Genomic DNA, 141207 nt, shown 5'->3' on the forward strand with positions numbered 1-141207 from the left:
AGGTGAACCTGCTGGATGTGGAGGTCCTGGGCTGGTGTGGTTACACGTGGTCTGCGGTTGTGAGGCCGGTTGGATGTACTGCCATATTCTCTGAAACGCCTTTGGAGACGGCTTATGGTGGAGAAATGAACATTCAATGCCCGAGCAACAGATCTGGTTGACATTCCTGCTGTCAGCATGCCAATTGCACGCTCCCTCAATGCTTGCGCCATCTGTGGCATTTTGCTGTGAGACAAAACTGCACATTTCAGAGTGGCCTTTTATTGTGGGCAGTATAAGGTACACCTGTGCACTAATCATGGTGTCTGATGAGCATCTTGATGTGGCACACCTGTGAGGTGGGATGGATTATCTCAGCAAAGCAAAAGTGCTCACTATCACACATTTAGACAGATTTGTGAACAATGTTTGAGAGAAATGGTAATATTGTGTATCTGGAATGAATTTTAGATCTTTGAGTCCATCTCATGACAAATGGGAGCAAAAACAAAAGTGTTGCGTTTATATTTTTGTTGAGTATATATATCACATCTTACATATAGGCATCATATGTTAGCTTAAAATTCCGGTATTGTGACGAATCTCAAATATATATATATATATATATATATATATATATATATATATATATATATATATATATAAAAAGAGATGTTCCTGGTGAAAATACAAACCCTGACTACAAGACATCTTCAGGACTAACACGAGCTCAAATATACAGAATGATTTTGTCTCTCTGCTGCCTTTAGTCTCTCCAACTTCTTAACCTGACTAAAAATACTCGCCATCATTAAAAGTCACTTCCAGTCGTCTCCGAGCTCCAGTCGACAAGCAGTCTCATAAACACATCGGTGTCAAAGCAGAAGACTTATTGGACCAAGGCCATCAAGTCCACATGTGGCGTTTTGGAGATTCAGACAACGTTTGGGATCTTGACCCTGTATGGATTCAGCAGGATCTGCTGTTATTTACTCAGTGTATTGTATTACTGCATCCATGCCAGTGGTGTTGTTCTGTTGGCGTCATCAGGCTCTCTGACCTGCAGCTCACGCCGGAGTGCCTGAAGGTCAGGAGCTCCCTGGTCACAACATACGACCTAAAACAATCGATTAGCCATGAGTTGCCTCCTACTGAGTTCTGTTCATCCAGAGGACCTGGCTGAAATGTGAGGGTGACATGTGGTCCGATTGATTGGCCGGGAGTCCGTCTGGGGATGCTGTATCAGTATTGTTGTGGTGAAAGGAAAGCTGAGTGTGAAGGTGAAGCTCAGAGTTTAGCGTGATGATCTCTATTCTTACAGAGAAATTAAAAAAACAGGACACGACGGCCGAACTGGATTTTTATATTGTTTGTGTTTGTGTGAGGTGCAGGCATCGTGCCAAGTAAAGCATGCTGATGTATTGTGTGCACCGATGTGGCGATTCTAGAGTCTGGTGGGGCCCGAGGCGAAAATTCTTTGGGGGCCCCTCCTACCAGTGTTCATGCAATGTCTGCCAGTTCCCCTCTCCTTTCTCCTGTTCCTTTTTTCCCTATAAAGACAGATTACTCGTTATAATCTTCATTTGTTGACTTTCATTGACATTCTTTGCTTTTCAAAGTAAAAATGCGTGCAAAGCTCAGTAAGACAACGAGAGTGAATGCTGTCAGATGGGGCCCCCTAAGGGAGGTTTCCGACTGTCGCTGCAAAATTTGCACATTTTGGGCCATGGCTTTGGTTTGAGTTCATCAGCCCTCAGGGGCCCCCCTAATGGTCTGGGACCCCAAGCAGTTGGCTGCCTTGCCTGGTCACTCATAGATCAATGATTAGATTTGATCTATAGTCAATACTTTATACATGCTTAGTGTTGTTGTTTTTTATGGGCTCAACAGAAACATTATTTTCTAGAATGATTGACTGAAAAAGGTTGGAGTTTTTGAAAAATGGAACAAACTCAGACAAACTCGACTGAATTGAATTTGGCTGCCAGGCGTTGGAGATCGATCAGCTCATTTGAATATTTAGCTAACGATGTAATCTCCTTTTGTAATTGTGAGCAGAAAGAAATGCTCGAAAGAAGGCCAAAAACATGGAAGTGTTTGTTTGTTGTGACGTGAGCCAAATAAATGAGCGAAATCAAGTCGGACATGAATTTCGAAGACTCACGAAGACGATGAGTTTGTGTTATTTTGCAGAATAAATGTATGGCCATTTTCTCTTCTGCGTGAACTGTGTTGATTCTATTAGGGGAGTTGCTCTTGCTTTGTGTCGTCAACATTTTCAGCCAAAATCTGTCTTCCACATATTTTTTTACTAGCACACCTTAAATGTGACAAGAGTCGCCTTTCTGGGAAGAAAATGTTATACACACTTAGACAAAAATACAAAACAATCCTGAGTTCATTGAACACACGTTGGCAGAACTTCCTCCCGGGGAAGAGTTCAGCGTTCCCGTGGGCTTCTCTCTTTGAAAAGTACAGGTTTGAGGTTTACTGCTTTTCTCTCAGTGGAACTATTTTTCACAGGGACCTCTCTTCTGGGTCAGGAGAGGAGGAAAGAAGGAATAAATGACCCAAGACTTCCCTAAAGCTATTATGGTACCGTGGACCAAACAGGGAGAAGGAACTGTGGGGGTTTGACACAAACGTGTGAGATTTCTCTTACAGTGCCCCCTGTGAAGCTCGCACATTTACAACCATGCAAAGTAGAATAACAGAGGGTCACTTCTCAAAAAAAAACAAGGTCTGTTTTGGTTGAACCAAACCACCCAGTATTTGTGATTGCTTCAAGAAACAGAAGGGTTTAGTGCACAGACAAACTGAAGTAGAGCCGCTGATGAAGGCTACAAATGTGAGCGCTACATCAAACACAAAGTCATCTTATTTTTACCTGGACTTCTTTTAAAAATACGCAGCATGAATTTATGATCCACGGTGCAAGAACTCCATCAAACAATTAACATGTACTCGATGTGTTTCCATGCAGCAAGAAAAAAAAAAGAAAAAAAGGGACAAAATGGAGAAATATGAGATTTAGTGAATGTGGGTCACGATGAAGATCCTTCAAAGTCAAATCACCATGTTGATCCGCGCTCGCTGATCCTCGGGGTCGTGGATCAGATAAAAACACGCGTTTCAAAGCGAGTTCTTTGGCAGACGTTCTCAAGTACTGAAATCTTGGTGATGTGAACTAAACTCTTCTGTGTGTGTGTGTGTGTGTGTGTGTGTGTGTGTGTGTGTGTCCGTGCGAGAGGGCGGGGCTGTGTAATTCATCAAACTTTCAGAATTGTTGCAAAACTCTGAATTTATTGCAATAAAAAAAAAAAACAACCTATAAGAGATAAGAACTAAATAACAGGCCGCTCTCACAACACTGAACAATGTTATCACACACTGCGTCTGTGTGTCGATAGCGTGGAGCACAACTTGCATCAAACATGGCCGAATTAAATGTGTTTTACCTGTCATGGGTTCGCATGAAGTCCCAGGATTTCTTTGTGCCATTCTGTGAAGGAAGAACACAAAAAAGAAGCCGATGAGTGAACACAGAAACACGGACATCGTTCGAAGCCTGAACACTCTGCAGTCACACGAATCTTCGTGCGCCGTAGGTGTGAATACGGCGTGTGCGTTTAAAGGGGTCGCTGCTCGTTCCCTTTTTACTGTGAAACTTGTACTGTACGACTCGCTTTTGACTTATTTCATCTCGCCACCGCAAAGAACATGAACTGCTCCTTCCGCCGATGCCTGCTGGAGCACGCAGCAGCACGCAACCCCGCCCGCCGAAAACATCCACGAACTGCACGAAACGTGACGAAGCAGCAGTTCATGAAATATATATATATATATATATATATATATATATACATGACAAAAGTGTTCTGTGGGCATGACAAATAGTGTGTGTGTGTGTGTGTGTGTGTGTGTGTGTGTGTGTGTGTGTGTGTGTGTGTGGGGTTCCCTATCAAATATACAACCTCTAATAACATGTCTGATTAGATCAGGTGAGCGTCTTGTAAATGGAAACAGAAGAATTTATTATCATGAGTTTATTGCCCCGTAAATATTCCGCTTTTTTTTTTGTTTTTTTGACCAGCTTGTCGTCGTTCATCATTGGCTACTTTATGGGTGCTTGGGTGATATTTGAACGTGTTGAGCAGCGGAGCAGCGGTCCAGTCGACGTACTGGTGGAGTGAAAACAGACCAGTTGTGGCTTTCACAGATTCCTGATGACTAAACCATCAAACACGTCCTGATGTTTGTTGGACTGGAAAGCGAGTGAAGCGGTGGTTGTGTTTACGTGCCCTGCGGCCACATCCTAACCATCCTCACCATCGCATCAACAAGATCTGCAGCTGAACACTCCCTCAGTAAATTTCCAGCAGAGAATTTGCATAAGAAAGTGGCAAGGCTGGCGTGTGTGTGTGTGTGTGTGTGTGTGTGTGTGTGTGTTTCTACAAGTTTGTAAAGAGGTGGCTAGAAATATGTTGGCATGCAGTGATTATTAATGTGTGGGCAGTGACACACACACACACACACACACACACACAGTCGGATTGTTGGCTCAGCACTTTGTAAAGGTAGAATGAGACAACCATCCTGATCGTCTAGTTTCAGGTTATTTCATTCACGGCAGGTGAAGCGAGAAAACCTTTGTAAGGTCAGGATGCCAAACTTTTGTGAGTGAAATTCAAACCGCAGGAGCTGCAGAAATGTTTATTTTCACCTCCGTTGCTCTCTCTCTCTCTCGCTTGCAGAGGTCTGCTTGATGACACACACTTCAGGGATATAAAAGAACACTTCATGCGGGAGAATGGCGGACGCGTACTGCCATACGTTGCTTTGTCGATTTCTTTTGCCCGGCCCGAGACGGCTGCGTTGTGAAGATGCGGGGGAAAAAAAAAACAACTTCCCGGTGATGTTTTGAAAGTGATAAAACGCTGCTCAGTTTGACATCATGTCTGTCTGGCTTCAGCGAGAACACAAAAGAACAACTCACCAGCAGAGGTGGTGTAATAGCCCGGGGTGATTCCCTGGTTTACGAACGAGCAGCATGCTGCACAGCGCAGCGCCTCAGGCCAATCACACACCAGCGACTCCTCGACGACATGCTCGGTCAGCTCACTTAAAGAGCGTGACACGGAGAGCGACATCCTTGGAGAACGTGGGAGCTCACAGCTGAGGGAGAGCGGTGAGATTGCACGAGGCTCACAGACGGTTGGGCAGACTGTGATCACAACATAGGCCGTTTCATATTTGTTTAATTTTATTTCACCGATTGAAGAAAAAAGCCGACGCTGCCTTACACGCGGCTGATTCTCATCCTCACTGAGAAAAGATCGGCTTATTCAAATCGGTGCCAGGATCAGTATCAGGACTGTAAAAGTTGACTCCTGCTGGAGTCACATCGTGTACAAACCACAAACCAGCCCAGATGTCTGCACGCAGCTGAACCCTCACCTGATCGTGTGCAGTAATTCTCTCCACATTACGAGCTGTAGAAATATGGTAAAGTTGGCCTACATTCGCTGTGCCTGAGGAAACATGGCCTTGATTCAAATTTAGGCTACACCTCCTCTCCACCCACAAGCTCTCAGTGATGCAGCGATGACAGCGCTACCAGAACAGTCTTATTGCAGCTCCAATCGATGTGCCTTCTTCCTGTGCAGATGCAGAAGTGCAGCTTTAGCGCCCACCGAAGAAAATGGGCGGAGATTTGATCGCGCAGACAGAACGAGACATAATAAAAACCACTGTTGTGGCAACGCGGACCTCAGAGTGAGGATGTGCTTTCTGTGCCAGAGAGGAAGATTTCTATCTGAAGAGAGCTCCCTCATAAACATGACAGATTTAAGAGTGTTGTGGGAGGAAGATTTACCTTTTTTTTTTTTTTTTTCTCTTAAAGACTCGAAATAAAATAGTCAAAGTCGAAGAGAAATGTTTAAATGTCCAGCGTGTAAAGCCGAGGCGTGCTGATGCAGATCTGTTTTATTACAAAGTTAAAGACATTTCTTGCTAACGTGTGTGTGCTGTGTTGGGAAAAATGGATCACAGCTGACTAAAAGGGATTCTTCATCTAGACGCAAAAACACATCTTGACCTTGAAAAACGCTGACGTTAGCACGCAGATGACCCAACGGTTAGCTCGCGCCCAATGCACGGGGGATAAAGTGGGCCGCAGAGTCCGACCTGCGGCCTTCTTTCAAACATGTCCTTCCTGATTCTCTCTCACTGGTCTCCTGCTAAAACCAGACCAGTCTGCCATCCAATCAGATAACTGATCTATCGGAGTCTAATTAATACCTACATACTCTCATATTAAAGAACAACCACTAAGCCTTTATTCACGGCCTCGTTCACTCATGAAGACGTCTCTGAATCGTACTAAGAGAGCAGCTCCTAAAGAGGAACGTTTGTGTAGATAGAATAATCTAAAAATATACATCCAGCTTACACAGTCCCTTAGATCATCTCAACAAACAGTCAAGCGACGGGTGCATGACCTAACAAGTCAGGGCCACAGGGCCTCAATGTGAAGCCAAGCTAGCATAATGCTGTTCATGCATCATTAACTATCATGTTGTGGTGTGAAATGAGAGCATGGAGATAGAGTTTGGGCTGGTTTAGTGATGGTGGTGATGTGAAGACTGAGGAAAAGGATACTCGCTTACATCAGTCCTCGTTTGTCTGTGCAGGAAGCACAAAACCAGCGTGCATGAATTCAACTATCACAACGGATCTGTTCATAATGAGTACACTGATTTTAATGTTTGTATCAATGCACAATCAAATACATGTTAAATAGTGCTGCAGACTGATTCAACACCAACAGGTCTCATTAACAATCTTTGGTTAAAGCTAACCGGCTAGCTTAAAAACAAAATAAAGTTTCAGCTTTTCCAAAGTGACAATGCGCCGCTTGTCTCTTTATTCTCGTTCAACAAATATTTCCATTTGAAGTTTAAAAGGTCTATAAATCTCACACCGCAGGCTTCAAATGGCGCCCTTTATACACTAAGCCATTAAGACCTGAAGACAGAAGCGATACCACCAGTCGTCCTTTTCCATCAGTCAGGCGTTGACATCATCCGAACCCCTCACGGTGGAGTCACGTCGACAAAGACGCGCTCGCTCAGATGATCTACGAGTGTAATTGCTCGCACGAAAACCTGACATGTCAACAAAACGTGTAAGTGTCTAACACGCCGTCATTCCTGCTCGAGGCCAAGCCTTACCGCGCCCTGCTCGCTGTTGTGTGTGTGTGTGTGTGTGTGATAAATCTCTTGTCCTGACTGAGCAGGAGAAGCTCTTTAGCTACGTTTGTTCAAGGTGCTTATTGAAAAATTTATGATTCAGGCCTCAGGTCATTTTCATCGTCAATGAACATATAGCAGCTAAATTGTTGGGCATTAACACAGATGTGGATGATTTAAACACAGTACACAGAAGCTGTCCTGCCCATGAACCAAACCCAAATGATACCATACTTCGTATGTTTTGTTAAACATTTACTTTGTTATTGATTTAAGACTAAAATGGTCAAATAGAGGCGGAAAAACAAAGAAAGCCTTTTTCAAACACTCCAGTGAAAACGTGAACATTTACAGACAGACCCTAAAACTCTTCCTTGTGTAAAAGTGACTTTTACACAAATGCACCTCAAAGCAGGAGACTATCCCATTTGGATTGGGGGGCGGGGGGCGGGGGGGGGGGGGGGGGGCGGGGGGTCAGGACTTTTGTGCATGAGAGGATAAGGCTCAATCATCTCCATCTTAAAATGTTGGGGTTTGAAAAGTAAGGTCAGGTAAGTCATCTTCATAAAAGGTAAACAGCACAAATGATGACTACTTATTCAAAAGCCTATTGAATCCTGCCAGACCACATCTAATATTTGACACCATATTGTGTGGAGGCATTTTGTGACCACCAAAAGCTTCAGCTCCAGTATCGATGCAGCAGCGCTTCAGAGCCGAGACAACCTGAAAAAACAACAACTTCTGTGTATCCAGAACCATAACAAGCTTCACAGAGAGACTTACATGCTGCGTTCACACGTCAGCTCACCTTTACATCACCTGGACGTATTACTATATTAGTCTGAGTGAACGTGAACGGTCTGAGTGAACAGAATCTGCCGTGTCCATGTCCTGTATCACACGTGTGAAAGAGTACAGTGAGTCCATGCAGGGAAAAGAAGTCACAACAATGGATTTCCAACAGGAAGCGGCGCATTGAGGAAATGTGGCCTTTATTTTGAAAAGCACCAGGACAAACAATACTACTGATAGTTTTCTTTTCTTTTTTTCAAGGTAATCATATACAGTATATATGGCAATGCAATTGCTAAAATATAGCAGGTTTCTTTTCAGTAATCACATACTGTACAAGGTGAAACTACTAAGCATGAATGTATCATCACACACACACACACACACACACACACACTCCCTCTTCAGTGTCCTGTCTCCACTCACAGATGGTGGGGTTCCCCTCATTACTCGGGCCACTTGCTGAGAGAAGGGGGGGGCGGGGACAGCATGAATGGCCCAGGGGAGACGGAAAATCATGGCCGACATGGATTACGACAGAGAGATTAGCCCAAGGGGAGAGAGAGCGAGGGACATGGACAGAAAGAGAGAGAGAGAGAGAGAGAGAGAGAGAGAGAGAGGAAAGGCAGCAGGAACAGACTACACAGAACCTTGAAATTAATGTGGTCCCTCTGGCTTTGGGCATCAAAAGTGACAGACTCCTGCGTGAATGGCTATTGTAGGGAGCCATGTATGGTCTTGATCTTTCTGGTGCTTAAAATCTAATAACCATCACACACACATACACTCCCACTGTGCTCACCACACATGAAATCCAGCAGCTGCAGTAGAAAGAAAGAAATCAAATACCACCCTCAAGTACAAAAGCACTACTTGAATCTCAACGTGTGCTCTCCAGCTTTTTTTTTTTTTTCCAGGTTTTCTTTAGTCTTCAAATCAAAATTATAACGAGTGAACTAATTATGAGCAGAGTTTAAAAGAAGACAGTGATAAAAAAGAGTCTGCACCTGCATGAAGCCATGGACCCGTAATGATGACATTACGGATCTGCCGCATTAAAACCTGCTCTGTGGCTCCTTTAGCCTCGACAGCCAAACGCAGCGTCAAGGACGAACTGTCTTCAAGAACCTACCCATGTGACCGTGCCCTCGAGCGTACGCCACAGAAAACATGTGAGCCTCAAATCAAGTCACTTTACATGTAACTGTATCTTAATCTGTGTTTTTTAACTGTGGTTAAATAAAGATGCCAAAAAAAAAACCTGTGGTAGAATTCAGTCATGTAGCATGCTGTATAGAGATGCTCCTTGAGGCTAATTTAATTTTTTTTATTCTTAATTCTCAGACTTCATGACTTAACACGGATAACATTTGACTTGCCAAGTGTTAGCATGAAAGTTAGCATGCTAGCACGGCCAGCATTCAGTACTCCTTGCATCTTGACACCCACAGGCCTTGTGCTGACTTTCACATACTTCTCAGGTATGATACGTACCAGAAGTTTCACCTGAGACAGCTTGTAAACAACTGAATGACAAACTGCATGGCTCCTGTATATTTATTGAGCTTGTTTACATCAGGAGGAGAAATCCCACGACTGTGCTGTGGAGGACTTGCAGTGTATAAAAATCTCACGTTAGCTTAGCGTGTTAGCATCCTTACATTTGCTCATAAGCAACGAACACTGAGTACAGATTATGAAGATGGCTTTAATCACCTCTTAATACGTTTAACTCTGGTTCTTAAGAGGCAGAGAAGCTTAAACCAGACTTTTATGTTTTAACTTTATGTTTTTATTTTTTTCACTGTTTTCATGACTTGAGACTAAATCTGAAAAGACGCCACTTATCAGATTACGCCTGCATAGCCTCTGGGAGTGACGGCCGCATTTTCAGGGCTTCTGGTGGTGCCAGCTGTTGGTGCTTCAGGACTTCCTTTTCCTTTCATGTCATTGATTGCAGCTCGGTTGGGACGTCAATTTTCCATTTGCAACACGGGAGAGAAGAGAATGGAGTTGGAGTTGAGAGTCGGTGTCGACGCCCTTTTTTGTAATTCAGTCCTCGCATATCAGTTCATAGAGACTGATCAAAGCGGTGGTCCGATTACGGCATATGCAATCCACCTCATTTGTTTGACTGCCCTCCCGGATACAGCCAATGGTTCACTGAGACGCTAGTGGATGATACCACGCGGACGACTAAATGGAGTCATGAACACTTCCCTCACCATGAACAGAGTCGTGTGGCATCACATTCTTGTACCAAAGATCACACAAGACTGACTTGTTTACAGAGTTAACCTTTAGTGACAAACCGTGGCCTTGCCCTGCATCACTAGTGAGCAGACAATCCAACTTCTATTCATTCAATTCAAAATATTGGTGTCATTTTACTCCCATTATTCAAGCTCAGGGCCGAAAAATCAACTATTCATGTGAGAAAATGAGTCTAAAGATTATAATGGGTTTCATATTCAGTGAAACTCTAGCTGCAGACACCAGGGCTGTAAGCTACACCAGATAAATAATTCTAGATGAATAATTCAAAATCATCATAATGAATAAATGGGAGGTAATTATCCTACTCATGATTCAACAGAAGCACGCGGCCACAGAGATGAGAGGGCTTTCCCAGAGTCAACGAGGGACAATCACCTGCTCTGTGGAGAGCGAGGTGAGGAAGACGAGACCAAACACTACTGATGAAGAGAGCCTCTCACTCGTGACATGATCCACTTTCAGAGCGTGTGTGTCGGTGTGTGTGAATGGGTAAAGTGACCAGTGGCTGGGCTGCAGATGTACTGAGGGAGATAAAAGGTTTTTTTGGGGAGTGATGCTCCCTGAGTGTGACTGAAAAGGCTTTTGTGTGTGTGGGGGGGGGGGGGTGCACGGGAGAGACGGTGAGTATGGCGGGGGGGGGGGACACGACTAAGAGAGGCAGTCCACCATCTTCTCTTTTGTTGTCCATCTGCTGTCTTAGCCGTTCCGCCGTTCTCTTGACAAGCTTAGCCCCCCTCCTCTCTGCTGTCACAGGTGTGAACTCAAACTAAGAAAAAAAGAAATCTCCTCACTGAGCTCGCCTTTACATTAGGGCTTTTTTGCTATCTGATTAAATTGAATGAAAAACTACAAAAGAGCCCATTTCATGTACATTAAGTGCTGGAGGTTTTTTTTTTTAATGTTTTGTCACACTTTACATTTTCCATATGTTCCACCTGTCAGCTGCACATTAGGCGGTTTCCATCAGACTACTTTCTCATCCTTTCATGAGGCCCTGGGAAAACCTGGACCCCCAAACTTTTAGTCATGTTCGACATTAAAATGAATATCTTGATAAATATTTTATCATGCTCATAACGAGGCCAGTATGAGGATTTTTCATGTTGTCTCAACACCTGAAGGTGAAGGTTTGGCAAATGTTTAAGGTCTTGTTAAAAGTTTGAGGCAACTTTTAAAGACAGTTTATAAAAACTGGTGATTTCTGTGATGTTCTCTGTCAAACACAGGACGTCTGGATCGGGCCGCTCATCTAATTCTGCATCAGATGACAGAATCTGTAGGTCTGGGATGGGTTTTAGTACCTGGTGGCTTATATAAAGGATCTTTATTCATCATCATCTTATAGGTGTCATGATGTCAAGCATCCAAGATGAGCACGAAGCTCTGCACGTGCACTTTCACTCTGTCTTTGTCTCGCTGTCAGACCGGATGACCCCACTTTTTAAAATCAACACCAGTCCATCAATCAATCAATCAATTCATCAATCTTTATTTCTACAGCACATTTAAAACAACCTTGGTTGACCAAAGTGCTGTACAAGCACAAAACAAACACACCGTGAAGACAAGAGCGAAACACACATGAAGAGTGAAACACAATAAAAAATACAATAAAATGGAGCGTGAATAAAAAATGTAAAATGTCAATCTCAGCTTGTATTAAAAGCCAGAGCAAAGAGGTTTGAAGCAGACCAGCTCGGACTATTCTTCCACGTCTCTGCTGTGCTCAGAAGAAAAAAACAAATAACTTCAATTCATTTAGAATTAGATTTTTATTCCCTGACTGCACACAAAATGATGATTTTCATTGATATTTATGGTCTTGACACGTAAAACATTCACAGGTGACAAGACGGTCATGTCTGTCAAATGAAATTGAATGGCTTCTTTTTCCCTTATTTGTTCTCCAGCTCTTTAGTTATGAAAATCAAATGTACACACTAAAAAATAAACGTTTTTTCTTCAACATCATTTTAGTCTGATTCTGTGAAACTGACAGTAAATGGCAGCAAATAAACACATGACCTTCATGGGGGCGTGTTACATCCTACCTGTGATATCCTGGTGTATCATTTTATAATTGTCCTGCAATACTCTTTACAAGTTATGGCAGAATTGCTGTGATGTTATCATTTTCACGAGCCACCATGTTGTCACCTATCACACTGTATCATATCATGAGTTAGCCTGCGACTCCCACCTCCAATCAACAGGCTGTAGAGAAGGGGGACAGTCCACGCAGAGGGCAGAAACAACCAGGTTAACTATCCTCTATTCTCACTGTTTACAGTGTAGTTCATGCAGGTGTCTATACATATTTTATATTTGAAAAAAATCTGAGGCTCACCTTGATAGCTCCTTTAGCATCACTGTCACTACGCAGATTTCACACAACAAACGGCAGGAATATTTAGAAACCTAAAAATAAAAGCATGCTGGACTGCAGCCTATGTTTGGGTGAGAAAGCGTTTCTCACTTTGAAAGAGACCATCAGGAGACACAGTCATCACACTTTTCTTTGTAGCAGGGAGACAAACAAGCTGTAAATCAGCCAAGAAATAGTGAAGAAGTCATGCTTCAGGATCACAATCTCCTGACTTCTGTTTTCTTGTAGCAGCGACACTATTCAGCATTCAATGCAAAGCACGGGGGCATTTGTTATAAAATATGACAACCTCAGAGATCCTGATATATAGTGAATGGCTAACGAGCGGTCGGACAGAAACTCAGTTTCCAATCAGCACCTAATTTGTTAGAATAAAAGGTGCAGGCAGCTATGGATGGATGGATGGATGGATGGCTGGGTGGATGGATGACAGGTGGATGGATGGATGGATGGAGGTTGATGGATCAGTGACTATACCTATACCAGCAAGCAGACAGAACTTGCCGGAGTGTGTACAGGCCTATTGTGTAGAAGACACAATCCAAATGCATATAAGAGGGAAGATGTACATTTCAGGCTTTAATATGAAGCTCTAGTTATTAAACAGAGTTTAATTACTGTGTCAATATCAAAGACTGTGAGTAGATTAATGGAAACAAAACTTTGCCCTAACCAATAAACATTTCCGTCGAGGTACAATTGCAAACCGGTGACTTTTTTTGGCTTGTGACACAAGGCCAAAAACTGCTACGCCGTTACTGCGCTCACTATAAACAAAAAAGCACATCGGACAGTGGAGACATTACATTTCACAACGACATCAGCGAGTGTTAGCATTGCGATGCATGCGTTTACAGCACCGCCTTTAAAGAGAACGAGACACGGTGCAGAAATCAAACGTGGTTCTCGCAGGACAAAGGACAGTAGTATAACACTGACACGTGAAGTCGTCAATGACCAAATTAAAGACAAGATTTAAGATTGATGACGAACAGACGCACTTTAAATGTCCTTTCATATAAAACACTGCAGCATGGCTGATCGGTATGCATGTCCCTGTATTGTTTCATGTTGTATCCTGGAAGTGTACTTTCCCTGTAGTGGTGGTTAAACAAACATTTAGAGTATGAATCAATATAAATCTATAAATTTACTTTTTGATTTAAAGATGCAACGATCTACAGCGTTAGTGCTACACTTTAAAAAAACAAACAAGCAAATGAGGTCAATGTAAACCTGAACTGAGAAGACCCCTGACACTGCAGCAAACAAACAAAACACACACACACACACACACACACACACACACACACACAGGAGTCACTTTGACAGCTAAGATCAACAAGTCTCACCTGACCCTCGACACACACAGAGAAAACAACAGCCCTCCTTCTGTCAAACCATGTTAGCATCTACACCTCTTAATGTAAAGCATGTGCTAACGTGATGCTCAATCAAGACAGCCTCCACAGCAGGCTAGCGTTAGCATGCCAGCTAATAACTCTGTTGCTATCTGCTTCGGGTTCTTGTCCAATAAAAGGAGCAGCATCCCAGCACCACGCGTGAAAACACGGCGAACACACTGCTCTGTTTATTCAAGTTGAAGACACGTGATTATCTCCCCCACTGTTTGTGTTTAAGGTCAGTTTAGCCTTCATGTTGTGCTAGCATGCTAGCTGCGAAATGAATGGGGAGGGGGGGTTGGGTTAGCCTACAGCATCCAGCAGCCTATACCCATCACCCCGGTCCGTCACGCGCACATCACTCACCTGGTTGTAGTGCACGCGGAAAGGTTTGAGATAATCGGACTCTGTGCACGGAACAACTTCAATGTTATTTATCTCTTCCATGGTTGTTCTCACTCGGAGCTGGATTGGTGGCTCGCCGATAGATGTCTGTCACCGCACACTCACTGACAGCGGAGGAAAGTCTACGGAAGCCGGGAGAGGACATGTACGAGCTGAGAGGAGAGCGAGGATGATACCTGGATGATACACTAGAGAGTATCAAAGGTGGAAAAAAAGACGTCATATTTTGTCTAGACACTTTTATATTAGTTTGAATGGATAAAGGCAGAATTTACAAATCTGAAACTAATAATTCTAATTCTAATTCTAATTATATAATTAAGATTTTAAAAATGTCGGAGAAAAAAAACCTGAACTTAAGTTGAATTACAAACAAAAAACAGAAATTAATCATATCAGACTTCTTTGGGAAAGGGGTCACTCACATACTGGCTGCATACACATATTTTACTTTATTTACTTTATTGTCTAATTATGTTATCTCTGTAGCTTTAACCTGATGACCACATGAGTCTCGTGCAGAAACACTTGCAGAAATAAAACGTTTTATTAGAAATCCTCTTTATTTAAATTAAACTGAAAGACATTACATATTACAAGGTAAATTTCAGGTGGACATTGCCCAAAATCACATGGACTATAAAACACGTATTGTAAAGTGACTCACCGTTCTCTGTAAAAAGAGATGCACACATTAACGACATTATAAAATTCAGGCAACATATTGCACATTTAATTATATCTAGCTTTCTTAAAAGTTGAGTTAATATAACTCAAATCAGTTGCTAAAGACTAACTTGTTTAAATTGAGTAGATTCTAATAAAGCACACAAATACATTTAAACAAACATTAAGTAGATATCAATAAGGGAAAATGTCTAAATTAGCAAAAGGTGCTGATATAAATAATTAAATCCAATATATAAATGATATATAATTGAATGATGCTAATCTTTAAATATTTCTTAATAAAATTAATTAAAGTGAAACAACAAATAAACCAACTGTAATGTGACCAAGGGGTACCAGCTCAAAAGGTTTTTAGTAAGAAACAGACATAAGCCCAGTTTCCACCGAGCGGTTCACATCGGTTCGTTTCGGCATGGCATGCATTTTGCGGCGTTTCCATACACTAATTCCCGGGAAAGACTCCCAAATAACCGACCTAAACCGTCCTACTTTTTGGGACCCTTCCGTTGGGGTTGTGATCTTCTTCATGAACCATTGATTTTATGACTGAACAAACAAAACAATGAATCACAATTACAAAGTTTTTAAAAATATGCATCAAAACATTTAGGTAAGAAAATGTGTAGTAGGTCCGTTGTCACTGCGAGCTAAGCTTTATTAGACCTTTTAAAAAAGTCCTTTGACCAGATAGTCATGTGTTTAACTTCAGGAAAAAGGAAGGACTCTGTTTTTAGTTCTTAGCTCCTGTGTGAACTGCTTGAGTCTGGGTGTGTGGAGAGGAGAGATGACTGTCGTTTGGCTTGTCACTGTTACTCTCTGCAGCATTTTTCCAGTGTCGTTCTGTCAAACAACAAAAAACGACATCTTCATAATCAATCAGAAATAAACAATGTACACTCAAAAGCAATGCTTATAACGATAATAATACCAATTCTTGTGACTTAATGGAGCACGACAATCGAAACAACACATGGAGAGAGAAATGAAAGAGCGCAGACTGACCTGTATGAAGTCCCATTCAGAGTCAGGGGGTTTCTTCAGTCGCATGGAGACATGTGGACTGCAGGAGACTTCTTCTGGACGATTACATCTGTCTTCTTGGAAAACCTTTGAACCGAATCAACAAGACGTTAGTTCAGATACAACAGCCAAAGTGGTCAAACTACACTTTGAGAGGACAAGGATGACACTTGTTAAACGTTTGTAAAACTCCAACAGCAATCTGGCAAAACATAGTAACATTTAAATAAAGGGGAACATTGTAATTGTTGGATTTAAAAAAAAAAAGGAGAGAAATACAGTGTCTGTATCTTACCCCTATGTAGCCTGCATACACATTACATATAAACACACACTCATACGTATGTACAAGCATACAAATGGATACATACCTAAAATACAATAAAAAATAAAAATATGGGGCCTGTTTCAACTGGTTTCAAAGGCCAGGGGAAAAAAGGTACATTTTAAGTTTTGATTTGAATTAATTGAATGAAGGTGACCCTTTGGTGCCCTGGTATTGTTCAGCGCAGTTTCAAGTTAGTAATATCATGATCTGAAGTCAAGCATCCTCAGCGTGCTGAGTAATGAATAAGAAATGGGTGGGGAAGCTCTTTCTCACCAACGCTGCCTTGAAGGGTGAGGCTGCATGATCTCACCCCCCCTCACATCAATAACAGCCTTATAATGGAAAACAATCTCTGCAGCTCCAATCTCGACGGGGCTGACTTCCTCAACCAAATGAGCCTCAGTCCAACGCCCACTACACAAGGACAGGACGTAACACTCTCCCAGAGCTGATTTACATCTAAATAAATACAGGCCTAGACGAAACAATGCGCTGACCCGAAAGAGGAACCGGCGTCTCTCCTCTGGGTAAGTCCAATTTATATTGCCCGATCGAAGCAAGCTGCAGGGCACGATAAGACGGAGGCCGTCTGCAGAGTGGAAACATTTTACGGGAGTCACCCTGCTCTGGTTAGCTGCCATATTTCTAAAAAACAATGGCGGAAAGTGGCGAATAAGTACATCACCTTTATTAAAAAAAAAAGTGTTCGTCTCAAGTCAGTTTAATTGGTTTGTGAAGGATGATAGTGCGTACTACAGGTCTTTGCATCAAACATGCTGCACCTGTCTGTCTGTCTTTAGCTGTTTAAAAAACACACCTATCTGAATCATAAATAATCAGGCTTAGTCTGCACATAATCAACCAATCATAGTGCTGCTTTACATACTAGCATCCTGCAGTTTCTATTTAACTTGATTTGGGAGCTCTCCTACTCTCTCCTTACCTCGGTGGTACTGAAAGCACAGCTGCATTTTTTTTCTTCTGAAATGTTCATGTTGATTGTGCCGCTTTCGCGATATTGCTTTGAACTTGCTGGTTTATTTATTAGGGGGTTTCGTGGTCAGTTGGATTCAGACCTCCAGCAACAATGTTTCCCCTGATTTTGAATAAAACATGGTGGGCAAGGGTGCTCTTACAGAGGACATAACATGATGCAGTGCCCTACATGTAAAGAGATGGGGGACCCCCCCCCCCCCCCCTGGCATCATTGGTGGTCCTGGAGGTTATCATTCAGTTAATTTACACAGAAAATGAACTTTTGAGAACGTCAGAGAATATGACATGCTCTCTATTTTTCTTTCTCCATTTTGAACTTTCCTTCCACTGCTTCCTCTTCAGGGCCTCATCTGAGCATCACCCATAAAAAGGCCTCCCAAAATCTTATCTGCCCCTCAGCTGGCTCCTGAGGCACCCGTAACGTGTTAATCCCATCCTTCCACCAACATGTGGGCGCAGGGTTCCTCGAAGTCACGACCAATTACCGCCTGCAGCCGGCTGATGCAGGCCAGACTCCAAAAGGCTTAACTCGACGTCAAACCTGGAGCCTTCCACCTTACCCTCATGTCTGCTATTTCCTCTACATTTGATAATTTACAGTCTTCTACTGTACTAAATGTGACATGGTTTACTCTCAGTTTCTGCTTGTGTTTTTCATTAAATCACATGAGTATATACACAGTTACTGAACCCATCTGTTGGCAACTAGGTTGAATTTTTATGTCATGAACTTTATTTTAAGACTGTCAATGTTGGTTTACGAGGGAGTATCACAAAGCATACCTTTAAGTAGATAAGATCAAAATATATGATGTTGTTACCTGATTTATTTTGGAGGTGGGGGGTGTATAAAAGGCCTACATTAGAAGGTTTTGAAAACAATCTTATGGCCACAGATTTGGAGCTCAATAACCAATCGAACTATTTCTTGTTGTGGAAACTCTGGACTAAGCCCTATTTTAAAAGGAAAAATCTCCAGTGGTCTATCCATAGCATAGTTTATCAGCCAGGGTCAAGCAGGGATTTTGGTCAGCGACTCTGGGAATGCACTTAGCCAAGGTGGCTGCAGTAGCTCTGTTAGCGGACTCAAGGTGTGGGTCAAGATGGCCGCGAGCCACCCGTCCAACAGTCTGGACGTTCAGCCGCCATCTCATCAAGAAGCTGCTCCTGTATCCTTTCCTGTGGGCTTGGGTTTCAAAATAGCGCCTTGTGAAGGAATGGCACTCGATAACACAGCGCACAGTGTGTTTGAGGAGTGTGAGGAGTTGATGGACGCTGAACACAGGGAGACATGAAGGTGACTTGAGTTATCACGTTCCACATGAACAGATCAGGAAGGACTTCAGTGTCACATGGAGTAACCAATATTGAAACTTTTACTATCACTAAAATGGATAAAATCTAAATTTCTATACATTTCTATAAATTGATTGAAATTGGGACTATGATTATGACTTTACACTGTCGGCTGGGATGAATGGCGTAGTAGTGATCATCTAAGCACTTGATAAAACAAAAACACGAAACGACAAGAAGAGCTCACATGGCCAGAGAAAAAGATTATTTATGCATAAACATTCAAAATGGACTAGTGTCAGCCTTATGTATGTAAAATTACATAATAATAATAAAAGGAAAAAAATATCATGTCACACACAAGCAGCAACTTCCTGTGTTGGAAAATTAAACCAATCCAAGTATAATTTACAAAATGATTTTTATCACAGCAGCAGTACGGCAGCTTTCAGCTCCCGCTTCCTTATCAGTGATCTTTTGGCGCAACATCCGCTGTTTCCTTGGCATCGATAAACATTTTGTGGCTGTCATGGTGGCTCATCATGGCGGCTGTATATTTCTATATATTAAAAATATCGGAGGTAATGTAAGTACTCAACAAAAAATATATTTGAATGTAAATATTGTCATATTGTCTACAAACTATAGGCTGCCTTAAAGTATAATTATAGCAATAATATGTCCACTTGTTCTTGCATATGGCTGCACCTGGATAAAAATGGCTTCTGGTGAGCTTTAATTGTGCTTCTCTTTCAGGCTGCTCCTTCAACATGTGACTCTGATCTGTGTTAGACGTTTTTTCTCATGAAGGGAAAACCCCTCCTCCTACGCATCCTGCGCTGGTCTTAAAGCTCAATGCCATTGTAATGGAAGCCCTCCTCCAGTCAGACCCTCATATTTTTAGGACAGCTATTATTGTTCTGCTCCCTTGTTGCTTGCGTGCCCTAGGATGTGTTGCCCCCAACAAGGTCAGAATTCCTGTTTTGGGATCATTATTCCGCCAAAGAATGGGCATCTCACCCACAATGCTCTCTGTGAGCAGGGATTCTGAGTACTTGTTTGTCATCCATGGATACAAATAGACCTGAAATGGAATTCTGTGGATCTATTGTGGAGAAAAAAAGTTTGGAGTCAGTTGAACTTAGCTGGAAGTTACACAGGGGCCATTTATTTAATGTATTCATTTAATCCCTCAGTGCATCATTTAAAGGCTCCTTAAATCATTATGAATAAAAGTATTGCTGCTTTAAAGTTTTTTTTAGACAGAAGAATGAGTTAGCTTCAAATAAAACATCACTTTCAAGGAGCTAACTCAAGATGTTAAACTACGTTCGTTTTTTTCAGAAGCAGAAAGTTCTGGGGGAAAAAATCGAATAGTTGAGCTGTACTGCAACAGGCTGCTTGTAACTTTCTTTTCACTTCAACCCGACATTTCCTTTTGTTTGTACTTTAAAATTTGAACACATATTTTTTTTGAGAGATTTAAAAAAAATTAGAAACATTCAAGTTTTATAAGTGATGTTCATTTGTGTGTGAGTGTGCACAGACATCTTGACACTCTGCATAAATAAATGACCCAGTTAAATCCTGGATTCGCCAAACTGGTGTAATTTGGCTCTCGCATAACCCAACGTGTGCTAATGGAGATAATTCATTATGTTGCAAAAGGCCACTACATTTACTACGGACAAGCAGATCACATCATTGTCTTCTTGACGTCTATGACTTTGATTAGAGGGTGCAGTCGAATTGTCTTTTTTGCTTAGGAAGATTCCTAACTGAGTGGAATGACCCGGAAGCGTCGAAGTGGCGGCCAAGATAAGCGCCGTTCAAAGTCTCTAAAAGCTAAGGAATGGTGCGTCAATGCTTCCTTTATAACCTCTAGGAATAGGAAAACACTGGACCATCCTTTACGGAAGAGTGAGATAATGCTGTCCCACAATTTCCTTGCGGACGCAATATTTAATGCGGCTCCATTTGTGAATTGATCAGACAGATTGAGTTTTCAATGATGCGCTGCATGTATGAAAGTCCATAGAAATGTATGATTAATTTTTTCAAGTATTTAACATTGTCCTGCTTTTAGAATATGAATATTTCTCTCCAAAAAAAAATAGATCAAGTTGATTATTACAATTAGAAGTAGAACGTATTAGATTCACACAACAGTTATTAAAAAAAAACCTGGTCTGGATATTTTGTGAGGCTGCTGGGACCATTGGAGTTTGATGCTATAGGACAGCTGCTGCGGCTCCTGTGTCCTCCTGCTGAGAGAGAGCCTATTTTAACAACCAGACCTATTGTCTTTTCCTAAGAATGAGCAGAGAATGTGGCAACTCATAGGGTCACAAAGCCTTTACTTTTGTGTGTATATAAGTCTGTGTGTGTGTGTGTGTGTGTGTGTGTGTGTGTTACTGGGGTGAGGGGTGGGAGTTGGTTGTGTCTCCGTCATTCGCATCACTATGGGAGCACATGCCATCCGAGCTAATTACCTGCCTGGAAGGACCAATTAAGACGTCCTTTGATGCCCCCTCACAAGAGGACTTACAGTGGGGTGGGACTAATGCGTGCAGGACAGCAGCATGAACACTTATATTTGAAGTCAGCTGTGTCGACACATGGCTCCCTGTGTCTAATGGAAGTGCAAAAACACAAACGTATAATCACGGCAGCTGTTTTCACTGATGCACTCCTGAACATTTCTGGAGAATTTTAGCAGGAATGCCCCTGAAATCCTCCTGAGTTGGTTGTTCACACACACACCTCTCAGCAGAAGACTGTTGGACCAGGGGGTGGTGGGGGGGGGGGTCTCCTGAGGCATAATATGTAACATAAGGAAGCAGTTTCATTACATAAACAGAAATCACACCGGCGTCATCACCTGTTTTATGAATATTTCGTGCTACATTCACACATTGGCTCACTTTGAAATCTTGCAGAAATTCTTCTGGGAAGCTGGTGAATTTCTGGAAATGTTCAGGAGAGCAGTGCATGTGTGAAATGCGATGGGAATCTGTCTGAACAAGATGTGGACCAGATGCATTTGTAAAACATGAGCTTGTAGATTTGTCTGGATCCCAGGATACATATGAAGAACTGAGCTTCTACACATTCAATCAACTTGAAGTTTGCATCCTTTCGTCACGTCTTTTTGAAATAAATACAAACAGGCATATCTAATGTAGTAACAGATTTAATGAACAGGAGTCTTTAAACAGCACCAGCACAATCAGGCTTTTCTCATCCTCAGACTAAAACCTTGTGGTTTTAGAGTTTTGGCTTAAATACAACCATTTCCTCAGGACCGGCTGTAAAAATCCCAACACTTTGTTTCAACTGTGCTGCCCTTATCTTTTTGTGACTCTACGAATGAAGCTGTCGCAACACTGTGAGATAATCGCGATAAGAAATGTCTGAGAAGTGCTCTCAATAATCATGGCCACCAAGAGGAAGGGGTCAGAACAATAGAGGCTAATAAGTCCAGACAGGTTTCAGTCTGTCATTATTTTAACAAAAATCAAGCTCACTGTTGACCGCTGATTCAGGGAGGACTTTTTTTTTTTTTTTTTAGACCTTTAGACAACTCAAGCTGTGGCTCCCTCAATGCAAATACGACCACTTCTCCCCACTGAAATAGGGATTGTTGTTCACACAAAAAGAAATGATGTAGCGGTGAACACTGGAGTTAAAGGAAAACAATGAAGCAAATTCCTTCATGTCCTTTTGAGGCTCACTCCAAAAACTACACAGGGAATCCATCAGAGCACCTTTTAAAATGTACACTTCATATTAGCATGCTTACAGCCTCCTACATAAACATAAACAACAAAATGTGACAACATGCTATCCCTTTCTTTTGTGTCTCTAGTTTGAAGATAAAAACCATGCATAAAGAAAGATAGATTTGTTTTATCAAAAACACTTTTCTCTTTGAAAGGCACAATCACCGGCAGATGTTTCTGGCCACATTTCCTAGAACGAGAAATAAAAAAAGAAGTCTTTTCCACTGGAATAAAATGCGTGTGGCTTCATTCTCCTTACATTTTCATTCCTAGACAAAGAGGCTTTGTGTCGCGTCAGGTTGCGTCTGACTTCAATTTTGACAATCATTTTGAAAAACTAATTCTTCCACCTTAAATGTCCCTCCCTGTTGATGTCAGGACATGTGGAAGACAGTGATGAGGTTACTGAGCTGAAATACCGCTCCTGGATGTGTGGATAACCAGATTTTAAGCAGGTTGCTCCAGGCCAAATGTTCCCCTTTACACAGTTATACATTTGGAGTGTTGACAATATGCTGCCCTCTAACTCTAACTAAATCCCAATTACTGTGGTACATTTGTCACTTAGACAAGAGATTTATGGCTCTTCATATATTTAATGATGCCTTTATGGTCAAGTAAAAAAAAGAACCATAGCATTTTTGAACTCTGTTTTATGTTGTACCGTTGTATATTTCATATATTTAATGCAATACAATAAAATATTTTTGGGTTTGGGCTCTGAATTTGTGTCAGATTGGATTCAACTTCTCCTTCAAAAAAGACCAATGCAAAACACATTTTGAAACATTGTATTATTTCCCTACTACTCGCTAAGCAATTAGTGCAAAAAAAATAAAGAGCTTTTGATTTTTATTCACAGTAGCAGCTGGATGGTTTGACACATAAACACGGATCTCTTTGGTCCTGACTGAAACACAGACCATCGATAAACCAGACATTTATTTTGCCTAAGACATTAGACGGACATGTTTCACCTTGTGGCCTTCATCAGGGTCATCCATGTTGGATCATTATCATTTGGATGACCCTGATAAAGGCCACAAGCCGAAACGCCTCGCTGTAATTTGTTAATAAAAGGTCATCTTCATACTACAATTGTTGCTTGAGCTTATTGACCTCTACTAGCCCTTCACTCTTCATTCATCTTATTAGTTTCCCTACAGGATGAATAATGCTTCCTTTGGTTATGCCCCTGACATTTTCCAGCTCCACAATGAGAAACATTTGTGATGTTTTAGTGTCGTGATAACTAGCCTATTGGATTGACCGCCACAGATTCACATTTGTGAAAACTGGATACAAAAGAAACCGTTTAAAACTCCCTCATTTTCATCCAGATGTATCGTCAACTCCAATGTTTGTTAAATTTGGTCTTAAAAATGCATAATACTATCAAATATATTGTGACATTCACATGTTTAGCTTCAATCAGCAAATGCTAGCTTCTAAAATGGTGAATACGGCAAAGGTAAACATCATGAACTCTTTTTTTGCAGCCAACAAAACAGCAAATATTTTTGGCCTCTTCCAAGACGAGTCCTCACAAGTGACATTTTCTGGTTTATTTCCCTTCTTGTAAATTCAAGTGTTTCATTGTGCTGTTAAAGTCATCTATTGAAAAGTGTTTTAGGCATCAACTTTTAGATTCTATGTATCACGTTTAAGCTGTTTGTAAGTCTCAGTGCTTTTTAGAAGACTGCTCTGAATGATTCCCTCTAGCAGGGTAAATAAAGATAAATCAAAGTGAGCATTTAGCTAACATTCCTGCACTTTAATAGAGTGGCTAGAAAGGCTAGCGCAACTGCTGTCTGGTGTACTTGTTTAAAATGTGCAGTTGCATAACAAAGACAACACCCACTGATTTGGCAATTTTCCGTGGTTTAATCAACATTAAATTGCTCTTCAGTCCAATTAGCCAAAATGCTAGTTTGACATTTTCTTCTCTGGGGAGTCGACTCTTAAATTATAGTGATTAAAGATTTTAAAAATTGCCACCGTCATCAACAAAGCTCACTTTACAAGTCTCAAAAAATATTACCTGGGTCAGTCTACATAAATTTAGCATGAAATCTTGTTGTCTGCACACTCTACAGAGGTTACAAACCAAACCAAAACAATTAACAACATTAGGAGCTGGCTTTTTTCAGACACATGATAAAGTGTTTCTTAAATGGGGGAGGTAATTGATCAGCCATGTTTTAGGCTATTTGCACAGAAACATGAATTTAATCAGAAACGGAAAACGAGACAGAAAATGACTTTATATTTACTTAACTGGAGTAAAAAACCTAATAGATATTTGTCTTGTGGTATTATGTTCTAATGAGAGATTCAGTTTCCCATGTGAGAATAATGAAAAACCCTTCAATAGATCGATTGAAATGAAATTGAGTTGACCTCACGGCTGAGGTCAGCAGACCCAAATGTGGCTTCGGCCAAACTTAACCCCTGCCTGGACCTCTGGGTGTCCTCTATCTGCTTTGACAGCAGCCGTTGTTTCTGGGGGAGGGATGGAGGAACTCGTGTCCCCCGACGGCTCACTCGAGGGTGACGGTTTGGAAAGTCCACTTTGACCTTTGACGTCAGGGGCTTCAGGAGCGGACAGTCGGTGCCTCCCCCTCTCCGCCACTCTCTCAGAGACTTGTCTCTGGTTGTTTGACCCTTCAGATGACCTCTGGACACTGTCCATGTCAGTCATGTCCTGGCTGTTGGCAGTGGGCTTCAAAGAGCAAACACTAACACGCCGGCTTCAACAAAAGACGCAGAGCCTCAGAGTTTCTTTGTTTATTATTGTGATGTAGCTGCTTTATGGTCATCGCTGAATATGGCTGTCAACATTTTTGATACTTTTGAAATGTTGTTTTCATTTGTTAAACTTTTCTTGCCAAGCTTTTCATAATTTCAAAACATTTTGTCTTACATTATGCTCTTTAACAATCCAGTGGTTCCCAACCTCAGGATCCAGGAAAGGGTCCCAAATTAATCTGAGATGTCACTAGAATATTAAAAGATCTGGTTTTGTCACATTAAGTCATGTTTATATATATATTTTTAACTGTTAACTTTTCTTTTTCCTGTAAATAAAACCTGTTTCAAAGTTACCACAGATTTGAACGCACTAATAAAATCTGAAAGGATCAGATCAATACATAAATTGTCAGGAAAAAAAACTGATTTAGTTTTTCCTATATTGAAAGTAACACCATAGTAATACACTGTGATGAAACAAGGCTGCACTAAAAGGCTTATAGCGCCCTCTGAAGTTTTAACATGGCATGAACACTGATGTTTGATTTATTAGGACTCCCTTAAATACGTCGTCACAAATACTCATGTTTGGGTTTAATCATGTTTTTGCAGGACCATGTGTCAAACCGTTTGGTTTCATTTTTTGTAGGATAAAGAGTCATAAACAGAAACTACCAAAGTAATGAAGTCAAAAGCTTTCCGTTGGATTGGTTATCTCAGGAAAGAGTAGCAGAAAACTAATGACAAGAAAAAAATTAAACCAAAATCATTTGTTTTGAAGGAGTTGGGAGTGACGTGTTTAACATCCCAGCTGTTCAATTTTTCTTCTCAACACAAACACACCAATGTATGGAAGTCCTAAGCAGACATGCATGCATGCATTTGATTTACTCCAATTTGGGACAAACTGGGAAAGATTTTTTTTTAGTAATGCCTTGTCAAGTAAACATTAAATCAAATAGTCCTGTAGATCCCCTTTACACTTTTTTTTTTTTTTTTTTTTAATAAGCACAAAAAGTAGAACGAAGTCAAGCCATGCTCGCCACCTGGAGGAGACTTTAGGAAATACAGAAATCACTTCACTCCATACAAATATAAATCATTACAAAGCTAATATAATCTAAAATAGAAATTTTAAAAGTATGTTTTGTATATGGTTTTACTCTTCCGAGGAGAAGAGGGCTGCTGCAGTCCAGACTGATCCGTTTTCCTGTCTTCAGCAGTTTGAACATTGATGTTTCTTTTCTTAGTGTATTGCCAAAGTTGAAACACAAAACATACGCAACAACTGTTATACCACCATTGTTTATTTGTTTACAGTACGAAGAGAAGAAACAACTATTTACATACAAAGTGAGAAAAAAATAATCTGTACACTACTTTTTTTTTTTCACCAAAAGAAAAGCCAGTTAATATATTTAGTTTTTTTCTCAACAAAAGTTTTACATCCTGGTTTCAGCAGAGAAGTGTTTCGTGAATCTTTTTGACAATCTTTGTCAACAGTTTCCTGGATGGACTGATCGATGCTACGATCTCTTTAATCTCTTCAATCCTGCAAAATAAAGAAAAAAAATGTCATTTGATTATTTTGAAGGAGTGTCTGAAAACGAATGAATGAGAATATAAATGAGCTACTTTTACTAAATATCTTCTCATTCATTATGAAGTTTCATGTCACTATACCAACAGCTCAAAACAAACAAGAGAGCGCCATCTGTAGAGGAACTTACGTTGCGCTTCCGATCAGCTTTTTAAAGCTCTGCACTCCCAGGACATAGAGATGCTTATTCAGGCTGACGGAGAAGATCACCTCGAACTTGGAAAACCTTTTGAGACTGCTGAAGACAATGCGCACTCTAGAAGATGGAGAAAAGCAATGTTTATTCTGTAATGTAGCTGAAAAGAAGAAGATGCTCTTCACAGTACTGGTTTGTCTTTCTTATAGCAGCGTAATGTTGAGCGACAGATCGTTGCTTTGCATTACCAGCCAATCAGAATCAAGTATTTAACACAGTGGGGAAACAAGTGTTGTTAGGGAGGACTTACTGAGTGTCCACACAGCTGATGTCGAGCACATCAAGCTTCAGACCCCCCCACATTCTGAGCAGACGCACCTCCTCCCCCAGCAGGCGACAGTGACCCACGACCAGACTCACATCGTGGAGCAGCTAGACACAAGAGGAGATGCAAAACATTGGTTTCATAAGTTCAGCACAAAGGTTATTTCAAACAAAGAACAGAGTGTCATTTTCACGACAGAATATTCTCACACACACAAAAGAACAGCCAACCAACCTCTGGAACGTGTCTGCTCGTCGGGTACTTCTCCACCCAGGACGTTTGTCCTTCGATGTGCTGAGAGAGCAGTGTGTGAACGAGCCGAGCGTGGTCATGGGACTTCTCATCTAGTTGGAGGACAAAAAAAAAAAAGGAAAGTGTTTGTTTTTGTCGTTTAGAAAAGATTGATGTCCCTCACGCTGACAGATATCAGAACTCACTCGCAGCGACATAGAAAGCTCCATAGATTTCAGCTAAATTCATTTCACATGTGCAAATATAATGAGGTGAAACATCACCATGCCATCGTCCCGCGTTCGCTTACCATCGAGTTGAAGCTTGAACCCGATGTGGGATATTTTCCTCTCCGATTGAGTTTGAGCTTCATCGTCTTCGAAAACAACAGAAAAGAAAATTCATTACTTCCAACAAAACAGGAGCGTGAGCTGTGCTCTTTAATAAATCAGATAAGAGGAGTAAGCAAATACACTTTGGCCCACTGACTGACAGGCACACAGACAAAAAAAAAAAAAAAAAAACCTCTGCAAAGATCAGGTGTCGCTTGGTTTTTAATGCAAAACAGATTCTAACATCACTGAAGCCAGAAGTGTCAAATGTGAGCTGTGAAAGTAGATGTCGACACAGAGAATACAGTAGAAGGTAGAGAGCTGTCAACAATGTAAAGCATTAATAGTGAATGACAGTCTTACCGTTGGATTTGTCAAAGAGCAGCTCGAGATGGAAGGTGCCATGAAGAAACGTGAAGACTGTACAGTCGTCGCTCCGCTCTCCAAACCTCCATTCAGTCAACCTGAACAAACGATGATAAATGCACTTTAATACTCACTGCCAAGACTAATTCAAAAAAAAAAGAAAAGAAAAAAAAAAGACTTCACTTATGGACAGCAGTGAATAAAAATAACACCTACATACAGTAAAAAGTAAGAGTGCAGGACTTTCTGGTGTCAGGGAACATAACTGAGCAGAAGAAGTGAAAAGACATGAAATGATATACTGACATCTTCAGAACGTCCACATGGCTCTGGAGGTTCTTCGTCTCATCTCTCAGCCTGTTCAGTTTACTTGAATTCTGCGTGTTCTGCATCTCCAGCTCTGTGATTTGTCTGCGGCAGAAAGAAAGACGACGGGTCAGAAACTAGGATGGTTTGGTTTGAATCACTCAGGCCATCATCAAACTCCAGCCCGAGGCCTTTCTCCTCTTCACGACTGATGACTATTTTCTGCTTTCACTTGATGCTCCTTTGAGGAGTTTTAAGCTGGTTACTGACTGATATTAATATTTCTACATGACACACCAAAACAGACTAAACCATCAGCAATAAGATTCGGATTTCTATTTTGTTTTTATTGCTGCCTAGAACCGCTGACTCAGGGTGTGTGTCATTAGAAGCAATGAACAGCATGCTGCTGAAGAAGCAGAGGAGAGTCCTGATGGGTGATACACACTGACTGTTAAAACAAAGCAGAAACAGAAAACACTTATTGCACATGTACAAGACAAGGAGTGTTTTTGAAAGAGCTTATCTACACTTAGCGTCATAAAAAACACTGTTTTATTGTCATGACTTGGAGAATCAAGGAGATAGTTGGTATCTTTGTGTGGGTTGGTGATTATTTCCCTCTTCTTCCCTGTCCGTCATTTCGACCTCTGATCTGTAGCATTGAATTGTGGGAAACAGTCCGTGAGGAGGACTGGTCTGATGTGTACTGTGGACTTTTTCCTGAATCAGTAACAGCATCCGGGTATTTTCTTACATTAGTTTGGATACTGCATACAGCCAAATCACTGCGGACGAGCGGTAAAGCAGGCAGTTAAGGAAAAACAGCAATGAGATGGGCAGAGCTTTGCCCCCCAGGGGGCGCCAACATCAATACAAACTGAAGGTTCCTCACAGGAGCTGGAATGAATCCAGTATTTATTTGAACGTTCTTCTGTAGCTGACCCAGGGTCTGTGTGCCTTTTTGGTTTTCTGTTTTTACCTGACTGCAAAACACATTTCCTTCATTGACAGATCAAAATAGAAAGCTGAAGAAAAGCCTGAACGTGAAAACCGTGTCTGTTCTGTTTGCATGTATATTCATATTCTAGACCCACCTGTTCTTATCTGCCAGAGTATCATTGACAGCCTGCAGCTCTGTAAAAAATAAATAAATAAAAATAAATAAATCATTTAATTTAAAAACAATTAAATTCTTAAGCGGTATAAGAACTGACCTTCCTGGATTGACCTCAAACTTGGTGTGTTGTCTGTTCCTTTTTCTTCGACTGCAGACATTTCTAAAGGAGGGACACAGAAGATGAGTATCCTTCTCGTATTGCCATTGCTCTCAGTTTGTTTGATCAGAGACGGTGTCCCCTCATAATGCTCAGCCAGCAGCAGCACTTACCCGTCTCTAACTCATGAATGCACTCATCCAAACTTTCTATCATCTCGTCTGCTTCCTCGATTCTCCCTCTCAACTTCTGCTGCTCCTCCTGAAAACAAGAACCCTGTTGTTAGCCCTCCGTGACCTTGAGTTGTGATTCAGAGTGTATCTCGGTGAAAGCTCTTACCAGATTCGCCTGCACGAGCTGCGAGTACAAGGCCTCCTTCATTTCGTGCGACCTGACTTTGCTCGTCTTTCTGAACAGGTTGTTTCTCTCTTTCAGTTTGGCACCAAAAGATTTGAGCTGTGAATCAGAAGAAGGCACAACGGTGAGGATTCCTTCACGAGGCCGCTACAACTCCACACCAGTTAACAAAACCTAATAACAGTCAGATCCATCCTTTTATGAAACGGATCATTCTAATATAAAGGATTGGTTATGGGTCAGTCAGAAAGAGATTTCTGCATTTTCCTCAATTCACTCTGCCCGTGTGACTTGGAAAGGTTGTAAACACCATAAAATCAAAGGTTTCCAGTCATACCTCCTTCTCTGAAAGGCGTCTCATTTCTTCCCATAAAGCTCTATTCACGAGCTGCAGCGGTTTGTCAAGGTCCCGCTTTCGCCCCTTCAACCTGGAGACAAGACAAAAGTTGGATCCTCAGAGTTGTTTAAAGACATTTATTAAAGTATCCATCTTTGTCAACTGCTTCTGTAATTCAGTGGATCTCAGCTCGTCCATCCTCAGGACCCAGCACCAACTACTGAAAAATTGACACCCAAACATCTCATCATTTTAAACTGGTCCGATTTATTTTGAGGAAAAATTGTGACGTTCTCGGCTTCTGCTAGATGTGCACCTCAGACGGTCCAAAACATCTGACGGAAAGTTAACAAAACTAGTGCGATTAAAAAAAATTGCTCGACAGTTTTTTTTTTATTACCGTAAATTCCGTACTATTGAGCGCACCTGGATATAAGCCGCACCGGCTAAAAATAAGTAAATAAATGTATTTGTACATATATAAGCCTCACTTGATTATAAGCCGCAGGTGTCCACGCTATAACAAGAGCTATTTACACAGACGTAGGCTACCGGTAACATCCGCAAATACTGTAGCGTCCGTACGGACGTTAAAGGACGACGAGAGCGTTCAAATAATAACTTTTAATAACCCGATCACTGTCGGCCGTGACCACGCCGTTTACAGCGGAGGACAAAACCATAACTTGCCGTAACAATCCAACTCTCTCCCCCAGCGTTCTCTCATACAGCCACTCAACACGTTCTCGCTGGTGCATTCACTGACTCTCCACATAATCGGAATTATGAACACATTATCAACTACTGACTTTACAACATGAACCGTTACAATACGAAGCCTAGCCGACGGTGTCTCTAACACGGCTGATGAAAAAGATGACCGTAATATATTTCACAAGAAAAAGTCCATCCATTCACTGCCTCAGAATGACTTCATTACTCACTTCCTCAGTCTCTGTTGTCGCTGTCAGTGTCATCTTAACGTGCAGCAGCTCTGTTAGCTTCTTTGACAGCCAGGTCGATCGCCTTTAACTTGAAAGCTACATCATATGTATTTCTCCGTGTGTTTTCCATGATGAGGGTGCGTGCATGAAGCGCAAAATGACTGATATTAAGATCCGACGTGACGAAGTGAAATGTTTTTGCGGCAGAAGCTCATTGTCCCCCATAAAAAATCCATGCATTAACCGCACCGGAGTAGAAGCCGCAGTGCTCGAAGTGTGAGAAAAAAGTAGCGGCTTATAGTCCGGAATTTACGGTATTTCAGGCACATGCTCTGGTAACACTTCCCCCGACCCACCAGTTGAGAATCGCTGCTTTAATTCATGACGACTTTCAAACAAATGCAGCTTTTGCACACCGCCTTGTGGACCTTTTTGAAAACGTTTCTGGCTTTACAACTTTAAATGATGCTGTAAACTTGGCCGGTTAAACACTACACGTATACATTCCCCTCATAAACATCTGTTTTAACAGCATTCATTGTACTTACTCTTCCACTTTATCTGTGAGGTCACGGACGTTGGCCTCGTACACCATCTGTTTAGGACGGTTGATATGCCTGTCTTTGAGTAAATCCATGGGTGTGCGATCCGTGTCTGACAAATGCTGACAAACAAAAGGAAAAGTCACATCACTCTCTCTCTCCGTAGATTTGGATCTCAAACCTGTTGATGAGGGTCAACCTACCCTGCCAGGAAGGACACTTTGCCGAGGATTATGGATGACAAAGTCGAAGTTGAAGAGTTTGAAGAACTCTAACAACGTTATGGAGCCGTCATCGAACTTCTGTGAACAGAGAATTAAAATCAGTACAACTGACTTCAAGATATTTGGATGGTGTATCACGTATGTACAAAAATAAAAAAAAAGGTGATACCCTCTGTAAATCGTTGGAGTATTCTTCGAGCTGTGATTCAAACAGGCTGTGTTTGAAAGCTGAAAAAAAAATAATACAAAAAGAGTTTATGTGCAGAATGAAGAGAAAGCCAGGAAATCAAAGTAAAACTAAAAACAGGGATCTTCACGGCACACAGCCACACTATGGTGTGGAAACCCCCCGTACTTGATTCAAAAGTCGCTTCACATCTAGCCGTGTGACTGCTGCTGGACAAATCTGTGCTCTGTGTTGTTGTGCTCGGCGCTGCAGTCATGTTACCGTCACTCTCTGCAGCTACGTCGACATGAGACTGAAAGCCCTGGAAATAAAGAAAGAAAAGATCAACAAACAAGAACAAAGGAAAACTGGAAGAACCAAAACGGGATACCGATATCTCACTTTAGAAATCAGATCATAGAGAAGGATCAAATACTGGTGGATGTGTGACTCAGTGGTCAAGTTAAGTCACTATGTTCCTATGTTCATTCTTTTATATTGATGGTTATTTGACGTCAGTGTTTCGCCCCGTTTCCACCAAGTGGCCTGTTTCTGTTGGTTCCCCATTTATTGTTGTTTACACGGTCAAACTTTGTGAATGGTACCAAATATGGGATCCGTACTGTCCGACATTTTTGATACCCTTCTGTTGACGTGCCAATGGTTTATTCCAAACATGCAACACAAGACAAAGGTGAACTTTAAAAAAAGCAAAACATCACCAGCTTGGTGGACACAGGGCTTTTGAATTTGTTTGTGAATTAGTGAATGTGACATTTTTTTGATTGATGATTTGACGATTTAGAAGACTTGAAAAGTGTTCCACGAGAACAGTCAATTAACTATTTTACCAGTCATATATACAGAACGTATTCAATTATAAATGAAGGCAGTTTTACCTAAATATTCTAATAATGTATTTCCAAAATCATCAAACTGCTGCAATGCGTTTCACTTTTAATATAAATACTTTTTAATTTAGTCAATCGTTTATATTTCGTCTAACCGGTCAATTCTTCTAAACTAAACTCAACACTCGTGCAGATGTAACAAATTAAAATCGGTCCGTTATTTGAGAATTTGCAGTATTCACCTACCTCTACAACATCAGTGAGCGTCTCAGTGGAGGCCTTCATCCTCTTCTCATCCTCCTCCACATTACTGTCATCTACTGGCAAAGGGCGCTTGTTTCCACCACCGGTACTAATAAAGTCGGACATATCATTTTCTAAAGGTTCCTCCATGTTTGACTTCTGAGAGAAATGGCCCTTTTCAATGACTTTCTGCGGAGTCCTTGTGTCGATCATTTCTGACATGTCTTCAAAGCTGCCAAGTTCTTCATCGTTGATGTCGCTCACGTCGGCGTCGAAGTTGCTCAGTTGAGTAGTGACATTTACAGTCGCTGTCCTCGTACGTTCAACAGAAACGACCTTCTTCGAATCCTCAGGTTTGGCTCTTTGGGGGAGTTTTGCCTTAAAGCCTCCAACTGAGAGTCTTGACATGAGTTGTTTAGTCTTCAGGTTGAATGGAGTTGCAGGAGTATAAGCGGGTTGCTCTCCTTGCAGAAGACATTGAGCTTGTGTATTTTCATTTATCTGCTCACATTCGAGTTCAGGCTCCATAACGGGCAGGGATTTCGTTTCGTCTTTCGGGCTTTTTTCCACGCTGTGATCTGGCATAGGCAAGGGCGCAGTACAGCTTTCCATGGTAACGGCATCAGGAGCTGTATTTATCAAATTGCTCAAACGTCGCAGTTTTGACTGAAGATCGGCTATACTCCTTCTTCGAGACTTTCGTGAAGGCGCTGCATCAACATCGTGGTGAACGGCAGCAGGTGAACTTTCAATCTTCTCCGACAAAGGGCACGTTTCATTTCTTGGTTCGTGTTCTTTCCATACGTCACTTTCATTGGAGTCAAGAGATTCCGGACGGTTTGTGAAGTTCACACCGTCGGGGTTAGATGGTGCTTCATTGTTCATTTCAGAGTCAGGGTCCACATCCTGAGTGGACAAAAAGCCTCGAGGGGATTCATCGGTACAGGTTTGTCTTAAAATGTTGCCTGTTTGAGCTTCAGTCATATCCATGTTGACATCATCTTCTGTCATGGTTTCATTTACTTGCCTCTCCATTACAGCTGAATCCAAAGCCACTCTTTCTGTATCCACATCATTTGTCTGTGTTTTAAGTTGCTCTGGGACCTCAGCTTCTTGATAGGTCCCTTCGGTTATGCCAGTATAAGCCAAGGAGCTCCTTGTTTTGGGCAGGGAGTTTTTAAGACCTGGATCCACAGTGTGTGTTGTTCGAGATCTCTTTCTACTCTTAAAGTCGTTGTTCACCTGAGTGGATAAAATGTTGGATTCTTTGTTGAAAAGAACTGGATCTGGGTTGCTTGCAATATTTCCAGTGACGCACTGGGTTACATCCATGGCTGCATCGTCTGCGGTAAACGTCAGTGTTTTCTCTCCAAAATCTGGCAAAACATCCACATATTGGTGGGACTGTGGTTCAAAACTGCGGACAATATTTGCTGTGTGACATTGTGTGACATCCATGGTTGCATCAGTTTCAAACCTCAATGTCTTCTCTCCGGACGTCGGTAAGAAGTCCACGTTTTGTTGCAGCTGTGGTTCCACATTGGAGGAAATATTGACAGTGAGGCACTGCGTTACATCCATGGCTGCATCATTCGAAGAGAACCTCAATGTCTTCTCATCAGAAGGTAAGAGCTCCACTTTTTGTGGGAGTTCTACTTCCGAATTGGCGGCAATATGGACTGTGCGGCTTCTTCTTACATTCATGGCAGCTTCATTTGCAGGCAACCTCAGTGTGTTCTTTCCAGAAGGTAAGAGGTCAACTTTTTGTTGAAGGTACGGTTCCAGTTTGGCGGCGATATTTACAGTGTGACTTTTTGTCACATCCATGGCTGCATCGTCTGCAGTGAACCTCACCGTCTTCTCCCCAGAAGTAGGAAAGAAGTCTACTTTTTGATTTTGTTCTGGCTTCAGATTAGCTGCAATATTTACAGTGTGGCTTTTTGTCACATCCATGGCTGCATCGTCTGCAGTGAACCTCACCGTTTTCTCTCCCAAAGTAGGTAAGGAGTCCACCGTTTTGTGCGGTTCCAAATTAGCTGCAATATTTACAGTGTGGCTCCTCGTCTCATCCATGGCGGCATCATTCGCAGTGAACCTCACCGTTTTCTCTCCACAGGCGGGTAAGTAGTCCACATGTTGGTGTGGCTGCTGGATGACACCAGTGGCAATGTTTACTGTGTGACCTCCTGTCATATCCATCGCTGCATCATCGGCAGTAAACCTCACTGAGTCTACTCTGATCTGTGGGAGGGGAAAAGCTCAGAAAGTTAAACTTGCATTACAATGACTATGACACTATTTAACCACTTTCAGGGGCATCTTATAAAGAATGTATGTTACACATTTGTCAGAAATAGATATGTTACATCATGGCAGTACAGAGCAAACACAGCTCTTAAAACTCAAACTTCATTTGTATTGTCATTTGTCGCGCCAGAAAGAGAAACATTTGTTGTGGGAAAAGAAATGTGAATCTTCAAATATTAATTGCAATCATTTTTGTGCTTACCTGATTTCTTTGACCCTTTGTCTTTAAAGATGGCTTCAATGAAGCACCCATACCTAATGTGTAGAGAGGGAATAACATATGGAAGTCATCAGCAAAAGTATACAGATCCACATTTCTCCCATTTAAAACTCCATTACCGGTAATTTAAAGAAACCTGAGGTCTGTATTGGTGTTTAACATGCTCATACACAATATGTTTTTTATTCAAAAGTCTTATTTTGGGAGAAGTTAGTGTTTGCCATACCTGCATGATTAGACGATCCTTGTACTTTACTGCTCCTCTGTCCTGAGGCCTTCTTTGTACTACGCAGACTGTCACTGTTCAAGTGCAAGTCTTTAGTAGGTAAAAGAAATTGGAAAGGGTCATCTGAGCACGCCGGCCCCATGATGTGGCTGGAGGGAACTTCCACACGGACATCACTTTCTGGACGGATTGCATCTCCCTGAAATGTTTCTCCGAAGCGCTTGGAGGCTGCTGCTGCAGCAGGAGGAACCATTGTGGCGTTCATGGGGTTGGCACTGGGGCCGCTTGATTTGAAGAGACTTGCTTGGAAACTTTTAAACCCTACATCCGCACCATTGGTTGATAAAGATTGGTCTATTTTTCGACCAGTCTGAAGGATGTCCACATTTTTATTCAGCGGAGGAAATGAACCGCTGGCGATGTTTGCAGTGTGACTCTGAGTCATGTCCATAAAGTCATCACCTGCAGTGAACACAATGGTTTTCTCTCTGTGTTCATCTTTTGAGTCAAGGTTGACCTGAAGAAGACAAAACAGTGAGTTATGATAGTCTAAAAAAAAAAAAAAAGGTAACAAGCATTTTAGGTCAACATTTTGAAATAGTGACGCCTACTATTTTCAAGCATACGATGTAGCATACATCTCATTCTCTTCATGCTGTTATTAGTTCACTTGTTAACATAATAAACTGGGTTATTAGAGTTAGGAAAACATTTTAAAAAGTTTATTAGAAAACTCACCTGTTGACCTGGAAGAGAAGCACGTAGAGAGGAATTCCTCAGGGATGTCATCTCTTAATTTGGAAAATAAATGCAATAAAATTGACTGAAAACAGTAATCAATCTGAAGTTGTAAAATAAGACCATCTTCATAAAACACTAGTAACTACGCATCAGGACAAAGTCAAAGATGTAGTCTAAAAATGGAAAGGTTTGCTGTCCCTACCTGTAGAGTTGGACGATGGCGATGGTGGTTTCCTGCTCTGCTGTTGTTTCGTCTTCACTGCTGCCTCTGACGCTCTCTTGTCAAGGCGGGAGTACATTTCTTGTGAAGGAAAAAGGCACTGAAATGGATCATCATCATCATCATCAGTGAGAGCCTGAATCCGGCCTGTCTGAGCTTCCGTCATATCCATGCTCACGTCATCCTCTGGATAGAGTACGCTGGGCATATTTAACGTCTTCTCCATAACCGCTGAAACAGAAGAAGGAACTTGGTTCTCTTTATCCACATCAGCTGGTTGTGTTTTTATCCGGGCGAGGGAGCTGATCGACTGTCCAGACGATGCTCCAGCTGGAGACGCTGTTCTGGTGACGGCAGGGTTTTCGATGGGGCGACCGGGTTTGGAGAGATTTGCAAGGAAGATTTCAAAATCAGGATCCAAAGAAGACAGAGCTGACGATGTGTTTTTCTTCTCTACTCTTAAATCCACGTTTCTGCTGGGGGGTAGAGTCGCCGAGCCACTCAGGATGTTTACGGCCATATCCATGGATCCGCCAATCGCCGGTATCCCCGTTTTCTCTCCTCCGGTTGGTAAAATATGGTAGTTTTGCAGGGGGATATTTCCAAGAAAGTCCTCATCCCTGGCTATGTTGATAGTGTGACTTTGGGTCATGTCCATGAGTGCATCATCCGTAGAAAACAACAGTGTTTTCTCCCCAGCGTCAAAGTTGACCTAGTCACAATAAGTGGCTTCACATTAGAGGATGCTTAATATGGTCTTTTTAAATATGTATTCTTCTACTACTACAACTATTACTACTAATAATAATACATTTTATTTGAGGGCGCCTTTCAAAAAACCCAAGGCCACCTTACATACAAGGGAAAGATTATTCAGAAGCATAAAATAATTATATAGTAAATACAATTATATCAAATACATTGAATGACGGTTTACTGTGACAGTATTTAGAATAGAAAACATTCATATAACATGAATGAAGAGCAAAGTCCCTCTTGGCTCACCGTGTCCCTTTGTCGAGTAGTATGTAGAGGAGCGTTCAGCAGGGTGTCCATTCCTATAAGTGAAGACTTTCATTACATCTCTTATCTTATAACAGACAATGAAAGCACTTTTCTAAAAGGGGGCTGAAGTTAGAAAATATTTGACCTCTACCTGTAATTTGTTGAATCCCATCTTCTGTGAGAACTAACTGGACCCTTTGAAAGAAAAACAACTCTTGTATGAAGACAAACAAAACTGCTGGTGTGGTGAGTAGTGAGGCTTCATCTGAAATACAGGAAAATGGGCGGAGCTTGAGGGTCACCTTACCTATTTTGTGCGTCTGCCGCTGCTGTTGGAGGGACACAGAACACAAAGTGACTTCACGTGTGTGTGAAAAAGCATCAATATTTACACATCATTCAATACGAACCTGCTGTCATTAAGTCTTGTAAAGGGCTTCGAGCAGGAGAGACATTTTTTACATCCCTGTAAAATAAAACAATTTTTTTTTAGTTAAGTTGAAACGTCAGCATCATTGTGGATAAAGAAGCCTGGTTGGCCTTGATTGTAGTTTCTCACTTTGAAAACAGAAGAACATCGTTCGCAGGGGCAAAACTGACTCTTCTTGAGTTTCTCTTCTCCACAGGTTTGGCACACTCCACCTTTGTTAAATAAAGTAAGTCAAATATAAAACACATTTTACACCTATTACTGGTATTCCTGCAATAGTGGGATTGCACACTACACTTGTGTCAATTGTTTTTGGCTTTAGTGCCAAATAATAAAATCAAGATATTTTTAAAACACTTTTTTTTTTTTACCACTTTTTCCTGTTTCTCTGGTTCAGGTAACACGATCGATTTACGTGGCACTTTTAAAATCTGAAAACGATAAAACAGCAGACAATACAATTCAGTCAATAATTTACCCACAAAAAAAAAAGGAAATCATAACATCAACTTCTTTCATAAAACATAATAAAGTACTGACTGAGGAAATGCGCCGCCTGGAAAATCCACTGCTCCCCCTGAAACAGAACAGACACAGTGCAGTGTGCAGATGGTTATTATGTGTGAATAAATCTGCTGTCAGATGTTTATCTGACCTTTGGGTAATGTGTCGATGTGTGTTGGGTGCACACATTACTGGTTTGATTAAAATAAAAGTATTCACTCACTCATTATTGGCAGGATCTGAAGGCTCCATTTTGTACTAAAAAAAAAAAGTGAAAACAGAAAAAGCTTAATACATATATATTAATAAGACATTACCTTTTAGTGCCCTGCTGCATTTACCTGAGATGTTATAAGTTACACAAATATTGACAAGGTCAGGCTCCTCTGGTTATTTGTGACCCTTAGATCCTCAACCAGAAATATGACAGCAGGAAACTGTAAAGTATAGAGCTGCAGCTATCGAATATTCTATCGAACATCCCGATTGATTAATCAAGTAATCAAAAAAATCATACTTTTGCTTAATTAAGGTTTAACTTCTTGGGTTGTCCCTACAAACCTGCTCCTTTGCAGTTACCATGGTAATGCCTGCTTGTTACAACCAACCACCTGTGCTCTACAGCGGCTGACACTCACCATATTACCGACAGGGTCCCAAAAATATATAATAAAAATACAGGCCAAACATATTTTAATGGCTGAAATAACAAATAGTGTTTTGTGTAGCCTGCACATCTGTTACATGACATTTAATTGAGAAAGCCGACGGTTTGACCGGATCACGTGTTCCCGACTCGGTAGTATGGATCAACTGTGCTTACAAAAAGTTAAAAGGGGCGCGCCGCGCTCGTGAGCGCGCGCGTGCGTGTCAGCGAGAGGAGCAGGTAGCTGCAGCTACATTAAACGTGTTTTATACTCATACCAAAGTTTTGATGACGCAACAACAACAACAACAAAAACTTAACGAAGCCTCGAGGCAGCGAAAATTCCTCGATGAATTTTTGTAATCGAATTATTCGAGGAATCGTTTCAGCTCTAGTAAAGTACCATGCTAAAGTACCTCCTGCCATAAAGTGAGATTACTTGTAGCAGGGGTAGCCAACCCTGGTCCTCGAGGGCCACTATCCTGCATGTTTTAGATGTCTCCCTCTTCCAACACACCTGATTCAAATGATTATCTCATCAAGCTCTGCAGAAGCCTGATAACAATCCTGATCATTTGAATCTAAAACATGCAGGATAGTGGCCCTCGAGGACCAGGGTTGGCTACCCCTGACTTATAGCATATACTTCCTACTTAAGACAAACCACAGGAGCTGCCAACATAAAAATGAAACAGTAACATTGACAGACAGACAGATGATAGATAGATCCCCCTCCCTTCCATAGAAGGCCCCCTATATGACTAAGACTAAACAAATTACTAATTAACCCTGTGAAATTAAAAATAACTCATACTAATATAAAGAAATATACATGTATGCATACATATTGTACGTGTGTGGGTGTGTAGATCAGCTCCATCTGTAAGCATGTTCTCCATATATGTTATGTATTTTATATTAAAGGCGTTTTCGGTGCATTGTAAAATTGTTGTTCAGTTCTCTATGTATACTTGATCTGTCACTGCCAAATAAACCAAAAGAAAGAAAAGGCAATTGGAGGAACATAAAATAACAAAACATGCAATTTGTACAATACTCTCATCATGTGGAGATATTGAATGAACTGACATGAAGTTATTAAAGGTATTATCATGATGTGGATTTCCTTTGTCAACAAATGCTTCCTCTATTGACTACAGGACAAATTTCCCTCATTTAATTATGATAAAAATGCAGAAAACAGAGGAGGGTTCTGGCTGATAATAAATTGGTAATGATAAAGCTGTTTTAATAAAGAACTGTTTAAGTAGTTACGTTGCCATGCTATTCAAAAGATGAAAAGAAAAGCCGAAGAGACAGAGCAGCGCATACCTTGGAGTTGTGACGAGCGAATTACCCACGTTTTCAAAAGTAATGTTTAATTAACAACTGCACACTGAATTAGTTTTCATCTCGCTTTTTTTGTCTTGATCGATGTGAACTGCGAAAAACTGCAAACCACAGCTAACGTCAACGAGCCCCGACGCTAACGTCTTCAGTTTTGAATTTAGCCGCCCACGCGCATGCGCAGTGGAGTCTCGCCTTTTTTTCTTCTTCTTCTTTTAGTTTAATGGCGGGTTACAAACATATCTTAAAGAGGTGTATACCGCCACCTACTGTACCGGAGTATGTAGCTTGAGTTTATACTTCTCTATTTAATATCAAGTAAATGAAATAAATAAATAAAAAATAAAAAAAATAAAAAAATAAAATAAAACAAAAAAAATAAATGTAAAAAAATTAATTAAAATAAAATTACAATTAAAATTAAAAAACATTAATAAATAAATAAGTAATGACCTAAATCCGATTATATATCTCTATATCTTTCAAAAATTGTATCACAGCTTTCTGTGTTTTCTTGATTCCTTCTCCTGTAGTTCCAAGTAATCCCTCAATACTCCATTTCCTTCCTACCTCTCTTATCTTTTGATTTAGTCTTATCCTCATTCTTATATATTTTTTGCAATGGAACAATATGTGTTCAACGTTTTCTTTGACTCCACATTCCTCACATTCATCTCTTTCTCTTTTACCTGACAAAAACATTGTGTTATTCAACCCTGTATGGTCAAATCTCATTTTAGTTAAAATTGTCTCCTCTCTTCTATTTTTGTGTGTGTATTTATAGATTTCTGTAAATTGTAATCATTCCTCCCATTTTTATTCCTGTCCCATCTGACTTGCCATTTCTTTGTCATTTCTTTTTTGATCAATGTCTTAATTTCGCCTTTACCAAAAGGTACATCTATAAATTCTCAGATTTTAGTAGAAATTTTAGCTATTTTATCTGCTTTTTCATTTCCTTTAACTCCTACATGTGCAGGTACCCAACAGAATCTCACATCTATAAGAAGTTTATGTAGTCTAAACAAACTTTGATGAATTTCTAACATTAAATCTTCTCTATCCGATTTCATATTCTGGATACTATAGAGGGCGGATAAGGAATCAACACAACATACTACTCTATCTGGTTTCACTTCCTCCACCCATTGAAGTCTTATAATAATAGCCATAATTTCTGCCGTATATACTGACAACTGATCAGGTAATCTTTTACTAATATTTATTTTTATTGATGGTATGCTTATTCCTATACCTACCCTATCCTCTTCGTCTTTAGATCCGTCTGTATACATTACCGTTAAAAGAATGATATTCCCAACAATCTTTTATTACACTTTTAGCAGGATCACTACCATGTAACCGACTCCAATATGATAGCATGAGTTTATCACTTCTTAGGTCTGAGGGGGCTTCTCATAACTCCACCTGTAATGCCTGAATTGGAGTTGATCTCACTGCACCAGCACATATCCTCAGTGCTTAAACTGATCTACTCTTTCCATGTCCTGTCCATATAGCTTAAATGTATTTTTGTTCCCTTTTTTTCTGGTGAATAACATATGACAGGATTTACTTGCTGAAAGCTTAAAGCCCCATTTATAAGACCTGTTGTTCAACTTTTCTTATTGATTCTTCAACTTTATCTGTCACATTTTTGGGATCTAGCTTGGGATCTCTCCATTTGCATTGTTGAGCTATGTGTCCTATTCTCTGGCATTTGAAACACCTTAGAGGTTGAGGAATATATTCCCTAACTTTATAGTTGAACCATCCTATTTTGACTTCCAAAGGTATTATCATTGGCATTGTCTCAAAAACAAGCAGCACAGACAAACTATCCTTCTTGACACCACCTTTATTTGTTTGGAGTCTTTTAGCTTCGAGTACTTTACTGCCTTGCAACTCTTTCTTCACTTCTTCCATTGTCATCTCTAGAGGTACATTTGATATCACTCCTCTTGTTTTCTCAACCATTCCTGGTGAATGTACTTTAATCTGACTTCCATCAAGATGATTCATTTTCATGATCTTCTCTTGTTGTTTCTTGTTCACTGCTGATATGAGAGTTACCCAACAGTTTAGCATACTTGATCTTCCCTATTTCTTTCTCTATTGCTTTCGTCACCTTGACTGGATGAAAATGTCCTTCATCATTACTGAATGTAATGATAACTTTGAAATCCTCCTGCTTGTCACTTTGGGGTTTATTGTTCCCATTAGTTCTAGCTTTCAGTTTTTTGGAAACTTGTGTTGATGAGCCTTCTTCTCCACTACTTGCTACAGACCATGATTTTGTCCTTGCAGCTTTCCGTTGACTAATCTCCATTTCTGAAGTCCATCCACCACCATCACCATCCGAAGTGTCACCCATAGCTACATGAAGTGTCACCCATAGCTACACGAAGTGTCACCCATAGCTACACTCATGGTACAGTTTGTTTGTAACCCGCTTTGTCCAAGTTTTCGTAACTGCTGCCAACGACGCTCCGTGCTTCCACTGTTTTTCTTCTTCCGTCCAGATCTCCGCTCAATAACTTCGTCTCGCCTTATTTCGTGATCATACTCGATTTCTCCTGTTTTTTTTGTTTTTTTTCATAAACTCAACAAAAAAGCTTGTTAAATCCCACCGCATTTATATGTGATACATAGCGAAATATAATCAGTTTGACTGGACAGAAATGTAAAAATGCAGTTTTTTTAAAGGAAATTACGCAAACAAACCGGAAGGGATCCTACAACAAATCTGCAAGTAGATTTAGTTGTTAATATTAGCAGAACAGAGGTGAAGAGCATTATTAAACAGAGACTGAGGGAAAGGTGGCAAAAGAAGTGGGAGGAAGGAAGGAAAGGACGGTGGTTTTATAGAATCCAAAGGAAGGTTGGGGAGATGAGAAGTGCAGGTACCAATAGGAGAAATGAAAGAGTAATATCTAGAATAAGATTTGGACACACTGGATTAAACAGTACACTGTTTAAAATAGGAAAAACATAACACAGGAAGATGCGATTACTGTGGGCAAGAGGAGACAGTGGAACATGTTATAATGAACTGCCAGAAATATGATTTAAAAAGAAGACAAATGGTAGAAAAATTGAAAGAAATTAAAGTACAATTGAACGTCAAAGATATCTTCCAAAAGCACTCAGAAAAAGAAGGAGTTAGGATTTTATTAGATTTTCTGGTGAAAACTAAGTGAAGTGATAGGATATAGTTTTTTTGGATTTTTTTTAGTTTTTTTTTACATTTTATATTGTTTACAGAGAATAGAATTACGTTAGCTAATTTGAGCCACAATCCATACCAGTAGGTGGCGGAAATGCACCAATTCATTGTTTGCCAACCGCCATAAAACTTCAAAGAAGAAGAAGAAGAAGAAGAAGAAGAAGAAGAAGAAGAACCGGAAGTGATCACAGAGGGCGGGACGTTTTTGAATTTCTGTGGTTTGTTTAGGATTTGGATTGTTGACTGATTCTGATAGCTATCGTGTCTAAAAGGTAGGATTAAATGTCATGTTTCTTCAATATGTGGTAAACGTTGTTATGTTTCGGTAATGTTGAACGCTCAACCTTATCTTCATTCAAGTGTTTGTTATGCCGCCGTTTTTATCTCCCTAAAACTCGTTAATTTCAAAAAATGACACTAACAGCTATACTCAATTATTTGATTATTAGTTTTATGTTAGCAACTATTTTGTAAATGGTAACATTTTCTTTATATTTAATATTGGGAAGAAACTCTCTAGATAGAACATAAGCTACTTGAAAATTGGCTTTTTAGGTAAATTGTAGCTGTACTGTCACCATGACATGTTCATGCAGTTACTAATCACATCTTTACAAATCCATACAGGTGCCTCTGTTGTTCAGACAATCTATTGCAGGTGTAACTATGTCTTCCAAAATACCAAGAGGTAAGCAGTAGATTTTTCGAGTTGGTTGTTGACCTCAAAAAGGTATAATCCCATCTTTATTATCTGAAGAATAAATGATTGTCCTGATGTATTTGATATTTGCCTTCTGTCCCTTGTTCTTGAAGAGCACCGGATTCCTCTTCCTTTTCTTTTTTTGTGTTGTTTTTTTTAACCCAGTGCGGCAATTACGTGAGTCTTTTTTTCTATTATCTCTTATTGTTTATAGGAACACAAGTACCAGCTGAAATGAAGAAGCCTGGTCATAAAGTTGATACTGCAACAACAAATGCCAACCATAAATCAGATGGTGTCCTTAAGGCTCAGAAAGAAAACCTGCTAAGGTAAAAATGATAATTCTTACTTTCTATAAACATGGAGAAGAAGAATAAGGTCAACTGTCGGAGAGACTCTGAATAAGGGGGAAATTGAAGTAAGGAGGCTACAAATCAATGTCAAAGCTTTCTCACCTACCTTCATGCCTACCTATACAGTATATAAACATACCAAGTTTTATATATTTGCTCCACAGACGCTGAATTCAGTTTTCTTCACTCTTGTCTTACAGGAAAAACGTTGCTTCTAAAGTTCATAAAGGGTAGGTCACACGTCATGTTGCATACTCAGGACACTGGGATTCTGCCTTTTTTTTTTATCCCCTTAATTTCTTGGTGTTCCTTTCCATAGGGTTTCCACCAGGTATGGCCAAGAGGCAGAACTCAAGGAGCAAAATCAGCGTTTGATCGGGATCAATGAAGAGCTGCAGAAAAACCTTGTAGAGACACGGGTACAGAAGAAAAAGTAGCAGGCGTACATTAATAAGGCTCCTGGTGGAACACATATTGTTTTCTTATACCGCTAAGATTGTCCTTGTCCTTTTTTGCAGCAAAGAGTCGCTGAGTTAGAGCTGCAGTTCAGTGACCTTGAAAAGGAAAATTCAGAAGGACGGAGAAACCTGAAGGACTGTCACGTGCTCCTTGTTGCTGCTAAAATAGATCCAGGTAACTTTACTTCATTTTTAAAATGTCTTTTTCAACCTCTTTTCTGTTGCTTGGTATAAACAACAAACTTTGCTTTTTAGTTTTAGGAGAAAGAGTTGGAGAAGCTGCACAACAAAATGAAGCTCAAAGGAAAGAAGTGATGGTAAATATTTTATTTGAGTATGTTTAATGTACAGTTACGTTTTATCTGCAACATGTTTGATAAGAGCAAGCGCATACATCATACCTTGCCCCGTTTCCTCTTCTGAATTTTCTGTACATTTTCAGGAGTGCATGTGAAAACAGCTTTAACACAAGTAACCACAAACTGGAAATTTAGTAAAGAATAAATAGAAACATATTTTAAACATAAGGAAAAAAATACACCTGTTTTTATATACTTAAGTCTTAAACCACACTTATACAGTAAACTTCAAAAAACATCTACGTTTCCTGCATTCCAGAGCGTCTCAGCTGATCTGCTGCATGAATTAAAAGCATTTGGAGACATCGCATCCCAGCAACACACTCGACTAGAGGTGAGTAAAACTCATTGAGTCCTATTGATCTTTTTCTAATATTGTTATAGTTGAACTAAGGGCTCACTAACGTTTGCTGAAAATCTTCCATGTTTTTAACGCATGTAGGATATCCAAACGACTGTGAATGAACTGGCTGAAACACGCGAACATATGAGGCAGGAGAGGGAAAACTTCTCCCTGGAGGCGGCTGAAATAGAGCAAGCTCTTAAGGAAGCGGAAGGTCTCCTGATGGAATAGTGTCAAAGAATTGAAAGTGTTTTAAAGTGTGACTGAAACTCATTAAAAAATTCCTATTTCCTCATTTTTTCATCTCTTTCAGTATTTGAATATTACAACATATTTTGACACTTTATCCACAGACAGGACATTTTATCTGTGGCCATATGTTGCGAGTGAGTTTTATTTGTGAGTTTTGTCATCAAAAATCAAATAAGATTTTCATAGTTCAATATAAGTCACTAACTGCAGGATTCATTCACCTTCTCTGATTCTAAATAAACTAAGTTGTGCAAACCAAAATAACAAAGTTATTATTGACACATTGTTTTAAATATTTTTCGGGCCTGATATCCTTATTGGGGAGAGGAAATAATCCAATACCAATGTTCAGTATTGACTGATATCTTACTTAGATCTATGTTCCATCTGTAGAGATAAATATAGATAAACACATCTATTATGTTGATCCCTTGAATATTATTAAACCCTTAATGAAAAGATGAGTATGCATGTTTCAAGCAAATCTGTGATTAAAGTAGTTAATATGATAGTCACTGGATATGCTAGTATCGGCTGATGTTATCAACTGGCCAATTAATTGATTGGGCTTTACATTATTGTTCACAACAAAATCTGTTTTGAAAATGCTTCTAATATTACACTCATTTACACTGTTCTGTTGTTAGTCTGCACTGTGATGTCAACTTCATACTTTCATCTTTTTCAATCTTCTGAGGATTTTGTCTTTTGGGCCATCTTAACGTTGTAGGGGTTCACACTGTAGCCCAGTGTGTCTAGAGTGCTCTTGCTGTCGGTGACACTGCTTGAGTCAGCGTTTGTGCCTCTTAAGTTGCTGGTCTTGGTGTAGTAGATGAACAGGAAAAAACCTGCAAGACAAAGAGACAGAGCCTGTGAATGTCATGTCTTTTAGTTTTTTTTAGTTTTTTTAACTCAGTCCTTGTCATACATAAGATAAGGTCACATAATTAAAGGAGAAAGAGTTGGAGACAAAAAGGAATGTAAATATTGTAATAATCACTAAAAGAAAAGCATAAAAATTTTACAAGTACTGTAAGAGGTAGGAACCAACAATTATTTTATGATCAATTATTGCTAGCACGATGACAAAAAATTACTTGTATTGTTGTTTATAATGAAGCAATTAATTCTCTTTGAATTATAAAATAACAAAAGTTTTATTTATATTATTTTAAGCATTTGTCCGAATGGTCCATCGACTGTATAAAGCATGGCCGTAGGCTTCGTGAATAACCTATTGGTTTCTGAAAATCACAGCACAGCGGGAGCTCAACACACAGCAGACATGCACGCTGATACCATCCCGCCTCTGTGACTACCTGCGAAGACGGTACAGAGGGGGGTGATCATGTCGTCCCCTCAACACAATTCCACAAAATTCAGATAGAAAGCAAAAATCACAGGGACGTAAATGAGGCTTGCTTGAAACTGCAATCTGAATAGTGCTAAGTGTTAAGGGAGCGTCTTAATTTTTAGCAGCGAGCCTCAAGTGAACGCTTGAGGAACTGCAGTTCTGTGGGCTCTTGAATTGGCTTTTTTAGTTGATGGACCTATTTTTTCCAACTATGTTTTTACCACATGGTTAAATTAAGAAAAATAAACAGCTGAGTAATTAATAATCAATAATGGGAATAACAACCCAAGCCTTGACCCCTATTGAATTAAACATAGGTTGTTAATCACGTTTTTTTGCATCAAATTAGTCTTTATAAGGATATCAGCTGAAAAAGTATGAAAAGGATATATTATTTTAAAAGTCACAAAGGGATACATTGAACAAAATGTATATATTTCAACAGCCCAGATCATATCCAGGATACCTTGAAAAGAATTGAGGACTGTGAAGATGTAGTAAGAGGGGATGAGGAGGGCACCATAGGCGAAGAACGCAAACCCCCATGTGATTCCCAGCATGGAGCACAGTCCCAGGACGGCTACAATACTGCTGCCACTTGTTCCAGTTTGGCTGTTTCCTGATTTGGTCCTCTTGAGACAGATAAGCCAGGACAGTATGATGACGAAGGTGGCGAAGGTGAAGAGGAAGACCAACGCGTAGTAGCCTATGTTGACGATGTAGTGGGCGTCACTGTCTGTTATCCAGCATCTGGGAACATAAAGACAGTATCAGTAAAGTGAAGAAAGACTGACTCCATCGTGCTTTTCTGCAACCTTGTTTAAAGCTGTAAGATCTTTGTTCTACTCTCTTTTGCACCACTCCTGGAGTAGGAACAGATAACCTCAGGGCCTCCATAGAACTGTTCTTTTGTTGCAGATTGTGAATGGTGACTGATAATCTCTCTCCAGGTTATTTAAAGTAGATGTAAATATCATAGCATAGCATGAAAGGAACTCCCATTTTGCATCTCTTTGCTTATCTCACCCTGGTAATGCAAATGTATGTTTTCTTTGACGAGAAAGCTCAACATGCTTTCTTTTTTAGGTTGAAAAATATCCTCCTTATAATAAAACAAATACTATTTTGGCATGCTGTAAACTGTTGTATCTGACACAGACTCCAGGTGTACAGATATGACATAGTCAATTTATGCAGCAAAATATCATGGCCATGGACCCTGAACATCGCCATTGTAGTACTCTACCTATCCTGAATACTCCTATGTCTGTTCTAGATGTATATGATAAAAATAATTAATAAGAGCCCACTCCATTTTAAAACCCCCCACAAGTCCCTTACATGCACATGCCTGGTGTTGCTGTTATTTTGGCAAAAAAAAGAGGCCCCAATAAAGGTCTCGCTTAGAGGCTCCTACAGTATTTAACGTTGATTAGTTTGTGGATCAAAAAATAAGGAGAGAAAGCCGGAGAAACATAAAATAACAGACTTCAACATCTGTATAAAATAGATTTATATATCAAAATAATCAATTTACATACGTTCAAATGAAGAAAGAAACAAGGGGATTTACTTGTATTGTATATTAATACTATTAATGTTATTATATTACATTATATACAAACATTTAAAGAAAAGCTTGAGATCATTGCTTTGAATCTTTAATCAATTTTTTTTACTTTTATCATCTTCAAAACTGATGAGTAAACTCACATGGCCACGTTTTCTTGAGGGTTGTTTGTGTGGATGACTTGTTCACCATACTTTCCTTTGACGAGCAGGACAATCCCAGGGACAATTGGTAGAACTGGAAATAGAGAAAGAACACCACTGTGACATGAACCAGTCCAGTCCACAGTCAGGTCACACAGCAGGATATAAAGACGCTTACCCCAGCTGATGATAGTGACTTTGAGTATGTAGTGACTGATGACTATTTTGCCCCCCTTGTACAGCTGCAAACACAGATGGAAGGCGTTCGCAGCAAACCATGTGAAGGTAGCTAACATGAAGTAGTGCATGACAGCTGCCATGATCACACAACCCGATGAGCTTTTGAGGTTAGCTACATGGTGGTTGATCAGAAACGTGAGGTTCAGCATGAAGATGGCCGACACGAGGTGGATGAGAATTCTTGTGGCTGTGCTGGGCTGTGTTTTCCTGTGATGAGACATGAACAGAGCAAATATACAAGTTGGTTTTTTTTCTGTTTCCTATTACTTTTTGATTTTAAACATTGTGAAAAAATGAGAGTTCATTGGAATATTACCGAAGCTCTGGGTAGACGTGCATCCATACATTTAAATGACTCACTACCTTGTGTTAAGGTAGTGAGATCTCAAAATCTTGACTTATTCATCTTATATCCCCAACAAGTACAAAAACAAGCTTACCCTACCTTATAAGTGTTAGCATGCTATGGTCTGGTCAAACACAGCGACCAGATTTTCCAGAAAATTGCCAGAAAATCATTTGGTTATCATGAGAAAAAACTTTTGTCTTTGAATAATGAGATAAATAAATCAGATAAAAACTGGAAAATGGGCTTTTTTTTATCGTGTGATAAGTTCAGATTTCAAGAAAATGAATAACTACATGTGATTTGTTATTAAAAGAAATTGCGGTTAATCAACTATCCTGTATGGATGAATGTCCCCTCAGGGCCTCCATAGAAAATTCTGGCAATGAAGACTATTTGAAATATGAATTATATCAGTGCTTCATATCTTCATTTTATTTAACTTGGAATTATTTTCTCTTCTGTTGGTTGTAAATTGTGTTTAAATGAAGACAAAAAAGGTCCAGCACATTACTCTCACCAAGCATCACCAGTTTATAAGAAGATATCAAAACATTTTGGTCCATCTGAACCTTTGTCAAGTGTGTTCTTGACCCAAACGTTGTGTTGCTTGGTGATGCTTAGCAAGAGTCGTGTCCAAGTGATAATTTGTTGTTGTATGTATCTACTTCATGAGAAAGTTGGATGTGTGACGACTTCTTTAAAAACTGTTTGATTCAAATGTTTCATCATCACCTAAGGGAGGAAATGGAAAACATTTGGCAGGTATCCCAGTTGTTTCCACAGCACTACCCACAGTGACACTTCTTTTCAACTGTCTCATTTCCCTACTGCAAAATACAGCGTTGAGGTTTCCAGAAAAGCTGGACATATTTGCATCAACGTTCACCACAGCATCACAGCTATCAGGGTTTCTTTTATGTATTCATGCTTTCCTCGCATGCACTCTCTTATGCTTGTTTTTCTCACCAAAGGATTAATGATAAAGAATTAGGCACCTGTGTCCGGGGTTTTGAACGTTTACTGACTTTGAATTGAGAAAATGCAAAGCAGTGATGTGCTAATATTTCTCCATGACCTCAGGAGGTTTTTTTATTTTTTTAAAGAATTGGAAAAGGTTATATTTTTCAGTAACATACAGACATTTAACATATCATTTGGTAAACTTTTTTAGGATTGGACTACCTCGGAAACAGAAACATTTTTGAAAAACGTTTAACAATTAAAAACTCGTAAAAGACAGTTGATGATTAAAGTATTTTTTGCGAAGATTTACAAAAGGTCACATCTCCATCTTCCTTCTTTGGTGAGGGCTTTTGAATAGACCTTTATTTCACAAGGTAATTTTTTTGTAATACTATCTTGCTATAAATGTGTGACAGAATACTGGAAGATTGTATTCAAAAACTGAATAAGTTTAGAGACAAGTCTTGTGATAATTACCTGATGAGGAAGTGCATGAATAGGATTATGCACATGAAAAAAATGGACACGCTACACCCAACCTGTGTGATGATGGTGAGATTGTTCAGGTCAGCGCTAGAGATGGTCACATTAGGAGGAGTCTGCAAAGAGCAAAAGATGGACATGTTAAGTAGATGTCACAGGTGGCATTGATTATCACAATGGTTTATAATGAATTGTAAGTGTATTTCTGTGGACAATATTTAAACAAGGCAGCTTTACAGGGCAATGAGATGTATGATTTAGGGTCAGTCGAGCTCTGGTTCTCAACTGAAGGGTCGCAAATTTGTGACTGGATTTTTTTTTTGTCAAAGTCTATTAAAAAGGAAAATCCTGCACATTACTCTTGCCAAGCATTACCAATTTATTAGAAAAAAAATCACAACATTTCACACACTTGACAAAGGTTCAGAGGGACTGAAATGTTACATTTTCTTTTTAACAAAATGGTGACGCTGGTGAAGCAAGAGTAGTGTGCAGGATTTGTTTATTGTCATTGTTCGGTCTAATGTCTCGCACACATGTTGCTGAGATTAAAACTGCACCATTTGTCATTGTATTAATCTCTTTAGTTAAACATTTTCTGAAAATTGAGGTTGCAATTTCGTATCAAGGAGTTGGTGGTGGTTCCTGAGGCTAGACTACTTCAGAACGTATAGCATTAACATATTTTACGCACCAATAATATGGCAAAGAATGTCAAGTGGGAACACTCGCAGGTGATGTCGTCTCCATTTAGTACAGTGAAACATCCATCAGTGGTCCAGTTTGGTCGGCTTCCTGACAGAAAACAAAAACATTCAAATAATGAAGATCTGGAAAGGGCAGGTTAATAAGAGCATTTACTGTGAGGGACAAACCGCTGATGACAGCCTCATTGCTATTAGGTCCACAATAAATACTGTTGTGTGGCATAGATACTGCTGTTGGAGCATAAGTGAGTATACCTCGTTTGTACATTTGATCAATTTCAACATTTAATTGTCATTTTACTCAAGTGTTGTTTACATCGTGAGGCAATACTACTAACTTACTAATGATTCTCATAATAATTAGACTGCTGAATTTCCTTTGGAATCGTTAAACCATCCATCCACATTCATTCGTCCATCAAACCATCTATATGTTGTCTCATCCATCCATCCAACCTCCCCACAATCAATCAATCAACATCCATCCATCAATATGTATTTTCTATAAATCCATCCATAAACATCCGTCCATCAGACCATCCATACCTCGCTATCCAACCAAACCAATAATCTAATATCCAATTGTCCATTAATCCATCCATCTACCAATTTATTCATCCATTATTGTTCAGCGTTTTATTGCATTTTGTGTCCCTTTTGTCCCTCCATTAATTGGGTTGGATGGGTCAATGGATATGTGTTTTCCAATACCTCTAATGTTTATTTACAAGCAGAAATGTAGAAATATCTACAAGACACAGTCAACTCCCCTGAAAAACACACAAGTTAGACTCGCTTGTAGCTAATCCATCCATCCATCCAATCTAAGTCTAAACTAATGCAAGTCTAAACTAATGCAACAACTTTTGTGTACAAAACATTATTAATAAAAAATGAATGATCGGTCTAAAACCAAAGCAAATTATAAGAATGCATTTACTTTAACTTTGAAATAAGTGATGGAGAAATAAAATTACCTTCACCATCCCATGACTGACAACTTGCATTTCCTTCCTGTAATCAAAACAACATCACCGAATTTTAAAACTTCTCTTGGGTTGTAAACAAACTTTGACAGAAAATTATACATTTTTGATGCAGTTTTTTTTCACTTACATATGTCACATTCAGAAAATTTAGGGCTATTTTGGATGTGAGATTGTAGATATGTTCTCCCATTTCGACTGCTAAAACCTCATTACCTAAAAGGGTGCTGTTCAACTCATCCTTAAACAAAACAAGACAACCAGATTAGAGGATTTTATATTTAAGGTGTGTCTTCTTAGAGATCAAAAGTGAAAGAGAGGATTCATACCTTAGACAGATTGGGGAATCTCAAGATTGAAACAAAAGGTACACTGATGTTCAAACTAATAGCTTGATCAAACGCTTCTTTTGGCACCGTAACAGATCTGGGAAACAGAGCAAGAGTCTCTGCGTTGTCTATGATCTGCAGAAAAGAGCACATGTGAGTGTCAGGGTCATGCACACAACAGTTTTACATCCTCAGACTTATCACACTTTTTACTTTAACTTTGTTTTCTACAGTCCAGTCAGCAACTTAATATTGGGTAAATTAATGTTGTTTTTAATGAAACTGAATTTGTGGTTTATTTGGATTTTTAAAAAAAACCTTAGGGATTTTTTTATTTTTCTCTACTGATCCCCAAGTCCAAATGGACTGAGCTACTGCCGCCCCCTGTGGCGTCGAAGAGGGCAACAAAGAGTGTATGTTGCAGACTGTTTGCCATTTTCCATTTTTCCTGCAGACATATCTCAAAACTGATGATATAATGGATTACTACCAGTCCTAGCCACTGACAAACTTTAAACCCCAGCATTGCCTCAAATGTGTACATTTCATAACGACATCAGGAAACCTCCCTAAAGGGGCCCCATCTGACAGCACTTATTCTAAATGCTTTTTGAATTCTTCATTAATTGAAATATGTCTACATTTCATAAAATAATATGTGATTTTATTGGGAGATAAATATACAGACAAGACAAGTAGCTTGCTTTACTGATTAAATTGATCACAAACTATTTGATGGGCTGTCACTAACCTTCACCTATCAATGATCCCCACAGGATAATCTGATTTTGGGTATCTTCTGGGCCTTGGTCTATTTGATTGTGTTGCCAATATTCCCATAAAACATGTTTTTTTTATGAAATAACTTCCCTTTTATTGGGTCTTAATATCACATATAGCTCTAACACACTGAAAAGTGTAGAGATGACAAAAATCTATTCCCATCCACCTCAGCTTCCACATCAACTAGCAAACACAACGCTTACAAAGTACAGAGGGCTGAGGGTAAACTTGTGTAAAACTGGTTTTAAATGACACATCAACAGAAATGTTTCCTGTGTTTACAGTCTTTGTGCTATACTTGGCTGAACACTTTGTGACTCTCAGAGTAAAAAACAGATTATGCTCCCCAACAAATATCATGAAATAAACCTCTTATTTTACATAAGTCAAGATGAAGCAGTGTACTAACATTTATGTCATCCTTTAGAGACGCATATGCAAAGGAGACTTTGTCCACGTTGTCCTCCTCAGTTTCTCTCATTATGATCCCTGTGACTCCTCCTCCCACATCCAGTGCTGCTGACGACGTGTTGATAGAGGCCGCCAGTTGTCCCATTTTCTTCATGACATTACTGTTGACGTAAAAACATTTTATGACATGTAGATATGAGATAGACTTTTATATATGTTACTTTGTAACAGTAAATGGACCTGAGCTTATACTGCAGAGTGCTTTTCTAGTCTTCTGATTACTCAAAGCACTTTTACACCACATGTCACACACATTCACACACTGATCGTTAGACCATCAAACGCATCCAGAAGCTACCCAAAAAGCACAAGAGCAAAAGTGTCTTGCCCAAGGACACATCAGACATGATGCTGCAGGGGATCGAACCCTCGACCATCTGGTTGAGAGACAACAACTCTACCACCCGAGCCACAGCCGCTACATAAATAGATCAAGTTCAGAGTTACAACTTGTGGTTTTCAGAGTATGATGAAGTTGATTAGCATAGCTTAGTTCTAAGGGGGACATTTTTTCTCTAATAAATGAATGTAGCATGTCTTACCTAGCTTGAACAGGGTCCAGACCTTCTTCTGAAAGCTGAATTGTTACATTTAATTTTTCCCTGAGATCCTCAGGGTGGAGGATCGTCTCTGGACGTTTCACTGGATTATTACAGTTGACACAACTTGTTTTTGTTCCATTTATGTTGATGATGAACTTGTCGTTGGCCCGTTTAGCTGTGAGGATGAGACATCTCGTTTTATTTGTAGTTATATTGTTTTTTTGTTTTTTTTTAACAACTTTGAAAAATGTAATTTCTGTAAGTTTCACTTTTCCACATGTTTTTCTTTTATAAATTCTCTGAACAAGCTGTGATGGTGAGGTTTGTAATTAACGCTTTCATCTCCAGTCCTACAATTTCATAGCTTCAATTTCATGTTGTAAAAAATGTCTTCTGTACAATCCATCCATCAAGCCATCCACCATCAACATCCATCCATCAATCAAATGTTCATCCATTTATTGTCTAATCCCCCCTAAACAAACATCTAACATGATGTTTGTATAGCTGCAGAAACAACATTCATAAGTTCATTATACGTGTATGGAGGAAACTAACCTGCTTTATTGCAGAAGTTTTCATCGAATGATTTTTTATCACAAACCTTGGCTGTTTGTACACATGTAACCTCACATTGTCCTCCTGGTGCAACTGGTGCACCTTAAAGATTCAGAGTAAAAGAAGAGATGTAAGTCCTTTGCAACAGAGCTTAAGGGTGTAAAGAGCTACAGTATGTGAACAATTTCTGTGAAACTCTCTATGTTAGAGTGCAATAAAGGTAGATTTATTAAATAGGGTTAAAACATGAACAGTAGATTTATTTGTTTGAAATATAAATGCTTTGTACATGGATCAAAGACAAAAAATGTTTGTTTTGTCATTTCATTTCATTGTCATGAGATGTTGAAAAAAGAAAGAGATCGGCTTGCCTTGTGTTGAGCTCTCTTGGTTGCACACCCACTCTGGATTGTGAGAGAAATCAATATCAGCAAATGTCAAACTTTTGTACATGTATATTTTATACTTATATTGTTAAAGACAAATGTTTTTGAAACATTTTAAAGAACCTGTCATATACGCTACAAGACACATACCAACCAAGAATATATATATGAAGAATATATACACACACACACACACACACACACACACACACACACACACACACATATATATTCTTCATATATATATATGTATATATATGAAGAATGGGAATCACAGTATTTTGAAAGCACCTGGGTAGTCGGACAGTGTGTTCTTGCATTCCTTCCCCGGCAGGAAAGTGAAAGAAAGTTTCCACTTGATGTGCCATTTCCTGATGTGTAATAGTGTAGCACCGTTCTTTGTCTCTATTTGAGGCCACCTATTAGGCCACCTTTCTGTTTGTTCAGAACAGCAAAACCATTCGACTGTTATGTTGCATCGACCATGTAAAACAAATCGAGTTTACTGTGCTAAAATATTGTACTTACCTGCACTGTGTCTTGTAGCGTTTTTCTGCAGAAATATTATGCAGCGTTGTCCCGCTGAGAGATAAAGAATGCAGTGTTGTGGTAATGTCATACAATTTGATATATTTGACATATTTCTGCAGCAGGTTTTGTTAAATGCAGAATTACTTACAAACCAAAATGAAACATCTTCTGTGACTTGTGAAAGTAAAGTACCTTTGCACAATGTTCCCATCAAATTGAATAATCATTTTGGATTGAAATACACTTATTGGATGCACAAGTAAACATGAATACTGAAGGTTTCAGAGGAAACAGACTTGTCTCCATTATATTTGGGAATAATTAAAGAAACATGATATTCGCCTCCAAATAGATTTGGAGATAGATAGATAGGGTTAGATTCTTGCAAAGAGCATGTGCAGTTTGAGAAAAATAAAGAATAAATTGGGAATATTTAAAGTTTACATAGTTCAAGGTGGATTTGAACAGGTTGTTTTTATTGGTTTAAGGGGTTAAGAGCCTCAATCCCAACATGCACTGGGAGACTGGTACACCAAACACTTGAAACAAAATCCTGCTTCCTGAAAAAGTATTCTCTCAATCAATCAACTGAAGCAATAATTGTTGGCTTATTTCTTTGATGACAACCTTGAATTTATAAAGCATGAATTTCATACATGATGATACCAATAAAAGGCTTCCTGTTTACCTGTAAACAAGCAAATACATAAGGGGATGCAGAGAAATTTGAACCTAACTTTGTGAGCAATGAAAAGTACACAATTTGTTTGTTTGTTTTTATAGATTTGACTCACCTTCCTTCCAGTCGTGTTGACCTTTGATGACGCCGTTGAAGTTGTCAGCAACAACATATACTTTCTCGCTGTCTTTCAAACAATTCTTGAGTTTCTTACATGTTTTATCCTTATTGCAGCGAGCGCTCTCTCCTGGGGCTGAAATATAAAAAATAGATTTAAATAGATTACAAAAACATGAACGAAAGAAGCCATAAAACAAAAAAAATTAATCTCAGTTATAAATTATGAAGGATGTGGAGACTCAACAGTTTCTGGTTTTGTAAAGAAAAAAACAATTTTAGGGCCCAGAAATGTTCTTGTTCTTAAGAGACTGTGTTTACTTACAAATCCACCAAAGAGCCGCAAAAACCAGAAGCGTCCAATTCATGTTGAGTTGATGGCATCAGTCAAGTCTCAGTCAGGATGACACAATAATTTTACTTATTGGAACGATTGCCGTAAAGGATAATCAGACAAGAAAAACCCCTGAATTGAGCTCTAACTCTTCTGTGGGTGAAGTCTTATCACATCTCTGAGGAGCAGCACGCCACGAAAGCAAATGAACTGCTTTTTTTTCTGTCAGAGTTTGCATAGCCGCTCCCTGCATACATTTTGACACAGATGTTAAGTCCACTATGCAAAGTGAAACATAAACAATTTTAATAACCATATTCTCACATGAACGCGTGCCAGAATGAATAGTTGGTTATGTGCAAAATAACATCATTTGTTTGGATTCAAATTCAAAACTCAATATGTAAGCCATCTTTGTGGAGTGAAGCACAATATCTATGAGAGACAACAAACTAAAAAATATTGGATCATATGGCTCATGTCTTTAAATTATTATAGTTCAGTATTTAGAAAAGATTGTTGCACCTGAAAGTGTTCAACAGGATTCATATTTATTATCTTCATTTCAGGCTGCAGTAGCTCAGGCTGTAGGGACTTGGTTTAGGATCATCTGGTTCAGTATTTCAGGGACCTTCTTTAGAAAAAAAACAAAAAACACTTCTTAATTGCTGGTTTCAGCCTTAAGACAAAAGTTACGGAGATTTCATATTCATGGAAAAAAAAATCCTTATTTATTTTCTTAACATTCTTGTTATGTGTTTTCCAAACAAAAGAGAAATTAGATTCTTGACAAAATTCTTAAATTTCTTTTTAATTTTCTTAACTTTGAGATCACATAATACTTGTCCCTAAAATTGTTAAAGTCAAAATATTAGCCTATTATTCACGCTTTACTTAACTTGTCTTAACTTCTAGTTTCAATTTTAGCCACTCTTGTTTTTGGTGTAAGTCTCATGTTGACAAAGTATTGAAATAACATTTCAGTCCTTCAGTCAATGATTTCACAACACTATATGTAAGCATATACATGGGTCTTCTATATAGGGATATAAGCCTGCCATACAGCAGCATTCTTAAGAAATGACAACCCTAACCCAACATAAAAAAAAAAACAGGAACAAAGAAAGACAAATTACTTTCAGTGTAATGTTGTATCTTTCATCAGATTCAAAAAGTCAAAAAGTAGTTGGTGGTTTGTGGTGACTCGATCCTGAAGTTAGAGCAGTAAAAACAAACAAACACTGCTCTCTCACCATCACCGATATCGACATGCTTTTCCTGCAGTGTCCAGAAGGGGGCAGCATCGTAGTTTCAGTCGCGTCAATTCTCACCCAGAAGAAGAGTAAGACGGAAGAAGAAGAAGAAGAAGACTGCATTCACCCTGAGACAACAGAGAGAGCATGAGTGCACGACATTGAAGTAAAGTGAGTAAATGGCTCCAAAACATGAGACAGATTTGGGGAATTTTTGAACAGGAGAGATGCATTGTTTTGTTTTTGATGTAGCCGCCTGTGACTCTGCACTGCGAGCTTTGACTTCTACAGGACAACATGTACAACCTGTACACGTTTTAAATGCAGCTTACATTTTATATCCATGAACATTCAATTCACCTGATGTTTCTCCACCGTATTAAAGTTGACAGTGATCAGCTCCAGACTCCAGTCTAAAATATACAGATGAAGTGTTGATGGCATGATGCTCCTACTGAAATAATGTCATCAATGAGGAAGGTTTGCATCAATTCGGCACAGTAACTTATTAATTCTACCTTTCCTGACAGCTTTTACAATAGTGGGAAAATTCCTCCTCATATCATAGTTGCAAACTTTTGTAAAGAGCAACAGTGCTGAAATTAAAATCATAAAGTCAGCATAGAAGTTAGTGTGGTGCAGCAATGACAAAGAGGATCCTTATAGGTTGAGATTTTTTTTTTTTTAAATCTTGATACTTGAAATGTGTGCAGTGACAAGGAAGCTGAAATGAACTTTGATTTTCAGCTGTGTTTAAGTGGAGCCTGGTCCTGGAGAGCTGCTGAAGAAGCTGGAAACTTTGATTTAAAAGGTGCTGCAGCTTCCAATAAAGCCAGGATGAATGTTTGTGGCTTACAGTCTGCCTTATAGAGTAAGATTCAAGTAAGTGAAGGAAAATAAAATCTTGATGGTGAACGTTTCACACAAACTTAAAACTACTATCAAAAACCTGGTATTTGATTATGTTGTGTAATCTGCATTACAGATGCTTATATTTTCAAAAGAGTCAAGTGTGTCTCTACATGAAATGAATTTTGGTCGAGTGGAGTTAAACGCTGCCTGTAAAGCTCTGTCCCCTCTGTTTTTTGTGCAGGACATGTCTGCAGGTTGTGTGAGGTGGGTGCTGAGCCGCACAGTGAGAGCTGTGTGTGGCCAACACCCTGCCTACGGGACACCAGCATCAACATTCACAATATGCAGCGGAAGATGTAACATCACTGCTTCTCCATGGATTTGTTCTCCATTCTCCACTGCTGTAGACGACGCAGATCAGACCCCTGCGCCAAAGACAAAAAAACAGAAAAAAAATGCCACAATGACCTCAGTTGGACGCAAGATCCCTCATCGAGAGATTCAGTTGATCAGTGAGACGGGCGAGAATCGAGGCGTCATGCACCGGGCAGATGTGATCAGAGTGATGGACCAGCAGGGCCTCAAACTGGTGCTGCTCAGTGACACGAAAGATCCTCCCGTTTACAGACTGATGAGCGGCAAGCAGATCCACGAAGAGCAGCTGAAACTGCGGGAGAAGCAGAAAGCAAAAGCAGGTTTGTGGCGCTCCGTCAGGGACCATCTTTTCTTCTTCATACACTTCTTTCAAACAGTGGTTCCCAAGCTGTGCCGGTGAGGTCACAAGATGATGCTGGAACGTGTTCGGACGAAAAGAAAACCGAGGGCCTTTTCACAAATGCACTCCTGAAATGTCTAGGAAATGAACCCAGTGAGACTACGTTTCTTGGGTTCTACACAAAATAAGAGGACAAAAGAAATTGCTCCACATGGGGAGCTGTTTAAACATTCTTCTCTGTCAAAAACAAAAAATCCGCTGTGGCTCTTGGCTCTTTAAAATGGCGCTGACTCTCGTTGTCTCCGCAGCTCCTGTGCAGTTGAAAGAGCTCACCTTTTCATCGGGCATCGCGGCTCATGACCTCACCACCAAGCTGAAACAAGTGGAGAGCCTCCTGGAGAAGAAGCACCATGTCAGGATCACTCTGCGGTCGGGACGCGGGCAACCTGCAGGCAACATGGTGAGGAAGGAGCAACACATGGATACTCACAGACAACCTGTGGAGTTATGTTTCATCTTTATTACAGAGATGTCAGGTGACGGGTCAGTATCTACTAAGGGTGATTAATCGCAAGAACACTCCAGATATGAGACTGTGTCATGTGATACTGATACAGTGATTCTGCAATCATTAAATATATTGCCAGACAGTCATAGAACAATATAGCAATATATCTGATTAGTTAGGAATATTAAATGTCCCTTAAAAGATCAATTGTTGGATTAACAAAGGTCTATTTGTTTGGAACGGACCTCTTATCATGCTTCTTCGCTCAACTTCCTTTCACTTCTCTCCGACTTGATCCTGCTGTCGTCTTAAGCAGATTAATCTCCTTCATATAACCTTCATCCATGTCGTTCATGGCCACCATGTGAGGAGTCAGGAAGTCATGACGCGCAATTTGTTCGATTCCTCAATATTTTGCACCAGTGATTCAACAGTCTTGTCACAGTGGTCTAGATGACGATATGTCGCTGCATCGAATTTTTTTTTTTTTTTTTGCACCAATGCTATTATTCACCATTTTAGTACACAAGCAAGTATAAAAGGGAAGGAGCTAACTTTTACTTTGTGTTTTCTTTTTTTTTTACCCGCAGGAGGACGCTCTGGAGCAAATGGTCCAACAAATAGAGGTGATGGTGGGATTTGTTTCGAAGCCGAAAGCCATACGAGACGGTAAAGCAGCCATGTGCGTCCTGCGACCGCCGTCAGCCAAAGAACTGTCCCAACATGGGAAAGATAAAGGTGCAGCCTTGGAGTCTGACGACTCGGGTTCGAAAGCTCCTCAGAGCGACACGGCGCCTGCGAACAACACAGAGGAATCTACACAGCAGTGAGCTCGTGTGACTCCAACGTTTTCACTTAAAACGAAGTGAAAACTGTGCGTCTGTCTCAGTTTGGTTAAAAATGGTCCTCGGCTGCTCACGGTGTATCGTGCGGATATATGACAAAGCACAATGATGCATCCAGCGTTAAGGGGAGATCCATCAGTCCTGAGGTACACTGGATAACTGCCCGTCTTTTGGATGAAAGGAGCCTCCTGTTTGAAGAGAGATCAGAGCCAATCATGAGCTAAATATCTGGCTAGCTACCTTTCAATAGGCTGGTACTTTAAATGAGTGTTTATTGTTGGCTAAAAACTAACTTTTTAATTTCATGTCACAACAACAACCTGAGTCTGTTAAGTTCCTGCCTGGGGCCTTTGCTGAATACTTCTTTCACTGTTAAGTCAGGGAACAAAGGCTCTTTCATTCATCCTTCAGAGGTGAACCTGCCCGTGTGTTTTATTACACGAGCATGGGCATCCATCCGAAGAAGGACCAAACAGGGCGGCAAAATATGGGCGTGACAAAAACTGCAGTTCCTCTAACGGCCACTTGAGGCTGGCTGTAAAAGTGAGGAAACCTGTGCTGAAATAAACTGTGCAACAGAAATGAAATAAATGGTTTAAAAGATGTTCTGAATCACTTTTTTGGTCTCTTTATCGCAGATGCCTCATGTTCTCCTGTATGACAGCTGTAGACTCGCGTGCTTATATTCTGTAGAGGCGTGAAGTTAGCCATAGTTAAAACCCTGCTCACCTTAAGTAATAAGTTGTGTCCGCTTGTTGTCTCCGAGGTGTCACATTAACTTCATCGACTGCTGGCACTTGAGCTTCTTTTTCTTATAAACCTGCCCAGATATGGTCACTTCTGGCTCCAAAAAAATCCTCAAAACAAGATGATAAATGGACTTGAGCACACAGTATGTAAGTAGCACTTTTCTAGTCTTCTGACTACTGTTGGATCAAACCATAAACTGTAAAAATCAAACCTTTGACCTTCCGGTTGAGCCACAGCTGCAGCAGCCAAAGCGGCTAATGTCAGTTATTCTCAGTCTTTGATCGTAACATGACCACAGCCTTAAAATTCAAATAAATATTTATGACCTTTAGAGTGTGACGGTAAGAAGAGTCGCTCCCCGAACAGAAGTGTACACATCCTTTAAGACTGAACAGACTTTGGTTTGTCCCCTTTCTGACCCGTCAGGACTCCCATGTTTGTGTCCCCACATCACAGCACAGAGGATTTCAGTTTTCTTGTATCTGAATACTTCAGAGCAGCTAATGGACGAGTGCGATGAAGTTATTAACACTTGTCCACTGATTAATAACCTTGTTTCACAATGTGTTGTGGAACGATGCTTCTTGACAAACAGTGTTTAAGATGAATGAAAACAAACTCTACTGCATATCTTTCTTTGCTTTATTCGAGAATCATCTTTATGTTTTTTTTTTTTTTTTGGTAAAAAATAAAAAAAATAAAAGCAAATTTGGCGTACGGATACATTCAATCGTCACAGATAAACGTGTTGGTTCGACATCACGTCACTTCCACACTTTATCAACACCTGTCTCTAACAGAAGAGATACTGTCTTGGAACTTTTTTTTTTTGTTTTTCATTTTTTAACTAGAATCATACTTTTCCTATACATAAAAAAAAAAAAAAAAAAAATCCAAAGAGTGAGAACTTGAAAACATAAAAGCACCTGAAGCCTCCCCCCCCCCCCAAAAAAAAAATTAAAATCTTTCCTAGATTGTGTTAGAAAACAAAATGGAACAAAAGCAGCTTACGGTAACTAGCACGCACGAGGAGCATTTGTCAATAAGCTTCGAGTACTTTGTAGGAGGAGAACGGTTTAACAAAGTGATAGTCCAGGTTGCCACAGTGAGGGCACTGCTGGACGTTGCTGTACTCTGAGAAATACTGCATCCCGACCCGGACGTCCACTACCGGCTTCCCGCAGTGCTTACAGTTGAGACGAGCCTGAAGAGACACAGGGAGGAGAAGAGAGGACGAGTGGTCAGTTAACAGGATGCTCAATAAAAAGATTACAAGACAAGGGAGAACCCATGTGAGGAAAATACATCAGCTACCCCTGACTTCTTAAGGACTTATTACTAGGAGGCTGGCAGAAAAAAAGTCTGTGTGTAAATGTGGTCATCCTCGATCAAACCTGCATTACACTCTGAAAATGTTGTGAATCTGTGAAAACACCAATACAGTTTCCAACCTTGTCCCTTCCCCGTTCTATCTTTTTGGCCACCTGATGAACTTTAGTCAAGTTGTCCCCCTCTGTGTGCTCTGTTTTTGTTCTCTAATTGCTACTCCCAAATACAATAATAAATACACTCTTTAAGTAAATATAACTTTCTATTAAACTGGTTATCAGTGTCAAAGTGTTTCTACCTGGCAGCAGGGTGAAGCAGCCAGTATATCGTAAGTGTACATGGTGCCCAGTTGATGCCAGCTGCCGTCCCAGCGTGACTTGCACTTGATGCAGACGATCTTGTGGACGCCTTCTAAACAGTCCACACAGATGGCGTACAGGTGCATTAACCTGCCTGTTGGGAAAAGAGAACATATATGATTATGTTTTAATATATTATAGTTATTGCAGGACAAATCATGGGGGTTGGTACAAGCAAATCAAAATCAAATCTCTCCGTGTCCAATCAGATCGGAGATAGTGGACAGGGTGCAAGCTTGTCTGCTAATAAAACTGTCACTGTTTACTATCATGACTATAACTGAGTTAGTTTCAGAAGAGTCTGGAAATAACAACAACAAAACTGTTAGAGCTCTGTATATCTTCTCTGTGGATGGTCATAGGCCTGTTCAATAACCTGTTTTTTTCAACATTATAATAACAATAAAAAAAAAATCACTATTTATACTCTCAAGTATGATTTTTCATGACTAATTCTATTCCACCCCCTTTAACAGTCAGCCATGCTAAATTAGAAAAATCACAACGTTTCGGTCTCTCTGACACTTTTATCAAGTTTCATCTCAAACGATTCCCCACCACGGTCTGAAGTAAACAACGCTCCACCCAATGTGTGTGCTCAGGTATCGGACATCTAGTCTGATGACAAACATCGCTCAATCAACAGCATGTATCACATACAGAGACAATACATCCATAATTGTGTTTTTAAGTCCGGCCCCCACAGTGTCTGTCGAGAAAAAAAGCTGGTCCAGCATCCAATTCTCTCCTTTTCCCACATTTATATTCTGGCCGTCACAAAAGCATGAGGAGGGAATAACTTATCCTTTCTCACTGATGCATATCGAGGAGCATACATATCGAAGCTCGTGGGGGCCACAACATCAAAGCAGCTTCATGCAGCCGCTGTGCTAATTCTCATTCATGTCGGACAGAGCCGTATCCAGCTCGAAACCTTTCATTATGTCCCCACACACAAAAACAACCAGGCTGATCGACGGATTTCTGATGAAGTTGTAAAAAAAAAAGCAAAGCTGGCGTCAAAAAACGGTTTGGATAGTCTAATGAACAGAAATGATGTGCTGTTGATTGGACTGAATTCAAACACTAATGTGTCATTTCTCCTCCTGGCAGCTGAGCCACCAAACAGCCTGAGTGTTTATCGGATTAACATTGTAAACAAATGACACGTGTGTTGAGTTGTCCAGCTTGTTTTCTTACAATTATAACACTTCATTGAAGTGCTCTGTGAGGCCAAACGTTGTCTCAGTGGCGCTTCAGGCTAAATGCTCACAACAGTGTGCTGAAATGCTCATCTTGACACTAATCTCTATTTACAGATTCTATATATATAAAAATGCAGAATCTGTGAGTGAGTGCATTGTTGATGTTTTTTGGTGACCATTAATGTCTGGAATAATTTCCTTGTTACACATCCAAAGAAACCCAAAGACAGAAGTGGAGGACATAGAACCAACAGACCCATACATGAATGCAAGACCCCGAACGAGAAAAGTGGTATGTATGGATGGATGGATGGATGGATGGATGGCTGTTTCTGGCAAAGCATTTGATGTCAAACTACGTTAAGTTGTGTAGCTGTTCTGCTAAGTCCACGCACATTTGTTCTTGCTGCTGTTGTTTTTTTGAAATGCACATCTTTGCAAAGTGTCTTGGAATTTGTAAATTTGTATTTTTAATTTTATTTCTAGACTTAATATTTTGAATATATTTTCTAAATTATATTTAAATTTTCTCCTGTTATTTTACACTGTGGGTCAGAGACAAACGTTTTTTTGGATTCTTCTGTATGTCCAGCACATGTTGAAAAATTGACAATAAAGATGACTTTGACTAAAGCATGAGTCGTTTTCCTTATTTGTCTTATCACTTACTTCAAATGAATGAATCAAATTCTGAACTTTTCAGGTGATCTTAACTCTGCATGTTAAGTATCAGTGTAATGTACTGTCAGCTCTTATGCTGCCATCATCAAACAGCTCTGACCTTGAAGGTGGCAGGGGACGTCGTACTCGATCTCGTCATGGCGTGAAGGGCTGAGAAACAAAGTCCCGTCCACCAGAGGAAACTGCTCAAACACGGGCAGCGTTCTGTGGCACAGCGCACAGTTCACCACGTTTCTCTGACTCGCACTGAGGGCTGACAGGATGAACCTACAGAAGAAAAAAAAACAAGAGCAGATAGTATTAAGGCTCCTTTGAGGAATGCTTCTTGTGGAAGGTAATACTTGTCTACAAACACCCAATGAAGTCCATCCTTTCCATCTTTTGCCTGCTCCACTTTTCAGAAGAAAATGTGCTCAAACATGACGTTTGGAGATGTACCCTTTGTGACATCACAAAGGGCAGTAAACCCCTACCATAGCTATGTGTTGTTCTCCCCTCTGAATCTGTCTTCTCACGACAAAAAAAGAGTGCAACATTTATTTTTTTCGTAGTGTGTTTTTTTGCTTGTACAGCACTTTGGTCAACTAAGGTTGTTTTAAATGAGAGAAATAAAGATTGATAGACTGATGACGTGTATAGGCTGAGGCTAAATGGCTACATGGGAGAGGGTAACTGATTCCATGCTCAGCTCTAAATAGGTTTGTAAGGGTTTCCAACTTTCTAGATGGATTAAGATATTTATTCAATCGGAGACATAACTTGGCCTAAATGAGTTTCTTCACCTGGTAAAGCTGCTATTGGTTGCCAAACATTTAACAGTGTACCTGCGCAGCTCTTCTCCCTGGCCTGCCTGTGCGTCGTCCTCCATGCGGACATGGTAGGTGTTGAGCTTGTGTCGGGGGATGTGGGTGAGGAGCTCTGAGAGGTCCAGCCTCCTCAGGAACTGCACTGGGTGGGAGTGGGTCCCGTCAGCCATACTGCCGGAAGTGAGGCGATGGTGGAACGGGAGAGTGAAGGAGAGAGGCAGGGGGAGAACAGACCCGTGGTCCAGGTGAGACGCGCCCCCCGAGGCTCCCATCGAGCAGCTGCCACCCCGACTGAGAGCTCCCCCGACCAGGAGGTGCTTCCTCTGCGGGTCCATGTGGACGGCTGATTTGAGGAACTCTCCCAGCGGACGGGAACCTCTCATTGCTGCTGCTGCTGCTGCTGCTGCTGCTCCGCCTCCCATTCCGAGGGGACCAGTGGGGGAGAAAGGGAAACCAGCTGGAGGAGACTGTCCTGGGGAGTTACAGGGAGACTTCTGAGGAGGTCCCAGACAAAAAGCTCCTCTCTCTGTGGAGTTCTGACGATCCACTGATTGTCTGCGAGGTAAATCCTGACTAGAAGCCCTGTGTGGAAGTTTACCTCCTCCTACCGCTCCTCCTGGTAATTTGCATTTCTTGGGCTCCTCAAACAACCCGTCCCCTGGCCCTGCCGCTCCTCCGCTGGCCCCGTTCTTCCCCACGCTCCTCTCTGATGGCTTCTTCTTGCGCTCGTCATGCATGCGTCTTACCTGGTACCAGTCCGTGTCTTTCTTCAGATGGCCCTGGCCGCAGCGGCACGAGCAGAACCGGAAGGCCAGGTCGTAGCCCTTCTTGGTCCACATGTTCTGCCGGCACTGCTTCTCGTTCCAGGAGCGAGCCCGGCCGATGCAGTTGAACTGGACCAGGATGGAGCTCTCCCACTCGTAGAAACACTGCAGATGCATCCAGTTGCCATATGGGCACAGCTCACTGTTGCAGAGAACCCGCTGGTAGTCGTCTTTGTCCAGGTTGATGGGACGTCCCAGGCTGCAGCCGAGAGGCGTCGCACACTGGACCTCTGGGTGAGTAAAACAAGAGGGGGGGGGGGAAGAGGGTGAATCTGTTGAGTCCGTGTTGAAAGTCTGATTTATTCACTTGATTTAGTTTATTGACATATTAATATCAATCTTTCACTCAGTTAACCGAGGCTGGATGATTTCCTAAATAACCAGAATGGAAGATAATCATTGGATTTCATCCCCTGGAACCACCATGTTTGACCCTTCTTTTAATCCACTGTCTGACACAAAGCTCATCATCATCACGCATCAACAACACAACCTGAGGTGAGAGTGTTTAAAGAGACACTTCAGAGTATACTTGCTGCCATCGGTTTAGGAAATTCAACCAGGCAACCGAAGCCTGAGAGCGACTCTATTCAAACCCTGCCAAGCAAATGTGGGCCTACAGTCTGTACCAGAGGAAGCTCATCATAAAACTCTGTGGGTGTAAGGGGGGGGGGGGGGGGGGGGGGGGGGCATCTTAGTAGACAACCGCACACTCAGACACAGAAATCAGAGAGAACACAAAAACTCCAGGAGGTCATTTTCTGTGCTGACTTTAGAAAACACTTTATTTTCTTGTAAACGTTTTCATTCTGGGCTACGATGCTGTAGTTGCTCATTGTTCACTGAATTAATCAAATCATTTTCATGAACATAAAGTTCAGACATACTGAAAACTTCAGGGCCTGCAAGATACACCGGTCTCCGACAGTATTGGCAGACTTGAGACCTGTCTGAGAATTGGTGTAAATCTATCCCTAAGGTGCCAAAATCAAAACCTAAAAACAAGTACAATGCTATAACATGTTTGCACTACTCACCACTGCATCATCTTATTTAGTCTTGTACATGTTGGTCTTTAAATACTTTATATTTGTATCCAATATTGAATGTTTACATTTAGAGAGAGCACAGTATACCTAAGTTAAATGCCTTGTGTGTTAAAAATATCTGGCTAATAAATCTGATTCTGTTTGTGAAGCTCGATCCATACACTGTGATGTTTCCTTCTGTTGTTAATGGTTTTCTTTCTATTCAGTCCACTATTAAATCATACACTATAAATAATAACAACAACTTTTCTGTTGGAAAAATGAACAAAATTAAAGTCATACCAATGTTATAAAATGAAGTGGACTGTACTAAACCACTAATATTTTTCCAAATCAAAGCTCTTCACACGCATTTGTTTCCTCCGCCTTTTTTTTTTTTTTTTTTAAGTACATGCAGCCAAACAGGGAGGCTTTTTTTCAAGCCACTCAAAGTCCGTGCGCACACAAGCGGTGAGGTTTCAGTACTACTCTTAGACGAAGGCCACATCCAAAAAACTGTGTGGACCTGAAGGTGCGCGTCAGGCAGAGACAGCTGAGGCCTGCATAGAAGCATTTACTGCATGCAACACCACCTATCATTCAAGTGAATGCAATAACACTGAAACAATTGCTGCATTGTTTCGTCGGGACAGGTTAACCTGGGGGCCGACAAATAACAAATAATACCACCGTAATAGTTCTAAATGGTTTTCCAGAGGACTTCTTTTTACCTGCCAAAATCCATTCATAAATCTGACAATTTAAGGATCTGTTGCCCATCGGCTCCTACTGAAATGTGTTCAAATATGACTGATGGCCATTTTTGAAAATTCAACAACCATTCTTCGGTTCTGCTACCATTTAAGCCACCAAGAAACACCTGTTTCATAAAAAAACCCCAACTTCTGTGCCTTCTCTGCCTCCAATCCTCGCACCAAAACAAAACGAAACATGCACCCCTGAATATCAGTGCAAAAAAAATAAAAACAAACCCTTATTCCAGCGCAGTTGAATACTAGCTACTTTGCTGGATCACATATAAAACATCAACACAAAAAAAACCTCACTCCATTCATGCAAGGCCTCACGTCGTGATCGCCCAGCGTCGCGTCTATTTACCGACATTCAGGGAACCGTCAAACTGATGCATTTTTAAATAGAAGTTTTGCAAGGCATGGGAAGAAGTGAAAGTGGTGGGTTAGAGACACTGGCAAACGTCGCAGTGCATGCATGTCACAGTCGCAGAGGCAAGACAGGGCTTCCCCTGGCAGGAAGACAGCATCACTAAACTTCTACATCTGTGTCCGTTTCCTCTCTTACCACTGGAGCGATCGTTTCTGGGTGCAGCAGCAGCCGCCGCGGCCGCGCCTCCTGTCGGGGCCGCACAGGCTCCATTTTCCTGCTCATCTCCGCTACTGTTGGTGCGTTTGCTTTTCTTTCCCTTGTTGTTCTTCTGGTTGGGCATTTTACGCAATTCGGCTGTCAAGTGTTTTTTACGACCTCTATCAGCGGCTGCTGTCACGGCCGTCTGACATTTCTGTGGACTCCATTCCTGCAGTGTTTTTCTCTCTTTGTTGTTGTTGTTGTTTTTTAGGGGGGGATCCTCGTGGACGGTAGGCGGGTTCGTGTGCAGCTCTGACAGCAGCAGCTATAAGGAATAAGCTTGCTATAACCTTTAAGAGGGAAGGCGTGTCCGTCTCTTGTTTTGATTCCTGCTCCACTGTTTTCTTCCACCCCCCTGACGTCACAGGACCCCGCCCCCCCCAAATTGTCAGTCAACGCTTTCGTGCTGCATTCAGGCTCCACTGGGAAAGCTCGTACTTCACAGCGTCACACACCATCAGGTTGCCCACAAACGATTAAAAGAGAATAATAATACAAGAACCGACTGGGTTTACTGGGAATCTTCAAAATAAACGTGACATAAAGCCAAACCGTTTAGCAAAATGTTCACTTTAAAAATACTAATATTTGTTTTTACCAGCACGCCAACAACGAACGATTTAGTAGTGGTAAATGTTGACATATATCTGGATTCTGTTTGCAGGATGTCTCCACTCTTACAAATGCAGAGAAAGCATTCATTTGTAAGTTTTGACATAGAACTTGATTATAAGTACACATTGAAATGATATCTGGTCCTTTGATTAGAAAAAAAAAACTGGACAACACAATAATAAACTACTTAAAGAACTGTCAAAGCAAAATATTTACTTTTAACAACTTTAACTTTTATAGCATTATCAATTATGCAATAAAAGGCAAACAGATTAATGCAGTAAAATTCTGTTTTGTAAAACGTATTTGTGAAATAAAAGCCATAATTAACACAGAGACCGAGAACAATACTATAAACTTATAAAGTGACAAGGAAAAAAAATGGACACTCTGGAAAAGTTCCGATGTGTCCAAAAAAAAGTACGCAGCAAAGCAGGTTCAAGGCTTCAAGTGTAAAGATTTTATTCCTTGGTGTATAACAGAAAACTGTGGTCTGTATTATTGCCAATACAAAAAGACAGTGATGACGCACTTGAACACATCATGCAGGCGTTCCACTGGGTCATAGAAATGGCTCGAGGTATTGGCACTGCTCCGATCATAACTTTCTCCTCTTGCTAAATGTTGACTTGTACTCTTCTGCCTGCATTTGTGTTCTTTGAGGCATTCTGAAAAAGATCCCTCCAGAGCGACGACAGCAGGATGATACAACATAACAGTGATGAAAACAGTGTGTTTCTCCCTCAAATAATAATGTACTCTTCCTATGTCCATAACATTTAGACTTTTGTTTGATTTGTTTTTTTTTATCTCATCTAGGCAGCACTTTAGTTGATTTCATGATTAGGATACCTTGACCTGGAAAAAAGTTTTGATCCGCCTTTGCAATCAGGTGTTCACAATCCAGTGAGAGTCAATAGTCATTGAGTTAGAAAACAAACATGACAAATAATTCAAGTCAAGCTGGAAAAAACTAAACAAAACCTGAACCTGTAAGATTTAGCTCGGGCGACAAAACAGCAGAGAATGTGAACTTGGTCTTTAAAACACTTGCAGATAAGGTGTGGAGACGCACGCTGATAACATGCCTCCTTTGGCCACGGTAGTCACATTTTGTGTGGGTGATATGGAGGGTGAATATGCAATAAGAAGTAGGACAAATAATTAAAAAAAAAAAAAAAGGCACAACAGTCGCCAAGGAGATGTTACATTCAAGAGGAACATTAAAGGATTGTTCCTTGTCCTAGTGTTTATCCATCACACATCTTTCCTCTCACCTTCAACATCATGCAACTCTCTAACCCAAACTACAGAGACTCAAAGATGTCAAATTTAATTTACAAAAAAATGCTAATTAGCAAAATGTTTGATTTTGCTTCTTTTTACATTAACAATGAGGGTTCTTTTATAAATGAACCAACATGTCTTTTTTCCCTCAAAAATGTTTAATTCCATAATGTTTCAGCTTCCTGTTTCATACCCAGGTAGAAACAAACACATGATCAGCTGTTGCTTTGGGCAGCCAATCACGAAGCTGTATCTGCCAGGCCAACTTGTTTTTGAGGATTAGTCATTGGCATTTTGAAATCAAATGGCCACTTGGAAGAAATACATTTGACATAAAATTAGACTAAAAAAAAATTGATTAAAGAAAAAATGAGCTACAATATTGTTGTGGAAAAAGCTATAAAATCTTTTGATCTGGGCCTGGTGTAATAAAATCATTGGACTGTTGTGCTACAATATATCTTTACTGTATTTTCACGTGGAATTATACATTTTGTAGTTTCTCTTTTGCCTTACTGTTTGACTCATTTTAGCCTCCATACAAGCCACACTGTGAGCTGTATGGAAGACAGAAGAAGTCCAATTTACATCAGCGATATTTAATCAATATTCAATCCCAAATTTGGACCCCTTCATGAACAAACGTAATAAATCACCCACACGTGTTGAGGAGGTCGATCACCCACACATTAAGAGTTCTGACTCGTCAGCCTTGTCTGATCTGCAAGTATCCGTGGACCTACAGTACAAAACAAAGACTGAAGAAATACAATTAAACTATAAACGCACATCTTCCAAGACACCTTACAGGACAATTATTAAACATAGTTTGGTAGATTTGGTCCTGAGAAACATTACAAATTCATCTTCTGCATTTGGCACCAATCACCCTGTAATTAAACACCAATAGAAATTGCACACAAAATACTTGAGGCATTCGATCACTAACAGTTTCTTATGAAAGGCAAATAGATTTGGAGATTTTTTTTGCAGAGAAAAAAGTCATTATTGACCACTTGTAAAAAAGATGGAATAAAAACTACGCAGTTTGCAGTCAGTACAAAAAGGTGCAAAAGTCTTTCTTGAACTGCACTTAGTCGTTGTAGTTTCTAAGAGGGAATTGTTCTTAGATTTACGACAGCATTGCTGCTATAATGTCTTTTTGCAAAGTCCACAAGAGGTAGTATTAATAGCTCATGTAAACAATAAATGGGACTGCCACTGGGTGGACACGCGCTCTAGTTGTTGTTTTAAAGCTGCACTTACATTTGCCATGTGCAGCTTTAAAATCAAATCTCCAGGACTAAAGGAGACAGTCGGATCTCCAATCTAGATATGTGGAAGTTGCTAAATCTAGCTAGCATTATTAGCACTGTGTCTTTTGTCCTGACACAGTAAAATCAAGAGAGGCATTTGGTGCCTAAAAATAATAATAATAATAATAATAATAATAATTGCATTAAACAAATGTTTACAATTCTGATTTGTGCGTTTGAAGTGTTGTAAGTAAATCAAAAAGAAATGTTTAATCCTTGTTTGATAAACCAGCGGCGCCTGAGAATGAGAGAACCGTCCCTCCTCATCTGAAACTATAAATGCAGGTGTTTTTCTGTCCATGGTAAAATTAAAAATATTCAACACCGTAGTGTGATTCTGTTTGCGACAGTAAGCCAGCTTGGTCCGTAAGTGTACTGTTTGATCTAATCGGTTTGGTCACTATGTTAAAATTAAACACTGAGTCTTGTGCATGGAGAGAAATTACTGGAAACAGAAGCTCAGGGATAAGCCGGTACACTGCAGAACCTCAGTATTTGGAGAAATTACCAACAGCAGCTAGAAGCCAATGAGGTCCGACATTTTATGAGGCTCATTCTTGGAGCAGGACGATGTCGACGTTATCGTGGACGCCCTGCAGAAGCAACTCGCCCTCGAACTTGACCACATTCTTCCTCTTGGCTGCCCTCAGGGTGCCCACCAACGCCTCGAAGATGTTGGCACACCTGTCGTCGTTAAACAACACTCCAAACTTCACAGTGGTTTGACCGTCAGCATCTGTTACAAGACAGTGGCACAGAGGAACACTTAGAATTCTTCATTTTGTTACATGGTACTATGTTTTTTTTAATTTTATTCTATATATTGGTAATTGCTTCTCATATTTTATGTAAGTACTTCTTATTTTAGCCTTGTTTTTTCTTTCACACCAAGAAAAATTCCTCGTATATGTAAATGTACTTGGCAATAAAAAAGGATTCTGATTTTGATTACAGCATGTTGTAGTCTGCAAACTTCACCAAACAAACTTTGTTACAGAGCGCTGTGTTTGGTCCAACATCTGAAGATATAGTTCCTATAGTTCCTCTCTACGTTTGTTGTCTGTCTGATGCACGCGGCACGCGCTGCGACAGCCAGAACAACTAAAAGTGAGTGTGTTTGTATTCCATTATACACACGTTTAGGCCTACTTATTTTTTAAAGCATATTTTATATAAAAGGATTTGGTTAAAATGTTAAGATGCACAGAGAAACGTTTTGATTAGTCGTTTTATTTAAAAATACAACGTTTGTATAATGGCTGTCTGAGGAGTAGGAAAATGAAATTATATATTATTTTTGTTTATCTGGCAGATTCAAGAAATGACAAAAATGTGATTTGATCTGAACTATGAGATGTGTGAAAGCTACATTGCACCACTAGACACAATGTCCTTCTACTATATGATGGCATGTTGGCAGAATGTAATGAATGATGAAAACCAGCTATTGTTCTGACCCAGGGAAACATTGTCCTAATGTGTTAGTCATGGAATTGCACCAGATATAATGGAAAACACTTAACTCATTTTAAACAACATCCTATAACACATAGTTTATGAATACATATTCGTGTTAATAATAGTGTATTTAAGTTCAATTTAATCACTAGCAATGGTGCCCCCCTGGTCTGCAAGGATAATACAAAACTAGACAATTCCAGCAGAAATTGTGAGGGTGGTTGCCGTCTGTGTATGTGTTTCTGAGTTATACTGCAGTAAAACTGTTTAACTGTAGTCAGCTAACAGCTAAGACAGAACTCTGTCCCACTGCTATGGTCCCACTCAAATGATGATGTCATCACTCTCTGAACACCTGCTGCTCACTGATTGGTAGAATGTTCTGGCAGTTTGGCAGATCAAAGCTGAATGTCAACCAAAGTCTTTGAATGGGCTTACCACTGCTCGCAAAACCTCAAATATCTTGAAAACTAAACATGGTATCACAGATCCGTTTGGACTGTGAGCGACAGAACAAATAGGCGCACGTTTTGATATATTTTATGTGTATTTAACATTCAGATTGGGACCACAGTGGCAATTTTAAAACATGAGTGAAAACTATGAAATTCTGGACATCAGCTAGAGTGAGAGCCCAATGTGTGTGTATGTGGTGCGTGACTGTCAAACAAATTCCTCCCCTGAGAGACTGAAACATTTTATGTTTTTACTTTTTGCTTTATGAGTGAGAGGACACTCAGAGCTTTATTTTGATGTATTTTGTTTATATATGTGAGCAACAATGACTTCAGGATGGCTATTTACAAATATGTCTCCAAAACTTAAGTTTTTGGCCGTTACACTCTAGGATTTGAATTTTTGCCATTCATTTTCAATGGGGCAAATTTTTGTCGTTTAAACTCGATTTGTGTCCACATCGTGTGACCGAAGTTTCCACAAAGTAATAGCACCCATGTCATGACCGAGCCGGTCGTTTTGATACCTTTTTTGTGTGTGTGGCGCAAACGCTGTGGGAGGAGTAGCGCGCGTAAATTTGAGGATATAATAATAATAATAAGAATATTTACAATAGTAGTAGTGTGGTTTGCCTTTCAGGCAACCACCCTAATGACATCGATGAAAGCAGAATATTTATATCACAGCATCTTTATCGATTCATTTGTACAAAACAAAACCTAAACAATATGAAGGAACTTACTTTTAGAGCCGAGTCGTTGAATCTCCTGCACCAGCAGACTGACTTCATGAGTCACATTCATTGTTGCTGTCAGGGTGACAAACACAAGTTGCAAGTTAAGTACGCTTTGTTGGCAGAAAGTATCTACTCTAATCTTTCTAATCTGCATTTTGGACAGACAACAAACTCTATTCAGAAGCGTTTCATTTTCATTTTTGTTATTTAGCTAAAAAAAAAAAAAAAAAAAAAAAAAAATAGATGTATTTCCTCTTCTTAGTTTGGGACCATATGGATAAAAGCCCCTCCCTTTTTTCCAGAATAACAATATATTTTAATTTAACACAACGATTGTATTTAATCCATAATAAAACATGTCAACATTGTCCGATTAGTGAACTGAGTCTGGGGTTGTAATTCTCACTTTTCAATAATAAAAAAAACATATATTATTTTGTTGTGGCTAGTGAATAAATGCAATCGCTTAAATTATTATTAATGCCCAAAAACAATGATAGATTAATAGGAAAGCATTGCATTAACTGTGCATTTCCTGCAACATGAACAGGGCGTATTATCATCAATGCGGAAATAGGGCGTTAGCACTGCCAGCTAACCATCACAGAGCTCACAAGACATGTCGTAACGCGTTCATTTTAGTGACACAAAGTCACTCGTGAATGCACATAATGATTCATTATAAGGACGTGTTTTAAATAACTTCGGGGACAATGTAGAGTGTCTGTATAGCAGCGGAAACGAGCTCGCCGGTAACGTTAGCTTCCACAAGTGATGCTCTGAAAGGAGCAGGGGGAGTTTCACACTGAAAAAAAACCCCAAACTGATTAAATATGAGAAGAAAATGATTTCTAAAAAGTCAGTGTCAATATTTACCGTCTGAATTTCCTCGAGACTTATCAGGTTGATGGACGACTTTCTGATGAATCAGCACCGGTGGATAATCTCGCTGCGTTCACGGTCTGCTCGGAAATGTCAGAAGGTTTTGGTGATCACGATCATCCAGCCAAATAAATCAAGCGGCAACATCCGGTGTTAAAAAATAAAGCCAAGAGAGAATTGCAAAAATCCTGCTGCAGTTCGTTGAGTGTCCGCTTGAGGCTGGCTGCAGAAGCACATGAGGTCACATACACACCCCATTAAAAAAAAAAAAGCTTCAGAAATGTGCATGTTTACAGCCTGGTTTAAAAAAAGGAAATTGGTTTGATTAGCTCATGTGTCGATTGGGGTTGAATTTAAATAATGTACAAAGATAAATCCACAACTAAACAAAATACCCAAAATGGATCCTACTAGAACAAATGCAACTTTAGTTTTATTTACAATAAGACACGTAGCTGACCTGTTGGACACGTTGGACCTGTTGGACAGATGGGTGTATGTTAAGTGGCTTTGAACCTGCCTCAACTCTAGCTCTCAGCCTGTCCTTAGGCTGACCGACAATTCGGGTTGGACAGCATTTCCACCGATGGGACTCCTAATACTCCTTAAGGGAACAGATGACTGACATCACTTAGGCATTCTCCATTCATATATACAGTCCATGGCATAAAGACAAGAATATTATTTTTCCATTTAGTTTTTGTGAAGATCAGTAGATGTATTTTACACGTGTTTTTTGCCTGACCACCTTGTATAATACTATGACAAAAAGTATTCAAAGATATATCTTCAGACTAAGATTCATGTTGCATAACACATTGTCATAGCTGCAATAATAAATTAAAACTGCATACTGTCTGATAAATTGCCAATCATTTGGTAATGTAATGACTGAGAAATTTTAAAAAGGAGAAGAAAAAAAACCTTTCATTGACAGGGAACAAAATATTTGACAAAGAGAGCTATTTTTAAAAACAAAAACAAAAAAACAATGTCAATCTTCTGGAAACCACTTTGAAAAAAAATTATTTTTGCCATTTAATTGAGGAGACAACATTATTAATGAACTCACAATAACCTGCTGGTTAACACTTAGTTGCAATCTTCAAATGGGCTTGTACACATACCTACACTCAAAACAAGGGATTTACCACATTTTTCACATAACACGTGATTGGTAAGTGAGTTACTGCTAGAGGTAATTTTAAACTGCTGCGAGATTCAGGAAATGTTTCATTAAATACATTCTTGGAAAAGTAATTTTACCAGAGGTATTCAAATTTCCGATTACCTCTGAAGGCACCATGAAAACTCATCTGACTTCATCGTGACACAATGCGATGCTTTTAGGACCACTGCTGCCCCATATAAGGAATGGTACAGTGATGTCTGAGTCTGTGATCTGCCTCCACAAGCATGAGGAGATTCAATTTCTAGTCCCTCATGTTCGGTTATCCACGTGTGCCATTGACAAATAGTCCACATCCAAATACAAAATAAAAACGGCTTTTCGTTCTGAAAGTCCCATTAAATAAAGAAAAAATGCCTTCGCCGAGAACATTTCCTTACATCACCAAAATGAGCAGAGAGATTCTTTCAAACATACAAGGGCCATTTTACACTAAGTTTATTAATTAAAAAAAAGCTAATGGATTTAAACCCGTTAAATTCTGTTCACCTAAAGCTTTTATGTTAGTGTGTTATTACGTGTTACTTAAATGTGTGTATTACTTTCACTCAGTTTATTTGGTTTCTCATGTCAATAAAGCCTTTGATAATTGAATGGAAGTGGTGGGCTTTTGTTGTTTATGAATGTGAAGAATATCGGGCATGATACACGATTTCTATGATTATTTATTCAGATTGACATTAAAATATAAAAATAAGACATTATAGAATGATCTTGTCCTGCTTAACGTGTTTGAGAGACAGCTAAAACACATCCCCATGTAACTCCTCTGATTCTGTCCACTGTAACTGTTCCGTCTCCATCACAAGTCTCTGTAGCGACTTTTATTTTGAAGTGGATTATCCAGGTCCCTGCAGACCAAGCCGTCTCGCGCTGACTCGGAGCTCGGACCGTAGCCTAGTTAGGTCTCGAGACATCAAGCTAGACATACAACAATAATATAACCGACCGGAAATCTGTTAAATCAGCCTTCGCAACAATGTATTTCTTTTTATACTTAATCCGGTTTATTCGATATATTTCACAATATTCAAGTTTTCATTTGTATAATTATGTTATCCTGCCTTTATATTGAACAGGAATTAACACAAGGCAATTAGTTGTTTTCAGACATATTCTAGTAATTAACCTTTATTTAATGAGGTTGATCCCGGAACCACATTTTCAAGGGAGACCTGCCCAAGACAGTCAGCTGCAAAAAATACAAAGTTACAGACAGAGAAACCATGGGAGACAATTTACGATTCACAAAGACTGGGTGTTTGTGAATGTACAGTAAATGTACAGTAAAAGAGAATATGAATGAAAAAATAACTTCCTGTAAGTCTTGTACATCCAGGCAAGCTTCAACACGTGTGCACTATGTAGATAGGAAATACTATAAAACTGTAAATTTACACCAGAAAAACTACTAAACTGTGTACAAAATTTAGATTTAGATTTAGTTCAACAAACTGAACTACAATAAAACCCATCAATCCCAATCTGCTGCACTGTGGAGGAGAGGGAGATGAGACGCTTGAATTTCCCTCGGGATCAATAAAGTATCCATCTATCTATCTATCTATCTATCTATCTATCTATCTATCTATCTATCTATCTATCTATCTATCTATCTATCTATCTATCTATCTATCTATCTATCTATCTATCTATCTATCTATCTATCTATCTATCTATCTACACACCCTTGTTAATATCTTTGATCCCAAACTAATATCTTTGATCCCAAACTAATAAACAATAAATGCATGGGGGCCTCAAATTTACACCTGCCTTTATTTGTCAAAACGTGAAGCAACACCAGACCATAGTAAAAAGAATTGGACCTTAAAGTGGGACAGGTTTATCAGATGTTAGTAATCCCACCATAGTCATGGAAGAATGCAATCTGGTTCATGTTACTTTATTTGAACCCAGAGGTAAATTTAGTTGCAGGTAGAGTCACTTAATACAACACATACAATGCAGAAGTGCAAATGCACGAAAGTGATGAGGTGCCAATGTGCCATGCATTTGCACTTTGTATATGTTATGTATTTTTTGTGTTGTATGAGCATTTAATTTAATTTCAAGGTGGCTGTGGCTCAGAGTTGGTAGAGTTGTCCTATCTTAATTGGAAGGTTGAGAGTTTGATCCCTAACAACAAGGTGAACAACTTATTTCTCTTCGGGGATCAATTTAATGATTTTTGTTTTCTTTAATTGCTTGCAGTTAATCAATCAATCAATGAAAAGGGTCCAGATAAGATAATGAAAGAGACATAAAATGCAAAGCATTATTAATGATTTACTTGCTGGTAAGCGCATGTTGTTTTATTGTGAAAATCTGACCGGATGTTTTGCTTTGACTCTGGTTGCATTGACGCTGAATGGCAGGAATGGCGGCTAAGATTACAAGAGGAAGGAGCCCAAAGACCATGAAACTTTACTTCTAAGCGGCCCGGCGGAGGAATTTATTCCCAGTGCAACACAAGGGTCGCCATCCCATCGCGGATTAAAAAGAAGAAGACGAAGAAGAAGAAGGAGTGTTATCCCGGCAGATGAAAGCGGCGCGTGCTCCGTCAGAGCCGCTGACTTTGATTCAAGGTAGCCGTTAGCTCGCTAACTGCCGCTGCACTTAGCCAGCTGTTGGCTACTTGGCTTGACTGGCCCAACAAGTTAACTAACTGTATGAGAGCATCCCATATTAGAATTTTTGAATGGTGATCAACTCTCGTTGTCAACAGGTAGCAATTAAGGACATTTACGCAGAGAGGGCGCGTTTTTTAAAACATTATTAATGCTAACTACAACGTTAGCTGAAGCAGTAAGCTAAGTTGGGATACTGAAGTCTCGCCCATTTTTTTTGGATCCTGCCCCCAGCCATTGGCTAAAGGCTAATCAACAGCCAAGTAGTGTGGGTTCTTTTTCGGGGACGATAGGTGCTACGATGGAAAGTCTAACGCTGACTGATATCGAGCAGAAATATTACTCGGATCTGTTCGTCTACTGCGACACGGACAACACCAAAAAAGTGGCTTCAAACGGGAGAGTTCTTGACCTCTTCCGGGCGGCCCAGCTACCCAGCGAAGTTGTCCTGCAGGTAAGCTAGCATTGGAAGTGTTTTTCACCAGGTTTTGGACTCTGGGTACGAAACTTAGAGAGGGGTATTTAGGTGTTTTTTGTTTTTTTTAACGAAGTTGCCTTTCTGTCAGAGCTGACCTGTTCATCCAGAGGAAGCTATGATGATGGTTAGCAACGCTGCGCAGACAGAGACACACCTTCTTCTGGCTAATGGTAGCTTTCACCTAAAGAGACAGGACAGCCACATATATATAACCCAAGTGGATATCCTGGTTCATGTCGACATCTTTAGCATATTACAGAAGCTCAGTGTTTTGCCCTTCAGTTCGACCAAATTTTCATAACAGCTCCTTTATTCCCTTTCTTTGCCTCGCTTGACTCTTTCCTGTATCGTCTCTCCATCCAAAGCTGTCATGTTGAGCTGACATGGTGGGAATGCAGAGCCAGGTAGAGAGTGTCACAAGATTTCACCTGTAACTGTCATTTATTATAGTTGCAATCAAGACTTTCTACAACTCAGCCGCTTTCACAGATCTTATAAAACACACTGGTGCCACCTTATTGCCACCAGGCCAACATGAGACGAGAATAAGCTAACTGTGTGCAATAATATTCTTACGTATTTTATTAATTACACTATTTGTGACTGATAAAAAAAAAACTGTAGACAGAGTTGTACTTTTAACCTATAGTTCTGGTGGTTGCAGCTCATATTTATTCAATACCTGTGTTTGTAAATGTCATGACTGGCTCAAGATATATAGATACTTTATTGATCCAAAGGGAAATTCAAGTAAAAATGCCATGGCATATACATGGGAGAGAGAGTCAAAAAGACTCGATTAATTTACTTTATTGACTAACAAATCTGAATTAAATTACAAAAGGAATGAAGTGTGGATGTCAGTAGTATGACTAGGGTAAGTGAGTGGGTGTGTGAAAGTGTATGGTGCATGTGTTGGCTGAAGATGCAAAAGAAAGAGTGAGAAAGCAGGTAGCATGCAGGGAGTCTCCTCCAGTAGACTGAGGTGACAGCTTTTATCATGACTGTGAGCACCGGGTCCAGACGCACCAATCACTCCAACCTGCAGCAGAAGAAGAGGAGAAGGCACAACCTAACAGGCCACAGGGCCGCCACATTAATATTTCTACTGAATTCAAAACATGTCCAAATGCCCAGCGTGCAGTCCTTTCCCTCCCTTAAGGTCTTCATCAACTATGTTTTTTCTGTACTCTCTCTCTGTCCTCAGCCATCATAACAGTCGACCTTGGCCTTGCGATCTGAGGGAAGCAAACAGCGAGCGAGGACGAACACAGTCATTCTCGATATATGGAGTGTTTTGCTGTGTTTGTGCACATGCTCACATCGAGATGACAATGCATTTGAGATTTATTGTGCAGCTCTAATAGTCACCCAGCCGTGCCTGTTCCCCCGTCGTCTGCTAACTGTGAGTTTTTTAGTCAAACTGCAGCAGTGATCTCCAGGTCCCTCAGCAGGCTAATATTTACAGTTTGTGAGTCAGAACCCCTTTCAAGGTCAACACGGGGGGAGCTGCTGTGTGTGGTGGGAGGATCAGGCATGTGTTGTCATCCTCTGCTTCCAAAATGTACACTGTGGAGATTGTAGCCCGTGAAAGGCATAGCAGCAGCCACAGTGTCGTGTTGTAACAGGCTGAGAAAAGTGACGGAGCTTTCTTTGTGTCCACACACACACACACTCAGAAGAAGTCCTTTGTCAGCAGGAGACGGCTCAGTCAGCTGTGGCGGCCTGATCGTCCTGGAGGAGTCATGCTCATAATGTTAAGTTTTGTAAAGAATGCATAATCTCCAGTGTGTGACTGTACATATTTGAAACCATCTGTAGCTTCAGCTTTTCCTCTCAGTCTCCCTCAGTTTGGTTAAAAAATCCAGCTCAGCATGACGTGAATAACCACCAAAGAAATATGAGTATAATCAGGCTGATTAGACGTCGGGACATGTTGAACGTCTGCCAATGAGCAGCGCTGGTAAAACGTTTCCTATGAAGGCTGTAGGAAACTATAAAAACACTCGAGCTTTGTGATTTTCTGTTTGTTAAACCAAAGAAAAAAAAAAGAAGATAAAGTGATGAAAAGTTTGTGTGATTCTACTGAAAAAGAAGATTTACATTCCTTGCTTTGCTCAGAGGGCGCAAAGAACACACTGCTGTAACGTTGAATGTTACAAGAACAGTGATCGAAACAAATGAAGACGTTATTGTTCTGACTGCATCCAAACAGAAAACTCCTGTTACCAGGGCTCTGAACCATGGTGCGACTCAGGACCAAACCATTCGTATCCATCTGCTTTCATCCCGATGTCAGCGTTTTTTTGGGGGGCCAGCTGACTTCTGTCCACCTCAACATTATCTGTGTTTTAAGAGCCACCATGAGCACGAGCAGTTAGGAAGTTTTGACGCAGTGAGAAGAATTGGTGGGGAAATGTTTTTTTTTTTTTTTTTTTCTTGTTTACTTTTCATTTAGAAAGGACAGAGTCAGAAATCCGAGAGTAGAGAAGAGAAGGGGAATGCATGACGAGCACGAACGGAGACCTGAACACGGGGCCGTCACTTTGAAGACTCAATCTTCTGTACATGGGGCTCAACCTAACCGCGTCCCCACCTTTTACTTTTCACACAGATTCTGTGTGTCTGCTCTACAAAAAATCCAATTCATCACCACATATCAGGCCACACATTCACAACACTTCAGATAAACGGCGACCTCGATACCGTTAATAATCGGTTGCCAGGTTCTCGTCGAGACTCGGCTCGAGTACTCAAAGTAGAAACTGCAGCACAATTAAGCAGCGAGTCTTTGTGTATTGTTGAAGACAGGGTTTTCTTTTTTCACAGTCGGTCTCATGACCACCGAGGGGAAAACAGTTCTAGCTCTTGTTGAAGCAAAACTCTAAATGTCACTTCTTAAATACTTGACTGTGTGGTCCAGCTCGCACAGGTTGAATTCTCTTATACATTACAAGAGGAAAGACCGACCTTCTGTTTTACTGTAATAGATCATATCAGACTGAATACAATGTCGTTTACTGTTCCTCTGTCTGTGTTTGTGTGTGTGTGTGTGTGTGTGTGTGTGTGTGTGTGTGTAGATCACAGAGCTGTGTGGAGCCACCAGGCTGGGTCACTTCGGGCGGAGCCAGTTCTACATCGCTCTGAAGCTCATCGCCATCGCCCAGTCAGGTCTGCCCCTGAGGGTGGAGAGCCTGAACTCGGGTGAGTTTGCTCTCCCTGTACGCCTCATGTGAAATATCTCCAGGAAATCCACGTTCTTATTAAAGTGAGAGCTCTTTGTGTTGAACGCTTTTCTTTTCTCTTTGTGTTAAAATGACAGGTAAGGCTTTTAAGGAGACACGATTATCGCTCTTTGAGATCTGTTACAGTGTTTACCGGATATTTGATTTTCTTCCCCAAATTGGAGGATCCTTGCCTCCCTCAGTGCTCGGCACACTGACCTCGGCCAGGACGGTGAACCCCAAAGTGCTCGGGAGTTTTGGTTCATGAGACATTCTACGACAGCTCAGCTTTTGTGACCCTGTTATTCAGAATAACAACAGTAACTTCCGTCTTTGTGTTTATCTTGACTGAGCTGCGTTCGCTCGAGGGTCGAACTGCATAATTGCATTTTTCTGTTTGTCTTTGGTGAGACTGCCATCTGTGAACTTACTCGTTCGACCTGAAACATTGCAACATGAAGCAGCTGCAAGGATTTCATAATTTTGATAGAAAATATCAGGAAGCATCGACGGCACTTCCTCATCATGAGATGGAAAACATGAAGTCAGTAGTACAGGTTTTAGATTGGAGGATGTTTCAGTGTCTCTCTCTCCAAGGTCGAGCTGCCCGAGAAGAAGAAAATGTTTCTTTTTCCTCAACTCCAATCCGAAGCTTTTAGGAGTATCAAGTGAGCGGTTAGCAAACCATCGTGAGCATCGTAGTCGATAAACGATGTGCTCGGGTGGTCACATCCACTCGGGGTCCTTGGCCTGCGTTGTGATTGGCTGGATGTCAGAGAGATAAATGTCTCTTAACGAAAGAGGTAGAAGTCAAACACAGGGCGTCCAAACTGCCTTAAACGTTACACGGTTAATGAGGTTTGTAATGGTGCCACCTACTGGTAAGAGACAGTAATCTTTGTGTAACATGTTCAACATCAAATGTACGCCACGGCCTCTCACTTCTTGATGTGACAGTTTCGTTCTCCATAGATTCATGGCGTTCATCCGTACTGAAAAACGACCTCTCCGACAAACAGCCAATCAGAATGTGCACAGACGTAATGACAGAGGAGTTTTGTTACAGCGTGTAGGCATCCCACCAATACTAAATCTGAAGCACAGTGTACTGTAGTGAAAATGTGAATCATTCATTTGACAAGCAAAGACAGTTCCACGACACGCCAGACAGAAAGATAAAGAAAACAATCGGTGTCTGTCTGCACTTCCTGTCTGCGGCCCCTGGTTGTCCACTCTGGACTTAAAGCTGTTTGTTGGCTTCCCGTCTCTCTCCAGTCAAAGACCTGCCGCTGCCCAGGTTCGTGGTGGGGAAGAACGAGGCGGAGGCGAGGCACGCGGCGCTCTATCAGGACGCAGACAGCCAGGGCTTGTACCCGGCCTCCGCCACAGCAGTAATACCCAGACCACCGGGCCGGGGCCTCATAAACAAGAAGGGCCCCCCATCAACCACCTCACATCCTGTCCACGAGGTCATCCAGCCCCTGGCGCCCACCATAGAACCACAGGTTAGTTCTTTTAACCTCCCTGTCAAGTTTGTTTATTATCATTTATTTTATTCTTTTATTACTTTTTTTTTTACGTACATACTTATTTATCTTCTTGTGCTGGAGAATATTTCATCTCTTCTAATAATATGTCAGCCTGCTCCGATAAGCTGCTGCAGTAAAACCACATGATTATATCAGTCTATGGAGCTGTTTCTTCCTCTGCTCTAACCTCCTCGTTTGTGTCACAACACGATGACTGAACCGCTCCGTCCACACGTCCCCACATGTCCAAACATCACACGTCAACACGGGGTGTGATGTGAAAATGTGATCGTACGATTCGGGAGCTGAAGCGCTGCACGTGTTTAATTCAGCAATGATGTCATCGTGTAGTTTCTCCAGCTTTAAAAATCTTCACGTAGGCGTAACGTCGCGGCTCAGCTGATGGTGTCAGTGCATCAGTGCTTCCATATAACAAATATGTTTAACCAGCTTGCAGAGTACATGTCGTACCTGTTTGAATGTGTCGATGAGCCGAGCGGTTATGTCGGGCACCCTACACTCCTCGCAGCAGCGGCTGTGGGTTCGATCCGACCTCAGTCCTTTGCTGCATGTTCCACTTCCTGTCTCTCTTCAGCTGTCTTCCTCCACGAAACGTAAAAATCCCCCCCTCCCCCATTTATTGTATATTTTTTAGTAGTACTTTCTCAGCTGCAGTAATCGTAATAAAGGTGTTCATTTTTTCACCTTTAAAATAAGTATCTGTAAAAACTTCCCAAATTCTGCATAGAAGATCACAAACATGGGTGTTGGTGTTAGGTTCATATTTAAAGGCAAACAATTTTTTTTCCCCAAGCAAATAATTCTGCAAGACTTGCTTTAATGTAAAGCTCAGCTGTCCTCTACCTTTGAGGGGAACCTCAATCACATCATGAACATCCTCCTCCAGCGCTCAGCACAGATATGACACTGTGGCGTTTCCTGTGCTCGAGTCGCTCTCAGGCGCTGCTGCTGTTTCTTTTCCTTCACTGAAACCAGCAGCCGTGTGTGAGCTGTGTGTCACTTATGTCAACCTCTTCCTCGACTCTTTTATCTATTTAAAATCTGTTCACTCACTCTGTGATGAGCCGATTACAAAGAGCTTTGAAGAAGTGTCTGTTCACTGCTTGCGGACTCAGTTATGGCACGTCAAAGATGGGAATCTTTGAAGTATTCTCAGATGGCATCTGAAAGTTAACACCCGTGACATGAGAGCGGGACAGTCAACCACTTTGCATTTCTGGAGACGTTTTGATCTGCAGTTCATTACATGCTTAATTTGGGTTTGATTGGGTTCATGTGTGTCAGCAGCCCGAGCCCACGTCCCCGGTGGTCTCCCCTCACCAGTCCCCCCCGACCTCCCCTCCCTCGTGGAGGAAACACAAGCGGCAACACAGCGGAGGAAACGCAGACAGACCGCCGGCGGTGGCTGCAGCCGGAGGAGTGTGGACGCAGTTCAGGGAGCCGCAAGCAGGTAACGTCCTCTCTCTCTCTCTCTCTCTCTCTCTCGCTCGCTCGCTCGCTCGCTGCCGACTCACAGCAGGTTGTCCAGAAGAGAGAGGGTGCTGAGGTTTGAATGTGACAGTCAGGAAGAGTCAGCGCAGTTTGCAGCTTGTACATGCATGATGTTTGCTGAGACTGTCGGTTATAGCAGTTAGTCATTAGGGGAACTAGAGGGGACGTCATGTGACCTCTGCAAAAAAAGAATGAAGTGACAAAGGCAGCCCTAATTCCACACTGAATCCTTTGATGCTTTCTTAGTCATGGCTGATTCTGTTTTGGACAGGATGTTTAGGTTCTTAAATATTTAGTACAGTAGCAGCACTCGTGGTGTATTTGTCAGTGTAAATTGGGATTCCCTCTTTTCTCTCCTCCTCCCTCCAGCTCCAGTGTCAGGCGACGGCATGTGGTCCCACTCGCCCCCTCTACCCTGTCAGGAAAGTTGGGTCAGTTTCACAGCTGACACGCCGCCTTCCAGCGCCATCCCCGCCGCGCATCCCTCATCAGTCCAGGTAGAGCAGCCTCACGTCTCCCTGCAGCAGTTTGACTTCATGGTGCCTCTCGAGTTGTTGATGCTTGTTGACTGTGTGATTTTGTTGATTTTTTTTTTTTTCTTGAGTTGAACGGGGTTTTTGGCCAAACTTTCAACAACGTTTTCATTCAAAATGTTTTTTTTTCCATGTTATTGTAAATAATGTCCCATTGAGAGCATGTAAAGTAGGATTTTTGTAATAAGTACTGATTTATAAATTAGAAAATAACAAATCACCGAAAAGGCGACTGGTACGCTGATTGTTTTGTTGTTGCTAAAATTTAAAAAAAAAAAGCATCTTGGATTTTGTACCAATTTTTCATGGATGAGATTCTGCTCTGAGGGCCTAACATGTCTTCAGACTGTGCTGAAGCTTTGCTGAACAAACGAGATGGATAAAGCTCCAAACAAGTTTTCATGTCAGAACATTTAAAAAAAAAAAAATCTTTAAAAAATGCAGACCTGCTTGAAATATCTTTTGATAGGAGCGTGTGAGCCTAACCCACACAGGTTGATGACTTCCTTCTATGTTCTGTGAGAAAGTTGTGATCCAGAGAGGGAGACAGTAATCCTGACTGAGAGGGGAAACGGAGCTGAAATGGAGGCTGAAGCCACCGCAGCGTCCCGGCGCCGCTCTCTTCACTTTAAGCTTAATAAGTTGTGACATGTGATTACCACGGGTGGTTCTGTGGCGTCTTGTCCTGGATGCATCATGGGGGTCTTTTTTAAAGAAGCTCCAGAGTGTGTGAACAGCAAAGATTTGAGCAGAGTTGAGTTTTCTTATAAAGCAGTTTTTTTCCAAACAAAATGTCCCTCCTCTCTTCCTGTAGGAAAGCACAACGATACGAACAGTGGCCTCGGCGGCTGCGACTAATGAGATCCAGCGGCAGTCCAGCGGCTACGATGATCCATGGAAGATAACCGACGAGCAGAGACAGTATTATATCAACCAGTTCAAAACCATCCAGCCCGACCTCACAGGCTTCATACCTGGTAGGACGAGGCACATCAACACACACGTCCAGTTGTCTAAAAGAGCATCGTTTGAGTTGTCTTGTGTTTTGTGTTTCAGGTTCAGCCGCTAAAGAGTTCTTCACCAAATCCAAACTTCCCATTTTAGAGTTGTCACATATCTGGTGAGCTGTCCACCACTGAGACGGAAACACCGAAATGCCTTCTTTTAAGTTCCCCCCACAGTTTCATCAGCACTTTCATTAAGAGATGTGAACGTTTATTAACTTCCACATTTATTCCACTTGATGTCGAGAGCAATCATAAAGTAGGAGGGAACCAACCACAACCACTTGAGTTATTTTGTTTACTCTTCTTTATGTGGTGCTATTGATCTGCTGCTCAAGCAGCAGCACAGCTATCAATCCGTGATCTTTAATGGAGAAAATGGGCTTTTGTTTCATGCGTTTTTACAAGTACGGAGTCAGTCTTGGCTCTGCATTTAAGGAATTACTTTAAAACCTGCGTTGTAGAGGTGGTGAAAAAGTGGACTTTAAAAATCGAGATAATTCATAAATTCCAAAAATCTATTTGATGTTTCAAATTTTTTTCCCTTTTTTTTTCATGAGAGAGGGTCTCTTAAATCAGTAAAATGCCAAATAGAGCACCAAGAAATTGAGCCAGTCTCACAGATGACCAGGAGTATGTGCTAATTCAAAAATAGACTTGGGATCCATGCATCCAGAATCGTTTTGAGTGGAAAGTCGATTCAGAATTGATTGTTCGCCCAACAATCGAATTGTGAGACACCCAAATGTTCCCAGCCCTACTTCTTTGTTTTGAATGGGAAATCAAACTGCTGCTGTTAGGAGTGCTGCAGGCTGTAGTGGACAAAGGGAAGCCTTGATTTGACTGAGCTTGTTTTTATGCAACATGCCATGTTAGGATGTCTGTATTAAATCACACAGAGCTGGGTTCACATGCACTGTGAGCAGCATCTGAACAAATAAGAGCTGTCCTGACTTTTTTGAAAGAGGCAGAGAAGGAAGGCGTGAGACTTACAACAGTCTAATGTGTTCTTGAAGGGAGCTTTCGGACTTCGATAAAGACGGAGCGCTGACCCTGGACGAGTTCTGTGCCGCCTTTCACCTCGTGGTGGCCAGGAAGAACGGCTACGACCTCCCCGAAAAGCTGCCCGAGAGTCTGATGCCAAAGCTGATTGACCTGGATGACTCAGCAGGTACACACACGCGCACACGCACACACACACACACACACACACACACACACACACACACACACACACACACACACACACACACACACACACACACACACACACACACACACACACACACACACACACACACACACACACACACACACACACACACACACACACACACACACACACACACACACACACTCTCTCTCTCTTCCTGTCTGTAGCTCCCTCTCTTTCTTCCCCTGCCTCAGGCCTCATAAAACCTGGAAGCTAACAGCACTGCAGGACTTGTAGTTCATTTTTTTTTATGACTTTACTTGAGATGTGCTTTCCAAAATGAAACCACTGTTCGCTTCCACATCCACAAAGTCAACATGCTTTGTAACTTTCTCCCCAGAAAACATTTAAGGAAGACCCAGTTATTCACAACAGAGGCTATTCTTTTCTTAACGTGAGCTGAACGTTTTTCTTTTAGAGAATAGATACAAACCGTGTGGAGTATTTTTATTCTTCAGTGTTGTTTGGGGTTTGTTTGGCGTCATCGCTTTATGTTCATGCTAAAAACAAACATATTCATTAACGTTCAAAACACGCAAGACCAATTTCAACGATTGGGTAAGGGGGGATTTCAAAAGAGGAAGACTTTCTTTATTCTTCTGTTAAAATGTGCTGACGCAGCAGGTACGTTGTGCTTTATACTCTTGTCTGCCCTTTTACAATCAAAAACTGATACTGTGGATGTGTCGTCATCACACGTAGCACTGATTGAAATAATGGATGTCTTTGCCATGTTTTGCCCCCTGAGACGGCGTGTCCTCCTCCCTGACGAGGAACATTTCCTGCTGTGAGGGGACATGTACGAAAAACAACTTTCAGAACATTTCAGGGGCGTCTCCACATTTTTAATACATTTTTTCCGCAATGTGAAAAGTGTGCTAAGAGTGTCTAAAAAAAGTCTGCACTGTGTTTATTATTTCAACCATCAGTATTGTTTGTTTTTCTTAAAGAGTCTGGCTTACCTGGGTCTCATGTTTCGTGTGCAGAGGTCCCAGAGGCGGCCGCTGATGTTGGATACTCGGGCTCCCCGGTGGAAGTCACGCCCAACAAATCTCCCTCCATGCCTTCACTCAACCAGGCCTGGCCTGAGATGAACCAGAGCAACGAGGTTCTAACAATGCACACCACACTCATGATCACTTTTTGTGTCTCGCACATCCTGTAAGCTCCTGTTTGGTTTTGCTTTTGCTGCGTTTGTTTCATCATGTGTAATCGCTCAGGTGTAAAAAAAAAAAATTGGGTGAAGTAGCTTTTTTTTCTCTCTCTCTCTCCCATCAATCCATCCATCATGATTCGACTTCATCCTCCAAACATAATTTCTGATAATCCAGCACCTCTTCTCTCACTCCTCGGACTGTGGTGGTTAGCCTGCTGTTCTGTATGAAAGTCAGCCATGTTTGTTTTGTTTCCATGCTCTCGCCGATGATGTCGCATCGCCGCCTTTGTCGTCAGGGCGATGAGCGGCGATGTCGCATCGCGGTTTGGAGGCTCAGGCTGATGATGTAAATGTGTGATGTCACTGCACTGGCTGACTGACATGTTTTTTCTCACTGTCTGTCTGTCTCCTGCAGCAGTGGGAGACGTTTAGCGAGCGCTCCTCCAGCTCACAAACTCTGACCCAATTTGACTCTAACATTGCACCAGCTGACCCTGTAAGTCAATCACTTAGTATGCATGGTTTCACCATTAATGGACAGACATTAACCCTCTCTCTGATCTCTCTCTCTCTCTCTCGCTCTCTCTCTCTCTCTCTCTCTCTCTCTCTCTCTGCATGATGTTCTTTCAAAGTGCCGTCTGCTGCATCAGCAGTGGTCAGTGTGTGTTGTGATTTGGCTGGCTTAGCTTCTATTGGTCATCACCTTTTTTTTTCTACAGTGACATCCACCAATCACGAGTGCTTTTGCAGGTTGTGATAAAAAAACAATTTTACAAAGTGGTACAAAGTGGTCAGTCGAAGGTTTACTGTTCAAAGTTAGTTCTGAATTGAGTTTTGTCACGAATCAGTTCTCCTCCCTCTCGTCTTGATCTCTGCACAATAACTCTATTTACTACCACATGATGCAGTCTGGACTGCAGCAGTGCGTCTCTTTAATGAACTCTGATCTGTCAAATATCACCGAGCAGAGCCTGAAGGATGACAAACAAAAAGCTCCCTCATCTGTTCAAAGTGCAAATATTTCTATAAATAGACCTAAACATGCATTCATATTTACATACATGTTACCTGTATGTGTAGTGTCTGCTCCACCAACTGAGCCAAACTAGCAGCTGTGGCTCAGTGGGTAGAGTCTATGTCTCTCAAACCGGAAGGTCTTAACCCCGAATTGCTCCCTCAGGGTGTATGCGGGTCGCTACTCCTGTGCTCGACCGCTTGGTGCACTAAATAGTTTTAAAGAAAAAATCCCTCTCACAAAGGAAGTACCAATCTGATAGAGGCTTTTTCTGAACCACCTCTGACAGGCATTTCACTAAGAATATGTAACATGCACACTAGTTGGGTGGTGGTGGAAGAAGTATCTTCCTCTTTAGTTCATACAGCAGGGTTGGGGTCTCTACGGAGGAAACCAAATCAAGAAAAACTGACCACAAAAAGGTTGTGGACTACAAACATGTCTCCTCGTGTGAAACTCTCCCACTCAAGGCGCTGAGTATTATTCTTCTTGTTCTCTGACCTCCTGTCCCTCCATCCGTCCTGCAGGACACAGCCATCGTCCACCCAGTCCCCATCCGGATGACACCCAGTAAGATCCACATGCAGGAGATGGAGCTGAAGAGGACCGGCAGCGGTGAGACCAACTCTGACTCTCCACCTCATCTTTTATTATCGCCTCAGTGTAATCAGTGTCTATGACTGTAATAACGATGCAGCTTGTTGTAATGTTTCTGTTTCCTGTTGACTCTTTGAACGGATGTCATCGTGAGGGGACTTTAATCATGAATGCATTTGATTGAAGGCACAAAAAGGGGTGTGAATAAGAGAAGACACACACACACACACACAGTGCCTTCATGGTGATGCACGAGCTGAGATAGTTTGAACATCTAAACTGCACAACTACGTCAGCAACATGCTGGTACTTAAAGCGGGGTCTGTCTCTTTCACTGGTCCCAGTCTACAGTTAGCTATATGGCTGATGTCATCCAGGTCATGGTACCGGACTGGTTGAAGATCTTGAAGGAACCAGTCCAGATTGCTTTGACTCAAGTTGTGAAAATCGGACTTATCAACATTTTGTTCAGAATCTTTGGTACTGATTGAGACATTAAGATAACGGAGATTGTCTCGTTTTAAAACGTGTCTGAAACAACCTTAAAAATAGACAGCCATCAACAGTGTGTGAGTTTTGTTTTACCTGTAGTGTTTGCATGCTGAGTGTGTTCACTGAGTCTTACATCATTAAACACAAAGTGCCTGGATACCTGCCGCCACGCTCGTCTGCAAATATTTCGTTTTAGACGACTGTCTGAATGTCTGACTCAACTCGATGCTTTCTCTGCTCTTTCCTTAGACCACAACCATCCCACCAGTCCGCTGCTGGCTAAGCCTCCTGAAATGCCTGAAGAAACCAAACTACCTGCCTCCATGAAGTTTGTAGCCGCCAACACTGTAGGTGAGTACAGGAAACGCTGTCACAATAAAAAACGACTTCCAACAAATGAACCAATCCAGCCGTATCACAGATAAAATCTGACCCGTTCTTTGAAAACATGGCTCCTACATTACCCACAATGCCACCTCTACTGCTCCCAGTTTGGTCAGATTCAGGTGATTTATTCTAGAAGGAGCTTTTGTTGACCTTTGACCCCGACCAATGCTGAACTGAGTGACATCACTCGAGGAAATTAGGCCTAAAATATCTCCAACGAGACATGATCCTTTGTCCCAGAACCGACGCACATCTTTACATATTTGGTATATTGGTTGGTCTCTTTTAGGGCTGCTATGATCTCTGTACTGTCTGTTTGTTGCTTGTGATGTTTTAAACCCTGTTTGTGAAGCACTTTGTGGCCCCTGCCTGCGAAAAGTGCTATATAAATAAATTTTACTTTTACTTTTTACTTACTTTTATAATCCTTTCTTTGTCTTTGTGTTCTGAAGGTGACGGTTACAGCAGTTCAGACTCCTACACCTCGGACCAGGAGTCAATCACAAGACAAAGGTCCGTCTTTTTTTCAATGAGCTCTCTTGACATGTTTTTGTTTTTGTTTGTATTTATTATTTACTGTCTCTCCCAGTAATTCACAGCTCAGTAAAAGTTCTCTCCCCTTTTTTTAAAGATGTCACCCCTAATTCCATGATCCTTCATCTTTGTGTTCAGGTCTCATTCGGGAACATCTCCAGAGGCTCTAAAGGTGGTTGCTGCCCCTCCTCCACCTCCGCCCCGCCCCCACCCCTCCCACTCTCGCTCCTCGTCTCTCGACATGAACCGCACCTTCGCTGCCACGACTGCACCAGGACAACCGCAATCCTCCACCATAGCATATCCTCCCGCCGTGCCTCCTCGACCTCTGCCCACGCAGGTACCACGAAACTCTTCTTCACGTTCAGGCAGCAGTCTGTAAATTCAACCTCAGTCCTCACTCATCCCAATCTTTTTCTTCCTCTCTTTAGACATCGTTGCCACACAGCGGGCTTCGTTCGGAGACGGAGGCTGCACCGGGAGCGGGGCCGGTGCTCGCAGCCACCTCCCCACAACAGATCCCCCAGCAGCCCAACTTTGCAGACTTCAGTCAGTTCAAGGCGTTCGCTGCGTCTGAACAGCCTTCCAGCCTGCCAGAGGTCGATATACACAGCGAGCCTGGACAGGTGGGTCCTCACATGGAGGTCGTGCGTCTCCTTTTTGTCTTTTCTCACCTTTTGAAGACAGTTTCTCACACACACACACACACACACACCATTGAGATCTGCCATTTCATCGACGATGGCGTCCTTCAAAATAAAAGCCTGTTTGTGCTGGGACTTTCACACATCACCTTCATGGAAATACGACAGAGGTGGGATAGCGCATCAAAACCCTTGTGCTCCTGATCTCCCATCAGAGGTAGCAATAGAGACAACATAGGTGAAGTGCATTATTAGCGGTTTTCACATATGCACTCCTGAAAATGTTTAAAAAATATCTGGCAGGCTTCTTCTTGAGTTACGAGTGACCTTTTTTTTTTTTATTTATTTTTTTTTCCTACTGTTGCGTCTTCAGGTGGAGAAGCCATCAGAGGGAGCCGGCCCTTTAAGATCAGTGAAGAGTGATGGCCAAGCAGACGAGAGAGCATCAGCTACTGTCAACTCTGTGAGTCCAAACGTTTGTGTACTTGTACTCAAAGTGAATAAAGATGTTTACCAGATGTTGTCACAGCATTACTATCAGAAGTAGTTTAGCAGTTGTATTAAGGCGACAAAGCTAAAAGAGCCTTCAGTTAAACACTTTTGTTCATCTGCATCCATTCAGCTGGAAGTCATGTATTTGATAAATTAGCTCATCTTTTGTGTTTGGATGAAAAAGACACAACCACACTTTTCCAGATCCAGGCATTCGAGTTTCAAAAGACGCCGTTTGAGGCTCTGATAGTCTGAAACCAAAAGTTTGATTTGTTTTGCCGCTTCAAGAATTCACGTTTTCGTTGACTTGCCGCTCTTTAGGCCAAGGGTTCGTCTGGTCCGATAGCCCCGCCTCCAAAACCCGTCCGACGAAGGTTGAAATCTGAAGATGAGCTGCGGCCGGAGGACGAGCAACACGGCCAGCAGAAATCCAACGTCATCGCTGCTGTTCTGGCCACTCAGCCCTCCATTCCCCGGTACGAAGATCAGCCGCTTCCTTTGAGCCACAAAGAAGGATCTTTAAAAGTGACACTGATATGTTGGGCGTGCACTTCCTTTTGAGTAAAAAGCGTGTTCTTGTGTTTCCAGGTCAGTGGGAAAGGACAAGAAGGCGATTCAAGCTTCAATCAGAAGAAACAAGGAGACGAACACGGTGCTGGCACGACTCAACAGTGAACTGCAGCAGCAGCTGAAGGTACGAAAGATCCTTCCTTTCTGACTCCTCCTCCTCCTCCTCCTCTGTCCAATCAAAAGGCTCACCTTTAATGTGTCATTCTGCAGGACCTGCTTGAAGAGAGGATATCCCTGGAAGTGCAGCTGGAGCAGCTCAGACCTTTCTCTCATCTTTAACCAACGTGAGGAGGAGAAACTCTGCTGTAGTTTTTTTTTTCTTTTTTTTAAAATCTGAAGCAACGCTGTGTGAATCCCTCTCTCCTTCATCCTTCAAACATCTTGGCTTTTCCCTGGAGACGTCGACCTGCTGCAGGGTGCTCTGGTAAAACCCGTACCGCTCAATCACGCATTAATCAGAAACAAGAAGGACCTGAGAGAGCATTCTCACCGTGAAGATGTGACTGGAGCGCCAACGGTGATTTACAAAACGGGCACCTTTTCAATTTCCTTGAAGGAGGAGGCGTCAGTGGGGAAGACGGCAAACACCAGGACAATCACAAGTGGCTGACACGAAGCTGCGAGTGCGATCTGAAGACGAGCCGCTGGTGTCTGATTATTTTACTCTCTGAATGACTGAAGAAGAAAGACGGTGTGTTCGTCATGCGTGACTGTATTGTTGCTCTTGAGGTTAGCACCTTTGTGTTTCTCTCTCTCTCTCTCTCTCTCTCTCTCTCTCTCTCTCTCTGGGGTGCAGACTGCCACACCAAACTCCATTTAAAATCCGGCTAATTAAAGAAGCACTTTTTTTTCTTTTTACACTCGCTTTAATATCACTGTTTGCATCTGTGAATGTCTGTTCATTTGCAGAAAATTGACTCTAAATGCATTAAAAAGCAATCTTAAATATCGTCGGACATCTGTCTTTCTCCTGAACGTTTCACCCTTCGAGTGCCGCTGTGTTGCCTGAATGCGGAGCCGTCGAGAACATGAGCGAGTCTGAACCTGGAATCTAAACCTGCTCATTTGCAATAAACTGAAAATTGGCATTTTTTTGACTGGAGTTTGGTGTGGTCGATCACCCTTTATAACACATTTCTGGGCTTCCTCTTGACAGGAGGGTTTGTGCTTGAAGCCTGTGGGCACAGCGTCAAGGTGAAGACTTATTTTGACTCTTACTGTCCCCTCGAAGTCGACGTAAATGTGTGTTTGTTTGCCTGTGTGTGTGTGTGTGTGAACGTGTGTCTTCTTCTCTTCATGTTACACAGTGTTCGGGGAACGATGTGACTGAATGGTTTAACTTCATGCCAAATGACTGAACTGTCACTCTGCTCTCTCACCTCTGTTTGGGCTCTGGGGGAAACAATGGAACCATTTACCTTCCCGCAGGTTTCACTTTGTGTACGTCAACATGTCCGCTTCCTTTTTTTAGACTTCTTATTTCCAGTCTTCGACTTCACCTGGAGGATTTAAAAAAAAAAAAAAAAAAACATACAGACTGTCGGGTTTGAAGATAATCCTGCTGCCTGGCTCCAGAAGGCGACATCCATGAAGAAGTGTTCCTGTGAATTTCCCGGCACAGAACCAAAGTGAGGACACAGAAACGAGCTGAAGTTTTGAGAATTTCGCTGTTTTTTTCCGATCGAGCAGTCGGCACTATGCAAAGTACGGGGGCGATACATCTTCACACGCCAACTATACTTAGCTGTTTGTACTATGATAGTAGCAACTGTGTGAGCAGTATACTCTGACTTTTTGTATCTTAGATCTTCCACAAAAAAACAAAAAAAAAACCACCATTTACTGTACGTTTGTGAATCATCTTTGCCTTTTTCTTTGGGCGCTGACGAGCAGTTTCCCTCCTCGTGAAGCTCCAGCCGGCTCCAGAGGGGGGGGGGAGTAAACTCCAGATCAGTGTTGTTGTTTTTCTTTTTATCAGGGCACTTTCACCCTTAATCTGCAAGATACGACCCTCGCTGGTTGTAGATGAAGCTGAACACGGAGAGCAGTCGGCAGAACGGGAGACCTGAATGGCCCAGCTGCACTTTGAACTAAACCCCTCCTCTCCCTCCTCATTTCTTTGTCCTCTCTGATGTGTTGCGTGTTTTTTTTTTTTTTTGCTTTCTTTTAACCAGCATGGTGTTTCTCGTCTGTCACGTGTGTTTAAAGACGCTTTCAGAAGACAAGGAGGTAATGAACCACTTGAGTTTTATTTCCTCAGTTGAAGCCCAGGAGACTTAAGTATCCTGTCTCCCTTCTGATATTTTGGTTTTTGTTTTAAATCGTAATGTTCTGTCCCTGGAGCTTCCTGTGTGTTCTAAGAATCCCTCTTCTAAAAGCCTTACCCCCCCCCCTCCTCCCCCCTTCGACCGGCGTTCAGGTTTCCACAGCAGCTGACTGAGCTCTCTCTTCCTTGTCGTATCAAGGCTTGCCTTCTTTTTTCTGCTGTTGAGAACGATGATGTACTTGGTGTGTGTGTGTGCGTGTTTGAGCGTATGTGTGTGTGTGTTCTCTTGTTACCAGACCTGGAACAAATACCATTTAAAACCCTATTTAAAAAAAAAAAAACACATCTCATGGGATTGATTCATGTTTGCTAGCACAGCAGCTCCTGAACCCAAAAAGGCAATCCAGGCAGGCAGAAGCAATCAATTGTCAACAAACGTCTCTGATGGGATTCTGAATGCTGTTTGCTCCCAGGTCTCTGTTGTATATTGTATATGAAAACACACTTTTGGACTCATATGTAAATTTGCATTAATTGCTGACTAACAGCGAAAGAATATTCTATTTAATTCCTTCTCTCTTGGCTGTGGGATCCTAGATGTTTAACTGCATGGATGTACTGTATCTCTGCAGAGTCGACTAGCAGCTGTGTGATTTTTACACAAAAATAAAAACGGCACAATATTTTAAAACACTGCGCTCCTCGGAGAATTCTTTATTTGCTGCTCACGATTTGTCTCATTTTAGCTGTTGCATCTTCTTTTCTGGTGGGGACACTTCTCTGGTTTTTTTTGTAGTTTTGAGTCTTTTTATTGGTTTTTGATCTTCTGTCTCCCTTTGCATTTTTTTGTTGTAGTTTTTGTCTGTTTAAAAGGTTAAGCATTATTATGTAGCAGTAATTCTTAAGAAGAAGATAAACTTTATTTATCTCACGAGGGGAAATTCAATTGTACACTTTGTTGTTGAGCGTGTTACACAGGCTGTAATAAAAACAGGCCGATACAGGATCCTTGTGACACGTACTAATGGAGAGACGTCCGAGTGAGGGGGCTGCCCACAGCGAGGAGTTCAATGTCTTGCTCAAGGGCAACTTGGTATTGCTCAGGAAGTGAACCGGCACCTCTCCAGCTACTACACCAATTTCCAGAGTTCCATTTCAAGTCCGTACAAGGACTTCAAACTCCCATCCCAAGCCCCTGCAGACTGAGCTGCATCAACCCATTGACATTGTTTCCTTCATATTTACAGTCTGCTTGTTTCCTTCATATTTACAGTCTGCTTGTTTCCTTCATATTTACAGTCTGCTTGTTTCCTTCATATTTACAGTCTCCTTGTTTCCTTCATATTTACAGTCTCCTTGTTTCCTTCATATTTACAGTCTCCTTGTTTCCTTCATATTTACAGTCTCCTTGTTTCCTTCATATTTAGTCTCCTTGTTTCCTTCATATTTACAGTCTCCTTGTTTCCTTCATATTTACAGTTTGCTTGTTTCCTTCATATTTACAGTCTCCTTGTTTCCTTCATATTTACAGTCTGCTTGTTTCCTTCATATTTACAGTCTGCTTGTTTCCTTCATATTTACAGTCTGCTTGTTTCCTTCATATTTACAGTCTGCTTGTTTCCTTCATATTTACAGTCTGCTTGTTTCCTTCATATTTACAGTCTGCTTGTTTCCTTCATATTTACAGTCTCCTTGTTTCCTTCATATTTACAGTCTGCTTGTTTCCTTCATATTTACAGTCTGCTTGTTTCCTTCATATTTACTTTATTTCTTTTTCTTTTCATTTTGCCGTTCCATGTTGCTTGCTCTAGATTTCTTTTTTGTGGTCTCATTTCTTTGCTCATTTGTTTCTCTTTATTGGAAGCAGTATGGCTTAGTTTCTTTTTTGTCTTTTTTTTTTTTTTTAAACATTCGGTCTCTGTTTTGTTGCGGCTGTGGATCAGTGGGAGAGTCGGTCGTCTCTTAAGGTCATTGAGGTCTGATGCGTCCTTGGCCGAGTTGCTCCCACTGCTTCGTCGGTGTCGTATGAATGTGTGTGAATGGATTAGTTTATACTGACAGTCACTTTACACAGCATCCTCTGCCCCCAGTGTGTGAATGTGTAGGTGTGACCTGCGGTTTTTAAAAAAAGTCAAAAGACTAAATAAGCTCTATACAAGCACATGTCCATTCAGCATTTACAGGAACAGCTGATTTTCACAAAGGTTCTACCACTCTGAAGAGAAGTCCAGATTCATCAAAAAAAAGTTTAACGAGAAAGAACAAAAGACACTGAGTGGGTGTGAGCAGGTTTTTATTAGATCTCTATGAAAAGCTTTGTCGCTGTACAGAGCGGCTTAAAGCAATCGTGATCGTAAATCTACTCCTATTCCCCGACTCTCATCTCTACAGTCAGTGCGTTTAACTCCAGCAAACAACCGTTTCAACCAACTCCGATAAGCGCTCGTATCAGAGATCTGTAGAAGGGAAGCTCAGGTCGTTAAAGTCACTGAAGCAGACTCTGAGGAAATCTCTTTTTCATCTCAATCTGTTAGCACGGCTGAATGAGCAGTTTTCAGAGACAGACGCGTACATTTTAGTTCTTGGTGGAAAGTGAAGCGTGACTCATTTGAGTGCGATGGAACTTCTCTGAAAAAAGCCCCGCAAGGTCCGACGTTAGAGCTTCTACAGTCTAAACATAAAGAGGCATTTTTTATCTACATTTATTGAAAATCTTCTCTGACAGCAGGACAAAGAGCTCGAATGTGACCACGAGCTCTCTGAGGTTAAACCGTGTTCTTCGCAAAAGCAGGATTTGGTGAGAAGAGGGTCTTCCGGGTGGGATTAAAGCGATGTTTCCAGAACATTCCCTTGTCAGCAGGTTGGGGGGCGCAAGTCTGACTTTATTTGACCACGCTGTGAAAAAGAAGAAGGTCCATTAGTTTTCATCTCCTCAGACAGTCAGAACATGTTCATTTTCCCCATCATATATTGATCAGCTTTTTCTGCTCAAACTGAGGACGAAGAGAACAAAAGAATTTTCGGCTGATTTTGAAGTTGACCAGGCTGGATTTACATTTACCAAAGGAGAAATTCTTCCAGAGATTCGATCATTTTATCAAGAATCGATTAAAACGACGACAAGCTGCCCGACATGATGCAGATCAATATGAATCCTGTTGAAGGTAAGAATACACACTTGACTTTGGTAATACTCTGCACTGTGTGCACCCTTTGTTTATATTTCTCATTTATCCTCTTTTAAATTCTTTTTAGCCTTTATGCCTTGTTTTGTTTTTAACGTTATATTTCTAACTGTTGTGTTTTGTATATGAGCAGCTGTCTCCCTCATCTTGAATCAAAGGTTACATATTGTGTTAAATACATTCTACTTTAACTCCTGTGTGTCCCTCGTCTGTCTGCAGGTCTGTCAACAGTTGTAGAACAGTTTCCAGGAACTAAACCAAAACACGAACAACATTAGAAACGAGAATTGCCCACCCTCCGTCCCTTTCTAATCTCAGGTTTAGCTAAACCGTCAATCTGCTGATTGTAGCGTCTTAATTTAAGGATATAAAAATGGTCTGAATCCTATGAGTCGCTTGTTGATAATAAACACTCACACGGTGGTTTCCTTGTAGCGGTCCAGAGCCTCCTGGGCTACCACCTCGGAGAACTTGGGGTCTGTCCAGGGGATGTCGCCCGGCACAGTGAGGGTCATGGGTGGCGAGTCAAAGAGCTGCACGGACACTTGAGTTTCTCCAGGCTGCTTCTCTGTCTCACCTGGCGTCTGGTCAGAGTCTCTGCAGATCACCTGAGGAACATCCATCCAAAATACTCTCATTATCACTTTTTACTAAACTAAAAGAACTGACGTCACTTTTCTCGCATTACTTTGAATCTTATCATTCTGAATTGGATCATTTTTCACATTTGTTTCTTCTTATCTTGTTTTTTAACAGCTTTATTTTAATGTCACAATGTTTGTGACGTGCAATTATAAAAGTTTATTTTAATCAATCTTTTCATGGAAACATTACGTCTCCAGTCTAAAAGGCGTCACCAGTAAACTAAGTGCCGATGAAGAAAGGAGGCGGAGTCTCAGGGAAGTCACAGCAGGGCGGCGAGCAGGTCGACGTACCGTCTGAATCTCGAAGATGTCGTCCTTGGTGTTGTTTGCCAGAGTCGACACCCAGCCGAACTGTCTGTTGAGGAGATCCACGATGGAGGAGGTGTTGAACATCTGCTCCTCGAATCTCTTCAGAAGGTTGTTGTACTGCTGAGTGAACCGCTCGGTCATGGCCAACGCCGCCTCCAGTTCTTCTTTCAGCGGTCCCTCCAGAGGTCTCTTACCGGAGCAGTCTGTGGAGGACGCAGGAGAGCGCCAGGTTAGAATGACTTAAAGACGACTTTTTATTTGTTCTATTTTGGCAGGTCGAAAAACTAAAAAAAAAAAAAAGACGCACACACTTACCAACATGTTGGATCTCTTTGCATTTGGCACACTCATCTCTGAACCTGATGCAGCCGGCTGAGTTGCGGCGAATCTCTCTGCAGGTCATCTGTCCGCTACCAAAAGGTTTGGTGATGACCACGTCTTCGTTCACATCGCCGTCTGTGTCCAGACACAAAAACACACACGCTTCTTCCAGTCAACAACCTCCTAATCAAAGATTAGCTTGTCTTAAAAGTGACTGAAGCTATGATTTCTCACTCAGCATGTTGATGCAGTCAAATGAAGCCCAACACTGGACTTGACTGTTCTCTCTTTTTCTCTAGCTTTTCACATGGCTTTAAAAGAAACTCGCACGAGTCCAACGTGTCAACATTTATCATCTCACCCCATAGCGCGGATGCTTAAAGCAGTTTTTTTTTTCATGTCAAAAACATTTCGAGTCGGAGCTCAGGACTGGATCAGTGCTGTGAGACGGGACGGACGTTTTTGAAGGCTCTTTAAATACGAATGAAAACGGTGAAGGGAGCGTCTTAATTTGTCACGTGTGACGTACCCTCATTGGGAGTCATGTCCGTGTCGAAGTCCATCATGGAGCCCATGGAGCCGAAGAAGTTCTTGCCCATGCCCATCATGGGCGAGAACAGATCCTGGAAGCCGTGGAAAGGATCGCGGAACAGAGAGCGAATGCTTCTGCTGTGGCGAGTGAACGGTCCCAGGAAGAAGACCGGAGGGCTGTAGTGCACGTGATCGGCAACCTGGACGCAAAACATGAACATGAACTTTATAACCTGTAACCCACTTTAAAGAGTTTTGAATGAGTCCGGTGTTACTGGCAGTAAGAAGTACCTTCATGCTGTCTGTAAATATGTTGTCCACGCCATCAGCCATCTCCGTGTACTTGTCCTCCAGGCTCTTGAACTCTTTGCTCTGTCGCTGTCCCTCTCTCTCCAGGACGTCGATCTTCTCCCCGTTGATCCAGATGGAGAAGGGAGACATTCCGTTCAGCGTCTCCTCCAGCTGCAACACAACAAATCCAAACCTGTCAGGAGTGTTGACGTTCACCTGAAAGTGTCTCAGCTTGCCTTTTATTAGAAACCAATAGCAGAGATCTTCACTGCAGTATTTTTGACTTTGTGTGACCTCACGTTTGGCAGTTTCCATGTTGGAGGTCCAAAGTGTTTGAAGTCATTCAAAGGTATAAACGTGTTCAATGCAAACTGATGTTCCTTTTATGCAGGAACTGTTGAACTCTTCAAAATAAAAGAGCATTATTACTTATGCCTGAAAATAAAAGCTGAAGGTTCAGGAAATAAAACTACTCAGAGGAGAGGAAGTGATGATCACCCACATACTCAATGTAACGTTCAATAACCCATCAAGCAAATTACATTTCATCGCTCTGTTAGTCTTGTTAAACTGGACTCAAATGGTAATTGTTGCTGTGTTTTTATGTTGTTTTTTTTTTAATCTGCACTTTGGATCATCTGTGTTGTCTGTAAAGTGCTGTATAAATAAAGTTGAGTTGATTCATTCTGAGATATATTCTGCTTAAATCCATTATAGAAAAATCCTATATGATATCAGCCCCACACTTGATCTAGTGTGAATATATTCTGTGTTTCAAAGTGACGGTCTCACCTGACGTCCCACCAGTCCGGACCCACTGCTGCACGAGCGGGAGTAATATTTGACGCAGGTGTTCTTCAGACAGGGTTTACACTCCTCCCACAGAGCCTTCATGGTGTCATTGCACACCTCCTCCTCCTGCTCCAGCTTGGTCTCCATCTCCTGAGCTGTCAGCATCGCCTCCTGCACGGAAACACAACCTTCTTCCATGAAGACATGTTTTTTTTATCTTGGTTGTTTGAAAACTGCTTTGAATGAATTTCAAAAAAAAAAAAAACCTTCTTCCAATTCACCGTATTCCTACCTGATAACATCCTAGTGCTCTTTTTGTTGACTTGTAAAATCAGAACAGGTGCATCGGCACTGATCAAGCCATTATGTGTCCCAGTAAACCGTAACTTAAATTTCATTTATGAAGAAACTTTTGAATCCATTAATCAATATATTTTTTTAAACGTTCTCATTCTGTGTGAAGTGTTTGATGAAGTGTTTTGACCTCTTTCTGCTCCTTGGTCTTCTTCAGGGCATCCAAAAACTTCTTGTGCTCCTCAGAAGATTTCTGCATCACAGTCTTCATCTCCTTCACTCCGTTAACAGCGTTCTCGATCTGTTTTCCCAGGTACTCCTCGCCCAGAAGGGAAATCTCTGCAAAATCATGAATATCACAACATTTCTATCTACAGGTGTAACTTTTAGAAAAGGTTCTTTATTCCTACCCTTTGTTGCTTAACTGATGTTATTCCCCCCGCCGGCTAAATTTTATCAAGGTTCAGGTTTGTATTTTTACTCCTTTATTGAGAGACTGGACGGAGTCAGAAATCAGGGAGAGAAAAGGTGGGAGGTGAAAGGAGCCACGCGTCAGAGTCAAACCTGGGCCGCCCACTTGGCGGACTACAGCCTCCGCACATGGTCCCAGAACTGGGATTTCTTTCAAGTTCTTTATTTGGTTATTGATGTTATTCATATAAATAAAGTTATTTATGAGGAAAAGAAGCATGAATGATACATTAATAATCCTTATCCTATTTTACTCATTTCAATGTTTCTTTGCACTCAAGTAGACTCAACGCTGTTCTTGAAAAACAGAAGCTGTAGGAGTGCAGATGGCCAAGCGGTTATGGTTTGTGCACCATGTACAGAGGCTATAGTCCTTGCTGCAGCGGCCCTGGGTTTTAATCTGACCTCTGCCCTTTGCTTCATGTCCCCCCCCCCCCCACACACACCTCTCTCCTCCTTTCCCTTCCCGTCTCTCAAGGGTCAAAAGGGTCATAAAAATAACCAAAAGAAAATATGGTGGTCACTGTATACTCTCAGGACTTCACCATGTTCAGTTATCTCGTAAACTAATCACAAAATAAAGATTTCAAAATCAAGAGGTTCATTTTATCATGTATGTGAAGAGACCCCTTCAAAGTATCCTTCAGTGAAACTTACGGGTAAGATCGTCCTTCGTCGGAGGGAGGACGCAGTTGGCCGAGGCCACAAGAAGAGCGAACAAAGCGAGAGACTTGGACCCCTTCTTCTTCATCATCATCATCATCATTAACATCGTCTCGGACGTTCACGGGGCCAGCAGGCAAAGATGGAAAAATAAATCCTGGAGGAGAATAAAAAAAAAAAAAAAACACATCAGTGCTGAATTGAAAGGTTCAGTTTTCGTGTCCTTCTGTCTGTTCTGTTGTTGTAGTGACGCCGTTTGTCCACTGGAGGGTGATAGAGGCTGTTTGAAAACCAGACGGAGAGCTACGCAGTAAAAAAAAAAACTCACCAAGCTTGCACAGCAGTTTTCCACCCTTAGACAGCATTACATAAAAATAACTGCATGGATCAATACTGATAAATAATTCAAACTGGTTGCTTTCCTTCATATCCTGTGTCATTCAGCAAACACCAGCAAGGACTTTCCTTCAAACTGACCTCAAGTCTTTATTTTAAATGTGACTTTGACCAGTTGTGCTTTCAATGAAAGAGAACAGCAGCCTCTTTCTGTCAACAACCTTGTGATGTGTGCCAGGTCAGCTGCCCAAACGGCCAACAATGACACTGTTAGCTTTAACAGAGAGTGACTGTAGCCCTCGATTGTCTTCCTTCACACTGACGCATACGCTAAAGACAGAAAAAGAGACAGAGTCAGCAGACAGATGGACAGTCATGCAGCTTTTCCCAGGCTGTGCAAATCTCTCTCACTGTTGATTAATTCTGCAGCCGTAGATAATCCTCCCTTTCCTCTAAACACACAGCAGCCTAAATGCACCAATGTGGGGAAAGTGGGGAAAAGATAATACAATCGTTATCATATGGCATTCAGGAACGTGGACCTGATAAGAAAGCATGTCAAAATCAATCACAGACTCTTAACACTCCCAAACCAATCATGGCTCTGCTGCCACTATGGCCTCTACCATTCTGGATTCATGCTTTTGTACCCCGACTGTATAAAACAGTGTTAGAGAGATCTAATACAGCAGCCTGGCTTCGGTCCAAAACTAAGCTTGAACTCCCTGCTTGGAGACAAACACCATGCAAATGTAAGTAGCCAGGGAAACAGATAAAAACCGCAAGCTTGTGTTATATTTGCTCTGTCAGATGGGCCTGGTTCCCCTCCCACTTAAGATTTAAAAAAAAAAAAAGGCTGCAGTACCTCGACTTTCCACTTGAGGCTGGGTCCCCAAATAGAGCCCATATTAAAATGCCCGTTTTTACAGCAGGAGTAAACATGATTACAGTCAGTCAAATAGAAATAATAGATTTTATAAAGGTCAAGACTTTTACACAAATGTGCACTTGGCTGAGTTGACTGACAGCAGCGTTGTAGCTGTTTTCCAGGAGAGGTTTAACACCCACCTTAGCTCCACCTACTTGCCATTTTTCAAACTGCTCAAAAGTTTCATGGAGACAACATTTCTAATAAGGTGACCACAACCTTTGAGCTTTAAAACACCTCTTCAGACACCGATGGTTGATGTTCGTGTTTTTTCGACAGTCTAATCATCCACCTCTGAATTTATATTTTGTGGCTTTTACTGATCGTTGGTCCGTCTGTCTGCAAAAATACCTGTTCTTTCATCTTCCCTTCTCGGAATAAAGATAGTAGCAACTATTCTTCAGTACAAAGAAAGCTAAAAAAACCTCTCTGGATGTCTTTTTCATCTTCTCCTCAGAACAAAATGTCACCATCTCTCTGAGAGAAGCAGCAGGACTGAACGCCCACCTGGGGGAAGAAAAAAAAATGTCCCACTTTCTGGTCTCTGCATGAGCTCACAAGTTAAACACCTACACTGCAGCAAACTGCAGACGCTTACGCAACAAGGTCATTACTCAGTTTGCAATGAAGCATTTACTAACTTACAGCATGCAATTTCCTGGAAGGTTTGTGAACACGGACCAAGAAGCTTTTTTTTTTAATGTGGGGGGGGGGGGGGGGGGGGGGAAGCAGAAGGCGTTAACTTTGTCGTGCAGAGAGAGAAAAGCAGGAGTGAATGTGGAATAAAAGCAGAGAAAACACAGACAAAGCCAGAGAGAGAGAGAGAAATTCTGAGGAAGTTAAACAAACCAAAGGAAAAGAAGGCGAGAGGGGAGGAATAATTTACAATGTTATTTGCTGAACAGAATCTGCAGGGATCCTGGTTACACAACTTAAAGAATGCAATCTGACCGCCCGTCCTCCCATCCAGATGTCACCTCCACGTCCGTCCACTTCGTGAGATTTCTTTATTAAGTGAAATACAAGAAAAACATCTGTACATGGTTTGTGAGGGGGATCATATCTGCACCAGATGCTCGGTTTGGAGTTTTTTTTATTGAGTTCAAATCCAAAACAAGCAGTTTAGCTGAAACAGATACGTCACTGTGAAATAGTTCTTCATAAATAGCACAAGTATCACATGTTTTATGTTCACGTTTGTAATTTCTTATGTTTTTTTGTTTTTTTTAATGCTATCCCATTTTATTTTCTTCCAATTCATGCAAGTCTTTATTTCCTACCACTGTAACATGACATGTTTCGTATAACCCCATTCAGTACAGAAAAAGGCTTGTTAAATGTTTGTTCAGTAATAATCCATTTTTAAACTAAATATGTTAAGACTGCATCATTCATAGTGAATATTTTCCAACTTTCATGTAAATAAGACACAATTCATCGACAATGTTTACTTCATAATTTACGGTCATAAATGTTATTATTGTAACTTAAAGCCCTATTCTTTACAGTGTTACATGTTCAATAAATCGTTGCTGGTTTAGTTGCTTTATTTGATTTCTGTGCAAAAGTTTTCACCTCTTTAACTGTCCAAACCATAGACTGTAAAAATGTCCAAACTCACAGCTGTAGTGCTGTAACTTATTAAGAGATCAGTAAAGTCTCCTCCAAGCATGTTTAGTTGCTGCCTCTCATCAGCATCCTTTTAAGTTATTATTTTAAGATAGCTCATAACTGCAATGGAGTTGCTGCTCCTCCTTGTAAGAAGCCTGAACCTGCAGAAAAGAAACGTCATTCCCATGAGCTAAAATAAGAAAGAACAATCCAATCTGGATTATCAGAGCTACATTTGAAATAAATGGGCCACCGGAGCATGTGGCCTCATTTTGGGTGTCTGGGGGATTTTTTGCACTCATAGGATTCACTTGTCATATGTTGTGAAAATATTGAGGTGTTTTACTAATCTGTGCAGTCAGTCAATCCATAATTAACAAGTTTAAACTTAAACAATAATCATAGTTTGAGTGTATAGCACCTTTCAAGCACTCCTTACATCAGAACACACAAGCAAAGACAGCACTGTGTATATAGCTGCTGGGTATTAAAGTCATTCATCAGAATATGATTTCATCCACCCTAATCCAGCTGTTTTCATCTGTAGATGGAGGTCACACCCATGAGTAGGCAATACAAACAACATTCACCATAGTAAGCACTTAAGCATGAGGGAAAAAAGACTTAAGGTTGCCTAACATCATATTATAAAAGAAATTTGACTCGTTTATAATCTGAAATTTCATGAAAAACATTTTTTTTTGTGCGAACAGCAGCTACTGTTTTGCACTTTGTTCTTTTATAATCTCTCATAACAACACAGACACCAGGTTGCATTTAGAGACAGTTCTCTCTGAGCATCTCTCAGCTGCAAACTCACGACATAATAAAAGATAAAAAAAAAAAAAAAAAAAACACATCTGTGACTCACCTTTGTTTGTTTCCTGAGACTCCAGACCGTCTGAAGCTGCTCAGCTCTGTCTGCTGCTTGTATTTATACCAATGGATAACAGGGACGGTGCAGACATGTGATTCACTGACCGGGTGAATCTATACTGTCAAAACACCGAAAAAACAAGTCACCTTCCTGTTTTACCCTTCAAAATAAATCCATACACAACTTCTCTTAAATAACACGGTGGGGCACTTTTTTTGTATTTTGACCTCTACACAAATAAAAACAAAAACAATTACAGTGAGAAATGTTTGAAATATTTTGTTCAATTTTTTTTTTAAAAAGTAAGGCTTTGTAGATCAGAATCAAAAGGGTCACACAATAAAGGTGCATAATAAAAGGATAATAAAAGGAAATTAAATACTTAGACTTGTTGTTCCTTTTTATTTCTTTATTAGTTTTTTCCCATAATCAAGCTTGTAACATGTGTTCATTTTTGTGAATGAAAAATGTAAAAAAGAAAAAAATAGTATAACCTGTTAAAAAAAGAAAGAAAAAAACATACATTGTACTGACCATTTTCTATTTTATGAATATATTTAGGGCTCGCTAGCATGAAAAAAGAACGCTCAAAATAGACCAAAATCTTTAGATTGATGTCGGGAAAACAGCCTTGGAGATTCAAGATGACATTTTGGTTTAATATATCTTGGACTAGTGTATAAACCAATGCTGAGGCTGATGTTGACCTTTGAACCCCGATTTGTGCTACGATTTCATTGTTTTACCTTTAAAAGTTGTCTATGAGTAACGGCAAGTGTCCACAGACTGTGAATATTATCCTATCCTAATAACGAGCAGAACTTCATCACTAAATCGCATCAGGGTTGTGTTCCTGACTTATGACCACAAGGTTGTGAGTTCGAGACCAACCTGTGCAGCTGCTGTCCGTGTGTCCCTTGGCAAGACACTTAACCCCACATTGCCCGAATGAATGTGAATAGATACTGTGATTGTCACAGCAATCTCAGACACTATAGCGTATGAATGGGTAAGCGGATTTGTGGTATAGTCACAGATATACATGAGATACATGACATGCACATGAGTCATATCAACAACACACAGTCATAACACTGGTTAAAAACTATAAGCCATTGTTTATTATGACACATGTAATTAACTTTTCCGTTTCCATGTTCCAAGCCCTATGTAATATACTAAAAATATAATATACAAAAAAATATTGATAATAAAAAAAATGGCTCACTATGTAGGCTACAAAGATGATTTATGGAAATAAACTCTTTAGCTTGCATTTTCTTCTGTTTGATCAAATAATTTGTAATGTGTCAATGAATTGACTTTTCTGGACTTTTTTTTAGTTAGTTCTGGCCAAATGTCTATTTGCCTATTTGTCTATTTTAATCCAGAGCATTAAACCTGTAAATAATAATAAATGACACTTTCATCACCAGGTTTTTCACTCTCAGGATTTGCAAGGTAGTATTTAGATAATTGAAGTCTAGGTGTGCCTTTAACTTGTAACATAGGTCTTGTGAAATGTTCTCAACAGCCTGCCAACTGTTGGCATAATAATCAATGTGTGCAAAGGAAACATGTCAATTCTATTAATTATTCAATATATATTATGCATTTTAGCCACACGCTTCACTTTGGTTAAAGTGTAAAAAAAAAGTGCTTTATTTTGAAATCCAAATGAAGTTTCCTGTCATTGTGGCCTTTAACTCCAGCCACTTGATATTTGTGAGCTTGAGGACTTTTCCAGAAGTTTGGTAATTTATTGGCAGCAGCTCTCAGAGCTGCTGAACAGGAAAACAAACATTTGATTCATCATAAGCGTGACTCAACATTTTAAAAATATATTTTTTAAAAACATCTCTGCAACCCACAATAACAGATTAATAACAGATAACAAAAGCAAAGTGAGCTTTGACTAAAAAAAACCACATTACCGACATCATCATTTATCAAATATACAAGCCACCAATTTAATTTGTAGATTTTAAGTTTAAGACTATTTGAATATTAGAATATTAGCTTCATGCTTTTTTAGCTCACATAACACCTGGTGTAAATATTTGTGCGTCTTTCGATGGCTTTTCCTAAATATACAAACTTAATATCTATTTATTGATTTCTTACTTATTACAAGCTCTCAATACTAGTAGTGAATTAAAGATTTAATGTAAGTGTGCAGATAAAATACATTTTGTAAACTTGAACAAAGCATTGTCAGACTCTTTAACGGTTTGCCTTTCCCCTGAAATATAAAGGATAAGAAACTGCATTTCAAGCTCATCTTTATTCACTTCTAAAAGGTTTAAGAGTCTCTTACTTTCTTACGAAATACTAAGCTTTGAATCATAGAGAGTATTTTATTATTTTTCCTCCATGCAAATCCCAAATGTGACACTAGGTGGCAGGACCTTCATTCTTTTACAGCTTTAGGGTTCAACTGTAAACATTGTGCAGGTTGTAAACAACCTAAAATGCTTTGGGACACTGTAAACATAATTTAAATTATTTGACAAGAATGTAACACTAAATAATATAACGTGTAATATGAACATAAAAAAGTCCCACCAGCAAAATTAATGTCTTTTTGATCGGATCTTCTAAAAGAGTTTAGAGACAGATAAAATATCCCAAACATTAAAAATGTTTTTTATTACATTATTTTAAGGTGTTTTTTTTTTTTTATTATTTCAAATATCCCTGTTTGCATAAAGTGAAGTTTACGTTTACGGTGGGAGGTCGAGTGCTGCAGCTAATGATACCATGAATGAACTGGAGATAGAGCGAGCCATCATTTAAGACAGGAGCAATAGAATGAGAGCGGAGCGAGCAGCACTATTGATGAGTCACGTGTGAGCTTGAAGTGCACTCAGCACGGCGCGTGAATGTGTGCCAAAATGTTTTCTATAAAGCAGAAAGACTGATGTGAAATGTGAATCAGTTGTCGACATTTTCAGACCAATAATTTATCGCACTGTGAGAATGTAAAACTTTCTGTCTTTTTTTCTGCCTGTTTGCAACATTTCAATGGGTGTAAATCAATCCTCAATAGGGACCACAATATCTTTGTAAAGGTATTAGAGAGTAGACGCTGTGAAAAATATGTCCTCTATTTTTTGTCCAACATGGCTCCCACATGTTAGATTCCAGCCAACTATCACTCAGTTTACAGCGCCTTGACTGCTGGCGTAAATTTAGTTGATTTAGTCTTTAAAATGAAGCTGATATCGTTTCAAAACATGGCATGGACATGTGACAATGTTTAAATCACAGTAACTCTGTAGTGAGGAGTAACATTTGGGAATGTATTATCCTGCATTCAGAGCCAGATGTTCTTTTTGAAAGTTTTCCAATCACTCTGCTGCTGACATTTCTTGTTTCTTCATTTCCCTCCAGAGCTGTCTCTATTCATGGATACTTCAATTCACAGCGTTCTCCAAAAGAGAGATTCATCAAATCCTGATGGAAGCTTTTGTAAATTACGATTGGATTGAAGACAGCCGCTGAGAGATGGCTCCTTGAAGTATCTTGCACTGTTTCTCCTGTACCGCTCACACAGTTCAGTCACACATTGACAGCATGAGAAATTACTGAGAAATGACACTCGTCACTTACGAAACACCACAAAAAGACTCTTTGGATATTTTGTTTGCGAACACTGGAGCTGAACACAACAACGTTTTCAGAGTTCAGGAACAGGGCGACCACAGTATCTTAAAAACATGCTCGACTTATTGAGGCCAAAAAAATGGAGACAAAGATGAGGCGAGACCCTAAAGAGCGATAACACTTTAAAAAATGTTTTTTTGTAACATTTGTTCTGATCACAAACTTGCAACAACGGGCCCTGACTGTCAGGCAAATTATGGCATGAATTTTGGTAATTCCATTTTTAACCATGGACTTTTTTTTTTTTTTTTTTGTAGGAAAAGAGTATGACATGATAAACTTAGGGGCACATCTAGGGTCTGTTGTGGCCCTAGGCAAACATTCATTGGGGGCCCCTCCATCCAGCTGCCATTATTAATTTCACAGCAATATGCACTTAGCAGGGCATTAAGAATAAGTGCTGTCAGATGGGGCCCCCTTTGGGAGGTTTCCTACTGTCATTGCAAAATTTGCACATTTTTAAGCAATGCTGTGGTTGAAGGTTTGTCAGCCATTTGGGGGGCCCCCTGCTGGCCTGGGGCCCTAAGCAGTTACCTGCCTTGCCTGTTTACAAGCAGTGCCTCTGATTGGGTTAGAAGTGTGCTGGAGCAAAAAGCCCTGTTAATGGACACAGGCACTAATTATATTTCTACTGAAGCCTTATTGTCTGCTGTAATCATCAAATACATTTTTAGTACACAAAGATAAAGATCACTAAACACCAAGCACTACTTTCTTTGTTTCAGTGGTCCCCAGTCTGACAACAACATAAAACAGCTACCAGGAAGAAACTTACATATGTTAGGCTTCACACACACACACACACACATACACACACACACACACACACACACACACACACACACACACACACACCATCTGTCCACATGTGGAGTGAAGACTCATTATTAATAGTTTACCAGCAGCTGATCTTCTGTGACTAATGTGCTAATCATTTGTTGCGTGGCACTTGTGTTTTGCTACACTTTGCATCCGTGTGTGTGTGTGTGTGTGTGTGTGTGTGTGTGTGTGTGTGTGTGTCCTGATACCTTCCAGTATATCATTCTCCAAGTAGAGGATTATGGCACTACAGCAAAACTTCATCTGGTGGTATGGATATCTACATGTCAACACAGAAGAAAAAAGGAGCGCTCTGAATGAGTCGCTCTGCTGGCTTTCAACACAAAACATAGTTACCACCAGGCATCGCTCGCTCCATTGGTGCTGAAGAGTGACCTTTGGCTGTCACATTGCACTCGAACAACTTCAAACATTGGTACATTTCTGGTACTAATTTGGGGGGTCTTTGTGTTTCTGTGTCCCTGTGGAGGAATGTACGAGAGTATGTTGGAATGTGCACACGAACCGAGCTGATTAAGAAACTTCCCGTTTTTGATCGAGGTTGGCTTGGCGATCAAAGACCAGCGCACTTATGCTGGACATTATATCCTAATTTTTCAGGCCAGTAATAGCTCATAAAGGGTAAGAGGGCAGATATGATAGAGCTTCAAAGCTTTTCAGGGAAGTCACATAAATCCTCAAAAGGACATTTTTCTCTGATCACAGTCGAGATGGTGAACTGCTGTGATAGGAGAATCTGCAAAAGTCATTATTTCAATGATTTTTTTTCCTAGCTCGGGGTATTTGTTTCTGGTACTTTCAAAGTGTTTTTAGATATTTATTCTGAATTGATTCACCTGGATGTGAACTTCACTCCTGCTGCCTGATTGGCCTTACTCCACAGGCTGTAAAAGTGTCTGCTTAATAAAGTAAAGAGCTGGCATTCTCCGGTTTTTCTCCCTTTTGTCCTAAAGCGCTGCTTTCTGATGCTCTACATGACATTTCAAAGGGTCAACAGGTCAACAATTTGACAAGCCTTCAAATCATGCCGCAGTTAACTTAATTTGCATGAAAGACTGTATGAAACATGGACATAGTGTCAGTTAGGTTGTCTCATTGATATAAACACATAGATGCTGGATGGTCCAAGTTTCTCCAGCAGCTTCGCCTGCAGCGTATATGTATGTGTATGAATGGGATTCGTTAGAACTTGTGGACACTTTACACAGCAGCATGCCATCAGTGTGTGAATGTCTATGAGTGTGACCTCTTGTCAGAAGACTAGAAAGGCGCTATAAAAGCTCACGTCCATTCAGCACAGTCACAGTTAAAATATTCATAACTCGCTGAAATGTGAATCGATTTCAAGCAGTTTGCCAAGTCGCAAAATATTGCGTTTTATTTCGCCCAAAAGTTCAGAGTATGTAAACTACAATCTCCCTGTAGTTTAATAAATCTATGAATAAACTAAGAACCAAACCATTTAAATCTGTGAGAAACACAGCAGCTTAGATCTACTGACATTTTACAGAGCAGTATATTTTAATGCGGTTTAATAGCAATAAAATACATCCATCAGGTCCTTCTTAGACTATATAGCTGCTTTACAGCTTCATATGCTGAGGAGAGGAAATAAATCGCTGGGAAACTAAACCACAGACAGCCAATGGAGCTGCCTTGTCAGCTTGAAGACCGGATGTGGGTGTTAGTGAGAGGTACACCTGTTGATCTTGCACAGTGGTGGCAGTCGAGGTTAGCCGGAGTGAAGTCGTTGCCAGAGAGGGATTATAGTTCGACCTGTGTGCATGTGTGTGTGTGTGTGTACATGTGTGTGTTATTGTGTGTTCAGAAAAAAACTCTGTTCCCCTCTTGCGGACCAAGGCCACAGATTTTCAAGGTGCTTGCTCCACAATGTTCAAACATTTGTTAGCAATTAGCTTCGGCCACAAAACTGACTTCCAACAGAACACATGGACCCTCCCTCCCTCCCTCTCTGTTTTCATTTTTCTCTGTCCCTCCCTCCATCGTTTTTCTACTTTCTTTGTCCCACTCCCACCTCCTCTCTCTCTCTCTCTCTCTGTCTCTCCCCTTACCTCCCCCGCTCCTTTCTCTTCTTCCCCTGCTCGCTCCCTTTCCTCCCCCCTCCCTCTCTCTCTCTGTCTAAAGTTGCACATGGTTTCTGTCCGAGGAGGTTTAGTTTCCTCAGGCTCTGGATTGGAGAGGGATGATGCCTGAGAGCTGTAGGCAAACACACATGTGCAAAACCTAATGGGAGCTTTAACCAGCTTTAAATTTCCTTCCTTGATGTACTTGGAAGAATATTTGATATAGTCTAGAAATTGGATTTTTTTCAGGTGCAGAGTTGCATGTTTTATGGAAAAGCATTTTGGTGACGATAAAACATTTTTTTTTTTGCTTGTTTTGAGTTTTCAAATCAGTGGACTTAAGACGTTTTTGGGACCTTTTGACAAACGTGTGTTTTTGGAGAGCTGAACATTTATTTTGAAATAAGTTTGCAAGGAGTTTAAAGTAAATTGCTGACTACTATTGCTGTTCCTGGACATTTATTCAAAAGGGTGAAGGGGACCAAGCATCATCAAGCATCAACAAGTCAAGAACAAGTGGCCTAAAAAGGATTCTTTAAAGAGGAAACATGAAAGGTACGATTATTTCTCTGATTTCTTCAGCTCAAATCGCTTGATGCAAACTTGTCATGCAAAAAAAGTTCTTACTCAAATGTTGCTGCTTTGTCTATATACTGAAAATGTATACAGGAGCAATGTCTGTCATTTTGGCATGCATGCGTACACCTGCACAAGGAACCAGCGACCACATATGCTTCTCATCTGCTGTAAAACTTTGCAGTTTGGATCCTGAGAAAGTGCCAGTTTGTTGTTTTTGGATGTGAGACTGTGATCAGTCAGCTTTAAATATGTATGTGTGTGTGTGTGTGTGTGTGTGTGTGTGTGTGTGTGTGTGTGCACGTGCGTGCGTGCAAACCACAGCCCACATTTCATAGAACATCAAAAGTTATGCAGCCCGGCCAGTCTGCCGCAGATCGACTTAATATCCCTCTTTAAAGAAGGCTGAGGGAAAACATAACATTTGAGTTTGAGCTTTTTCACAACATGGCATGAAAAGAGAGAGCTGCCACCAGCTTTGAAGAGGGCAGGGGGCTCGTACATGTTTCCCAGACGGACAGTATGAGGAGTAGAAGGCTCACAGAGGACAACAGAGGGGGAGGAGAAACAGTCCCACATGTAGGGGAGCAGCTTCAAAAGAGGTGCTGACACCTTTCATTTGGCAAAATGATGAATCTTTCATCGTTCACTGAAACCTTACAGTATTGTTCCCTCTTGATACATCATTTGTAACGTGGGAGGTTTCTCCTTTCTCAAATTATCCATTAATGAAATTTACTGGTAAACTTCTTCACTTTTTCATACAAACACAGGAACTATTTGTGGGGAGTAGTGTTAGTCTCATCTAATGATTATCGCCCAGACAAAATAAACGTAGTATTGCATGCTGTTGATTCTTAAAAGTAGGTTTTGAATTGGTGCAATGCCATCGTGTCTTGGTCTCATTTTTTAACTAATAAACTAATTATGAAACAATCAACTAGTGTGTTGCATGCTTCAAGTTATTCTATATTACGTTTTACAGATGCTAAATGTAGTTTCCTATTTCTTTTTGTTTTTATTGGGTTCTTATTTTTCATTTCCTTTTTAAAGTTCATGGAAAATTGTGATTTGTAAAAGACGCACATCAAACTGTGTTATGACTGTAAATGTAATTTAAGAACCAGCTCAATGTGATGAACCACAAAAACCAAACAGCTTCTAAACTCCATGAACATGTACAGTTCTCCCCTCTCAGCAGTACAGGAGGTCTGCTAATGTTGTTTCCAGTCCTGCTGAGACCAGGTCCAGCGCCCTGCCCAACCACAACAAAACATGCTGCCTCATATGTTTTTTTTTTACGGGGCTCGAGAGCTGAGGAGAGTCAGAGGAGGTGAGGGGAGAGGAAAGGGGGGGGGGGGGACGGGGGACGTTTGACAGGTGTATGTCTGGCGAAGGAGAAGGAAAGAGTGAGTAAAAAAAAAAACCTGGCCGGTAAAGACGGAGGCAGATTTTCTTGCTTTCAACGCAGTTTTTTTTTTGCTGTGGCAGCTTTATGAAGTTTCAGTCAAAACATTTTATTGTAATGAATGAGAACAAGTAAGCTACATATAATAACTCATGATTATACTGACTTATTCTCTCTGGATGCAATATGAAGCGTTCTCTTTTATTTGTACTCACTGGATTAATTACTTGACTGCTTCTGCTGGACTGTTTCATATTTAGATTTAAACTGCATACCCCTTTAAACTGAACCAAGCTTGTCTTTTCTTTCTCCGCCTGACAGTCAAAAGCGATTCTTTTTCTCCTGAGAAAACATGATGCGTTTATGGCATCGTGATTTCCGAATTTCTCCCATTTCACTGCCAAACCACAATAAAAAAAAAGCGTTCTCATGTAATGGCTCGTCTTTAACTTCGGCTTGCAACACATTCCAGGCGTTTATAGTTTTTGCAAGGAGACCGCACATTCCAGTCAGAAGGCACCTAAACGACTTGAACGTCGACAGAGGTTAGGAAAGACGCTGATTTGGCTTTTACGAGATGTGGTCAAGAAGACCTCCACCCCTATCGGGAGCAAGGAACATCTTGCGACTCCTGGTTTCACTTAAAGCTGGGTTTTTTTTTCTGAGGTTCTTGAGGGGAATTTTCTGGTCAAATTAACTCAAACCAAGTAATGAGGCACATGAATAGATAAGCAAGACATGCTGAATCCTTTTATGTGGGGATGGCATTTCTATATGCATGTTAAATTTCCTCAAGGGGTGATATGGTGAGGATACGGGACAAGAGAAGTTTCGGTCCCAGAAAGGAAAATTAAAAAAAATGAGGGGGTGGATGGGGAGAAGGGCCAGAAAGTCAAAGATCCACAGGGAGGAACAACCTCTGAGGAACAACAAACACGAGGTCATGCTTATTGTTAGTTGACTCAGACATGGCGCTGTGTTCACAAACACCTAAGGTCATTTAGTAAAAGAGGATGTAGGCAGGAGGGAAATGGCTCCATGTGGGTGGAGATGATCCTGATCCCTACGGCTGAATCTGTGATTAATACTCACATCCACTTCTCTCATATCAAAGCAAGAAGTAGCTGGGGCTCTTGGTTTGAAAAACCAGATCCATGGAAGGACTGTAATTCACGTTCTCTCTCTGACGACCAGCAGGGGGCGACTCCACCAGTCAGAGGACCAGCTGTGACAATGACCACACTTCTCGTTTGATTTATTCACTTATAGTAAACATTTCCAGATCAGTGTATGTCTTTGTATATGTCTCTTTAAATACAGCGTGATGCTAATTCGTATATAATCGTCCCAGCTAGAGTCATGGTAATGACGAAGCATCTCATAAAATGTGAAAATGTCTCATTAACTGCAAGTTGAACGCCACCTGTTTACAGGAGTAGAAATGTCCTAGATTTTATACTTTCATATACAGCCTGGTGCCCAAATACTTTACCAGACATGAAATAAGACACATTTAACTAAGGCCAGAAGAATGCAGAGATGACCGCCATGTCTACTTATTTGTGTTGAAGTGTATTTTTTGTGGAATAATCTGGGCTTCTTTGTACTGATGAATGGAAATCTAACCGCTTGTGCATTTAGTTAAGTTGTACTCAATCCTGTGATTCCAACAATTTGGTAAATTATTTTCTGAACATCCAAACTGTGGCCGTCTCGCAGTGGAGGCTGTGATAGTTGAAGATTCATGTCAATGGTTTTGCATTAAATTATATATAATTGTATAAACCAAAGCTCAGTTTGCTGTTTTTAGCTTCATGTACCTGTGCCTGATGTGTTTGATATTTATGTTGTTGTTATGTTGAACCCTAACTTCTTGCCTCAGATGGTTTGGGTTCGGTTAGATTGAAGGTTATAAATAGGAATTTTTATTACTCAAAATTGTTTTTCTTATAGATGTCTCTGGGCCCCCGTTCATAAGCTACAGAAGCTTCTGGGGTTACCCTTTTTTACATGATCATTGACTACCATACGTGTATTGAATTTGTATTTTGTATTTTAAAATGATTTGTATAATAAAACGAACCTTGAACCATTGAGATGCAGTTAAACAAACACATATGACGTTTCTGTTGCTAGCAGCAGACTTTATATTTCCAGTTCAATCTTTAAATAACGCAGCTGCTCTCCAGGTTGACAACAACATCTAGAACCAGGTGTTTTTCAAAGTCTTGTTATATAACTTGTCACAAAAAAATTTCCTGGCAGAATATGTAAATATCTTCTCTGTCATTATCCTTGTTGAACTTTTATTAAATTATCATCCTACATCCTTTGGGGAAAAAAAAAAACTTTTGGAAACATGATCTTCTTTCCCATACTTTTTAAGTTGCTCCATGCAGATCAAACAACCATTAGAGTATTTTTTTTTTCTTCTCACAGTGAATGGACACACTCTCAGCTCTGAATGTGTGTTCAAACTGCAAACATTTTCCCCTCTTCAGTGTGCCTCACTGTCTACATAAACAACCAAGAAAACATGCCTTGTTTGGTCCTGTTTTGCAGAACTCGACGCAGCAAACAAATCCAAGTTGTGTTTAATTCCACTGAGTAGTTCAAGACCAGGCTTCTATGAAGAACCAGTTTCTCAGTTTGTTAATGGGAAAGCATAGACATCTGTGATTTATCTCTGAATAAAAGCTCTGACACTTACTTCTTAGCTAAACTTTTGAGCAGCTTTGGGTTTGACAGTAAGCCATCATGTCACCCTGCCAGTGCACCTTAGAAGTACAACCCTACTTGATGAATCCACATACACATCCATATCTGTGTTGCGTGTTCACACCGAATGCTAGTAGAGGGTGTAGAGGTCCTGCGGAGAGGAGTGTTAACCTTCAGATTGCTGTGTACAGGAGTTATGTGGTTGCATTAACACACCCACCTACTATTTCTTTAGTGAAAGGTACTCATGATACACAGACCTGCACCAAAGCCAAAAGTTAGTCCCAGGCCACTTGTTTGCAGGTACACTCTGGATTCAGCAAGCTTGCAAAACATTACCTGGTTGGCTAAAGCTATCCTATTTTTGCGCCCCCCACCCTACCATCTTTGTTCTTTGCAAATGCCATTAAATGTTCAACTAGCATCGACCCCAATTCTGCAAAATAAAAATGAAAAGTCTTCATCGATGCACCTTCACTGCTTGGACAAAAACATGTGTACAGTAAATAAGATAGACGAGTTGTAGTTCCAAATGACTCTCAACATTTGGAGATGGCAAATTGACATTATTGTTGTTCGTGTAATTGTTGGTACACAGTGACAAAATTAAAAGTTTGACCACTTTCTGCTTGTAGATCTCATTAGAAAATGATTTTTCTATGCCGGCTTCCATCAATGCAACACCTGTGGGTTTGTCGTGATCACTCATCTCAAAACCAACAGGGGTGTCCAAAACCACAGTGTGGGGGGGCCCCTCTAAACCGTCTACCGTCTCAGGTCAAAATAAATACAAAGCATTCCAGACCAGGATTGAAACTTAGAAGAGGGACACACTGGCTGCTGCATTGTTGTCAGATGAGTCAGCACTTCATCACGTTTCCTTCATGTCCGATCATATAGTACAGTCATTTTCTGATTTAATTCAGTTGATATCTTACGTATTGCTCCTTCAAGGGTGTTTTTGTCCCTAAATAAACTTTGTTTAGAGATAGACGAATTCAGTTTTCTTAACTATTTGGACTGAAATCTTGTTGTGTTGGTGGTTGGGAGTAATCTGATCCCACTTCTCAAAAGAAAAGCATGTTGCTGATGCACCATGTTTTGTTTACTCCATGTCGATGTTGCCGCACCAAGTATCCGACCAATGAGATTGTCGAAGGAGAATGACTCATAACTTTATATGGTAACTTAAATAAAGTTTCACTTTGAGGGATGAAAAACTGTACAGTTGATTTCAGATCAACCAAATAACAGTTTCAGCATTTCCAGTGTTTTCCCATTGCATGGCCATGTAGGTGTGACCTGGTAATGGCATGTTGTGCTGCTGTCAGTTCAGTTCTGCTCTGTGTGTGTTGGACTGGTCCACTTCCTCACTAACGAGACAGACATGAGGGTTTTTTCCACAGAGAGCAGGGAAAACATGAGGAGAGAAAAAAAGGAGAGGGAGGGAGGTGAAGGAGGAGAAACATGACTTAGGAGCAGGCAGATTTTTTTTTTTTTTTTGTAGGCGGGTGCCAATTTGAGATATTTGGAAATTTCGGCTTCCAAAAGCAAAGGATGTGCTGACATCCAGACATTTGAATCTGGACATTTTCAAGCCACAGATGTTTGAAAAATGATAAGAATTTAATTTGCCCAAAGAAAAGTACTCTAATCCGGGTGGGAATGTCTGAAACAGGATTTAGATCAGTAAGAGGCATGACAAACTCTCCTCGAACCCTGAATAATATTCTTGTCTTAGTCTGTCTGCAACTAATGTCTGGAAAATAAGTTCTCTGAAAATTTGAAATGTATTTTTCTGTGGTTGAAACTTAACAGTACTAAAAGTTCATGTGAAGAACTTTCAGTTTGTGTTAATTCTGGCGCCCTCTGTGGACAAAGAGACACCTCTTATCTCCTATTGTTGAATAGGGGTCACTCATTGAGTGCCATAGAAAATATAAAGAAAAGGCTGTTAGGGCAGTGATCCCTCTGCCTGACACCTACTTCATGGCCTCAGTTTTATGCATGAAAATCAATCTTCACACTGATGGTCGTATTAACTTTTGTAGCTCACACAGAGGCAAACATTGATTACAGTCTGTTTAATAACCAGATAAAAACTCCTCATAGGAGTCGTAAGCTGTTTTTGCGAACCTTGGGTCATTAGAAGAGGATATAAAAAAACATCTGCATAGCATGTCATAGCTTTCTTAACAGGCTAGCAAGCAGTTGACTGATCCAGGAGAAAAAGAGCAGCGTTAGTAATCTTTTAATAAGGGTCTTAGAGGGAACTTTTAAGCTCACCTTTTATTGGATGGTATTCACTCTGTTTTCGCTCTTTGTTGTTTTCTCTTTTTTTTTTTTTTTTTTTTTTTTTGCTGTAATTGCTCCACTGTGTTCACTAATCTTTTATTTAGTCAGTATGCTGAAAACAATGTACTGGACATGAAGTCATACCTAAACAACAAATTAGATCTAAATGAAAATGACTCCCATACATTTCTGTTGGAGAAAAGCAGCAAAGATCACACCAGAAAGTGAACATCGTCAAACGTTTGCCCTCAAATCTACTTATTGAGATAAAAGAAGTTATGACAGACTGGAGTAAAAGCTGAGTTGTTCATTTTATTACATACATGAGCAAAAACAAAGAGTGCAATTTGTGTTAACTCCACACAGTTAAACTATGTTAATGCTGTGAAAACTGTAGCTATAACAAACTTCTTTTTATCCGTGAGAACTGCAGAGTAATAAAAACGCTTTCTGAGTTTTCTTCGTAGGTTTCTGCCTCTAGCTATCCAACAGTTTTCCTCCCCCTCTCTCCTCCCTCCATCATTATGTCAGCATCAGTGTTTTGTGACTCGTCCACCCAGACCTGACCTCAGCTGTTCCACCTCCGGATGACATAAACACTCACCTCATCGTGGCGTCTGCAAAGTGCCATTTGGCTCAAGCTATATTTAAACAAGCTAATTTGTGGGAGAGCAAACATCAGAGTTGCCCTTCTTTGTGTCATCACCTATCCCACTATGCTACATTTAGACTTTTGCGTCGTATAGACAGTGAGGGAGGGAACTTTTTTTCCCCATTTAGTACATTTTGAATGAATTAAGTTTTGTAGTAACTTGCCATTGTCTGGTTTAGTGTAATACATCTACTGAGACCATTGATTTATGACTCATTGTTTTTGACTCATAAATCTTAATCCCACATTGTTTGACACTGTTACATTTTTATCCTCTACTTTTTCTTGTCTCTGTGACAGAACACATTTCTCTTCATGTAGTTCTGGCTAATCTTCTGGAGATCAATCAAAATCAGACACTTTGGTTTCAGAATATTTAACTTTTTTTGTGTGTGTGTGAGAAATTGAATCAAATGCATTTGAAATGTTTCACTTCGATGAAAATGACAAAGAGTCCTGCTAATACGGATGGTGACGTTCTTCTTCAGGGGAGGTCAGTCTCACATGAGGATTTTGAAGTTGTGAAGACTGTTGAGGATTAACGTCAGGGATGCAACAATACAGTCACTCCATGGTTCACCTAACTCAGTCTTTGTTCACAGTTTGGTCCAGTTTTGACGGCAAAGTCAGTGTATTTTATTATTCCATTAAAACTTTTTTCTGCATTTCAAAAATATTTCTTTATTTTGAATTTTAAGCACAGAGACAGGTTGTACAACTTCTGCGTATGTTTCTAACACTTTGTCTTAAAGGAGTTGCCCACTTGATAACCCCGTGGATGTGTCAGCTAGTTTCACGGTTGATTTGTGAGGGGTCAGCAGGGGCTACATGGTAGGGTAAAGAGGTCACTATCTGGAGTTTACATAAATGGAGGCTGGACCTGTTGAAGGTGCCGTCTGAGTTTTTGATGCCACTTACTGTAGGTCTGTGTGTTAGGTATTTAACTTATCAGTGAACACATTGTAGCACAACTATTTTGTATATATTTTAAATCAGTTTTCTTCTTTCATGCTCACATAAGTTAAGAAAACTAGCAGAAAACATCCCTGAAGGCTTTTTGTATCTCAGACTCCCTTTACTCTGCCATTTCTCATTTTTTTTAAAACATGGTTTTCAACACATTATGTATCGCGTACAAAGCTTGGTTTACCAGATGTTTGAGGGGTTTTAAGCATCTTCTTTTGAGCGTGTGTTTGTTTTTCGATGACATCATTTTTGGGATGAAGAATTGCTTTGAATGTCATCACATCTGTATGCTCCAACCTCCATGTACGCATTTCTGCAATCTTCAGGAACATGTTTGACCGAACAGATGGCTTTAGACTGTAATATTTTCACAGTCTGACAACTCTGTCTGACACTGTGTTGGTTTTAAGGCCAGCTCCTCTGGCTGTATCAACACGGCACCATGGTGTCCCACAGGCTCTCCTCAGCTACTCAACAACCTGCCAAACCATGTTCCCCGTGAGTGTGTGGGTGTATATCTGTGTGTTTCCTGAAATTACAGCCTCCCCCGACAGCTCCACAGAGTTTTCCTAAACATCAAGTACCACACCTGCAGCACCTTAAGAGTGGGATTGGGAACAAGTTTTGGGTGGTGTTCAGTTAATGACGTGTTGTATGAAGTCCCATGCTGTTACTTACATTTATGAATGATGTTGAATTGTGGGAAAGTAAACTGCCCTCTGTGGTGTGTATAGGCCCTCTGGTTACATCATGTATGTCATGTTTCTTACTCAAGATCCTCCTATAGCCTTGGTATGTGATGATGGTCTGCCATAAATTTAACACACAACCAGAAACAACACACAAAACGTACAACTGTTCTCGTGCTTTTCCGCTCAGAGAAAAAAATGACAAGCAGAACAAAAAATCCTCCCTCTTTCTTGTGCAGAGAAAGTATCCTCACATCTTAAGGGGGAGTTTGTGGAGAACTGTGAGGCAGCTGTTTTCATTGATTTACGACAGCAGTGATAAAACTTGTCTGAGGCTCCAGTAGAATTCATGTACGTCAGCTTCATTTTCCAAAAAAATGTTTAAAAATGTTTAAAAATGTTTCCCCTTCTCTCTCTTTTTGCAGACAACTATGGTGGTTACGAGAACCAGCTTTTCAAAGGTATATTACTTCAGTTAAATAACACACTGATGTTCTTGTTGATGTGATTTCCTGCAGCGTATATGTGGTGCTGTCATTTGAGTTTGATATGTGCAGCTAAATGAAGGAGGGATACATGACATGAAGCGAGTGTAAGGCTAGTGCTCAGCTGCCTTTTACTTGTTAAGATTCTTTCTTTGTAGGGTTTCCAATTTTATCAGCTCACGCCCCCTTCAGGTCCTTTCTTTAATGCATTATTGTGCAGAGCCAGAGCTACAATATTAGCTAGCCAGTTAAAACACACACCCGTCATTACTCCTGTATGAAAACATAGATGTCACATCATGTGTCTTGTCTTTTAATATAAATGATAAGACAACTAAAGTAATTTTTAGAAGGAACGCAACTTATTAGTAACACTTTGGAGACAGTATAAGATCTAAGAGAGAGAGAGAGAGAGAGAGAGAAAGAGAGAGAGAGAGAGAGAGAGAGAGATCAATGTCTCCTCATGACGGAGGAAAGAGTACGAATGTTTAAGGTAAGCTATATTTTCACCACAACGACTTTTCTTTGTCTTGTTTTTCAGAGGAGGATTTCACTGGAGAGGAGGAAATGTCTTCATTTAGAGGTGAATACCAAACACACTGAAACACAAGTGTGCGTGTGTGTTTGCAAACATAGACCATGTGTCTGTGTGCATGGCTTGTGAATAAACACCACAGTGGTCTTTTGTCAAGTAAAATTAACTTAGTGCATACTTTTACTTCCCTGAAAGTTACTTTCAAAAACAAACAGTCTGACTCTTTGAATTTTTGCTGTGAAGTCATTAACCCCTAAAACTCCCTCTACACATTGTTCTTCCAGGTCGAAGCAGAGGTGGCTGTATGAGGTGTCAGCAGAGCCACTCTCTACAGCTGGCTGTGAAAGTCCTCTATGGATTTGTAGCATTCCTCATTATCACTGTGGCTGTGCTGGCATCACTCGGTGAGACACATTTCTTCAGTCTCAGTGCGTTTTGTCAACCTGATGCTATTGTTCAGATCTTTATATGAAGTTGGAGTCAATGAATCTTGAGTATAAAAACTGTCTCAACAGCACCAACAGCCCCAGGATTGGTTATTTAATCCAACTCATTAATGCTGGCATTGTACATAAAACACTCTCTACCTTTCTTCGATGGTGTGTGTCTTCATAAAGCACAGACTATTAAACTCCCATAAATCAAACAGCTCTGGTCCTGGGTCCTGTGTGCCATGTTAATCCTGACAGCTGCTCAGCACAAACAGATGGTTTTCAAATTAACATCACATTTTATTGGGCTTGAAAGTCGTAAATCTTTGTCTTTTACAATGTTTAGGGGGTCTCTGGGAGAAGAGAGGGTAAGGCTTGTGTAGAGTGACGTAAAATCCCTCAACACACATTCAAGCTTGTATTCAGGTACACATGTACAGAAACATGATCAAGTGTCGTGATGTTGTTGTGGTCTGTGTGTGTGTGTGTGTGTGTGTGTGTGTGGGGGGGGGGGGGGGGGGGGGGGGGGTGCATTTCATTCATTCACTAGTTTGGGAGAGAAGTAGACATGGTACCGTCTCTCCCTTTTTCCTGCTCCTGTATGCAGTTTGCTTGAATGTATGCACACTAGTTTTCACACTTTTCCATCCACAACATCAGTAAAACATCTGTATTAAATACTACTCATTTATCTGATTAATTTTTAGTCTTGACCTTTTTTTCCAGGTTTTTTCCAGAGCCTTTTTGGTATCTCTGGGTATTACCAATCAGGCTCCTTTTACTATTTTTTTTTTTTGATAAGGGTAATACCAGCAGATAGATGCCAGAAGATAAATCTTTGCAAAAATAATAACAGTGAGCAGCATATGTATCTACCAGGTCAATAAATTCATTCAGCATTGATTGTTAGCACAATGCTTGCCATCACACATTTGTACACCACGTACACTGAACCCCTGCTATTTTATAAGGATCCATACACAGAAACAAAGTTTGTTTGTTCCAACTTCTAGGACAGCTGTGCAGCACCAAGGCCTAGAAACTTCAGAGTAAACAGAAAACATATTGAACTTGGCTGCTGCTCCCAACTATGCATGTGCTTAAGGAAAAACAGAAAACAGTAACCTTTGATTTCTTGTTCTCCGCTGAACATCTGAGGACATCAAAACAGATTCTTCGGCCAACATTAGTTGAGTAACACAATTGAAATTAACACATTATTAACCATAGTTTAGCCTGCTTCATGTAAACAATTTGGGAAGATAATATTTTGCACTGTTATAAAAACAAACCTAAACTACTGTGCTGATAATCGATTTTTAGGGATCCTTTGCGGTTGATTTACAGTCTATACAGATGTTTTGTAATGTTCAGTTATTCCAAGTCTTGAATTGAGCAAAAGCCATGTTCAGCATCACTGTCACAGCAGCTAATACAGTAGAGCAGGTGGTATGTGAAGCATGTGGAAGCACTTATGTACGCAAACACAGCACGGACCGGCAGCCCAACATTAATCCCCTGTGGATGTTGAAAAAGTTGCAAACTCAAAATATATGAACTTACATGTTACACGTACAGAAATATTCACAGGAAAACTCACACGCAGTAAAGTATTGTTGCTCTCTTGGGAAATCTACTTGTATATGGAGAGCAGAACCCGGCCAGCTGGCTAAACCGTCTCTCATCAGAGTTTTTGTTTGATTTGCTAGCAAAAGAAAACTTTACATGTTTTTTCTGTGCTTAAATTACAATTCCTGTTTTTACTCCTTTATATACTTCCTATGTCCTGTTAGCACCAAATTACTGCTCATGTTAATCATTTCTATATCCACTCATTCAAAACCATCCTCCTTTCTTGTCCTTTTCTAAGGCCAGAAGTGTTGTTTTGATATATTCTGTAGTTAAGCTAACAGTGTAACTTCACATTTATTTACACTACCAAAACAACTCTCTCATGGCTATGACAGCAGCCGACAATGTGCTTACACCTTCCAACACAAATCCTTCCACACTTTTGCATTACTTAACATCCTTGTCTCTCTAGTGTTCAAGAAAGTTGACAACCTGTCTGAGGAGGAGTCGGCATACAGCAAGAAGATCAACAGTGTTCAGCAAGGAATAGAAGGTAAAGTAGATTAAAGGGGTTGTACAGAAGTAGAAGTAAGTAAATAGATGTGAACGTGACAATGGAAAAGAAGAGTCCTCAAACTTTCTTTGTGGATTAGTTCAAATTCTTTTCAGTGGTTCGTTTGCTTCCACATTTACAGAGGCTGTAGTCCTTGAAGCGGGAGGATTGGGTTCGAATCAGAACAGTGACTCCTTTCCTGCATGTCATTCCCCACTTTCTCCCTGATTTACAATTGTAACCAGTCCTTCCCAGAATAAGTTGTCAGAAGAAATAAGTAAAATTGTGTTGTGTTCAAGTATAAAAAGCACTGTAAATTATTTCATTTGTACATAGCCCTTAAAGAGCCTCTCATATGAGTTTTTGAACCATGACACAATATTTCTAAGGATGTCCAACATTTTGACAGACTAGATTGACGAGGACAAACCTTATCATTTAGTAATCCTCACACAGCACCGTCAGTACGTGAGTTTCAGAGAATACTGTCTCAGTACTGTCTTTACCTGCTCAGTGATTGTATAGAGATGATGATCATGCAAGCTGAAGCTAAATAACTTAGGTTAAGCAGGAAGGGTGTAAGCTAAGTGCAAGCGTAACCAAGTTTGGTTAGCATTAGCTAGCGAATGCTAAACTATTTTTATAGCTCCACAGTCACAAGTGCTTTGGGTTTTTTCAGCTCACTGTCTCATGAAAGTTTTAACCAAATAACTGCAACAGAAATCTGACTTCATTTTTTGCCAGAGAAATGAAAATAACAGATAATAACACATTATGAACACACTTTCACAACCCTCTCTCTGCCAGCGAGCAAGCCACTTTAAAAGTCATTTAATTATCACCACATAGTAAGGATGATTTATGTTAGGCACAGGTCAAAGATCGTTTTATCTCTCATCAAATACACAGACGTTTTGATATATGCAGACATCTAGAACTTTCCTTCGATCCTGACTTCCCTTTTGTCTGACTTCACCGTTTAGATCTGAGCTCCACCTCCAACTGTTCAGGCTGTCTGGACGTGACTCTGTACAGCGAGGAGATCAGCAGGCTGAAGCGAGAGTTTGAAGACATCCAGAGAATGATTTTAGGACAGGAGCAGGTAATGTGTGGTTTAACCTTGAACCCATTGTCCATCAACTGAGGTTGTTACAGCCTCTGGGACCAACAGCCAACTTTTTTAGGGGGGCTTTGGTGTAGCTGGTGGAAGGACAGTACATCTGGTCAAGACTTTATTTTCTCGCAGGGCCACATCTGTCATTGAGACCGACCGTTTAGTCAACCAGCCAATAATATTGGCCGATATTAGAAGTGACGATATCAGTATAGACTAATTTGATCGCAGATAAGTGCTGATGTTACTAGATTTATTCAAATAGCATTTCATTTGGGTTTCATTACAATTTCATTTGATCTTCTTATAATGGAGTACTGCCTAAAACCTTATTCTCTCCTCTTCACTATCTTCACCCTTAAGGTCCTGGACCAGGCCTCCCAGACACAGACCACCCTAAAGGCCACCAGCAGCCGTCTTACACGTGACATACAAAACCACCTGGTGTCCATAAAACTTCTCAACCAGTCACTGGAAAGATACCTGGAACGTGTTGAGGGCTGGAAGGACGTGATCGAAGAAACTCAGGAGAAAATGAAGACTCTGACTGAGGATCAGTACGACATCAAAGCTACAGCACATCAAGTCAACACCACGGTGTCACTCAGGTGATAAAAGAATAGAGGGAAGAGATGGACACTGGATAGTTTGGGAGCTTCTTTGATGCTAAATCACTTCTCTCCTAATTATGGAAGCAAATATAAAGCTACATTATCGGTTGTGGAAAGTAAGGAATACAGTTTGGAAACTCCAATTCCAAAACACTTAAAACTACACTGAATTTGACTTCAGACAGATATTTTAACAAGTTTAAGAAATTTTAGTTTAGATCCTGAAATCAGTCATTTCCAAAGCTGGCTCTTTATGTCAATGTCTTGTTTTTATATTGGAAACGTTTTTTGATGAACATATTTGAACATGAAATGCGTTGAAGAAATGAACACTGCTACAGTATACGTTTCTATCAACCTCAGGCTATTATATTATCATGATTGATGGCTACGTGTTTGTGACCTTTACGTGACCTTACTTTTTGAGACTTAATCTGTAGCTGACAGCAGACAAAAAAGTCACAGTCTTTGACAGAACTGTAACTAGTTGACAAGCCTTGTAATTCCTTATGAAGGGAAAGTACAGAAAGAAAAACAATTGTGATACTCCTTTAGGAATAGGCACAGCTGTAAAACATTACGCTTAAACTTACAGTAGAATGTGACCAATGAAGATTATCATCTTTTTTTGAGTTGTTTTGAAATTATACCATACAATTCAAATGGTGATGATTTCTTAATCATTCTTAAAACAAAATTCTCTTTTATCATTTCGCGTTTACACATATAAGAGACATGCAGGTAAAGTATTTACACAGATGTGGGTAAAATAACGTCTCATACCGCTGCTTCTTAATTAAAAAAAAAAAACAGATTAAAAGGCAACTTCATGTTTGATCCACTTTATGTAATGTTTTTGTGTGTTTGTGTCTGCTCTCCAGCACCATGTGGATCGACGCCCTGCAGAGAAAAGCAGATGAGGAGACTCTGGTCCTCCAGAAGTTAACCAGCGACTGGCAGAACTACAGCCGAGTGTTGACCTCCATCAAATCAAACACAAGCAGCACGACACAAAACATGCGATTCCTCCAAAACAACATCGTAGCAGATCACCAGAGAATCGCCATGTCTACTGAGGTGTACTATGACCTCACTCATCAGGTAAGGGTTTAACAATGTGTTCAACTTTGGTACATTATATCCTGCAAAAAAGTAGAATAGACTTCAAATCTATTGAATAAAGATTTTGTTCTATTTATTAATAACCAGCCTTCATATCAAGATTCTCACGTTCTTACTACCAGCATGTTTTTGTTCAACATGTTTTTATTTTCTTCAGGTGATGAACCTGCAGATGCAGCTTGACAATGTGACATCTTTCATGGATGAACACGAGGAAAACATGCATGACCTTCACTACCACTCCAGGTAAGCTTTGTGTTATAGCACACAAAGAGAAACACGTGTTGACTTGCATTTAGTTCTGCCATTACAGTGCCCTGTCATTTATTTTATTTTTTATGCTGTAAAAAGGACAAAGCTCCCATAGTTGTGCAAAAACAGTTTATTCCAGGAAGTCTGGACATTTTCCGCATTATATCACATACAACACACCAAAGCAACTCAAAAGGAATCGATGGGTAAAAGGCTAATGGGCTATCCCAACCATGTCCATTAACCTTTCCAACTCAGGTCAAGGATTGTGTAAACCTTCTACAGTTTTGCACAATGATGATCCTTCTCTGAGGAACACATACTCTGCTCTGGACCCCCACAACCCAAAACGGGATAAACAATATGCATCCATAATGGATAGATGGATGGTTTAAATAAGAAAAAACTAATAATGAACTTATTCATAAGAAAAATTCTAAAAACACTGTTAACTATGTTGTAGCTTGATCCCAAATGTGACGAAAATAAACAAACTCACAAACGTTTCCTCAATGTCCTCTTTAGGTACTATGAGAACCGGACAGGTGAGCGTTTCTCAGCTTTGGATGGTCGACTGAACTCCATCTCGATGGAGATTGACACGATCTCCTCCAGCATCAACGCCACTGTCAGCCACGTACAGAGCATGTACAAGTACATCAACATTGAGAGCTCATCCTGCCAGGGTCGCCTGGGCAGACACACAGAAGATCTACAGGTAATTACACAATGGTGGAGTTTCCTCAGGGACTTGAAGAATTTGGTGGAACCAGTGGGACTTTGACAGGGTTTCTATTGTTTTACCTCCCTAAGAGTCTCTCATTGGGATGTTGTATTTAGCTTGAAGGTTAGCCAAGCTTAGTGTTGTGGAAATCTGAAAAAATCAAGATCGTACAATGTCAAAGATCAACACATAGACCTGCAACACATACATTATTATATTACACATTACAGTTTGCTAAGAAGATCATTCTGTAATCTATCCTCCAGATGTTCCTCTTCCTCATATATGTATCCTGATAACCCCCTCTCTCTTTTTTGCAGAACTTGAACAACACAGTGTTGTTACTGCTCCACTTGGCTGACACACTAAGGCAACAAAACATGTTGTTGAATGTCCGGCTGGACGTGGATGTCAGGAACCTCTCCATGGTGATGGAGGAAATGAAACTCGTAGATGTTCACCATACCCAGCTCATAAAGAACTTTACAATAATAAAAGGTATATCATTATAATATAATGGCTTCAGGCTCCTGTGCTAGGTTAGTATCTTGGGCAGATTAGGTTCCACTCTATTACTGGGCACCCAGTATGTTCGAATAAATAAAATAATATGCACTTCATTTTGTAAACAAAGCCATCATTTTCTCTCAACAGGTGCTCCAGGACCAACAGGGCCCAAGGGGAACCGTGGTGAGACCGGTTCAAAAGGACCAATGGGATTGACTGGGAGCAAAGGTGACCGAGGCCCTATTGGAAGCCGAGGATCTGCAGGAGAGAAGGGATCTCTTGGTCCCAAAGGAGTACCAGGTGAATCAGGGCCTACTGGCAATAGAGGGGCAGTGGGAAGCAAAGGAGCCAAAGGGGCTCAGGGACTTCCTGGACCACGTGGGGAGAGGGGCCAGAAGGGTGATATTGGCCCCCCTGGTGCAGACGGTGGCCTAGGACCAAGAGGACCAGCAGGGATGCAGGGTCAGTCAGGACTACCTGGAATCATTGGTCCAATAGGACCAAGGGGAAAACCAGGGCCAGTAGGCCCACCAGGACCACCAGGAACCCCTGGACCACCAGGCCTGCCATACCCCCACGACAGAAACATCCAGCAGCAGGCTATGACGTCTGCTCCTGGGTCCAAGAGAAAGTAGACTGACGGGCAGAGACAAGGACTCTGGGGGAGAGATTTATGGTTATAAAAAGCTTAAGCGTTTTTGAGAGACAATGAGGAATCCTGTCCATGTTGGGATTATGCAACACATTCAAGAATGTCTGAACAAGTACCAACTATTCAACTTTGAAAATAGTCCAATGCATCCCAAGAATTAAAGGCATGCTTGAAAAGAAAGAACCAGGATGAACGTCGATAGAAACAACAGAACTAAGAGACGAATATCTCTGACTCTGAATAAATGTCTATGCTTAGACAGATTTTGCATTTTGTATGGTGGAGAAAGCTGCCCTCATTCTCTCCCTGAGTGTTTCCTTGGCACTAAAGGCAAAGAATTACCAGGTTGATCAAGCCCTGGATGTTGGTGGATGACAAACTGCTATGAGTTTTTCTTAAATGTACCAATTTAAGTGATTAATAGGAATGAATAAGACATGAGTTAATGACAGTCAGGTCAAGCTGAATGTACAGGAAGTAAAGACTGTGTTTGAAGCTGGTGTCAAGCCACCCAAACCTTATGACCACGGTGAATAAAAGGGCTCCACTTCAGACTCAAGTCGTGGTGATTTCCCTTTCAGACTACTTGCGTGTTTTTGTTTTCCCATGCACTATTATATGGGTAAAAAAAGTTTGTTTGAGCATTTGTACATATTGACACTTCTCGATGGATGGCACTTTACTGGTTCTCTAAGTGTTAAAACCTAATTTAGTTCTTGATATAGCTTGAAATTTCGGAGCAGGTACTCTGTAAAATTTCTTTCATCTGCTGAGTGAGACTGTCCTTAACCATTTGTTTTTGGAGAAGATGCAAAATTGGTGTCCTCTGAGTTTCCACTCTTTTTGTGAAATTGAAAACATCGATTCCATTGTCTTGAGGTTGGATGAGAGGAAAAAGAAACAGGAAGGTTTTTAAGTCTCGAGTTGACTTCTGTTTACATGTTTGTGAAACATTTTAGGAAACCTTTTTTTTTTTTCTCAGAGATTGCTCAGAAAAATACCTCTCTCAGAAGGTGGTTAGCCTAGCTTAGCATAAATACTTGCAGAATGAGACCTCGATCCTGAATTTCCAAAGTTGATAAAGTACCCTGTTGAATCCTGTTTGTCCAACCTGCAGAGAAGATTTATCCAATCCATAAATTATAGCAAATCATCTCCAAGAAGTTTAACAACCTAAAACTGCCTGTCACCACATTTCAACACAATGTGAGAAACAGTAACACTGAGCGTTGTCCAGGACACTCTTGAAAAAGAGATTTTTTTTATCTCAATGAGTTTTTTCTTCCTGGTTAAATAAAGGTTAAATAAAAAATTAAATACAAAGTATTGGTAGTTGTATTTATTTACCTTTGAATAGAGCCAGGCTAGCTCGTCTCTCAGCATTCTGTTTCATGCTATGCTAAGCTTATCATATTAACATATCACAGTGGAATTCATCTTCTGATCAAGCTCTTTGAAATATAGCAAAAAGACTGAAAACTAGTAAACTATCTCCTGACATTTTTATGGCTATGGTCATGAATCACAATAATATCTGTCATGTATAATGTTTGCAAACATGTCAAGTAATACAGTGAATAATATGAAAGTAGCTTTTTGTTTTACCCGAATGTGATTGTTACACTTTGAACAGTTTATACTTTTCAAAAGTTGTGAAAGCAGATCATTGACTTTCAAAGAGAGTTTGGGTCATATGAAAGACTTATAATCTTTTTTTTTTAATCGAAGAAAAAACCTTCTACAAAAAGGGAAACATACTACTTTTGTAAACCTGTTGTAATGAAATGCGACTGGCTTGCATTGAACTTCATTAAAGTTTTTTTTCAAGGGCCTTTCTATTTTTCAGTGTACTACTGTACTTCCAAGCAGAGTCCTATTGTTGCCCTGAGAAGGAAAGGGAGTAGATATTAATCCAAAACACATGTCGACCCCTCCCATAAGATTTTGCTGCCAGAGTCAAAGTTATGCGATTGTCTAGATTTACAATGTGTTTTCTTAACTTGCAACATACAGAGAAAGAACCCTATAGGTGTCCATTTTACAGCTTTTTAAAGAGGAAACGTTGGCTACAATTACACAAATAGGGCCAAAGTAATCATACTGATATTACAGAATGACCTTTTATGCATCTAAAGGAAAAGCATCCCCCCCTGATTATGAGCTGGATAAGTTTGAAGCTATACTTAAATCATGTATGTGCGGGGCTGTGTGTAGAGGCCTGCACACGCTTTAATGCCACAAAAAGTTTGAACGTTTGCTCATTTTAAATTATGATAACTTAAATTATTATCTGAAGAAAGACCTCTGCTCAAAAATTGTGATGAATGAAAAGTTTTTGTGGCATTTTGAGAGAAAGTGCTAGCCTATCTTCTTCCTCAGTTGGATAAGTCAAACATCCATTAAAACAGATATCTGTAACAGGCTCATGTCAGTGTGCTGTGGTAGAAAACAGCTGATTAACTAACTGCAGGCGGCTGTGGTGAGAGCACCAATCGCCTTCTGAATGATCTTTTCACTGTGTTTCCTTCACTTACTCAGTACTGGAAAATGACAGGCCTTGTGGGATGTTAGGAACCTGATCTCCAACAAAAACTTCCTTCAAGAATTCCCCCCAAATCCCTTATTCCTGCAATCCCTATAACTGTTAGTTATGGGTATGGAACATTTGCTCTGAAGCACTTGGCTTTTTCACCTCAGAAATCTGAATCAAAAGCGTTAAAAAATGCTGTTGTTTCTGATCAGCGAAGCAATAAAATTGGGATAAGATGAAATCCAGGATTGGTCTTTGCTTTATTGATTTGTTCTCACTTTGTAGATCCTTTAATCTGTCTTATTGTTTGGACATGTGGGGAGGGTGACGTCATGTGGACCAATATGGAGCCGTACATCACCCTGACGGTTTCTTTACACCAAATTGTATAACAGATGTCACAACAACCGAAAGGGACAGACAGAGTCATAAAATATGACATAAAATTATTACTTGGTCTAAATTATTGTTCTGTATATAACCATGTTGCAAGGTGAACTAACCTTCAAAATGTTCCATGTCTGAATGTTTCACTGGTACAATTCTACAATTCATTTAGCAGACTCTTTTATCCAAAGTGGAGTACATCAGAGAGTACAACAAAGCAATAATCGAGAAAAAAGGAAACAATTTCAGGAAATGCAAACAAACAGCTTTGAGCCTGATCGGACGCAGGTGCTCACAGGCGACCAGAGGCAAAGCACAACATTGACGGCTGTTCTTGAGATTTCAAACCAGTCTAGAAACCATCTTAAAAGTTGTCATTACCATCGTCATTACTATCATTAATAACATCAAAGCCATCATCATCATAACCATTAAGGTCGTAGGTATCGTTGAAATGGCTGGGTCTTTAGTTTTTTTTTAAAGGTGCAAAGGGACTCTGTAGATCGAATGGAGTTTGGAAGTCTTTTTGTTCCACCACCGGAGGGCGACAGAGGAGAAGAGTCTAGTTTCCGTCTTAGGACCCTGTTGGATCAGACACCTTTCATTGGCAGAGCATAGAGGTCAGGGATGCATTTTAGAGTTTAGGCCTTTTTTGTTGCTGTTTTGTTAGCGAGCAGCAATATTTTAAATTTGGTGAAAGCAATGAAAGTAACCGTTAAACTGTGGAAGTACAAAATAAAACCTGTAAATCCTTTTGAAAAGTACAGCTGCACAGGTCATCAGTGGTTAAAGTTATTGTGAAAGGGTAAAAGGTGAGGTAAAGAGCAAGAAAGTGTATAAAGTGATGGATCAAACAACCCAAGATTTAAAGAGAAAAAATATTGTGCTTAACTATTAAACATGTTTATTATTTATCTTCTGACTTTGTGAAGAATTGTCAGAAGGGCAAATTCCCGATAGTCATTCAGCAAAGATCCCTATCTGGTTCACTTCCGTAATATTGGAAAAGGAACAAGGCAACCAAGGCCTGCTTGGATTGGCCAAAGTTGCTTTTTAATTTTGGTTTGCCATGTAAACCACACGCTTACTTAAAAAGTATATTTGAGAACCTTGAAACTGCCAAAGGTCACTGAAGGGGGTTTTATGGAGGAGCGTAATTATTGTTTTCTACCTATAACAGCAGCTGAGCATCTGTAATCCTAGACCCAGAAAAACAGCATTGTTCTTATCGTTCTGCTTTGAATTCACTCCATGTGTTTTGAAAAGATATCATTAAAGTAGAGGTAGAGTTATGTGAAAGAGCAGCAGCAAAATTAAGTTATACAACGTGGACAGAGGGAAACGGAGCATCTCGTTGCTTTGACAGAGAAAGTGAAGTATAAAGTGTGAGAGGAAGGCATGGAGCTCTATAGCTGTGGTTGAAAACACCAAACCATGCCAGCACAAAGTATGACGCCAGATGTTCTTCTTGGAAGCTCCTCCAGGTTAGGCTTTCCCAGGTGGAATTAATTTCACCACTGCATATATGTGTAATTTTTCACCATGTGGGCTAAGCAAAGGGCTGAAAGCTGTAACTTATATAATTTATCATTAATGACCAGGATGTAACACCTCTCACACTCTCTCCACATGAACACTTCAGGTTGTGGTTGGCTGTGAAGGGGACTGAGTAGCTGTGATGTACTGGAATAGAGTAAACGGTTTGTTGCCTCGTGTGCCCACCAGGATCAGTGCTTTCTGCTGACTCTGTGAAGTGATGTCATCCTTGCACATGGCTGTGTTGTAATACATCCTTATACATCAATAGGTAGACCAGAGCCAATGCCTTTGACTTCAAAACCAACGTACATGACTAGAGCTGGGAATCTTTGGTCACGATTCGATTCAGAATCTATTTTTGATTTAAAATGACGCTCGTTGGCTCTCTTACTGTAATAGGATGGTAATGAGTTGCGAAATTAAACATCTCTGTTGGATGAGAAAGTGAACTAGAGTTATCACTACAATCTGAGGCCTGGAGTCCACATATATTTTTGAAAATGGAGGTATGTCTGGGCGTCTTAGTCAATCAATGGCCGACTACATTTTCATTAAAATTGACAGCTTAGTCTCAAGCCAGTTACCTCTGCAGTGTTTGCACAGATCAGTTCCAGATAAATGAACTTCCCAGCTTTTCTCTTGGTTTCAGTGCAGGAAACCGGGCGTGATCTGAATAATTGAATCCTCTTCATATTCTCTTTAGAACCTCCTCTGTCATTGTATTTCCAAGTTCAGGCTGTGTAATTTCACTCATTATAGCATTAAATCTGCCAGGAGTGTGAGGTGGCACAGAGAGACATTACCTAACATGGACTATAGCTCACACACAAAACACACTTACACATGTCCACATAAACACACAAGAATTGAGACGTTAGCTAACCATTGACTTGACAGGCCCCCAAAGAGCTCATTACAAAGACAGCTGTAAAAACACACTTGGCCTTTGACTTTGGCTCAGGTAACAATTATTCTGTGTGTGTGTGTGTGTGTGTGTGTGTGTGTGTGTGTGTGTGTGTGTGTGTGTGTGTGTGTGTGTGTGTGAGAGAGAGAGAGGGGGGGGGGGGTAATGGGGATCACACCTGTTACAATGTGTGCAATGAGTCAGCATGTAATTCTGAAAATAAATAGAGTATTTGGGTCTGAGACTGAAACAGAAATAAAGCGTAATTACATTGTTGGTGCTGTGCTAAAAAAAACGCTGAAGCACAAACAGAATAGGAACACCTGTTAGTTAAACCTTAAGGTACAGAATAAACATTAAGATTTAAAGAGCAAAAGACAGCCTAAACTTGGAGCAATAAATGATCATTTATTGATATAACTAATGTGCTTAAGTGGAGAAGTAAAGCCCATATAATAGAATAGTTCAGACAATCAGCTTTTGGGGACTCAGACTTTACTTTGATGAGTCGGATTTGAAACTTTGAGTTTTTGTGTTAATGTTAGCTTAGCATGACTGGCAACGAGCACTCTGTGTGAATAACTTCTGATAGAAGTTAAGAATAACTCATTGATATATGAATTCAAACATTGTATTTTCAACCAAAAGAAGAGATAGACTATTTTAAATTTTAAAAATTTATTCATTCTTACACATCAAATATATCTTGTCAGTCACCTGTTGCTCTACAGACTTGAGTGCACTCCTCTCTCTCTCAACCAGGAAGTGTCAAACAGAGCTGAACCCAGCCTTGGGTTCATATGGGGGTGTGTCCAGTGGAAGGTGCCATGCTTGGTAGAAATGGACGGATGTTTAGGTTGTTGAGATTAAAAATGTTATTTAAAAGGCTGTTTCATTATTTACTTAACTGAAGTGTATTCTGACATGCTTTAGCTTTATTGAGTCTAAACTTTATTGCTCACCTAATTTTGAATGGTAAATAAGCAGCTATG

General features: G+C 40.6%; 12 protein-coding genes across 20 annotated transcripts in view; 4 read left to right on the forward strand and 8 right to left on the reverse strand.

The window, feature by feature from the left end:
- Nucleotides 1–14683, reverse strand: part of nudt14 (nudix (nucleoside diphosphate linked moiety X)-type motif 14) — a 25123-nt gene extending 10440 nt beyond the window's left edge. The window contains exons 1-2 of the mRNA XM_079340466.1: nucleotides 14457–14683; nucleotides 3438–3481 (exon numbers count right to left, since the gene is read on the reverse strand). Coding sequence (XP_079196592.1) covers nucleotides 3438–3481; nucleotides 14457–14537 — 125 coding nt within the window. The 5' untranslated portion in view covers nucleotides 14538–14683. The remainder of the gene's footprint in view (nucleotides 1–3437; nucleotides 3482–14456) is intronic.
- A 12113-nt stretch (nucleotides 14684–26796) lies between these two features.
- knl1 (kinetochore scaffold 1) lies at nucleotides 26797–38579 on the reverse strand. The gene is made up of 24 exons (XM_079362733.1): nucleotides 38562–38579; nucleotides 38406–38449; nucleotides 38255–38307; nucleotides 37232–37961; nucleotides 37027–37079; nucleotides 36289–36805; nucleotides 36045–36097; nucleotides 33539–35776; nucleotides 32631–32763; nucleotides 32445–32503; nucleotides 32255–32353; nucleotides 32058–32173; nucleotides 30566–30656; nucleotides 30211–30327; nucleotides 30045–30132; nucleotides 29872–29934; nucleotides 29752–29791; nucleotides 28655–28759; nucleotides 28346–28446; nucleotides 27961–28026; nucleotides 27654–27763; nucleotides 27405–27526; nucleotides 27089–27214; nucleotides 26797–26910 (listed from the first exon to the last, which is right to left on the reverse strand). The coding sequence occupies exons 3-24, from the start codon at nucleotides 38303–38305 to the stop codon at nucleotides 26814–26816; spliced, it is 5175 nt and encodes a 1724-aa protein (XP_079218859.1). The 5' UTR covers nucleotides 38306–38307; nucleotides 38406–38449; nucleotides 38562–38579; the 3' UTR covers nucleotides 26797–26813.
- A 74-nt stretch (nucleotides 38580–38653) lies between these two features.
- LOC306835935 (uncharacterized protein) lies at nucleotides 38654–39795 on the reverse strand (the record flags this gene model as incomplete). The annotated part of the gene is made up of 6 exons (XM_079362746.1): nucleotides 39750–39795; nucleotides 39412–39446; nucleotides 39225–39261; nucleotides 39056–39115; nucleotides 38814–38896; nucleotides 38654–38720 (listed from the first exon to the last, which is right to left on the reverse strand). Exons 1-6 carry the CDS (start codon nucleotides 39768–39770, stop codon nucleotides 38654–38656), a joined length of 303 nt encoding a protein of 100 aa, XP_079218872.1. The 5' UTR covers nucleotides 39771–39795.
- Nucleotides 39796–44590: 4795 nt separating this feature from the next.
- knstrn (kinetochore localized astrin (SPAG5) binding protein) lies at nucleotides 44591–46868 on the forward strand. 2 transcript variants are annotated; one of them, XM_079340478.1, is made up of 9 exons: nucleotides 44591–44679; nucleotides 45035–45095; nucleotides 45322–45436; nucleotides 45661–45690; nucleotides 45780–45879; nucleotides 45979–46093; nucleotides 46174–46235; nucleotides 46537–46611; nucleotides 46720–46868. In XM_079340478.1, the coding sequence occupies exons 2-9, from the start codon at nucleotides 45074–45076 to the stop codon at nucleotides 46849–46851; spliced, it is 651 nt and encodes a 216-aa protein (XP_079196604.1). In that variant the 5' UTR covers nucleotides 44591–44679; nucleotides 45035–45073; the 3' UTR covers nucleotides 46852–46868. The 2 variants fall into 2 exon arrangements, with proteins under 2 accessions (XP_079196604.1, XP_079196605.1); XM_079340479.1 differs by lacking the exon at nucleotides 44591–44679 and adding an exon at nucleotides 44929–44962.
- Nucleotides 46869–47522: 654 nt separating this feature from the next.
- LOC306835589 (adhesion G-protein coupled receptor G2-like) lies at nucleotides 47523–56443 on the reverse strand. Its single transcript, XM_079362223.1, has 12 exons — nucleotides 56351–56443; nucleotides 55793–55967; nucleotides 55189–55351; nucleotides 53997–54131; nucleotides 53798–53908; nucleotides 53659–53695; nucleotides 52669–52769; nucleotides 51969–52090; nucleotides 50118–50386; nucleotides 49940–50033; nucleotides 48693–48976; nucleotides 47523–47720 (listed from the first exon to the last, which is right to left on the reverse strand). Exons 3-12 carry the CDS (start codon nucleotides 55342–55344, stop codon nucleotides 47557–47559), a joined length of 1473 nt encoding a protein of 490 aa, XP_079218349.1. The 5' UTR covers nucleotides 55345–55351; nucleotides 55793–55967; nucleotides 56351–56443; the 3' UTR covers nucleotides 47523–47556.
- A 231-nt stretch (nucleotides 56444–56674) lies between these two features.
- Nucleotides 56675–58459, reverse strand: LOC306835943 (uncharacterized protein; the record flags this gene model as incomplete). Its single annotated transcript, XM_079362757.1, has 5 exons — nucleotides 58389–58459; nucleotides 58062–58199; nucleotides 57265–57318; nucleotides 57028–57171; nucleotides 56675–56754 (listed from the first exon to the last, which is right to left on the reverse strand). Exons 1-5 carry the CDS (start codon nucleotides 58429–58431, stop codon nucleotides 56675–56677), a joined length of 459 nt encoding a protein of 152 aa, XP_079218883.1. The 5' UTR covers nucleotides 58432–58459.
- A 1222-nt stretch (nucleotides 58460–59681) lies between these two features.
- On the forward strand, nucleotides 59682–63171 carry mtif3 (mitochondrial translational initiation factor 3). The gene is made up of 4 exons (XM_079348395.1): nucleotides 59682–59821; nucleotides 60744–61197; nucleotides 61526–61677; nucleotides 62316–63171. The coding sequence occupies exons 2-4, from the start codon at nucleotides 60747–60749 to the stop codon at nucleotides 62553–62555; spliced, it is 843 nt and encodes a 280-aa protein (XP_079204521.1). The 5' UTR covers nucleotides 59682–59821; nucleotides 60744–60746; the 3' UTR covers nucleotides 62556–63171.
- A 773-nt stretch (nucleotides 63172–63944) lies between these two features.
- heca (hdc homolog, cell cycle regulator) lies at nucleotides 63945–71308 on the reverse strand. 3 transcript variants are annotated; one of them, XM_079348374.1, is made up of 6 exons: nucleotides 70873–71308; nucleotides 68299–68754; nucleotides 67719–68172; nucleotides 66995–67161; nucleotides 64948–65102; nucleotides 63945–64524 (listed from the first exon to the last, which is right to left on the reverse strand). In XM_079348374.1, the coding sequence occupies exons 1-6, from the start codon at nucleotides 71015–71017 to the stop codon at nucleotides 64360–64362; spliced, it is 1542 nt and encodes a 513-aa protein (XP_079204500.1). In that variant the 5' UTR covers nucleotides 71018–71308; the 3' UTR covers nucleotides 63945–64359. The 3 variants fall into 3 exon arrangements, with proteins under 3 accessions (XP_079204500.1, XP_079204499.1, XP_079204501.1); XM_079348373.1 differs by having other exon boundaries at nucleotides 67719–68754; XM_079348375.1 differs by lacking the exon at nucleotides 70873–71308 and adding an exon at nucleotides 70687–70857 and having other exon boundaries at nucleotides 67719–68754.
- Nucleotides 71309–73420: 2112 nt separating this feature from the next.
- On the reverse strand, nucleotides 73421–77783 carry abracl (ABRA C-terminal like). The gene is made up of 3 exons (XM_079344337.1): nucleotides 77680–77783; nucleotides 76810–76875; nucleotides 73421–74889 (listed from the first exon to the last, which is right to left on the reverse strand). The coding sequence occupies exons 2-3, from the start codon at nucleotides 76868–76870 to the stop codon at nucleotides 74705–74707; spliced, it is 246 nt and encodes an 81-aa protein (XP_079200463.1). The 5' UTR covers nucleotides 76871–76875; nucleotides 77680–77783; the 3' UTR covers nucleotides 73421–74704.
- Nucleotides 77784–81207: 3424 nt separating this feature from the next.
- On the forward strand, nucleotides 81208–98009 carry reps1 (RALBP1 associated Eps domain containing 1). Of its 6 annotated transcripts, none has more exons than XM_079341002.1 (19): nucleotides 81208–81958; nucleotides 85063–85186; nucleotides 86482–86711; nucleotides 88041–88206; nucleotides 88617–88744; nucleotides 89595–89757; nucleotides 89837–89900; nucleotides 90801–90955; nucleotides 91948–92105; nucleotides 92569–92649; nucleotides 93696–93783; nucleotides 94507–94608; nucleotides 95097–95157; nucleotides 95317–95518; nucleotides 95610–95804; nucleotides 96196–96285; nucleotides 96636–96790; nucleotides 96903–97008; nucleotides 97095–98009. In XM_079341002.1, exons 1-19 carry the CDS (start codon nucleotides 81806–81808, stop codon nucleotides 97161–97163), a joined length of 2490 nt encoding a protein of 829 aa, XP_079197128.1. In that variant the 5' UTR covers nucleotides 81208–81805; the 3' UTR covers nucleotides 97164–98009. The 6 variants fall into 6 exon arrangements, with proteins under 6 accessions (XP_079197128.1, XP_079197130.1, XP_079197129.1 ...); XM_079341004.1 differs by having other exon boundaries at nucleotides 91984–92105; XM_079341003.1 differs by having other exon boundaries at nucleotides 88044–88206.
- A 3417-nt stretch (nucleotides 98010–101426) lies between these two features.
- On the reverse strand, nucleotides 101427–110528 carry clu (clusterin). The gene is made up of 10 exons (XM_079348491.1): nucleotides 110398–110528; nucleotides 106646–106808; nucleotides 105708–105856; nucleotides 105224–105394; nucleotides 104432–104602; nucleotides 104139–104340; nucleotides 103604–103744; nucleotides 103271–103491; nucleotides 102753–102943; nucleotides 101427–102045 (listed from the first exon to the last, which is right to left on the reverse strand). Exons 2-10 carry the CDS (start codon nucleotides 106758–106760, stop codon nucleotides 102033–102035), a joined length of 1374 nt encoding a protein of 457 aa, XP_079204617.1. The 5' UTR covers nucleotides 106761–106808; nucleotides 110398–110528; the 3' UTR covers nucleotides 101427–102032.
- A 6470-nt stretch (nucleotides 110529–116998) lies between these two features.
- scara3 (scavenger receptor class A, member 3) lies at nucleotides 116999–136153 on the forward strand. Its single transcript, XM_079355526.1, has 12 exons — nucleotides 116999–117548; nucleotides 126723–126758; nucleotides 127324–127365; nucleotides 127602–127721; nucleotides 129793–129873; nucleotides 130857–130975; nucleotides 131351–131595; nucleotides 132480–132699; nucleotides 132878–132966; nucleotides 133498–133690; nucleotides 134017–134194; nucleotides 134351–136153. Exons 1-12 carry the CDS (start codon nucleotides 117542–117544, stop codon nucleotides 134836–134838), a joined length of 1818 nt encoding a protein of 605 aa, XP_079211652.1. The 5' UTR covers nucleotides 116999–117541; the 3' UTR covers nucleotides 134839–136153.
- The last annotated feature ends 5054 nt before the right edge of the window (nucleotides 136154–141207 follow it).

This window comes from Symphodus melops, assembly GCF_947650265.1.
Source record: "Symphodus melops genome assembly, chromosome: 1".
NCBI lineage: Eukaryota > Metazoa > Chordata > Actinopteri > Labriformes > Labridae > Symphodus > Symphodus melops.

Coding starts and splice junctions, on each gene's coding strand:
- knl1 (XM_079362733.1), bottom strand. CDS start 38,305: ATGGACACCCTGCTGAACGCTCCTCTACATACTACTCGACAAAGGGAC. Junction 37,962..38,254: donor CTACTCGACAAAGGGACACG/GTGAGCCAAGAG, acceptor TATTGTGACTAG/GTCAACTTTGACGCTGGGGA. Junction 32,764..33,538: donor CGCTCACTGATGTTGTAGAG/GTAGGTGAATAC, acceptor CTTTATTTCCAG/GGCTTTCAGTCTCATGTCGA.
- knstrn (XM_079340478.1), top strand. CDS start 45,074: ATGTCTTCCAAAATACCAAGAG. Junction 45,691..45,779: donor GCTTCTAAAGTTCATAAAGG/GTAGGTCACACG, acceptor TCCTTTCCATAG/GGTTTCCACCAGGTATGGCC. Junction 46,236..46,536: donor CTCAAAGGAAAGAAGTGATG/GTAAATATTTTA, acceptor CCTGCATTCCAG/AGCGTCTCAGCTGATCTGCT.
- LOC306835589 (XM_079362223.1), bottom strand. CDS start 55,344: ATGAAGAAAATGGGACAACTGGCGGCCTCTATCAACACGTCGTCAGCA. Junction 54,132..55,188: donor CTCTAAAGGATGACATAAAT/GTTAGTACACTG, acceptor TCTTTTCTGCAG/ATCATAGACAACGCAGAGAC. Junction 50,387..51,968: donor TTCATGCACTTCCTCATCAG/GTAATTATCACA, acceptor GTCTCATCACAG/GAAAACACAGCCCAGCACAG.
- mtif3 (XM_079348395.1), top strand. CDS start 60,747: ATGTCTGCAGGTTGTGTGAGGTGGGTGCTGAGCCGCACAGTGAGAGCT. Junction 61,198..61,525: donor GAAGCAGAAAGCAAAAGCAG/GTTTGTGGCGCT, acceptor TTGTCTCCGCAG/CTCCTGTGCAGTTGAAAGAG. Junction 61,678..62,315: donor GGCAACCTGCAGGCAACATG/GTGAGGAAGGAG, acceptor TTTTACCCGCAG/GAGGACGCTCTGGAGCAAAT.
- heca (XM_079348373.1), bottom strand. CDS start 71,017: ATGCCCAACCAGAAGAACAACAAGGGAAAGAAAAGCAAACGCACCAAC. Junction 67,162..67,718: donor CAGGGAGAAGAGCTGCGCAG/GTACACTGTTAA, acceptor TTTCTTCTGTAG/GTTCATCCTGTCAGCCCTCA. Junction 65,103..66,994: donor CGTCCCCTGCCACCTTCAAG/GTCAGAGCTGTT, acceptor TTTTCCCAACAG/GCAGGTTAATGCACCTGTAC.
- abracl (XM_079344337.1), bottom strand. CDS start 76,870: ATGAATGTGACTCATGAAGTCAGTCTGCTGGTGCAGGAGATTCAACGA. Junction 74,890..76,809: donor TCAACGACTCGGCTCTAAAA/GTAAGTTCCTTC, acceptor GTCTTGTAACAG/ATGCTGACGGTCAAACCACT.
- reps1 (XM_079341002.1), top strand. CDS start 81,806: ATGGAAAGTCTAACGCTGACTGATATCGAGCAGAAATATTACTCGGAT. Junction 94,609..95,096: donor TGTAGCCGCCAACACTGTAG/GTGAGTACAGGA, acceptor TGTGTTCTGAAG/GTGACGGTTACAGCAGTTCA. Junction 97,009..97,094: donor AACTGCAGCAGCAGCTGAAG/GTACGAAAGATC, acceptor GTCATTCTGCAG/GACCTGCTTGAAGAGAGGAT.
- clu (XM_079348491.1), bottom strand. CDS start 106,760: ATGTTAATGATGATGATGATGATGAAGAAGAAGGGGTCCAAGTCTCTC. Junction 105,395..105,707: donor AGACCAAGGAGCAGAAAGAG/GTCAAAACACTT, acceptor GTTTCCGTGCAG/GAGGCGATGCTGACAGCTCA. Junction 103,492..103,603: donor CAAAGAGATCCAACATGTTG/GTAAGTGTGTGC, acceptor CGTCCTCCACAG/ACTGCTCCGGTAAGAGACCT.
- scara3 (XM_079355526.1), top strand. Junction 130,976..131,350: donor TGATTTTAGGACAGGAGCAG/GTAATGTGTGGT, acceptor TTCACCCTTAAG/GTCCTGGACCAGGCCTCCCA. Junction 134,195..134,350: donor GAACTTTACAATAATAAAAG/GTATATCATTAT, acceptor TTCTCTCAACAG/GTGCTCCAGGACCAACAGGG.